The sequence below is a fragment of the Amblyomma maculatum genome, chromosome 6 (assembly GCF_055883805.1).
Source record: "Amblyomma maculatum isolate TAMU_Amacu chromosome 6, ASM5588380v1, whole genome shotgun sequence".
Taxonomy (NCBI): Eukaryota; Metazoa; Arthropoda; class Arachnida; order Ixodida; family Ixodidae; genus Amblyomma; species Amblyomma maculatum.
In genome coordinates this window covers 31,403,405-31,547,583 of record NC_139349.1, presented here as the reverse complement: position 1 = coordinate 31,547,583, position 144,179 = coordinate 31,403,405, and the positions used below count along the sequence as shown (strand labels likewise).

At 48.8% G+C, this 144,179-nt stretch overlaps 1 protein-coding gene across 1 annotated transcript; it reads left to right on the top strand.

Annotated features, from left to right (window-relative positions):
• The first annotated feature begins 33,452 nt into the window (after positions 1 to 33,452).
• On the top strand, positions 33,453 to 143,040 carry LOC146185402 (SMAD family member 6-like). Its single transcript, XM_084606345.1, has 3 exons — positions 33,453 to 34,271; positions 96,954 to 97,010; positions 137,386 to 143,040. The coding sequence occupies exons 1-3, from the start codon at positions 33,827 to 33,829 to the stop codon at positions 138,000 to 138,002; spliced, it is 1,119 nt and encodes a 372-aa protein (XP_084462471.1). The 5' UTR covers positions 33,453 to 33,826; the 3' UTR covers positions 138,003 to 143,040.
• The last annotated feature ends 1,139 nt before the right edge of the window (positions 143,041 to 144,179 follow it).

The following is a 144,179-nucleotide window of genomic DNA, read 5'->3' as shown; positions in this document are numbered from 1 at the left end:
TTCGAGGAAGCGCTAAATTAAAGGCGCCGTACGGATGCCTGGATCGGTATACGATAGCGTAAGCTACCAACCAACATATAAAGCCTCACTTTAACTGAGCCTTATGAATGCGCCTGCGTGGCCTAGGGATAACGTGAATGCAAGGGTCTTGGCAGGCTGATTGTGATATCATGCCTCCCATATGAAAGGAGAGGCCCGAGTTAGCAGCGCCTGCCAAATGTAATGTCAGGAAGCCCTACGTCCAGTATATCGGTCATGTCAGCTGCCAACTACCGCCTCCCTAGTAACGAAAGCGTATTAAGGCCTGCATCTTGATATGTTCCCCTTTGGGGGGCGTGGGCACAGGGTGGCCCACATTGACCTATGGTGGCCGTCATCTTGGGTGACCTAGAGTGGTCGCAAAGTATGACCCCTTCTGCGAACGACAGAGCAATTAAAGGTTTTCGCCTTAATTAGGGCATGACGCGTCCCAGCAGAGCGGGCAGTTCGAATTTGGCGCCATTGTCGCTGTAGCACGTCACCACCGGATGTCACCACTGCACCGAGCATCCCGCACGTGCCTTGCGTTCACTTCCGGTTTCGTACGGAAAAAACATCGGATTTTCTCGCACTGCAGATATTTAGAAAATGAGTTTTCCTCCGTTTCAAAAACTGATTTGGCACCGTCTTGTTCATGGATATTCGAAATCCCAATTGGGACTAACCAGCCAATTTGATGTTAAATTTTCCTTCTTCCATTTACAACAGACGAAGGAAAACTGAAAATGTCCAACTTTCCTGGAAACTCATGGGCGGCCTCAATGTCTAAATTTCGATAGCAGCCATCTTAAGCGCTGGAAGACAAGTATTCCTTATAAGCAAGTCGCTCATTTTAAATTAATTTGCTCTGACAACTGCGTCAGTTTGACCGAAACTGTGCTGACATCCGCTATGCCCTGATTAAACAAAAATATCAAGCAAAACTTACTGATGCCACAATAGGAAGCGCCGGCCATCTTGACCGCGAGGCGCTCCTCAGAAAAAAAAAAAAAAATACAGCTAGTAAGTCACAGGTAAATCTGGTACTAAAACGCACTCGACATCAGTCCCAAACATCGCAGGCGTTCTGCAGAAGTATCACAACATTCTCACACAAAGCAACCGGGTGAAGAACATTTTTCATAAAACGCGCCGTGCTTTTTCACCGCCGTGGCAGAAACCTTTCAGATATTCTCACTTCATCCAAAATTAGCCCTAATGTACAGAATGGATGCAATAAATCGTGCTGCAGAGCTTTCGCGCAGATGACAACATACTTAATGGCCGCGAGCAGTGCATCCAACTTCACTATCAAAATCCGAGGTTGATATACTTACGGTATTGACAGCGTCATATACAATTAGCTAGATTGCTCAAAGTGAAAAATCCAATACATCGGCCAAACAGAAACATTATTCAGATAACGCTTTAACAACCACGAAGCTCATTATGATGCCCTCAACCTTCCCATATGTAAGCATGTTAACCAAGCATCCTTCTGAAAAATTTCTATCAACTTTCCTCGAATTGGGTTTCAAGACACATCACGAACGTGAGATTCGCAGTCATATTAACCACAAGTTTATTTCTTTTTCTTCTGGTCTTAATGAAAATGTTGGAAAACTATCTTGCTTGTCTTAACATAAGTAGCATTTCATATCAGCATGCTGTGGTGTCTATAGGTTTACACGCCCTCATTTTTTGTTGATGTACATTGCTCTTTCTCATAGATGCGACGAATTCTTTTGTATGATTTGATTGCAGTCACTTTCTCCCAATACCGAACCTCTCTATCATCCAGTGATTTATCATGTACACGTGTCATGTGTATATATCTTTTATGTATGTTTTATCGGGACCAGTCAATCATAGGTTCGTTTGAGATCACACGTGCACGTATAAATGTCCTTGTCTCTTCTGCATCAGCCCCTCTTGACGAATACTAGTCTTTGGTCGAAACGCCGGTGAATAACGTTGTTTCGTTTTTTACCATGCTTCAATTTGTGTATGTTTCACCGGATCAACAAGAACTTGAATTTTCGCATATATAACAACCGCCGCTGGTGCGCTCTACCAAAACAGCGTCATTTGCTTCCTATGAAACGCGTAAAAAAAAAAAAAAAAAAAAAAAAAAAAAAAGTAGGCTTTAATGATCAGCCAGAAAAAAGACGTCCAAATGAAAATCATTCATCTGGCCCTGGACAACGCTGAATCCCAAGGGATTCCAGCCTGCTGAAAGGGGAGGAAGATTCCTTGATGGATGTAAATAAAGTTATTCATCAAACGCCGAAGCCTGCTCCGTATTATGTTTTGACTGCACTGGCTCGCCGATCTCCTCATTGTAAATTTAAAAAAAAATAATAATAATGAAAGAGAGGGATGGCGTGCTAGGAGCACATCGTATCGCAAAGCCGTGAGGTCAAGAATGCATTCCTCCCGGCACGGTCTGTCGCCTGCTCCGAGCGGGCGCTGCCAGGTACTGGAATAGTTGTCCGGAACTCATTTGCTTGACCAAATTTTATAGGGTTTGCATAATCTGTGTTGGTTTTAAGGTCTGCTGTGGAGAGAGAGAGAGAGAGAGAAAAAAAACTTTATATGATGCAAAAAAGAAAAATAATAATGTAGAGCTCCCGTGGTTGGGTCCTCATTCCAGGACTCCCGCGGCCTTTGCTGCCCGGCTGGCCCGTTCAACCAGCCAAAACTGGTCTTTTGATTCTAAACTGGACAGCGCAGCCTCCCACTGCTCCGGCGTGGCGTTATGAACTATATGCACTGCATCTATTTTCTGGTAGGCCCATGCAATGTGATAAAGTGTCGGTTTCTGTCCACACCAGGAACACGTGTCCCTTTAAACGGTCGAATGTATCTTGCTGTATAAAGACAGGCATGGATAAGAATCTGTTTGTATCTGCCGCCAAGACACCGACTGCTCCCTGTTTAACAACTTGTGGGGCGGAGGATACCGTGAAAGATAGCGTCTAACGAAGCGTGCCAGGAGAATAAGTGAGCGCCTCGTTGAAAGTCTTTTGCTGCCTCAATTAAGAGAAAGCCCGCTGTACTCCAAAATGCTGTATTCGTGTTTTTTACACTAAAAGCATTTTCTCGGTGCGGTCTTTTCGCTTTCCCTTGCTTCGAGCGTAAAGTTCAGGCTCATTCGCTGAATTCAAAGTTCCTGGCTTCTTAGCAAGTCAGAAATTTGACTTGGAAAAGTCGGACAGCATATATTAGCAGTCCAGAGCTTTGACCTGAGCAGGAGAAATAGTGGTTCTCGCCTCGGTTCTTTCGAAATATTATCCGTCACGGATGGCGTTGAAACGGCATTTGAGCAGAGTCACACCCGAAGCTTAAAATAACATTCAGGATTAGCGAAGTACCGCCGTGCTTACGTCTATTTCGTAAGGCGGTCGAAGCATACAACATTCACTTGTTGCATTGAATGCTGCTGCCAACATAAATTTTAGATAATGATAAACTTTTGAACCATATAACAGGCTACAATGAATGCCGATCCAGATAACGAAAGATAGTTGTTAGCATGATTCAGTGTTTCTTGATTTTATTTCAGTTCATGTGAGTTATTGTTGAATAACTTGTGTGTTTAGCCCATATATTTTCATTTATTTATTTTTTACTAGCAACCGGTAGGCGTTATTTACGTCACCATGTGTATATACTAGTTTATTATTCTACATCACGATGGGAAGAGGCGTTGTACAGGAGTAAGCTTTTAATCTGCTTTGAGGATGGCTACGGTCAAACCGGTTAGCATCAATGCCGAGGCGATAAATGTCAAATCCGACGAGATTGAACCCATCACCTCTATACACGTGTAGCTTCGTCGCCGCAGCTAGAATTTTCTTATATGATGAACTCCATTATTTTTGACAAAACTCTTTACGCAGGGCACTTCAGACTGCTTACATGATGTGAATGAGAAAACCTCAGACGGATTAAAAAAATGCCTTGAAGTGGGTTAGGATATGGACTAAAATGGAATCAGAGGCTGTTTAAGGTATATTGAATGTTGGGGTCAAGGTCGATTAGTAGTATAGTCAAGTGTATATTTATATAGGACCTATGCAATTTACAGGACTATATATACGACCATTGCAACCACGTTGTTACTGTCACGATGTCGTTATGCCGATTTCTGGGGACCATTGTTTGTCTGGACACCGCTGTCGCCGTGTTTCATTACTAAGGAGTATAGTATAGGGCTTTCCCCTTTTAAGGGACCGCCCCTTCCTACAGTGGGCCATAAATCCATCCCTCGTCCTTTATTCAGATATACCCCGCAAGGCCAAGGCAACAACCAAGGCGAGCGAGCTTGCCACCAAATTTTTATCTGGTTTGCCCCGCCGGGGTGGTGCAGTGATAAGACTGTGGAGTTGCCGGGTTCGAACCCGACCACGGCGGCTGCGTTTCGATGGAGGCGAAACGAAGTGGCGTCCGTGTGGTGTGCGATGTCAGCGCACGTTAAAGATCCCCAGGTGGTCGAAATTACTCCGTAGCCCTCCACTACGGCTCCCCTTTCTCTCTCTCTCTTTCCACTTTCACTCCCACCTTCCTCCCTTCCCTTACGGCGCGGTTCAGGCGTCCACAGAGCAATTGTGACAGATACTGCGCCTTTCCCTTCCTGTGAAACAATTATTATTATTATTATTATTATTATTATTATTATTATTATTATTATTATTATTATTATTATTATTATTATTATTATTATTATTATTATTATTATTATTCATTGTAGGCCGTCATTGCACCCGCCACCGCTTAGGTTGTGGATGACGGCTGTTGCGGCGCGCGTCTTTCTCTCCCTCTTCTTTTTCTTTCTCTACTATCCGACCTCGGCGGCTGCGTTTCGATGGAGGCGAAACGAAGAGGCGTCCGTGTGCTGTGCGATGTCAGCGCACGTTAAAGATCCCCAGGTGGTCGAAATTACTCCGAAGCCCTCCACTACGGCTCCTCTTTCTCTCTTTCCACTTTTACTCCCACCTTCCTCCCTTCCCGTACGGCGCGGTTGAGGTGTCCACAGAAAACAAGTGAGACAGTTACCGCGCCTTTCCCTTCCTATAACAATCAGATCAGATCAGGCAGCGGAGGTGGCTCAGCTACAGAGCCTGTACCAGGGCCGTGCCTTTTCTTTTCCTTCCTACAGCCACAAAAACGGCACTGGCATCGCACAGCAGCCGCCTCTTCGTTCCGTCTCCATCGAAACGAAGAGGCGTGCGATATCAGTGCACGTTAAAGATCCCCAGGTGGTCGAATGGATAATAATAATAATAATAATAATAATAATAATAATAATTGGTTCACAGGAAGGGAAACGCGCCGTATCTGAAGTCAGGTTTAGGGGAAACTAAGGCGCAGTGTACTTTTGGGTTGACACCACGGAATGGTGGACACCTACACTTAATCAAGTGAAGGTCACCCCCTTTCTGAAGGTCAATCATTATAATAATAATTGGGTTACAGGAAAGGAAAGACTTTTTCCCATTTTTCCGTGGACACCTGGACCACTCCGTAAGGGAAGGGGGTAAGGTGGGAGTGAAAATGTAAATACTGAAATAGGTGCCGTAGTGGAGGCCCACGTTGTAATTTTGACCACCTGGTTAATCTTTAACATGCACTGACATCGCACAGCACACGGGCGCCTCTAAGCTTCGCCTTCATCGGAACGCAACCACCTGCGGTCGGGTTTGAACAAGGTTGTCCAGTACAATGGTCGGGCATCTTAGCCACTTCGTCATCGCGGCGGTGCTTTGAAGGTCAAGAAGCTGGAGGTTTTGGGGAACGGACAGCGCAGTATACTCGTAGCGGCTTAGTCCGCTAGCTCCTTGAATTTTCATTGCTAGCCCACGCTGATATTGTATTACTTACGTTTGCCGGTTTCTTGTTCGTTTCTCCGTCGCTATAAGATTCAAAATGGCGGCCAGGTCATGTGGTCATAGCTACTGCATTGCAAATAATTTCTCAGCTACTACGTGGCCACCCATAAAATGGAGTATAATGACGCTCCACCTGGGAATGTGAGTGTGTGTGTGTTTGTGTATCGACCAGTCTTATATATAACATGCTACACCTGGGAATGTGAGTATGTTAGTGTGTGTGTGTATGTGTGTGATCGTGCGCACGCGTGTGTGTGGTGCGTGTGTGTATGTGTATATATGTGTGTGTTTGTACGAGTGTGCGTGTGTATGTATGTACGCATGTATGTACGTGTATGTGTATGTGCGTGTGTGTGTGTGTATGTGCGCGCGTGTGTGTATATGTGTGTTAAATTTGTACGAGTGTATGTATGTATTTTGTATGTATGTATGTATGTATGTATGTATGTATGTATGTATGTATGTATGTATGTATGTATGTATGTATGTATGTATGTATGTATGTATGTATGTATGTATGTATGTATGTATGTATGTATGTATGTATGTATGTATGTATGTATGTATGTATGTATGTATGTATGTATGTATGTATTTATGTATGTATGTATGTATCTTGTGCGTGCGTGTGTGCGTGTGCGAGAGTGTGAGTGTGCCTTTTTGTACGTATGTATGTGCGCGTGTATGTGTTTATATGTATTTATTTGAAAGGAAGGCTTGGCAGCTGTGCTGGCAAAGTCGGAAAACAAAGCGCGGTGACATTCGGTTCGAAAACGTGAAATTTTCATGCAGCAGAAGGGCAAAATTATTTCTGCTAAGTACCTATAGCTCTCAACTCACGCTAATTGATCACTTCTCTGTCGTTGATAGAACTCATTTTAGCAAGAAACCACCTGATGAATATAAGATCATTAAATTGCTTTCCATTTCGCAAAAAAAGAAGGATGCTGTAGGGACTAAATGTTCTGAGTTTTTTTTTTTTTTTTTTCGCATGCCTTTTGCATGCGTAAACATCCTGGATAGCCTTATTAGGTCAGTGGGACCTCTGAGGACCTATTTGCCCGGTAGAGAGTTTCAACAAGTAATATAGTCAAAAAGACATCAGCCCTCACCAGCTCATATAGATCTTTGCAACGAATGCCTCCTATGCGTCACCATATTGCTCGCTGGGCTTTTGTGCGCGCCTGACGTCAACACGGTGGAGGCGGCAGCAGAATCGGTTTGCAACAGTCCAGAGAGGAGGCGTTTAGACAACCTCCTCACCCGATACAAAGGTCTATAGGAGTTTCTGTCGTCACCCTTTGAAAGTTGTCTTTTTTTTTTTAGCTATGTTTTGGCGCCTCTTATGGTTTCTGACTGCTTACCAAACCGTTGGCAATGCCATATAGCTTTGTGATGTTTTTATGTGCGTGACTCCTGCTTGTTCTTTTAACTAATTAAGCAAACAGCTGCTCCCAGTCCGTCTTTGCTGACGTTAGAAAATCTCTGAACTCGATTCTTCTCCTCAAAGCATTTAATGTACCTATATGCCAAAAATATGTGCATGTAAAACATGCCTTTCGAGAAAAATCTTTCGGAGGAAATGACCTTTGCTTAAAAAAAAAAAAAAAAAAAGCCCAAGTGAAAAGTTACTCATTTTAACTAAAAATTGCGGGCTCTCGGCTTTGAACATAGAAAAAAGCATGAGGCGTTTTGCTGCGCCAGATCACACCACGTTCATGTCGTGCACATCATGTCATAAGGAAACTCACACAAAGCATTTCCTTCGCTAGTTTCGCTGAAGTGCAGAACGATCTAGGGAAACACTTGGCCTGTGTCCTTGATTTTCCATCGCCATTATTTTTAATGCAATATTATTCCAGCGTTTATCGCACCAGAACCATCGAATTCTCAACGAAGGGCCCTGGGGGTCGAGAGAGGTCACGTGACCACGTGACGTCATCAACCCTCAACGCTCAGCGGTCAGGTAACCAGGCCACGTGTCTTAATCGCTGAAAGCTGATTGGTCGGAGAGGTGTGTGACGTCCTTAAGACCGCGGCGACGTTTGCGGGTGCTGAGAGCGGTGGTATTAGGCTTAACTCATACCACCTGTAAGCTGTAAAAATGATAAACCAAAGTGAAAAATAGATCATCATAAGCCGGGCTGCTTTGAGAGAAACCTATATCCGCAACATTGCTTCTGACGCTATTGCATTCCACCCTGGTAGTGACTTAAACGTCGACACATATTTTTATGAGCACCTCGCATATGTTCCCTTTAATCATTTCTATGCCGATGAGCGGAATTATCACTGTTGCTGCACATGGTTACGTGTAAACTAACTTAACTAAGTTTATACGCCAGTTACGAACTATACAGCTTCTTCCAAGCAGAAGGGCGTCAATGGAGTTCGACACGTTTGGACAGCCGCGTAGCCAACATGCTTCTAGCCTTCCAAGCTTCCGCATGACTGTTTCCTCTGTTGAGAATCGACGCTCTACATTGAAGAGAGACAAGTGGAAAGCGTTCCGACAAAGCTAACACATCGTTAGCTCTGTCTGACCGTCGTAGTATGCCGGAAACATAAATTTGATCAAGATGCGTATCGTATTTCTCGGGCTGCTTCGGGTGTTCGGCATCTCAATACACTTTTATTCCTCGCAGTGCACCAAACAAATCATGAAATACAAAGGTGTAACCCGAGCAAGCGCCGATTGTCATCTGTGTTTATTGCAGAACGAAACATATATACAGGTATTGAAAGATTATCGTCACAACTAGAAAGCTACCTAGAGACATACGGGAGGAAATATATCAATCCGCCCCTCTTGGGAAGAAAAAGATACTTGCCAGGAGCGACACCTATCTCTATTTACTCCTCGGAATAGATGAAAAGTGTCGCTCCCGGTTGGGGTGGTTTATCTTGTCCGCTTCTCAGGCGGCGCCACGCACATTAGACAGGCCGGGAGCTGTGTTAATAAACAACTTATGGGACATGAAAACACGCACAAAACATTGTAAACCTTATCAAACGCAGGCGCGATCACTGCGAACTTGCAATTGTAATCTTGAAAAGAGTTACGAAGGACCGAAAGCAAACGACAACTTTCTTGCTCAGTCGACATTTTGATGCAAGAAGGGGAAACGCGTTATTGCAAGAACAAGCGCATTCTTTTCCACCGCGACGATAATTAACACGTGAGGTAACGGAAGCCTCCTAGATTCATCACTAGGGCATGGCGTGTCAGCAGCCCTTCCGTTGCATTGACTGAGAGGGAATCGCTATAGCTTTCCTATCACGTATTTTTTAGACAGCTTTCTGGTTGTGATAATTTCTTTCAACGTATACATATGCGCTTCGTTCTTCAGTATACCCAGTTGATAATCAACGCTTGTTCGTTTTATATCTGATTCTTTCTGACATTTTTGATACGTTGTGAGGAAAAGTGAATATGTACTAACTCTGCCAAATTTCTGCTTTATTTTCGATACATTCATTCCATCTTCTAAGTCGAAAAGATCGTCCGTCCAGCATTCCTTTGAAAGCACTAAATTCTTGATCTCTCCTCCATCGACCTATTGAACTAACCTCGAATTTTTCGACGGGTGCCTTGGAAAATCGTCTAAAGTTCATTAAAAAGATTAGTGTAGCAGCTAGCGCTACTGGAGCTTCGGAATCAGGACACCACCCTATCTGATAATCAAGCAGCTTTCAAGATCTGTTTCACAACCAATTCTGTTCTCTCTACCTCTTGGCAAGCACAAAAAAGAAAACTAATAGAAATACCTTTATCGCTGCATTATTGAAGACCGCCTTGAAAGCATTCATGGTCGCCATTTCAGGTTGCACATAACGTTAGCAGTGAATCACATAATGAAAAACAAAAATTAAGATCCGGAACAGCTTCAGATAACAAACTTTTATAAAAGTACTGCTGATATATCTATTGCTCATTCAGCGATGCTAATATGAGTCATTAATCCGCATACTTTAACTGATTGGATTTTGGTTACAAGACGTTTGACAGCATCCATTTTGGGTCTTCACAAATGGGGACGTTTTCTCCGGGAATGTTTCTTGCCGGTGCTATATTTCTTTATTTTTTTTTTATTTTTTTCTTCGGTGAAGTTCCTTCCGAGCACTTTTCCTTTTCTTATCTTTTTTGTCTGATGAAGTTTTTACTTGAATCCAACAGAAATAAGCATACCAGCTAGAAGCTAACGTTTCCTCATCGGCCAGTAGATGTGCAAAAGTAGTGCTCGTTAACGTCCCATCTCGGCTGACCATATGCCATGGCATTTTCCTTTAAATGAGTCATTTTGATGAATCGCAAATTGTGCGAGTCAACAATAGCTGTACGACAGATTTCACCTTAAGCACAGCTGACATTACTTACTGTTAACATTTCGTGAGTACCAAAGTTTTCGAAACCATTATTATTCAGGTCCGCTCCTAGTGTTAAGGAAATGTAGGAGGGCATGGCTGGGCGTCAAACCCGTATACAGGTTCTACCTCGCTGCCAACGGGGCGATCGGTTCCACTTAAATAGCTGCAGTAAGCTAAATGGATTCTGATTTATCTTTCTATATCGAGGTGAATAAGGGATAGTGATACCGCGTGTATAATAGTTTCACAGTAATGTAACAGTTCACGTGTGGTATGGTTTAAAGGCCTATATCGTTCAGCGGTGTAGCCATTTGCGCAGACGCATAGCGTCACTTAGCGCGCAAAGTTATCATGCATTTGTGTAACCGAATACGAAATCTCAACCCACGAAGCCGTTTTGCCATTGTTTATTTCCTTCAGTTTGAGATGTGCGCTGCAAATCTGAACGCCTCTTTGCAATTCAATGTCATTTTAATTAATTGGTAAGTGGGATATCTGTCAAACGTAAGAAAAAAGAAAGAAGTTGAATATAGCAACAGGGCCTTCTGATGTTGATCTCAGCATATATGGCGAAATAAAAGAACAATATGGCGGCGAAATCGGTCTGTGGTTGAAGGTGGTGCTGATGTCACAGAAACACGGGATGGCTGCGAAGGTGCGGAGCTGGAAACGAGGCAACGAAGAAACAGCTGCAGCTGTCGTTACCTCCAGCTCGTTGCGCCTGTCGGCCCGGCGCGTTAATGAAGCAACGTGAGTCATGAGGAAAAAGCGTGGACAAAACCGCACGCGCGCGCGCCTGTGTTTGAAAATGGCACGACCACACGCGCGCGCTGGGGGACTCTGGAATGCGTTAGTTTAGATTTTACAACCGCGCCATCTGGACAAGTTGCGTCATTTGCTTAACGCTTGTTGAGCAACGAAAAGTACAGCCTACCTGCACTCATTTCACGCGAGTACTAATTCTTTTACTCCCTCCTTCAACCTTTCCCTCGGGACCCGGTTGACGGGTCCAGCGAGATGAAGGCAGCTTTGGCGCCACTTTTATTTCCTCGTGACCGATCTGCGCGCGGACCATAGGAAGAATCCGTCCCAACATTCCTCGCTGACTTCTTGTGAGCACGTGTATCAAGCAGAGAACGCATGCTAGAAGCCATTGGCGATAACAGCTCGAAAGTTAGTGCTTATGAAAGTTCGATCTTCGTGGTTGGAATGATGGGTACCTAAACAAGTAGATTTTTAATCTACTGGATTACGCTGCAACAGTTATTGAACAAAGACAGTGGTTACGTAAAAGCCAAGATGAAGAGGAACGAAGTTCGCGAAACGAGTCATCATTTTTATTATATATATATATATATATATATATATATATATATATATATATATATATATATATATATATATATATATATATTTTTTTTTTTTAAGCGGAAGCTTTATTGCTGTGGTTCAAGAGCCAAATATGAGGCACACATAGGCGGAATCAATGCCACGTCACGCGTGGAAAGGGCGAACAATACGTTCGAGGTGCACACAGAGAAGTGAGATATTTTGGCGCCTTTTCAATTATGCGCAGCGAGACCGTCGCAGAATGAACGAAGAGGGAAGGTGGAGGCAGGGTCAAATTCCGGCCACGGTGGCCACTTTACGACTGAGGCGGACAGCAAGGCACCCCTGTGCTGTTTGATGTCAGCGCGCGTTAAAGAACCCCGGGGGGTCGAAAGTACGCCTGTAAGATACGAAATCGTTATTTTAAAACAACGCTAGCACAGACAGTAAGAGACAAACAAACATTTCTGTTCGTGTCTAGCCCTGTCTTAAAATTACGTTCTACCAACTCGTCCAACAAACCACTCCAATATACAAAATAAACTTGTGAAGGCTCATCATAAAAGAAAGAAAGTCATTACAGGTTATGAGAAGACAACATGTGCAGATGTAGTCCCGCTGTTGTACCACGTATTGCTAGTAGTTCCTTCTGCTCTTTTGTTAACTATCCTGAAGGCATCGAAAAAATTTAATCAATGCATTAGCGACAACGGGGGCAGCCGAACATCGTAACATCAACGCTGTGTTAATGAAAGTACTTACCTGCACAGCGTTTGAGTCCGATATAGCCTTCAGCGGACATTTTGCACTGCTGCACCAGACTTCTGCAGGGGTGTGTGCGCCTGCGGCCTTTCAACGGGAATAATTAGTCGGCGTACGCCAATGTTAATGCACGTTGCCTAATTGCATGCGTTTTCTCGCGTTTTTCAGCAAATGTTGACTAAGCCTGCGCTAATTGAGCTGACACATTGCGGTAGAGTTTCAATGGCTCTCTAGTTCGCGAATGTTTATACGTGCAAGCGCTCGTGCGTTTAGCTGGTTCCACCTTGCACAGTAAGATCACAGTTTAGGCCTGAAAAAAAAAAAAAAAAAAAAGAGAGAGAGAGAGAACAGTGAACAGGAGCAACGCACAAAATACTTGAATATATATTGCGGAAAGAGGCAGTATGCGGGAAGGCGTTGGATGTATTGGTGACAAAAAGTTAAACAGTGGAGATTGAGGAGAGGAAGAAGGAAAAAATGGGGAAGGGAGAAAGAACATGACTTCACGCATCGAGGGAGGCCTAGTGGAGCAAAAGTTTCGCCGCTTTTCTTCCTCTTCCAAGTGCGAGCCAGGGACACCCGAGGTATTAGAGAGGGTCGGAGCCGCGGCTCGCCGTCGCTTGGTCTCGGCGCCAGGCGGCCGGCGACTGGTCTGGCAACGGCGGCGACGGCGCCGTGACGCGACGCCGCGCCGATGGGAGCTGTGTTCGTGTGTGTGCGTCTGTGCACGAGGCGACGCACTTTGCACAACTTGGGGAACGTCGTCGTCACGCGAGCGCAGGGCCGCGGCCGTCACTCGTGTGAGCGCTTTTCGCTGCCCTCTGCCTCTTTCTTCCTTTCTCATTCTCTTTCTTCTTGGTCTCCAATGTTTTGGTCGGCGCCTGTGGTGTGCCTGTTTTTTTTTTCTTCTTCTTTCTTTTTTGGGTATATGCGCACGTCTCTCTACTCATCTCCCGTGTTTTCGGAACGTTAGGAGTGCCGCTTAAGCAATCTCCCATCCCCGCTCCCTCCTTCTCTGTTTCTCTACATCTGCCATGTTTGGGGTCGCCAGTAAAAGTCGCGCACCATTTCTCCTTTCCTCATTTTCGGGAAGAAAGTTTCCCAGTCGAAAAGAAGAAGGAGAGCAGCAAGAGAAATAGAATGCGAGATAAATGTGCGGAGAAGCGACGCGGAATAGGGCTCTGTAGCGATTCAATGAATGGGGAGTGCTTCTCGCGACATTCGCAAGGAGAACGCGAACAATGCGCGCCACTGCTACAGGCAGAGCCGCGCGGTTACTGAGGCTGGGCCGAGCGACGGATTTATGGCTGTTTTGATTGGGGGTGCTCGCGTGGCACTCAGGCCGGAGTCGCTGACTGATGTCCTAGCCTGGTGCCAGCCGCCGCTGCCGCCACCGCCGCGACGGAGCCACCCGATAAATTTATGTCGCCGGCGAACTTTTGACGCGATTCGAGATTGCTTTTTATTTATTTATTTTTTTATTTTCTCTCTCATTTGAGATCAGGGGCGATGGTCCCGATGCGGCACTTGCGGAAGACGGCAACGACTGTCCGGCAATGCACATGTAGATGTGTAAACACATTGCAGCAGGCAAGGCTTGATATGTAGTCAACCGGCCAGCGCGCCCAGTGTCGGCCAATTTTATTTTTGAGCTTTGCTGTGCCCACGCTGCTTCGCGCTCGTGAAGAATATCTGCAACTACGCGTAACTTTAAGAAGCTGTGAGAGGAGTTGGCGTGGACTCGTTGATTTTATGGCTAATAAAATCTATAAATTAAGTCTGCAACTAGACTCATACAATTCATGGTTTATTGTTGAGTATTGAATACATACATTTTAAAATAACTATAGACGGATACAACTCAACGTCGAAGTACGAACGCCCCTCAGTGCAGAACCTCCAGCTTATCATTGGATGGTGGTCAACTGTATTGCACGCTCTAAGTTGGCATCGCAATGAGACAACAAGTGCAGAGACCGCCCTTGACGCCATAGCAATTGGTCGACGCCATTAGCTGGAGGGCTTTCTTTTGAGCTTCATTTGCAACTTCGACTTTTGCGAAATTTTCGTTTTAAACGTTTCGCCTCGAAGCCGCGGGGACCTCGACTCGCGGAGTGAAGCCCGACTGCTTCGAATAATCACGAGAATGCATCACCGATATGGCTTAAGTGTGTCCACTTCACTAACCACAACACTATGATGATCCCACTAACCGCTGTCTCTTACTGTAGTATAATATGAATATTGACGGCTACAGGACATTTCATACGGTCTATGCCTCCAAAAGAGGAAACCGTCTTGCACACTAAATGACCGACGAACAAATAGTAATGTGTGTTCTTCACATACTGAGGATTGCATTGGTGATACCTTTCTATACATCCACATTTCCCTCCTGCCCTGACCGTCACCCCTCTTTCGTACCCCCTCTCTCTCTCTCTCTCTCTCTCTCTCTCTCTCTCTCTCTCTCTCTCTCTCTCTCTCTCTCTCTCTCTCTCTCTCTCTCTCTCTCTAAGGCACAGTATACGGGGCTATAAAATATTAGCTTGTCGGCTATACTAACCTACTTCGTAAATTATTATTTGTCTTTCTTCCTCACCGCGTTTATTAGCGTCTCTCGTTAACGGCGTCTACGGCTCCCCTACAGCGAATCGTATACATGCCCTTAATAATTAAGCACTTAATTTTTACCTCTATTATTTTACAAATATTCTTTAGCATGCGCTCATAAGCTACTATATTATGTAAAGGACCGCTCTGCGTCGATGTTAAGTCCCGCTTAACCGAGTAGTACGGACTTGTCTGCGTGACATATGGACAGCGTGCACGTCTAACCCCAGATGTATGGGAAGACTAGCTACATTCCGATGTCGCCTTCCCATCTTAAAGCATAGCCTTACTTCGCAGCGCCCTTCAAATAGACTACTTCACGTGGTCTCGTGCCGTCCCACAGTCCGACGACCTGTCAGTGACCGGTCATGGCAGCCACCGAATGCCACTTACCAGAGCCATACCCACGATTTTTAGCTCACAACGCCGCCACCGGACTTTCAGGAGAAATGGACCTTTAACGATATCGCGTTAGCCTATCCGCTAGTGCGTAGCCAGCCAGGATATGTGCTATCTATTCTGCCCAGCTGGTCCTATCTGCAACTAATGGGAGCAAATAAAGTAGGGTCGGAGAAAGAGATTCCTGGGGTGATGATTTGCATCTCGCTGACAGGAAAAAATCAGAGGCTATCTATTTGAACATTTTGTTATAGTTGCAAAGACTGGCGCCAGCCTATTCAGTTAGCGTAGCTGGTCGAAATTTCCGGAGTCCTCCACTGCGGCGTCTCTCATAGCCTTAGGACGTTAAACCCCACAAACCAAACCGAACAAATCCAATCGCAGTATGCTTCTATAAATTTATTATTGTTAAAGAGCTAGAGATCTTTGCTTGCGTACATTGTTCTCACACTTAATCGTGTAAAATAATTTAAAAAAAAAACTAGATATACTTAGGTCATCACTTCCGTCCTCTACATTGTTTGTATAAATATCTAGAATTAACCAGAAGCTTAATTATTTATTTATGAGTGCAATTTACGTGGCACATTTATTGCGTAGAGAACAAAAGTTGAGATGTAATGAAATTATATGAAATCCGATCTTATGTGGCACTGCTAGGTCCGTGATTTACACTCTGCTGGTAACTAGTAACTAATTGTTTGTTATAATTATACTGTAAGTGTGTCAATGGCGTCTATTTTCAGTGCATGTGAACTTGTAATCTTTGAATGGAGCTCTGCTTAGTTAAAATAATCCCCTCGCATTCGGAACTAAACGTAGTATCACGTGCTGCCTGAATCTTGATAACATTTAAATATTTAATTTATCTGCCGTGCTAACAGTTGTCAACTCTCCCCACTGTGTCAGCATTTCTCTGTCATGTTAGCATGCAGTAAGCGTTAAGACACTGGCTTATTCTCCTCTCTGCATTCTCAGTGCCTCCTTTTAGTGCGGCAGCACTAATCGTATTGTTCAGAGCTTAGTCAAGTCTTCTAATTGCATTTGTATTTCCGCTTCGTGTATACGTTTCCATCGAGGCAGGACGCTTTTCTTACCCCCGAAACAAGCCAGCTAAAAGATTTTTCGTTCAGTTAGGTTAATTTAGTTTACGAGGTTTGAAGTGCCAAAGCAACGCAGGCTATCAGAGACGCCTTAAGGCCCTTTCACACTTGCGACTCGCAGCGGTCGCGCGACCGTTTTGGTCGAAAAGCGACAGTCGCAAATGGTCGCATCGGTCGAAAAGCGACTGCCGCGGGCCGTTCGGGCACTGCTCGAATTCCAGTCTCGCGACTGCTGGTCGCAAACCGTTAAACTAATCAGCGGCTCAGCTGACGTGAACGTAAGTTAGCTTTACTCTATGTGGTGAACAGTCAAGGTAGACACGATGTGGAAAAAAAAACCCCGCAAGTCGCATTCGCAAGTGTGAACATCGGTTGTTCTCTGGTCGCATGCGACTGCCGGTCGCGCGTCCTTCGCGAGTCGCAAGTGTGAATAGACCTTTGGGGGTTCATTAGCGTGCGCTGACATCGCACAGTGCACGGGCGCCTTGTAAACTAGGCGAAAATTGAAAATTGGTCTATAAGAAATTATGTGCAGTATATTTCACACTTCTCGTTGGACACCTGAGCAGCGCAGTATGGACAGGGAAGAAATTGGGAGCGAAAGAAGTACCGTACGTAGTTGAGGGGTGCGGAATAATTTCCACCACCCAGACACTTTTGCGTGCATCGCTGCGTCAGTTTCGCAATGCTAAACCGCCGATCAAAACCATGCTAAACAGTGCACTCGCACGTCTTAATTGGTTTAAGCGAACTTACACCATGGGCATTTTTTTTTCATTCTCTGTGGCCTTCGTTGAGGATGCTTTGTAGGCGGAGAGGCATTTCTGGCTATGTCTGCTCCGTACAAATCTCTGAGTGATAAAAACCTCAAACTTGGTGGGGGTTCACCCTGAAAAGCGGGTTTCACCATGAACGGCGCTGCAATGCAGTGAAACAAACAATAAGGAGCAGCTACAGAGGCGATGATCAGTAGCCGCAGTATCAGAGATGGGCGGTCAGTGCTTAAAGTCTGACTCCACCGGAGCGGGGTCTCTAGTGATTCAAGCACAAGTGTAAAGGGAAATAAAGAGGGAGAGAGAAAGCGGCTGGTGCCTGCTTCGCAAATCGTTTTATACAAAGAGTAGAAAATATTTTTCTCAGGTTTTAGAAAACATGTTAATGCCTTCTGATTAAAACAAACTGACAAATTGCCGGAACAGCAGAGAAGGAGTGTACTGACAACTACTGACAAGAATAAAAGATTGCAGCCTGCTTCGTATTCGTGCAATCCTGATACATTCGAGAGCGGAAGGGTCTCGGACCCCTCTTAAATAGTGGTGGGGGGTTCCAGACCCCCCCCCCCCCCCCCCCCCGACTCCCCTGATTTTAAGCCTTGTGGGTGGTAAATTACCTGGACTACTAATGTTCGCTTAGCACAAAGAAACAAGGAATAAAAAAAAAAGGTGAACAGAAGAGGTCTCAGCGGAGGAAAGTGCAAGTTCAGGGCAGAGATGCGCACTGAAACTGCACGGTCGAACCAGGCCATGGCGGCCGCGTTTAGAAGAAGGGAAGCAAGAACGAAAGAATGATAAGACTTCGGTGCAAGTTAAATAATCACAGTTAGCGAAGTCATTTCAGTGTCATCCACTGCGATATTTAACATAGATCACAGTGCAGATTGGGCACGAACGAAATTGGTAAAATTAATTCTGCGCACTTCAGCTGAAGACGAAAGTGCACTTGCTTGCAGTTTATGCGACGATGTATTCGTTAACAATGTAGTCATGACCGTAGCTGAGCTCTTAAAGCATATCGTACGCGAAATCTGGATGGAGGTCGTAGGTTTTATCCGAGTCTTCATTATATCCGAGTTGGTTTGTTTTTTGCTTCATTCTATTTGAACCTTTCGTTATTTCAATCTTCGCCCTGCAAGGTTTTTGTCGATATCTGAGCCTTTCGTTATATTCAAGTTTTTTTTGTTATTACTGTTGTATAGTTCTCGCTATATCCGAGTCTTGGTCATATACTATTATCCATGTTCCACGGCAGAACCTTCAGAACCACGACGCCGGTTTTTTCATAGTGGTGTGGCTCTTATCGCTCACGCAATGAAAAAAAAAAAAAAAAAGCTACAAAAAAAAAAAAAACCATCAGCGCAGTGATGGATGCAGCAAGTTAGAAAACACAAATGGCAGACGCGAAATGTCAGCGGGCAGGGTCCTACTTGCTAATGTCAGCGAAAAAGAAATGAAACAAATTGTTAAAGGAATCGCCGCTAATATTCAGTGCACTGCGAACATGGTGAATGTCAGACCACCCTCAAAGTTCAAAGCCATCAACCAACAGCTTGGCATTCATTGGCAAACCCTTGATGAATTCGTTCCAATAGATGCTCAAGCACTTCAAAGTATTTTTGAAACCAACTATTGAAAAACTTGAATAAATTGGAAACTAAACTGCCGAAGAACTCAAGGTGTAACTTTTCTATTGAAAAACAGGAAATCGGCTTTAGATTTTTCAACCTGCTGATAAATAGCATTTTTTTTTAATATTTCGGAAAGTTTATTACACTTCGATATCTGTGTTGCCTGCAACACTTTTTTCATTCTTCTTCATGGTCACGTTGAGCGAAAAAGCTTCATAGGCTTCACCTGCTTTTTTTTTTTTTTCTCAAATCAGCATTCCCAGAGATTTAGTTTCTTTTTCTCAGCACAGATAAAGAGTATGCAAACAATATTTTCCGCGGAATTTAGCGAATACGTTTTACATTAGCGGAGATTGAATAAATAGCCTAGATAAATTTGTATATTCATGAGAAAAATAAGCTTTCGTGTATAACAGTCTCGCAGCACCAAGGAATAATGCAATAAATACATTAGAGCATATGCGCTACTGCTTCCATGTCAAATTTCAAGGCCATTTGGAACTGTATGCATTTGACCTTGAACTCCCACGCTGTGCTGTCATCTTCATCAAATTACATCTGCAATTAACACAGTTTTGCGCTGTACAGTGAACATCGTCATCTTCATAAAGTTTCATCTGCGCCGCTCCTTCTTTCACCTAGGTAAATACTTCATACACACTCGCAATTTGGGCGAGTGTGGGCGAGGTCCGCAAGCGTAGTGCCAGTTGAATCCGCAAGGCGGCGGGGCGTATAGGAATCCACTCTCGCTAAAGACAGAGGCCGCAGCCGTGCTAGACAAGGTGCCGAAACCATCGAACAAAGAAACGTCAGACAATAGCCCGTTGCCGAGAAGCAAGCACGGAAGCGAGCCAAGGTCGAAGCGGCAACAGCGATTGAAGCTGCTTGGGAAGAAGCGTGCTAACGCTCGTGAGACTTGTTCAAGGATAATTGAGCCTCTACAACCCTTGTTTCTTTTATCAAATCGTGCATAAGCCATTTCTACTTTCCTAAGAACTTTCAGGACTCGACCTTTAGCGGCTTTTAAGAAAGAAGTACACAGCTAGGCGAAACAAGTTAAAAGAAAAATGCAACAGGAATGGTCCTAACAAAAAAGTCAATTTAATTTTGAGTCGCGGTTGAAGTTGCATCCATCTTGAAGGGTGCTAGGAAGCTTCTTACCCATATACCTTTTATTACGGCTGCTCCGCGCCCAATATTTGAAAACTGTTTTCAAAGTCCCATCCCACCTTATACCTTAGCAAGATACAAAAGCACAATGAACTTGGAAGCTGTCAAGATGAACTCAGAAGACGTAGTATTTCATTGAACTCGAAAGACACTGTAAAATTTATTGCCTTTATGCCATTAAATTTTTCTTATTTATGCTAACAGCCGTTCGCTGCCATGCATATCACAGTTGCATCAAATGAACATGCATGGGAGCGTCACAGCCATGTTATGTTATCGAGGTGATAAAAGGAAAGCAATTAGCTGTTTGTGAACAAGGCGGGGATTTGGCCCGCCTTCCTCTTCATACAAGCGTCCGATAAGCTTTGTAAACGCAGTTTTGTAATCTCGTCGAAGCGAGGGCGAATAATGGGCATATGTTGCAAGTCACTCTGTTCACGTAGCCAGTTTGAGATTGTCCAGCAATCATCTTGCCGCCGCCTCCTACCTGACTGTCTCGCTTCGGCTATCTACGTAAACTCTTAAGCGTGAAAAGCGACGTGAGCCAGCTGCAAATAGTACGATAAGTATTAGTAATGCGGGAGAATTTATTGGCTCCAGGAATACTGACTTTGCCAGCACACCAAACTTGCCTCAAACAGCCAACGCTATCACTGGCTGTTTAAGTACGTCATCCCTGTTTGATTGCGTCATGGCGCTCTCTTCAGCTGCATTTGCCTCAAGTGTTGAGTGGCATGCTCTATGGAAATGAAAATAATTCAGAGCCCCCTTCACACAGCATCTCGTTGCAGAGTCGAATCGCACAGAGTTGCACCGTAAACTTTTTAGGCTAGAAAGTGGGCAGCGAGCACCGAGAGAGGAGTTCTATAGTAGAGTGCGACATAAACAACATTTGCTCTGAGTCATCCTACGCGGCGTGTGTATTATAATTTTCGCTCAAAGGTAAGCGAAATTAGATTTTCAAATTTGACCATAACAAATACGCCAGTGGCATCAAAATTCATGATCTTATAATACAGTCTGATGCATAGCTTTTTATTAAGGTAACCAGAAAAGCTTTAACCGTTGTCTAGTTTGTGTCACTGATGAATTGTGGGTGTCGTTTACTGTAGACAAGTTTTATCCGACTACAGCCCGGCACGGAACAACTGAGTGCTAAGCATCTTGCCTTCGCGTCAGTCTCTCTATGCTCAATGAACGTCATTGTCCGCGAATTTTGCGTGCACCATATCCGTGGCTGTGAGATTATCTTTCAACGGCCGGACTTCTTAAGAGGAGGCAAGAAAGGTGGCAGTCCTGCAGCCTGCTGCCACATCTCCCCACCCGCTCCTTCCTCGTCTTCCCGTGCCTTCCCAAACAACAAAGGGTGGGCGAGCGGGCTAAACTCTTGGACATTTTATATTGTCGTTAAACTACGATCATCCACATCAACTAATTTTCAGTTCCACTTTATTACCTGGCTTTCTCTATGGTGGAAAGAGAAAATTCTTTAGGAGTAGGTTCTTCTATCGCGCGAAGCAAGTAGAATGGCTTTCTTAGAGACTTAAAAATAGCCGCTATACTTACCGGTAGAAGACAAATATAGCTGGAAGGAGGTCATTCGAGGGCTAGTTCAAAGTTCAAAGTTTATTCAGAAATAAATACAAATCTTTTGATTATACAGAAGGTTACAGGAAGAGGTCCCAAAGTTTGACACTATACTGGGACCTCCATGTACAAGCGGAAAAAAGAAAAAATAGCAACATGAGGCAGACCTGCATGATTTAAAAGCAAGTTCGATGAGAAAAGCGAGTGACAAGTGAGGAAAGAAAATTGTAGCAGCTATAGGTATTATGTTAGCTAACAATTGTGACAGGGTGAGAGGAGAAAATTGGGAAGATGGAATAATTGCATTCATTTTCTGTACGTTTAGACGGCAGCCCCAGGAATACGTTCAGGGAAATATCTTGTCGTGACAGTAGTAACCGCTTTTCAAACTATGGTGACGTCTTCCGAGGCCATAGTATAACGCAACGCTTCTGTTGCCACCATGCTGGTGACGCTCTGCAGCTGCGATCTTGATACCGAAGAATATCGCTCGCTCGTTTTATCTGTCGAAAAAGAACAAAGCACAGGGTTGATCGTGGATGCCTGGCAGTGTGCCAGCGTTATCATGGGTCGCAGTACCTCAACCTATTGTTAACGGCTCTGTTGAAGGCAGTCTACAATCCTCTGCTACGACGGCAAACACAACAAGAAAATCTTTCAACCATGTACTGACGACATTCCATGCACTCCAGCAAACGTCGCAGATTTGACGACTTGGACTAAAGTTTATATGCGAAGGGTCCTCAGTGTTGCTTAGGTGATATTCGGTAATGCGTTTGAAAAATATGTCGATGGCGAGAAGTTTCTTGTTCGTGTTTGAAGAATCCGGGACCGGACCATGCCCTTGGGTTCACTATATTTTCCACGTGTCGATTGTTCGCCTGCTCCTGCAGACTTCAAGTCTGAGAAACGCGATACGTCTTTTCTATAAATTTCCTGCCAGAGGGCTGTACACTTGATGAAGATAGTACGGGAATCACAACGTCATAATGCAGAATACGCAACCAGTGGACGCCCGCCCTTAACAATCGCGGGTGGTCGTCGTGCTCTTATCCACACTTCTTTTATTATTATTATTTTTTTTTTACCATACCCCAAGCCTGTCCTGCCCCCTCTTTATTTCCTATTACTATATCTATTCACTGTCTCTTTGTTTCCGCCAACTCCGAGCGCGGTGACAGGTGCAGCGGATGGCACATAGCTGTTCCTTCTGTTCTAATTATTTCCAATAATACTACCTGATGATGAAGTGCAGAACCAGATTGCATTGATGGCAACTCGTGCAGCACTATAAATCGCTTAATGCCTCAAAACAAAAACAAAATATCGCATTTTCTCGCTGCTCCATATTTACACGTTATTACGAAAGCACGTTTTATAGCCAGCATAATTTCAATGAATGTGTCACCGGCTGAATAAATGTTTTGTTAAACCTTTGTATTGACTCTTATGTACATCGCGCTTGAGAAATCGCATGCAGCGAATTTCAGATGCCCATCAGCCCTCGCAAACCTAAACCTCTAAGCCTCTTTATTTAGAAGAGAGTAAATTCACTACGTACTCTCTCTTTTGTTTTCCTTTTTTCATGCAAGCCATACGTAAGCAACGAAACTAACAGCGCATAGTGTAATTACTGCATTCTTATTTTTGTCCAGGGTAATTTTATCGAGCTGCTGACACTTGTCAGCTTGACGCACTGGCTTCGCATCCCGCTGCTCATGTGTGCCGGTGAGCCATTTAGATACGCCAGTCGTAGTGACTCTGTCTATGACGCCCTTTTCTTACGCATTATGTTTAAAACAAACAAGTAAGAAAACTATGAATGATGGGATATCTTGTCGTAGTTGTTTATTAAAGCAAACAAAAATGGAAGGAAGAGACATTGGCGGCCGCGGTAGTTGCTATCTAATATCATATGTGCACTAGAGCCGCGGCTTATGGAAATAAAAGAGGCAAGGGGAGGTTAGAGAGGAGAGTTATAGAGGGAGGGGAAGTGATGTAGAGAAAGGACAAATAATTGTTACGTATAGTATTTGTAAAACACAAAAAGTCAATAACAATGTGCCGCTCGCGCGCGAGTGTCCATGTATATTGAAAACGTTTACATGAGAGGCCACTGAAAACATTTAAAATACAGGAAAATACACTGTCTGCACGGAGCCTAATTAGATAACTGAATTATTAAATAATCGCGCTTGCGACTGCAGAGCCGGTCATATGGGGCGTCCGGCCACATATCGTCTGATGGAGTACATGCGATGAGTACGCGAGTCGCTTCCCTGTTCGCGCAGTTTTTGCGTAGTGAACTGCCGGAAACATATGTGACGGACTTGCGAATATGCATTACTTGAATAAGTGAGGTTGGCATGTGAAGTTGGCTTTGATTGGAATGAAAAGTGGAAGCAAACGCGCACAAAAGGTGAACAGGGAAAGCACTTCAGTTAACCATCTGCATTTGACTTTTAGTTCCGTCGTTTCTTTTTTTTTTTTTTTTTTTTTTGTATCTGCATGCACTCTAGCGTTCCGTATTAAATTTATTGTAGGGGTCATTACATACCTTAAAATGCGCGCAAAGTCTGCCAACTTTGCATTTTTCAATAATAATAATTAAGCTGGCCTTTTGAGCGCGAACTGCACTGCAGTGCTGAAGGACGTTTGGTGCTACTACTACAAAGCTGGTCTACTCCCGAGCGAGAGCACGATGCACACGCCGTTCCGAGCGTCTTTGTTGTCTTTGAGGACGTAGCCGTGGTATATAGCTGCGGGATGCATGGATGGATTTTGTTGGAAATACCTTTGAGTACAGCCGGCTGTGAACGCCACCATTCCTGTGAATTCAGGCAGCTTTTCAATTTATTTAATAGTTTTATTCTAGGCAATTTTCTTTCCACGCTCTAATCACACTATATTGCTTCGATTTCCCTGGCGGTACGTGCAATTCTTCCATTTTGTTTTTTGTGCCACCACCTTCCGCGCACGCTCTGTCTCTTTCCCTTGTATCCGTTTATGGCAGCGCTTGGGCGGATGAAAGTGAATAAATACTGCCTTATTACAAGTCTATACTCCACCTTGTAGGATTCCCATGAACAGTACACGGCTAGTCTTTTCTCTTTCGTCTCCACGTCTGTGTTAATTTTGATTTCACATTGTCCGACACCCATTGCTCCCAGAAGGCTCGGCATGTCGTCATTTATAAGCTGGTGTATAGCTGTACAGTCCGTAAGTTTACTGCTCCCGAATGCCACACACTTATCAACTCCCCTGATCATACTTGCTTTTGTATTGCCTGGTTCCAGGAAAACCTCATCTAACCTCAGACCGGAAGAGCGTCACTGTCTCTTGAATCGTGATGCAGCGTTTCTCCCCGATTTAGCTGCTTCCATGTCCACGTGTATTCGCGCAGTGATTCTTTTGCTCGCATTTTTTGTCTTCAGCTTGTATTCTTTTCGGGAATTTCCTTTGCGCTTGCAATAACTTATTTTCCTCGTTGCCTGCCTACTTTGTGGCAAGTTTTCCAGCCTTTTACTTCCGCCGCATATATATATATATATATATATATATATATATATATATATATATAGAGAGAGAGAGAGAGAGAGAGAGAGAGAGAGAGCCAATCTGTCAGCGATTCAATAGATAACATCTAGTCCTTTTTTTTTTTTGTAGCGCATTTCACATCAGGTACCGCACAACGTTCGCATTAGATCCTTCTTTCACATTCCTAGTCTATTGTAGCCCCAATTCCCATAGTGCTTTATTACAGTGTCCATTTTTTTCTCTAACTTCTTGAGGTTTTTTTCGCTGGTCTTTTAACATTCCCTTGCTCTGTGAAGTTGAACAACTGGCGCCACCTGTCAGCTGCTGGTTGCGAGCACTACCAGATATTACCGGGCACCACCACAAAGTGACATTTTCACTTGCGATTGCACAAAGTATGTGGTGAGATGCTGAGTGGACGTATTAACAGTGACAGCCTGATGTTCCTTCCCGAGGCTAATAGAGTTTTCTAGAAAGGTCCTCAAGTTTTCTAGAATGGTCCAACATCGACTTTTCGCAACAATATATATTCGTTCTTTTTTTATATTCTGTATAGTCCCTAAGCTCTTCTAGTTGTTTGTATAAAGTTAGAGGGAGACTAACGTCATCTATTCTTCATCAATTTCAGTCTACATTCCGTGGATTCTCCTACGGAAATCAAAATAACTGAGGAATAATAAGCGAGTAAATTAACTCCCAGTCATAAGAACTCAGTGATCCTGTATTCCTCAATTTTTCAAATGCGCCAGCAAAACAGTTCATGCCTTTTACTCCTGTTAGGCCTAGCTGTTTCCTCTCACTTCATGTTCATGATCAAGTTTCGTGGTTGGTTCATCTTAAGCTTGTCCAACTGCAAGTTCCACGTGGATCTAACTATTCATTCTCGGGCATGAATAGTTAGATCCACGTGGAACTTACCCAATCATCAGCGCGGGCTTCTGGATATGAAAAGATTTTGGCAGTCTTCCTGATTTTTCCTGCCGTATGCTGAACTCGTCTTACCAAGATGAGTTCCAGCCATTCTTCGAATCGGATTGTGCGATTTAAATTATGTTCACGTGCTCTGCGAATCTGCCACCGAGAAAACAGGACAGCTGCAAGTATAGCGTGGCTCGGCAATTTAGTGCGGCCATTGATTTAAAGTTGTGGTAATCTTCACAGTGATAACCTTCATTTTCATCGCTCGTTAAAGTAAGTCTTCAGCCAGTCCCACGGTATAAGAACACCGTGGCCAGTCCCGTTCCTTCCACAGATAAGGCTCTCTCGTCTTCCGTCGAAGGAAAAAAGAACAGTTCATTGATTTGTAGATGCTCACGAGTGACAAATCGCGGCTTGAAGATGGCTGGCTGGCTGCATCGCTTGTCGAATCGAGCGGGAACCATGTTTGCGCCTTCGCTACCGACGCAGCCGACTGCAGCCCGTCGAGCTGGCTCCATTAGCGGCGGCCCGCAGTTCATGTACATCGCACAGTGCGGCGTTTTTTCCTTCCTACGCCGCGGCCGGCCGGGCCGAACATGGCATGACGGGCACGAGTGTTTGGCGCAGCCGAGGCCGTCGACCTCGCCGGCCGCTGCGGCTCGTCACTTGGCACCTCGGCGGCGACCGACGCGCGGCGCGGGCCGACGGTCAGCGGTCCGCAGACTCCACACTGCGGTCTCTCAGGCGAGCTCCGAGCGGAAGTACAGAATTTACCTTCGAAGCGTATGCCCCGTCTCTTGCCCCCTTACAGGCTGGCAGAATTTTGTTTTCTACGCCATGTGCAGATTAACGTAAAATTTGTTTATATATTCACTTTATCGGCGAAGAAGACAACAATACAACCCGGCCGCTTTTTGCGCCCCTTAAAGCGGAAGCACTTAACGCTAAGTCGAACGGAAACATATCGTCTGTCCATAAGCAGCCTCTGACAGAGCAGAAAAGAAACTCACATTACTTAAATTCTAACACGCCTGGATATGTTTGGCATATGTTTGGCACGGGCTTACCACGCTCCATGAGGACAAATCGAAATAATTTTCATGCGTAGCAAATGTAGATTCCATATGGCCCTTTTTGGGCTTCGTTGGTGTTCTTCCGGCAGAAAAAGCCGCGGATTTTTTTTTTAGACGATTGCATTTTAAAATGCGACATTTCTTTTTCTTTTTTCCCTCTTTCGTTCGATTGAAACTCGTGACTTCAAGACCGAAAACGTCTCCGAGATCACTGGCTGGAAGTAAATGGCGGCATGGCCTATATAGCCTCTGGGATTCGCGCGAGCACCTGTTCGCTGTCACTGAAGTTTGCTGGCGAAAGAGCCGATGGTTGCGGTGCTGGTACTGCATTTTTTTTTTTTTTTTTTTTTTTTTTTGTGAGAGCAGCATCTTCATCAGTGTTTCTCAAATGGGGGTCCGCGAACCCCAGGGGGCCACGAAGCGGTTTTCAGGGTCCGCAAAACTCACGCCCCACACACACACACACACACAAAGAAGTAGCTCAATAGCTCTGGCATGTTTTGCTGAGTTAAAAGCACGGGATTTCAAAGCTAACTTAGTTTCTCAAAGCGAACACGACAGGATTGCTGAAAAGGAGAGCGAGTTAGAGAGAACCCCTCTCCCGTGGTCTCAAGCAGTCCCCCACGACTTTCACGGGGCCACAAGTGGTCCTCGACACATCAGTGGCTGGGAACTACATTTCTAGATCATAAAAACTTAATAATCCAGCAACGCAAGTTTTAATTGAGCTCGTATTCTATAGTTAAGTTTTCCTCCACTTTTTTTGGTCCGATGGCGAAGGGGTTCATCTTCCCGAACTGTTCCTCCTGAAAACGTGTCTTCAAGCATCGTAGCCGAAAGGTATATAGGGGTAGAGTCGAGAAGCAGTCGTGCGTAGCTCTCCTTTGACGCGTTCGCATCGGAAACCACATCGTAATGAAAAGCCGGTGTCCGGCTCCCCAAAGCTACATTCTTTGTTCTCATCTTCCCCTGCATCAGCGCAGAGTAGAAGACCAGATAGTCATCTTTCCGGCCAACGTCTCTGCATTTCCAGTCAATAAACACGCCAATGTGTCCGGCACCCAAGTTAGAATTGTACACACTGTGCCAACTGCGAACCATGACATATGGAGAAAAAGAGACAGAGGAGAGGTAGGAAACATTGATTATAATTAGCAGAAGCTAGATGGTCGGTGCCCCTAGTCCAGAGCAACGCTGGCTTGCAGACTAGCTGGATGATCAAGGCATGCTTGCTCAGGTTGTTGCGCTGGTCACGGCCGCCTCCCACTGCTCGTGTGTCGGGTGTGGTACTAGTAATTTTTTTGTCAGGTTTATCCTAGCATTCCCAAGTGGTATGGTAGAGTGTTAGGCTAACTCCGCATCAAGGACAGTAATTTGGGTATTTTGTTGGACAGATTTTGTTTGAAATATAGATATTAAGAAGTGTATTGGTCTGTATTCTCCTCCAGCCTATAGCCTCTGAGGAGGATATTTGTTTGTGTGGTTGTGACAAATCCCCTTTTCCAGCCTAAGATGTTCCAGCCTGTCACCATAAAGTTCAATGAGGGAAGGGGGTCTAGTGATGAGGATCCTCTGACCGGTTTGGGAAAGCTCAGGCTAGATCATTTTCCACCTGGATTCCATCGATATCTTCATGTCCAGGTGTCTATGCTATGCTGTGTGAGTTGCAGAGAGTTAATGTACTCTCCCTTACGTGAGGTTTTACAACATAGTTTCTGCAGGCTTGTTGCGAGTCCGTCACTACATTCGATGAATTCTCCCGTTCATCTTGGTGGTGATGGATATACGATTAGCGATTCTGCTTCTGCACTATCCTTAGCATAGATTGAAGCTTTGATAAGTATTGGTCATTTCTGATTGTCGACCGCAGCTATTGTGAACCTGACTGGTTCGTCATGCGCTCCAATGTCCACGTAGACCGCTTCTAGGTCTTTGAATGGATGTATTGCGAGAACTTGGACTCTGGCTTTCAGTCTACCGTTCTGCCGCTCGTGATGCTTGTGTCTGGGTATCGGATTTACGTAAATCTTCTCTGTTATAGGTCACCATTTAAGACTTGCTCTCACTAGTTTTAATACCTGCCATAGCCCCAATCTCGTCAGAAATTTCGTATCCGTCTATGTTGTTAGGCGTTGTTTTTACTCTCTAGTACCGCTTCCCTGATCTCCTCGAAGAGGTTGCGTACCCTGAGTGCCCAAACACGTCTGTTGATGTGTTTAGTATGATTAGGGCCGTTTTCTAGGCTCTCCTTATGATGATGTCAATGTCCTTTCTGTCAGTAATCCTAATGTCCTGATAGGGGAGCCCGTATGTAATCCTGCTTACGACAAAGGCTGGGACTAGGCGGAGGGTGTCTTCCATACCTGCCCGATGCCAGATTACCTTACTAGTGATTCTTGAAATTTGATTGACTGTCGCTTTTAAGGCCTTAATCGATACGCTATCAAATTGCTTTGCAGCCACAGCCCCATAATTCTGACCTCGTCTATTGAATTTTGTGGCTTCCAAGGAAATCCCCTCTTAATTTGTAGGAGAGACGACGAATGGGGAGACATAACGGGGACATCACAAGAGTATAGAAATAAGAAGTTGCTTGTTAGCTGCTTTCAGAGGTATGTGAATCATTACTCGACCTTACAACTCGTTTCACTTCACTAGAGTCTGGCTTTCTTGTTGATCATGCATTGTACAATCTTCTTTATCCTCCATCGGCTTTTATTGTTAGGGTAGATATCACTGATCACTACCCTGCAGCCCTCACTTTTCAAAATGCTCCTCTCACCACAACACACGTTTCTCTAAGAACGTATTTGATCGTCCACACTTTATTCATATGTATCTTCTAAAGACTGGTCGCATATAACTTTGATGACTGATGCTCAAATGACATATAGTATCTCTCATTCATAATTACTAATTTCTTAGCTTCCTGTACATCAACAGTTATTTGTCGCAAGCACTATTCATCTCCTAATAACCCTTGGCTTACTGAAGGCCTCCTTACTAGTTTACTAAAGAAAGAAAACTTATACAGGAAAACTAAAAGACAACTATTTAACACTCGTCTATATCAACGTTATTAGAAATACTGTCACATCACCTTGACAATACTTTTGAAGAAGGCCAGGGAAAGTGTTTACTCAAATGAAACCCTTAATTACCCCTGGTTCTCATTCCAGTAAACAGTGGCGCCTCATTATCTCTTTTCTCAATAGAAACTCTAACTAATCTATATATGTCATTCATGACGGAATACCTGTTTATAGCCCTGTTCATATTGCCATAGCTTCCAGCGATTTTTTCTTTTTATCCCCCTACAGCTCCTACTTCGACTTACACTGAATGCCTCGCTTTCTCTGAGCCTTCATTCTTTCTCGCTCCTATGTCATCGGCTGAGTGTTTTTAAAAGCACTATCTGAAATTTGAAACCATCGTCCGCTGGTTTAGACAACATTCAAGGAAATAATATGAGCGCGATTGCAGATTGGATCCATTGCCGATGTCATCGCCCATATTATTAACCTATATTTGAATCAGTTTTTTTTTTCTCAAGGATTAAAGAAGAGTAAAGTTGTGCCTGTTTTCAAGAAAGGGGATACAAACCTCATTAATAATCACAGGCCCATCTCTAGCCTTCCATTTTTCAGTAAAATCATTGAGAAATCGATTCACTGAAGAGTCTAATTATACAGAAAAATTTAACATGCTGCATGCGAAAAAATTTGCATTCCGGTATGGTTTCTGCCCTAACCTTGCTTTGGCTTACTTCATCGACAAATATGCAATCTTAAAATAAATAAACGTAGCTACACCGGTTCTATATCTTCCTTGATTTTACTTAGGCTTTTGACACAGTTAATCACGATGTCATTATTGCCAAGCTATAATGTCTTATGGTATTAATGGGATTCCTTTAAAATTATTTCGTAGTTTCTTATTTAACCGCGAACAGTGTGTATACCAGGTTTCTTTTCTAAAGAAAAATATTAATATGGGTGTCCGCAAGGTTCTATTCATGATGCACTCCTATTCCTAATCTATGTAAATCATCTTAACTATTTCTCTCCTACCAAAGATTGCATCCTTTATGTAGATGATACCACAATCTCTTCCCGTAAATCTTTGGATATCTTCACATCCAAGCTTAATTTAGATCTTATTAACATTGTTGCTTGGCGCGTTAAAAATGGCCTTCTGATTAACCCTGCTAAATCCAAATTCATGGTGTTCAGCTCAGCGGTTTCTACTGTCCCAACTTTTCTTTCGATCAACGCTTACCTCCTCTATCTCTCGGATAAATGTACATTTTGTAGAACTGGACCACCAATTGAACTTGACGACACACATTCAACAGCTTCTAAATACGGGATCAGAATTTTTATAAATGCAGGTTATTAATTTAGTTTACATACTTTAATTAAACTTTGCTAGGCTTTCATACATTGTCATCTTAACTATTACATCACCTGTTAAGGTCAGACATATTTTCATCTTTCCACACATCGTATCATACAGAACCAAGCGGTCTGTTTAATCACTTAGTCAAATAGAGATTCCTCCATTACCCCTTTATATTCTGAGCTCAATATCCTTATATCCTTCGTGCATTTTCTTATCTTGTGTTAAATAACCGTAACTTTCCACAGTACACACATATTTAGGAACTGATCAATCGTAATATTACTACTAGATTTGCATCTCACAATATTTTTTTTACTTTCAAAAGTTCGAACTATGGAATTCAGGATGTCGGGTTTTCTTTAATAGAGCTACGAAATTTATTACCTCATAGTACGTATGAAAACCGTCTGAGATGTATCGTCATTTAAGCGTAAGCAAAGCTTAATTCGCTAAAGGTATTTAATTATATCCAACATTGGTTTATGTTGTTACTGGTTCTTCTTTTTTTTTTTCGCCTGTACATTGAAGTCTCATTACAGTGCCAAACTTTGGGACCTCCTTCTGTCACCTTCTGTATAATCATAACATTTGTATTTACTTCTGCATAAACTTTGAAAACAAAAATATTAGCAAGTTATTTAGAAAGTAAAACACGAAAAAAAAAACAGCAATAAGACGCAATGACACTTCACGCATTTTCATCGAACTCTGATCAATAAGTGCCCCGTATATTTCTCTTCGAAGCAAATGCTGAAAAAAAAAAAAATCCTATTTGCGATGCCTCTTTTGAAACTCGTCTGCTCAAGGTATCTGTTCACGTAATTGTTGCGCAGAAACATAGGAGAGTCCTGTTGAAAGGGAGATTAGTCACTGAAAGGTTGGTAACCATCAGTGCGTCGATCTTCTTGAGGGAATGCATCGGCAAACAACAACCCACCCGAGACAAATAGTCGCTCCATCCATTTCAATGGCAGTCTGACCAGCGTTTATCAAGACTTTTTCTAAGCAATAAATAATTCAGTGTGAAAGGCACAAGACAGTCAACTTGCACTGATTTGGCAAATATCTAATCGGTCCACACGAAAACCAACAGAATATTCGGAAACTCCCGGTCCGAGCAAGGAAGAATAAAAATAAAGAAGTCGTTACACCCCTCCCCCTTTCCTTCCTCGACGAGAAGAGAAATGACGGAGCAACAACTTAAGATACAAACGAGAACGGGGAGAACGTGCGCTCGATCCTTTTTGCCACGAGGAAAGATAGGACAGCGCCCTGGCTGGCGGGCTCTCCTTCAGAGTTATTACTTTTGCCCGCGCATCGTTGACGCAGAAGCCAACTATCACAAAGATCACTCAAACCAAGAGCAGACAGGCGGCGGAGAGACGCCAGGCGAAGCAGGGAGTCGGCGATGCCTCAATAATCGGGCAGCCCGCCGGAGCCCGCGAAGGATCACTGAGAAACAGGACGAACAGGAACGAACGTGAGCGCCGTAATCACGGCAGCTGGAGGTAATTTGATCTGTCATTTGCGCAACTATCAGCCCTCCGCCGCAGTCGGTCGCTTTCCAAGGAGGGGAGGCGAGCCGCGCCGGCCAGTCTAGACGGCCGCCGCGCGTGCACTCGCCGCCGCCTCTTCCCAAGGAGTTCGCCCTAGAACCGGATGTGTCGTCGTGCTAAGCACCCGGCGGCCATCTCCTTCCCGCCTACAGGAGCTGGACGTCGAGTCGCTGCGGCGGCCCAGGCCGGAGTCCGAACTCTGAACCCTGCCGAGGAGGCGGCAGAGGAGGAGCAACAGAACGGTGCTTTGACCTCGGGGCCGCTTCGAGCCGTCGCCGGCGGCGGCGCGGCGCGCGCACGCAGAGGGAGAGGAGGCACGCCGGCGCCAGTGAAGTCCCGGCCGGCGCGCCAGTTGGCCTCTTGCTATGCGCCGAGTGCCATTGGAGGACTACCGTGCGGTGTCGCCGCGCGTCATGGCCGCCAAGCAGCAGCAGCAGCGTGTCGCAGCAGCAACAGCGGGGTCGTCGTGCACCGGTCGTGCTTAGCGGTGCGGCCCGGCAGCAGCAGTGTGCAGCAGTGGCGACCGTGTGCATGTGGCGCGGTGCTTGCGGGCGGCCGTCGAGCCCCAGAGCCGCCGCCATGGGGGCCGGCGGAGCCGCGCTGGGGCGGCGGCGGCGGCAGCAGCAGCGGTGAGAGCGTCCCGCTCGGCGGCCTGTATGCCACGGCGAGCTGGGACACCTCGGCGCTATGGTGTGCGTTCATGTTCACCAGTAAGCGGTGCAAATTGGTGAAACGCCTGTGGGATGAAAGCGACAAACTGGTGAGGTCGTACGCGTCGTCGCAGCCGCCGCAGTGGGCGGCGGCGGCATCGCCAGCGATCGGCGTTGATTATGAAGCCTTCTGTCCGGTGGAGGACCGCAAGGCCGTCGAGGCGATGCTGAAAAAGCTGAGCGACTCCCAACTTCACAAGATGCTGCAGGCGGTGCAGAGCAAAGGACGCGAAGGATGCGACTGTTTGCCACTGCCGCACGACGACGTTAAGCTGCCGCGCGAGGTGGTGGCGCCGCACGTGCTCTGCTGCCGACTCTGGCGCTGGCCCCAGCTCCGGCACCAGTACGAACTGAGGCGTATGCCGTGGTGCGCTGCCGCCTCGCCACTCCAGGTGTGCTGCAACCCGTACCACTGGAGCATCGTCCAGAAGCCAGGTATGCCTGCCGCCGGAACGCCGGCTCAGCGCGGTTGGCAACTGCGATACCTGCGTTTTCTCTATCTCCTTCGCTTCATCGGAGCCGGCGGCGGCAAGTGTATTTATATTTTCCCGCAATGCCAGAGCGGCGAGAGTGGGCCGTAAGCTATCTGGTGGGAGAGAGTAGGAGCCGCATTGTTCCCACTTTTCACCCTCGCGGTTCTCCTTCTGAAGATGCGGCGTGCCGAGTTTTCACTGTGAAAAGGCACTTTGTTCGCTACGCCGCTCGTCAATTAAGCAGCTTGTCTAGCTATGTGTATACACAACGATTGTTGTTTGTCCGCGGAACTTACATCGGTATCATCAGATTGTGTACTACTTATGTAAGCAGCCTTTTTGTTTTCGCGGAGAACCCGGTTGTCACTTCATCGGCAATACCATTACTCGCTCGCTATGCTATCCCACAGTGCTAACCCTCACCTGGTGTAAATAGCACTCTCGGATACACGTAGTCCGGCTACTTCAACAGTAGTCCTGTCACGCATGTCGTAGTTCAAACTCAAGGCTGCTCTGCTGCCGCTTTAAACTGTGGCAAAAGTTATAGCCGTCGTGAGAGACTTGGTGGTGTACCAGCAGTCATATTATGTATTTGCTTACCGCACATTCCCTCCTCGCTTTCTCTCTTTCTCACTCTGACTTCGAGCACGGTAGAAGGCGAATGTCGTTAACGGCTTTCAGGCAGCAGGCGCTCGCTCCGACCCGTGTGTTTGGATGGAAGCTGCTTGCTAAGCGCAGGTGCCGGCAGTGGACATAGGCACGCCTCCAGCACGCTAGCCGGCATTGAGACAGCCGCGTGGCTTCACGCCAGCTCAGAGCCGCGCTTCGAACATTGGCAGCACCGGAGTAGCGCGCTCGCCTTCCCACATATTTTTGACCTCGCAGGAAAAGCTCGATCGTCGCCACAAGGCAACGCTAAAACGAAGAGGAGGAACCGCCAGCACTCGGCTGGCTGCATTGCGCGGGTGGAAGTAGTAGTCTTGTGTTTGGAATGAATTCCGAAAGTTGTTTCGCAAGCAAGCCATTCCATTTCCTTGTATATGCGCAGCACCGTTCTTAGTGAAGGTGAACGTGCTTTCAACGTTCGGGAGGGATTCTTGCGCAAATTCTTTCTGGTAGAAACAGATAACCGACTTCTTTGGGAAGGCCGTTCAGTACAGAAGTGGAGAGCATCTAAAACAGGCAAAGTAAACAAGCCATGTCAACAGTGTGCGCGCCTGCTAAAAACAGATCAGTGGCTTGCTATGGCGAGCCACAGTTCGACGTCCGGTCTGAAAAAGAGGCTCAAGCGTTGCGTACGCTGGGTTTCTGAAAGGCCAGCTTTGCGATTCGAAGTTACAGTAGGTTGTTTACTGTCTACTGTTTGTTTTCTAGTCCCGCATACTATTTCTCAGCAGCTTTGTCGTTTCACGCTGAGGAGAAGGTGCAGTAGGAAGGGCTAAATACCTGCAATGTTTCTGCCGTGGAATAGATTCACAAGCAGGGGCACTTGGCGACCGGCAACAGGCACTGTTTGTAAAACCTGTATCAGAATTTTAATTCGAACCAACTCATGGTGCCTTCATTTGTATGCCCTAATTATATCACTGGGACACGTGACTTATCGCAGTGCGCATTTTCGAATCGAGCTTAACGCACTTTTGCCTACGTACGCCTAAACGGCTTAACTTCCAAGTGTCTCGAAATTTTTGGCAAAAACATAAGTAGTCCATCCGCGCAAACTACCAAGTCAATGACATTACATTTCGCGTGTAAATGTTTCATATTTAATAACACGTGAAATGTCATGTCGGTGTCACTGACACGCTCTCACTTCGGCAAGGTGTTTTGTTCGTGTGTTTTGTTAGTTTTTGTATATGTTTCTTCCGTTTGTCCCAGCAAAGGTGGTCGTGAAACGTCTGCTTATGTCCTGTTCCTTACGTGGATAATCCTCGCTTCTGTAGATTAGCCCAGTGAAACCAACTTAGGGTGCTTAGAGTTGTGTGAACTAATCTTCAGTATTTCTTCTTTTTCTTCCAAAGGTAATAATTAGTAAATGATAGTTAACTAGCTTTGCGTCTTGAAAAACAGCTGGCCGAAATGTTGGCACCAAGTTATGCCATTTAGGTTTTTAAATCGCACAGCACGAAGCTTCGATGTGAAGGTGACGCTCATTCGGTACTCTCCTCGATGACTGTACACTAGTTGAGAGAGACTAGTTGCAGGCTATCAATAGGTTGTTTATCTCAAAGCATTTAATTTGAATGTTTGCGAATTCTTTATTAATTAGTTAGATTTGCAAATAATTAACTTTGGTTTTACTCGGCCAGGGCACGCGAGTCTTTTCTAAATGCTTGGTTGCCTTCACCTGGTATAAGCTTAGTCTTTCGTTGGTTTATTTTTCGGCTTTAATTTTCAGAGTTTAAATTCAGAAGGAGAAATCGGGCTTTTTTTTTTTTCAGAAATTACTGCAGAAGCTTTTCTTTTTCGCGTTACATATACCCCAGCAGAGGAAAAAGAACATAAGAAAAAGCATATTCTTTGTATAAGTAATACCTTTTGCGAAATAAATTAGCGCTTTATGTCAAGCTTTTCGAATAGCTTTTATTTCACAGACTTCTATTCGCGGGTATTGTCATTTTCATGGCTCGACTGGGGTTGCAGCTCCCCTAGAGAATACACGTGCGTCAGAGCTGTGTTGCTGGTGTTACCGAGGGCGCTTCGACCAGGCGTTTCACACGTTTATCCTGCGGTTCCTACACTGATATATTTTTTTTTTTAATCAGAATAATTGTACCTGCTTATCGGTATGGCCAAATATGGGCACTGCATTTGGCATCAACGTCAAATTACGTTACTTTTTTTTTAGCTGGCAGGGATGGCAGGCAGGAAGGAATCCGACCACTTCGATCGCGCTTTCAGGCTGATTTTCGCGGAAACGCGAGATAGATGGCGACTCATGATAGGATGCAGAAAACAATTTATCCCTTTCGAGTGGATTTCTCATGGAGACACATTGAAAGGCAGGCAGCCTGTCTTCCTTCCTTTTTCTTTTTTGCCGAAAATTGGTAGTGTTATTAAGGCTGTCCTCAATGAAAGGCTTACGTTTTCAGCAAAGTGAATTTCTTGAGTATGAAATGTATTCCATATACAAGAATTGAATGAAATAAGGTTTTACTAGAAAAATTGTAGGGTGTAGTAATTTGACTCTAATGGTGTTGGAAACGGTTCGGAGATGTGACGCGAGACTCGTGCGAGGCCGTCAAATATGATACAAATTTGTATTAATGAAAATACGGGGGATGCAGGAGTTGTCATGGCACTTCACCGAACGCCGTGCCTATGTGCCACGGAAGAATACAATCGGGCCAAGAAGTTGAACAATAAAATGAATTCAGTCCAATTAACCCATACGCCCACATCACACAAATTACTGAGAACAATGCGAGTTTGCCCGGTGGAATATGCTGGCGAGGCTTCTTCACTGAAAACATAGTTTTGATGGGCCTAAACCACCTCAGCGAAGACAGGAAAAAAAATATGGAATGAAATACGGAAGGCCACCTCGGTAAGCACTTTCAACCAACCATCCGAAGTAGTGAAAAATTCATGACGGGAGCAGCGTTGCAAATTTGGATAGAATATGAAGAAAAATCCACTTTCAAGCTCCGAATTTCTCGCTCATGAACTCGTATTGCTCCCAAACGGCCTTCAACAACAGGTGAACGAAAATGCAAACTGTGAAGTCTTAATGATGGGCGAACAATTAATGCTGTTGTCCTTCCCCGTCAAGACACGCAGCTTGCGTGGAGTCTCAACACACCTTTACCGCAAGCTGCAGTATATCTGTTAGTCGCAACTTTTAGAGCGACAAAAAATAAAATAAAGAGCACAGCAGAATCTGCATTCGAGTAATGCGAAAGTACGGATGCTGCTGTTGGTTGCTTCCAGTTTGCTTAATTCACTTCTTGTTTGCCCATTTTAGTCTTTGGCATTTTCAAATTGCGCGCCAATCCCTTCCTATGCCCCATTTTCGGCTCTACTTCCGGTTTCGTGACGTCACATCCACTACGGCACCCCTTTCTCTCTTTTCGCGTTCACTCCCACCTTCCTCCTTTCCCTTACGGCGCGGTTCAGCTATTCACAGAACAAGTGTAACATATTCTGCGCCTTTCTTGTGAACCAGTTATTCTAATTAATTAACATATTGACCTAATTATTTTTCGGACACATCATTACGTCACCTTCTATCGATTGACACCACTCATTAACCTCTACCGTTTCTCAATTACTCACTACTGCTGCGGACACGATATTGCGGGCAGAAATCTGTGAACATAGCGAAGTAATGCTTTCGTATTAAAAAATGAGCGCAATCCGGTGTAATGAGACCGTGCATAATATCTCACCACCAACTGGAGAGGTAAGGTGAATGCATGTGTCCTTCTACATCGCGATTGTCCTCTACATTTGTTCGCGTGGCTCCACGGGTATCGTTTGATAACAGCATTTTAGCCAGTATCCATGCCTTGGATTTCGCATAAACTAATGTAAACTATATGTCAGTTCACTTTACCTCATCTGTCAGTTTCACCAACGGATCAATAAATTATCGGTTTGAGGATCGTTTTCTAATCGGTTGGTCACTGTTTCATCTTGAAATGTTCGATCGAATTGAAATTGACGTAAACGGGTCGTGTCGTTTTATGCCGCTGCGATATGCGTGTTGGATTTTCGCATCGTTTACGGCTGAAGTCGGGGGTACTTCAGCTTCGCGTATACCCTGCACTACTGTCGACAGACGACCGCAAGCCACTTCTTTTGGCCGTTATTTCGGCACTACTAATCTAGTTCACTATACTACTACCGAGGCTTGTGATGGCCGCATCGGTTATGTCCACGTAAAGGTTTGCGCCTTTCAGAAGAGCTAAACAGAACGGGACGATTATAAATTGCGTTCGCGACCCGATGTCCATTGTAAACTGAACATCGCTGGAGCGCGCGAACAATTCTCACTGGTCTGGAGTGCACTAAAGCTGGGGTATTGCAGTCACGCAGCGGAGAGAGAGGCAGTGTTGCGCCGTAGATGCATTGCCCGTGTAGGCTGCAAGGAGAGCTCTGCGGTCCGTTCCGCAGTGTTGTTCCTGCTAGCGCCAAGTTTGAGCCGCAAGTGACTCTGCAAAGAAATATGCGTGACTGTGTTCAGTCCTTGCGCAGTTGTTTCGGTTTTCTTGGAACAGTGCCAATGAGTCACCCTCTCATCGTTACGCCGGCCTGAAACCTCTTGTTATTTTTTTTTTAGGGATGCTTTTGTTCTTGTAGGAGGCAAAAATTGGACTCGAAATTCACTTACTGCCGCAACCGGGGATTTCGTCTTCCCGTTTGCCCACCCATCCCCGCATTCCGGTACCATTCCGTCAGCCGGTGGCGTCCCTCCCCTTCCCCTTCTCTTTGCCCGCGCGGCACAGTTACTGAAGTCTCTTCGTGTGTGAGCTTACCTCAGGTAAATAAGCTCGTTTTACTCTTTTTGTGCCTCTCGGCACGTAATGACGCCGACCAGTCCCGCGCGTTTCTCTCTTTCTGCCTCCTCCGCTACTGCCCTTCCTCCCTCTGAGCGCGCGTTGGCCGGACAGACCTTGTGGTCTTGCTTCGGGGTCATTAATCAGTCGTCGCGGCTGGGCTGCAACCGCGCTCGAAATCTTGCCTTCTTCGGCGCCTTCCTTCTTGGCTGGCACGCGCCTGCACTAATGGATCGACCAGAGGGCCCTTTCTTCCTCTACTGGCCATGAATTCCGGTGACCGGCGTGTGTGCCGGAGGCGTAACCGCGGCGCCTGTGCGTTACGTAAAAGCGACGAAGGGAAAGGCACGTGCAGTAAATGGTAAAGAATTGGCAAAACGATGGCGCCTCGCCTGGCTAGTTAAGTCTACCATTGCATTTAAGCTCTGCTCACACCGGTAGCTATCAACGTATCACGTTTCATTCCCCCTCTCACCTCTTTCTTAGAGTGGATTTGTTGCCATTCGAGCGGTAGCGTTCGGATGGTGATGAAGTTCTCATCTGTGAACTGTTCCTTCATGAGTTGCTACAAGTTGATAATCTAATCTTCGTACACTGACGGAAATACCACGTTACGCTTGAACGAACTCTGTGTAAATGGTTATGGGCCTGCACGTTTGAATTTTTTTCCGCGAGCTGGGTGATCGTTGGCCCTGTTAATCAGGTGGCAGAAGGTTTTAGCCCTTGATTTATTTAGCAGCGTAGACGATATGACCACTTGACTTACTTTGAGCGCTCTGTTCAGATACATTTAAGTACAGTGTTCAGTTTGAAGCCGTATGTGCAATATACAGGGGTGGAAGTGCTGCTCCATTCTGCTCCAAACTGTTTTCCCTGCTCCATCCTGCTCCAAAACTGCTCCAAACTGGCTGTTTTAATGTTCTGCCATCAAATTTAGCAGAACACCGGAATTATGTCACAGCACCAGGGGCAAAGATATTAAGCATCTTGCGCTGGGCTTAATACAAATGAAATTTTTGTAAGGGAAGGAAGCACCGATCATAATAAATATTTGTTCGCAAGTAAATTTAATATGAGCCACCGACGATTGGAGATAATTGCTGAAAAAAATGCACTGTGCATGTGACGTAGCACCTCGCGAGGTCAGCAAGCGAAGCAGGTAGCACTAACTACTGTGAGCCCTTAGGAAGGAAACTTGTCCGACTGCAAAAGCTGCATGAGTTATTCTAATGGTTCTGCTGTGAAAACAGGCAGGTACAAGCCCGGCCTCGGCGGAAGCTTTTCGATGGAGACGAAAAGCAAGGCGCCCGTGTGCTGTGCGATGTCAGTGCACGTTAAAGACCCCCAGGTGGTCAAAATTTCCGGAGTCCTCCACTGCGGCGTCTCTCATAGCCTGAGTCGCTTTGGGACGTTAAACCCCACAAACCAAACCAAACCTCTTTCTCAATGACAAACTTGCCAGGCCTACGGCAGACAAAACCATATTTCAAGCGTTATGGGTTGATACGCCAAAGCTGTCAATCAATTCAAGTGTGTTAAAAAGGCATAGAGGTCTATCGCCAAAATATTAAAAATAAGCCCCAGCATTGCTAAAGCAAAGAATGATAAACTGCATGCAGGAGGCAGCGAAGTAAAAAAGCTGTAGGATGGAAAATCTACCCTTCAATGCCATCTATCTATATCCCAAAGTTTCAAAATGCTCGAGCCTGCCTTCCGCCCCTGTAAACCTCCGCCATATTTACAAACGGACAAGACGATCGAGGTCGTACTGCAGTCATCTGCAATCCCATGGTAGGCAGAAAGCACGGGAGCGGCACTTGCGCCAAGCTTGTCAAGGCGCATTATTGTGGTCTAAAGAAAGGAATATTTGAATCTATCAAGTCAAAATAGGTAGGTCAGAGTAGGTGTTCAGTTATGAAGCGCACCAGCGAGCGCTACGTTTTCTGCCAGTCTGTTCCAAGTTTTTGCTAAGGTCGGCCAGTGTTATATATCTTCACATGCTTTAGCCGTTTGTCATGTCAGATATGAATGCGAAGTTGGAAAGGCATTGAACTTGCATAAAAAGGAATCAGGTTGGAGATATTATAGTTCAGAAAAAGAAAACTGCAATTATCAAAGGCGTTTCACCTTAGAAGTGTGCTGCAAAACATAATTCAAATGCTCCAAAACTCTCGTTTCGTTGCTGCAAAGCTGCTCCAAAATTGGTTTACTACTGCTCCCAAAGCTGCTCCAAAATGCTCGAGCCTGCTTCCGCGCCTGTATATATATATATATATATATATTGTTAGGACTGAAGTTCTCTGCACAAGCCTCTGCGAGCTCAGCATTGTCCCGTCTAGTCTCCGAAGTCGCTGTTTTTTGTTAGTTATACGAACTTGTAACCGCAGCAGTATTAACTCGGGGCTGCGTATATCAGTATCGCAGTTGTTGAATCCTATTCGGTCGTGAATGCATTCCTCTTACCAAGGACAGATTCGGGAGGTCGTTGTTTCGCTTTTCATAACACAACATTTTTTGACTATTATGAGTCACACTGGCCTTGCGCAAATGTAGGTCACGGAACGAATGAAAGTGACCTGACCTATGCTGAGCGGCAAAATGTATTGGAGCTCTGTGCATGAGTGCAGAGTTGAAGAACAGAAAGAATGCTTGCAGATGGACGAAACAGTTAATGTTAGCAGCAGTCAAGCCTGAACCCTTACCGTAAAAAAAAAAAAGGGGGGGGGGGTGGAATTCGGAGATGAGCATTGGAGCGTGCGCCCGTCTCGGCTGCTGGAGGTGGTTAGTTCGAAGCCCACCGCCGGACACCCACCGGTAAAAATGGGTAAAAGCATCCCCCGGCCTGGCGCTGGGCTTTTCTAGGGGTGTGCGCTTGGAAGAGGCTCCGCAAACCCCGCTGCGCTCCTTCTAAGGGGGGAAGGGGGGGGGGGGGGGGGGGGCAAAATAGTTTCGAACACTTCAGCCTGCAAAGCTGGTTCGAGTTACCGTGCTTCACGGGGTTCAAAACTGAAAACGAGTCGTGTCCTGCACACGCGAAAACTCAGAAACGCCTTGGAGTTTCAAGTGCGAAACGCTTTAAACCAGCGTGTCGAAAGACGTTAATGTTCACTGTCACTGATGAAGTTCACTTCTCAGAGAATCACTGTAGTCCTGGGCAAGTCCGGATTTCCGGCTGTCCGACTCGCCATCACATCGCACGCTTTCTCTGCAACGTCGGGGAACTTTTGAGTTCGTATAAAAATGGAGAAGCATGATATCTTCACACGCGAGGTAGTTTCCTCTAGTAATGAGACACTGCAGGAGCCCGCCTATAAACAGCCGAGTGTGTTATCCGCATGTTGTACATCGTGGCGGCGGTCGCTGGGAGGCCTGCGACGCAGAGTTATTGAGGAATATAAAAATAGGTTCGCGTTGTCACTCCTGTCCTTCCTTGTGCACAGGTGTCTGTAGATTTTATTATTATTATTATTATTATTATTATTATTATTATTATTATTATTATTATTATTATTATTATTATTATTATTATTATTATTATTATTATTATTATTATTATTGCGCGTAACGTGTGCCATCCCAGTCGCATCTGACGTCGAGGGAGTATGTTACAGCAGAGTTGCGACATTTGGTGGCGCCCCGTGCACGCTGAAACAAAAGCATTTTATTTTATCCCCAGCAGCAACAAGGGGGCTGCACCCTGGTCAAAATTTGCGCTTGCAAAAGCCGCAAATTTTCGAAGCGTCTTTAATTGCACGCTGGACCAAATAAACGATGGAGACCACGCCCCTGCTGCTGTAATACCTAGGCGTGTTATAAAACTTCAAGAGGTGGAAATTGTTCCGGTTTTGTTCCGGTTCCCTTTGCTGTGGCGACTCTATTCCACATTTGTCTTTTCTTCTGTCTCGCGAGTGGGATAGTTATGGCTCCTGCCTTTTTCCTGATATCGGGTTGCTTGGTCACCCCGCCTTAGTGTTGGGCGGTGTAGCACCCACCTTATCGGATCGACGCGGCGATCTGGACCAATAAAGCATGTTGCCGGGCTTGTTGCCTTAACATCATGTAAAATTGAGAAAAAACCCTGGCGCAAAAATTAATAAACACAAAAGAGAGAACTAATCAAGGGACAGCGTACAGGCGCCTGTCCGTGGGCCATCGTCTCTCTTTTGTGTGTGTTAATTTTTGCGTTAGGGTCTTTCCCCTGTTTTATAAGATCTGGACCGGGAGGCTTAGCCAATAAATGCCTTTTTCTGCCACTCTAATGACCACGCAGCACGCGAGTAGACAACTTTCGGAGCTAGTGAAAGTGTGTCCGTGACGTCGTGGCCAACAGGGTTACAGCGAATAGCAGCCTCGGCCTGTCGCTAACCGTACCAGTGACGTCAGTGTAATAGGGAATACTTGCAAAGTTCACCACCACTAGCTGCCTGCGAATTAAAAAAAAAAAAAAAAAAAAGAGCTGCTTTGAAAAATTGATTATATATAATTGGCTTTATTCCAAGGAATTATACTTTGGGAGATGGCTCAAAAGCACTCGTTCTACACATTGAACATATATCAGTGGCCTCATTCCACCCTTTCAGTGGCCCGTTAAGTTTGATGTCGAGAAATCGGTAGCTCACTTGTCTGTTGCCTATTAGCCGAAGGTTATTTGATGAGATGTTGCAGTTGTAGCATGAGGCAATGCGTACAAAGTCGTCAGCATCTCGGAATCAACTCGCGTCATGCAAGGCCGGTTAGATACGCCGATGTCCTGTGTTGTAGCTCTGTGGGTTTGTTTGGTCATGGCTGGACTGGAGGTGCGCCGCCGCCAGTCCGGTCGTGATTTGGTACGAGGCGTGTACTCCAAGCTGTCGTTTGGGTTGCTTGCTCCTTTCAACCATTCTGTGCGGGGTTGTCACGCTCATTTGTTTTTCCCCTTAGCCGTGTTCTATGGACGAAATACTGGGCTGATTTCACTCCATAATGACTGACACGCTGACTGGCCAAACGTTATTCATTCCGATAAAAGGGGAGCATGTGGGAATTTCTCTGGGAGCGTGGTCGCCTTTCCCCTTTGTATACTGTTTTGTACAAAGTGTAGGCTAATTGCGACGAACCAAGCGGATGAAAAGTTGATGCCCCTGCGGTCTAAAGAAGCACTTCTGGCGGGACGTCCTGGATTGGCGACTCTGCTTGCCGTAGCTTGCTATTGTCGCTCAAATTTCTTGCTGCTCCAGTTAGTGGCTGCGCTCTTGATTCATTCCAGCGGGTCATAGCGGGAGGAGCGCTGGTTGTTCTGAGGGGGACACTCTGCGTGACAGGCAGGCATATGGCGCGACCTTCTTATTTATATTTTTCTCGCAGGGTTGTTATTACGGTCCTCATTTCTTTCGCGAGCCTCTCCCCTATCTCTTCGTTGGCCCAACTGCGGAGAGCTGGCTTCTTGCGTCGGGCGCGTGTGCGATCACAGTCAGAGAAGATGGCCTTCGTCAAGCTTGTTCACTCGCTTTAGATTTCTTTCATGAATCTTGAGGTGCTGAAGCTCTGCATATTCTCCCTTCCCTACTGCATCGTCGCATCGCATCTGCAACTCTCTTTTTTTCTTTCCTGGCCTTCTCCCTTTCTCTCCGTTGCGACGCCATGCGGCGACTTGTCCGTTAGCGCCGCGCTGATCTTGGCCAAGTGTCTGCAGGCGGGCGTTGTGTGGGCTGTGTTTTGTTTTGAGCAGTGCACGCGTCTGACACGCACACATCGCTTCAGACTGGCTGCGCTGGCTGCAGTGCTGGATTCTGTTTGCCCGTTCGCGTATTCCCCCTTCCCCTCCTCTTTCGTCCGGTCTAGCTCCTGTTGGGTTTGCCCGGCGCTGGGGGTCGTGAGTATTATTTTTAGCCATCTGGGCGACTAATTGTCTGGGCATTAACGCACCGCGAGAGATTCGAGGTTGGAGCGAAATAGAGTGGGTGCGACGGGCGGCGAGCGTTCTGCCAGACGATGACGGCGGCGACGCAGGCCCTAGGTGACCGCTTTACTATTCAGGATTTTATCGCGCCTCCTTGTTATAACCTTGCTGTATAGGTTAATTTCTTTCTCTATCATTTCATCGTGCCGTTGCACGATTCTCGAAGGTGTGAAACCATTTTTACTTGTGTCATTGCTAGTGCATACTACTCAATGAGTTAGAGAAGCCTTCGGACTGTCGGCCTGCTTCTTGGGTCGGTATAATTGAATCGTGCTTTTTTTTTTTTTTTTTTTTTTTGTTACGTGAACTTAAGGTTTCGGACTGCATTCACGTGCTTGAAAGGCACCGCGGTTGCTCATGCTGGGCTCCTGCCGTTACATTTACAGTGCACCTATGACGAAATACGGATGCTTTAAAGTTAATCAAGCTAGAGGTTCCAGATTGCTTTAACAAAAAATGGTTAGGAGGCTTGGCGTGCGAGCGAGTCTGTATGAGATAGATGGCAGGTTTTTGTGCAATATCTTTGGCTGCTTCATGCAATTAAAGTGGAGAGGAGAGGTGCCGTCGCCTACATGTGTGGCACGGTGACATGCTCCTCTGTCTGGTGGAGCATGCGGAAGTGATCTTGGTCATCGGTCTCTGTCAAGTCTGTTTTGTTTTTTCTTTTTCTTTTTGCGTTAAGGTTTTTTCAGGCCCTGGTATCGTCGATGTTGATAAGCGGGCTTCTCTGCCGCGCTCCCCGCAATGCGTGAAGTTCACGTCTCCCGGTTGCACATGCCGCTTTCACTTGGTGTAATTGTCGCTGCACGGCGCTGCGTTACCGGAAGCTGCTTTTTGTGTCTAATGGCGATTTCCACTGGTCGCTACGGAGCACGTTTTCTTGCTCCGGGACGACGATTTCGATTTTCACTGGTCGACCAAGATAGGTTGCGCGTATTCCGCTGGTCGTTTGGGGCAACTCGGAACGCTCCAGCTCGATCCGCCGACCGAAGTCGGATCTCGCCGGAAGTCCTAGTCGCTGTCGTGGTCACTTCCGGATGCTGCTGGATTCTTTTGGCTGTTTTTGACCGTTTCAGCGACATCGGCAGAAGACGCTGGATGTCATCGTTTTTGCGCGAATATGTCGAAGTGCGTCTATCGAAAAACGTCTGCAGCGTTAAAAAAATGAGAAAGCAATTTGTTGAGGGCCGCACTCCTGCCTATTTATCAACCGCAAACATTTTGGCGCTGGGATGCGGCTACAACTTTCGAAACCGGCTCAGCTTTACTTCCGCCGCGCGCTCTACACGTTCCGCTGGTCGACCAAGGCTGATTCGCTCTGTAGCGCTTTAGGTCGGCTCGGGCGCCCAGCTCCGATCGACCAGTGGAAATCGCCATAAGCCTGTGGAGCAGTGCAGACGCACGTTCGATTTAGCCTGCTCTGCCGCTGCATAAGTCCATCATGCGTGCAGGTGAAAATGCTTTGTCGTTCTAGCGGCGACCGCATTCTGCGATCTTCATCATTCGTAGCACTAGTTGTGTTCCCCTTTCCTGTTACACACTGCGACGTTACTTTAGAATCGGATGGCTGCTCCACCCAGTTATTGATCTCAGCTAAAAAAAAAAAATCTTTGGATGCACTTCATACCTCTTCGGTGCGGTAAGGCTAAATCCCTTACACGCTGATTACTAATTATGCACTAATTAGGTATCTTAAGTATTTTTTTTTATTCTTGTGAGATCTCACACAACCTCCACGTCTTTTTGTGGGATGTGACGTCACCATCCAAGCTCCGAGTAAGGGGCCATCCATCCACCCTTCGTTTTTTACCTAAATTGACCCCAATAATAGGTTCTTCCTGGACCTGATGTATTAATTACGCTTAATTATATTTTTGAACTGGCGCTTTTTTACTCATTTTGTGAGATTTCGCACTGCCTCGACGTCTTTTCGCCGAATGTGACGTCATCATCCATGTTTCTTTTTTTTTTTTACCATAATTATAGGCCCTTCGGTGATCTTAAGTATTAATTACTTCTAATTACACGTTCCTAATTGAATTAGACATAAATCTAGCGTTTCTAACCCAATTTTGACGTTTTCTGTACTAGTTCATCCCACCTGTCTGAATGATATCCCACCTGTCGTTGCGAATAACTGTGTATTGGAGCCTCCATGATCCGTGCGGTGCCACAAAATGAATGTCGACGCGCGCGTTTAAATCGGCTGGTGGTGGCGGCACACGTATACTTTTTTTTTTCTCTTGCGTTTGGTTTATGGAGTTTGACGTCCCAAAGCGACTCAGGCTATGAGAGACGTCGTAGTGGAGGGCTCCAGAATTTTCGACTATCTGGAGTTCTTTAACGTGCACTGACGTCGCACAGCACACGGACGCCTATTCGCTTCGCCTCCATTTAAACAAATAATAATAATTGGTTCAGAGGAAGGGAAAGGCGTAGTATCTGTCACACTTGTTGCTATGGGCACCTGAACCACCTCCATGGAAACGCAGTTTGCTTTCTGCCTTATAGCAGTTTCGTTATATATTAGGGTGAACAGTCCGTGATTAGAGATTAGAAAACGCTACCTTATCTATATAGGCCGACTTATTTGTCTGCAGTGCCCACTAAGGGTTCCAGAGTGCCGATAGCGCACGACCAGACTTCCAGGTGTCGAAAGTCTGTCTAGTCGTGCAAAACCCCTCCCCCAAGCGAGGAAATTTGCACAGGAAAACGATGCTGACCCCACTCCCTCTGTCCCTCCCTCTCCCTCCCTCCCTCTCTCCCTCCCTCCCTTTTTCTTTTCTGTTTGACGGAATGAAGTCAGATAAAAAAGCATTACTCAGATGGGACCTCCTTTAAGGGTAACCAATAAAACCGTCCTTGGTGTTATACGGTGAGAGTGGGTCCGATTTCATGCGTAGGCGCTGTTATGTTTCTGTTCCTTTCTCCCAGGTGGTCTAAATTTCCGGAGTCCTCTACTACGGCGTCTCTCATAGCCTGAGTAGCTTTGGGACGTTAAACCCCACAAACCAACCAACCAACCTTTCTCCACATTTCCACCGTTGGCACTCTGCGTCGCAGAAGTCTCGGTCTGAGGCGGCCCCTGCTCCGTATGTCTCACGCTTATGGGCGGTTACAGTGTTCCAGAAAAAAAAAAAAGCGTTCTAGAACACAATGTAGCGCGGTGGTGCAATAGCACGCGTCAGCCTATAATGTCTCCTCTGACGGCAGTCGGGCAGCGGCTGCATCATTTGCAACGTAACGCCCGGTAATTTTCTGAAAGGCTTGCTCCCAGCGGCTTGCCCTTTTGACACGGGACCACAACGATCCTACATCATCTCTCGACCAGGTGACGTTTCAATGGCATGGTGACGCCGTTGTGCTTTTCCCCTGTCTAGCTTTCCTCCTCAACAAACGGTGGAAGCCATTCGGCGACGACTGTGTCAGCGTGCTTGCTTTTAGAAGGAGCGAGGAATAATAGTTGGACGAGCGCTTTCTTTTTCTTTTATCTTTTTAAAGTAATGTTAACCCGTCGACTTGGGAATGGGGTCGATACGTAGCAGCGCTCTTTCAACTCCGCGCAATGTTAGGATGTCGCGTGTCTCGCTTTGTCTTGTTGGCTGCGTAAGATTCTCGAATCGTGGGCACTGATCTCTACGCTGAGAATGCGGGTGAACGTTGGCCGGGCTACGAGAAGATTTGCCACTGCTCCAACGACAAACCGTCCGGCAAATAAATAAATAAAAGGAGGGACGCTCTTGATTCCAGCTAACTTCCGATGTGTGCACGTCTCTACATTTCTTGTTTGTGTTGTGGTTTGTAATTTCTGCCCGCTCGCGGACTCCGACAGGCTGTGCGCCACGTTGTACAACGGCCACCGCTGGCGTCGTCGCCTCGGGGCCGTGGCACGCGGGATGCGCCACGAAAGGAAACTCCGGTGTCTCCCCCTTTCTCGTCGCTCGGAACGCGGACAGGAACTCCTCGACGCCGTCGTCCCGTCGCTGGCTGCTGTTGCTATTGGTTCTCAGAGGCGCTCCGGAGGTGGAGACATCCGATCGCAGTGTGGCGTCAGCGGCGCACATTTCCCGTTGTTCTCTGGGCATTGGGAGACAAACAAAAGCGAAAAAGTAGGATTGCCTCCCGCCAAGAACTACCGACATCGGATATCCGCGTGGGAATTGTGTGCCGTCGCGGTGAGGCACGCCGGGAAGGACGAGTCGTTTTTCGTGTCGGCAGGTCGGTCGACTCTGTCCCTCTCGTTCTTGCGTGACGCCATCTCAGCTGAGGCGAGCGATGACATTACGCATCTGATTCATATTTTTGTTCTTCTTCTGGGCTCTGCTTTCTTTCTTTTATTGCGAAAGCAATACTACTCTAGGTTTCGAGCCTTCAGGTAGGCACGTACGTCTTACCTACATGACGCTGTGACGCCATGCCCCACGTGACACTAGGGTGAGAGCTGGGCTACCTAGGGCCACCAACTCAAGCTGTCGGCGTAACGTGGTGTGACGTCACACCCCACGTGACACAATAGCGAGGGATGGGCTCCCGACTCAAGCGGTCGGCGTGGCGCGGTCGGAGCCGCGGCTGATTTGGCAGGAGCTGCCAACTTGGGTCTCTCGTTTCACATGGGACGGTTATGTCAGAACCAGCCTGCTAGGACCCTGACATTCACGTTACCCCTATAGGCCACTAAGACACATTCACATGGGTTGGTTAAAGCGGGGCTTTATATGTGCGCTGAGGAAGAAGAAAAGGCCACCCGCAGCTCAATATTTGGTTCAGCAGCGTTGAACTCTTGCAATTTTTTTTTTTTTCTTCCTTGCGGCAGCATCGAGAATGAGAGGTGCCGTGGACTGGTGATAGTGAAAAGTTCGATTCTCGTCAGTTCTGGTGATGGTGACTGGATATTTCCCTTTTAAGCGGGTCTCGGAGAAAAATTATCGCACATATTTCGATCCTTAGCCGTGTTTAGCCGTATCTACCAGAAAGGCTTGACTACAGCATTACCGAGCGAGAACAGCGCGACAAGGGCTCTCCACGCCACAAGACACGCCCAAGATGACTCAAGCGTTTTTTTTTTGTTTTTTAATAAACTTAATATCCGGCTAGCACGCAAAACAGTGTGCCCTCCACACCGCATGTTGCGGACATGTAGAGCCACTTTCTTCCTCGCTCATGGCGCCACAGTCACAGTGCCCTGCCTGCTCCATACTTAGTATCTGTTGCCTGTTTTCCCCCTTTATACCCCATAAAAGTTATTTGACTAAGAAAACCTTATCGAAGGTTTCCGACATGTAATGCCATCTAGCAGCTGCCACAGCAATTAACGCGAAGAGAAAATGTCAGCCACGGTGATGTCAGCACTAGACCCAAACGCGAATTTGAACTCATACCAGCTTGAATTTGCGTGTGAGGTCAGCGACACTAAAAATTTAAATTTTAGCGCTGAAACTACCAGCATCTTAAAGGTCGCCGCGTAACAACTTCTTGATTATTTCTTGTTTTTTTTTTTATTTTATTTCTTTATTTTTTTTTGCCAGAAGGGTATGAAAAGAATGCGAAGCCAACAAATGATGAGAGGGGAAGTGGAATATCGCAGACGTGTCGATACATCATCACTCGTGACTAAATGGGGTGTTCTCTACGGAAGGGGTTTTCTAGAGCATGCGCTGATCAGTACAGAGCGTTAACCGAATCTTATGTGCAGCTGCGTCTGACGTTCCGACAGGCTCCTCGCGAGTCGGTAATTATGTATTTTGAGTCTCATTCCGACTCAAAATACATAATTACCGACTCGCGAGGAGCCTGTCGGAACGTCAGACAAGGCTGGACTCCCTTACTAGCCTATAAAATTTACTTAAATTGCATACGGGATAAGGACCCCGCACACCGCTACCTTATATGGGCCCCTGCTCATCAGGGTTTGGCAGGAAACGAGGCAGCAGACGCAGCCGCCCGCGCGCTCTCTCACCGGGCTGTTTTCTCCTCCCTACCCGATCAGGAACCCGATTTTAATCCGGCCTACACCTTCAAAGATATCACGACGTACTATCAAAATTGTCATCGCCTTTACCCCAGCCCATGTAAAGGTCTCAAAAAGGCGGATGAGCGGCTCCTTCTCCGCCTTTTCACCAATACATTGCTGTGCCCGGTAGCCCTAAAACATTTTGACCCCTCCTTTAGTGGCAGCTGCCCACACTGTGGAGCGGTGTCTTCTGACATCTATCACATGGTGTGGGCCTGCCCCTCCAACCCGGCTATTCCCCCCATCCCCAACCCAACCCGGGAGAACTGGGAGGCGGTCCTGCTCGGCTGCCACGACTTACAGGCCCAACAAGCCTTAGTCGGACGCGCCCGAGCGGCGGCAACCGCCACTGGGGTCCCCAACTAGGGACCTCCACCTAGTGTTTGTAAGGACCGGTCCCTTATGGGCCGATCCAAACATCCATGTGTAAATAAATGTTCTTACCACCACCACCACCACCCGCGTCTGCAGCATTATAAAGCCTTCCTCTTAACTCCGACTACGACTCAAGCCACGCTTCTGAATGCGATTACGACGGTCGCTTGACACGGATGAAACTTTGCAAGATCCGACCTCCGACCTCCGCCCCTCTGCCGTCAGGTAGCCTGCTGCCACTATTCAGTGGTTTATAGTTCATACAAAGTTTCCCCTGGGCAGGTGCATGGCTGAAGCGCTTGGGAACGTCGGTCTTTTTCTCGGCCTCTTGCGGACAAAATGCACGTGAAGGTCTCTTTTAGCATGGTTGCGCCTGCGCCCTTAAATTAGAAATCATCATAGATCCCTCTTTCTACCAATGGCAGACGCAAGCTTCCACCCGAACTGCGGTCGGTCCCTTCGGTTTCGCACACGAGGCGCGATCCCTCCCCTCCAGCCAGCCGCAAACGGCTACGGGGCTGTGCAACCCAGCTCTCCCTGCCCCTCCCACTGCCTTCAGAGAGCGCTGCTAGTGTCAGCGGATTCCCGGGAAACAGCCGAGACAAATGTTCCGCAGTACACAACTGACTGCTGGGTCGCGAGTCGGCTCTTGCCCCCTCTGCTGCCTCCTGGAATCCCAAGCCTTCTCTCCCGGCGCTCTCGCCAATGTGCGTTTAAACTTCGCCGTCGGGAAAGCCGCTAGTACGCCAACTAAAATCTCTTGCGCATTGTTTGCGCTCTTTCTTTTCCTTGTTGTAATGCTCCTTCTTCTGTTTCTGTGCCGCCGCTCCTGCTGCGTTCGCGTTTTCACTTGGGGCCATGATGGGCGGCTGTTTCGTGTTTTCTGTGGATCGGCCGGTCGGCGACGCCGACGCGGCGGTGGGGCCGCGTAAACAATGGCATTCAACGGCAGCGCTCTCCACTCGTACCTCCCTCTCTCGGCCAGCGTTGTTGCGCAACCGTCGGCGCCGACCTGCGGGCGCCCGGCGAAGGCTTCCTCGTCGTTTTGCGTCCTTCTCTCCTTCCACCCTCTGCTCGCGGCGCCGGAGGGGTCCGCCCGACTACGCCTGGCGCGCTTCCGCAAACAGTCGCCGGCTCGCGCGCTGAGCGGCGCTATCGTCCCTCGCTTTCTTCCCTCCTTCGCGTGCTGTGTGCTGCCTGTCGTCGGCTGCACGTGGGAACTAGGCCTAGCGGCGGTCGCATAGCATCATCCTTCCTGTCATTCTTCCTTGTGAATGCGCCCCATTCTCGTCCCTTTTTTTTTTTTTTAACGGTTATTTACCGCCTGCATTGTTTTCGAGTTTGGGGCACGCAACAACAGCAAAGAATGAAACAAAAAGTAGCGCGCATCGCCCGTTGTTTGCGGTATTTGCGGAATTCGCGTCGATTCACTGCTGTTGTCTTTTATGACAGGATTGTTTCCGCTGAGTGCACCGTACGGCGGAATTCCAACTCCATTCATTTGCTCTCGAATGTCATCGTTCATACCAAAAAGCAAACTGAAAGAAAGGTGACTCGGAGTAGTCGCCCGCTGATTTCTAATCTGAACGTTTAGAAGCTTAGGACTACCCGTGTACGGCTAAAACAAAGTACCGTACAAAAAACATGGCGTGAAGTAAGCGCGAGAAAATGCAGAGCAACTAGCCCTTGCCTAACTCAAGCACGAAGCTTCCGTTCCTGAACTGTGCCAGCGCTGACGTCGAGAAAATGCGCTTTAAGAGACATATCCGCTCGTTCCAAATGAACTGATAGGCCACGACCGCGATGAGGCCTTTAGCTGATGAGTGAGCGCTTGCGGATCCGGTTACGTCGCAAGCTGCATAATGGCATTTGGGAAACTGACCCCACAGCTGTTGGAGTTGTCAGGATAACTGTGGAAGTAATAATAATAATAATAATAATAATAATAATAATAATAATAATAATAATAGTTGGTTCACAGGAAGGGAAAGGCGCAGTATCTGTCACACTTGTTTCTGTGGATACCTGAACCACGCCGTAAGGGTAGGGAGGAAGGTGGGAATGAAGGTGGAAAGAGAGAAAGAGGAGCCGTAGTGGAGGCTTACGGAGTAATTTCGACCACCTGGGGATCTTTAACGTGCGCTGACATCGCACAGCACACGGACGCCACTTCGTTTCGCCTCCATCGAAACGCAGCCGCCGAGGTCGGGTTCGAACCCGGGAACTCCGGCTCAGTAGTCGGGCGTCTTATCACTGCACCACCCCGGCGGTGCATTGCGGAAGAGCCTGTAAGTCATTTCTGGATTCAAATCAACATCCACAGGCGCGGCACACATCGCCGGACTTCTATTTGTCTGCTTCCTCGCCATTGGTCAACCCGCCTTCGTTGCAAGAGTTGGCGAATCGGAGTGTCGTCGCGTTTGGCTGCCAATAATGACGTCGCCCATCGTAGCTATCAATGGTAAGAGAAGAAGTACATAATTCACTAAAATTAGTCTTACAACATATAACCCCGGTGCGTCCGAACCTGGGAGAGAGGCACATTACGAAATAATTCCCTAGGTCAGGTTATCGCTGTAAAATATCATATATTACAAAGTGCGCCAAGGCCAATCACTGGGGCTTGCCTTTTAAATCGTTTATTATATATATAACAAATGTACTTCCCTAAATTTGTTTTTTTTTTTTTTTTTTTTTTTTTTTGCGACACCCAGTTGCACTTATTACAGGCGTAAGGAAAACCGAGTTTGCCAGAGCTTTTAATAATAATTGGTTCACAGGAAGGGAAAGGCGCAGTAACTGTCACACTTGCTCTGTGGACACCCGAACCACGCCGTAAGGGAAGGGAGGGAGGTGGGAATGAAAGTGGAAAGAGAGAAAGAGGAGCCGTAGTGGAGGGCTACGGAGTAATTTCGACCACCTGGGGATCTTTAACGTGCGCTGACATCGCACAGCACACGGACGCCGTGCGATGTCAGCGCACGTTAAAGATCCCCAGGTGGTCGAAATTACTCCGTCCTTGACGCGCATTTATCGTTGTTGCGCCGTGTCATATTAATTTGTCTCCAAATAGCATATAGCCCCTGCCTGTGTGATTGCGTGCTGGATGAAAATAATTTCCATCACGAGTTCTTTACGCTATGCCGGGCATCTCAGCGTTTAATTATATCAAATCAGCGAACCAGACATGGCGCTTGCGGAAACCGTGTGGTGTTAGGCATGTCGCTTAGAAGGCTGCGTCCCCTATTAAATGTCTGGTCTTATGATCGTACTACATTCTGTGTCTCGACCCATCATTGCTTATATGTTTGTTTCGTATATATGTCCAAGAATACAATTACGAATTAGAGACTATATTCTCCGACACTATTCCCACATCGAATGCAAAACATAAAATCCTGCATCTTTTTACCCCAAAACCTAGGTCTTAAGTATGCATGTAGATTGATTTCGATGTTTGGCTTCCTCTCTGTAACGGGTGGTCCTTGCGAAATTTGTAATTTCGCTGGTAGTTACAAGAATGTTGACCCTCTTCGTTGCTCACAGCCTCTCTGCCGTGGTGCAAAGTCCATTTCTAGCCAAGCCACAATATCCGTCGCACTCGGTTGTGGTAACGCTTGCGTGTGGCTCGCCGCGAGAAAATTTCGGCGTCGCACCGGCGCGAAAGAGGAGGAGGACAAATGCTCTCGGGCTGCACCACTTTTTTTCTGGGTCCACGAGGATGGGAAGGCGGCGGACCGGACGCCTTCCGCGCCGTCTAGTCCGAGGAAGTGGGGACTGGGTTATAGTAACTCGGAGCACTGTGCCTGGCCAGCAGGTGAAGATGGCGGTTCGCGGCGGGGGTCCGTTTTCTCTCTCGTCGGGGTAGATGAGAGGTGGGGGGCCGCGCCATAGCAGCGGCGGCGGCACAAGGGGCAGCCTTGTCGGCGGCGCCTTTCCGGCGTCCCTCGGCGTGCCTTCTCCCCGGTCCCGTCCCCGCCGCCTGCGTGCCGCAGCAGTTGCGCTCTCCGCCCGCAACTTTCGCCCCGGCCTGGAGGGAGAACGCAGGGGAGTGAGGGGGGGGGGGGGGGGGGGGGGGGGGGAGAGAGGATGCAGAAGCAGCGGCTGTCTTGGCGGGGCCGCCCACCCTGCCGCCACCACTATCCGCAGCGGCGCGTTCTTCTCGGCTGCGCTAAAGCCCCCTGCGCACAAGGGCAGCCTCTTGAGCTGCCGTAGTGCGACTCTCTCCCGGCCGAGGTCCTCGGGAAGGGAGCCCGATTAAAGTCACTGGAAAGCCCGATGCAAGCATGTGGTGGGGTGACGTAGTAGGCTCCTCGAGTCCTCTTTGCGTATCGAGACTGCTGCATTGGCCCTGCGGGCAATGGACGTGTTGTTTTCCCCTCGAGGCCAGACGGGCCAAAGTGATCCAGCACCTACCCGAAACATGAGTGGAAACTAACTCGAGTCTGAGTTCACTTCACCCCACTTCTCTTCGCAGCTTTCTTTTTTTTTTTTTTTTTTTTCCTGATTGCTTCTTGCGATCATGCGTGTGTGTTTCTTCTCCTTTCGAGCTAATGGCGGTTTCCTGCAAGTTTTTTTACTGACAGCAATCCTGCGTGGAGCTTGCTTTCGTTGCTTTTCCCTTCCGTGCTTCCAGTGTACGGTGCGTCGATTTTCGTGTCGTCGTAGTCTACAATGTTCCAGCAATCGTCCAATAGAATTAGACCAGCCAGCGAGGCAGGCCTTCTTGCAGGTCGTACGCGGTCTTCACGAGGAGCGGAAAGAGGCAACAACACTGCGGTGAACATTGGCGCGCTTTTTCTAAATCCCGCGCCCCGGCCGTAATCCAAAACAAAGCAGCCCGCGTCGCCGTCACGCAAATAGCCTGGCAGACATGCAAAACAGCGGCCGCAGGAAGGTGCGACCATGTCGCCCCAGCACTTGGTCGCATTCTGGCGCTTGATAGATGTGGAAGCTCAACCTTCCGTCCCGGTGTAACTGATCTTAAACGGTGTTGACTCACTGCCGGCCAGGTGGTGAGTGTCGTGTGGTCTTTTATAAACTGGCCTCCGCTAATGTCGGGGGATGCTATTTTAGCAGCCATTGTGTGGTTCGGTTCTAACGTGGGAACCGAGGACACCGTGAACGGTTTGCTGGCTGTGCCAGTGAGCTCGGCATTCGTATTTTTTTAATTCACCTCCGTTTGCAAAGAAACGTGGTCACTATGAAGCGCAAATCAGGGTTGCACAGGCCTTTGAAATCCTTGACTACGCTTTATTTTCGAAAAACTTTTCAATTGCGCTTGAAGCTCCGCAAATTTGATGCGCTCTTTAAATTCTTAAAAAAAAAAAAAGAAAAACAGCAGCATCGAGCTGGTTTATTTCTAAAAAGCAAGGGTACATGTGACTGTAATCTTCTGAGGCCTTGCCAGGGTCCCCCCTCGATCACAGGGAATAACAGAGGACAACGCAACGATGACCAAAACTCGGACCGACATCACCAGTCTTAACCATATAATTATAGTGGTTAGAGCCGCCGTACCGTGGTCGCGATCGAGTGTCCTGCTGTATTTCTCTAACAGGTCATGGATCCTTTAAGACGCGCCCCTGTCTACTTTCTGTTTTTTTTTTTTTTCTCTTAAAAAAGCGATTAAAAAAAAAAAAACGAATCCCTATATAGCACCACTGGCAAAGGTAGTGGGAGCAGAATAACACCCCACCTAGCCCGGATACGATTCCGTTCACGGTGTTCTGACTCGGTTCCCATGCTACAAACGAACCACCGAATGGCTACTAAAATAGCAGCCCACAGCGTTAGCGGCGTTGGCATACACAGCAGCACGCGCCACTCAACACCCGACCGACAGCGATTCAGTGCGGCGGGCGTTTCCCGGAGGGGCCGTTCAAGATTGGTTACACCGGCAGCGAAGGTCGGGCTTGCACATCTGTCAAGCGCCAGAATGCGGCCGAGCGCTGGCGCGACACGGTCGCACCGTCCCGCAGCCGCAATTCTGCATTTCTGCCAGGCTATTTCCGTGCCGGCGACGCGGGCTGCTTTGTTTTGGATTACGGCGCTGCACGGATTGATATTTTACTATTCCTGATGTTTAATGAGAGTATATTTACTAAATTAATAATTAGTATTACTAAAGAGTTTGAGAGCTGTTCGTCTCTGGTCCGTCGCCTTTTGTGCGGTTGATGTGGAATAATAATAATCATCATCATGCTGCTGCTGATGATGATGATTACTCCACAGATGTGACAGAAGGGAACGCAGGCGTGATATTTTAACCGAAACACGGAAATATCTCTCATGCGGAACACTGTAGGACCCTTTCCCACTCGTATCCCTGCACCGTTATTGGCCGTGTACAACGCCATCACGAAGCTGCCCGAGCTCTATTATTCCCTATTTTCATTTCCTGTCTTATACTCACTGATGCTCATTATTTCGTGCGCTTTAATTCAAAAACAACACAGTGTGCTTAGTGTGTGGGTTTAGTGCATAACATATAGTACTGGCTTAACGGTTGGTCACCATCCATTTGCTCGTAGAGCTCATACCCCTCCCAAAAGAGGAACGGTACAGGCATACCATGTAACAGACCCATTCACGGGAACCGTAGCGACACCCGACGACGGATCCTACTTGTGCGAAGTTTGTCTGTCATGCATTGCCAAAATATGCCGGAAGCGTATCATTCCTTCTTCTCTGCACCGTGTTTTTTGTTTATTTAGTAGTCTCAGAGGTGCCCTTCATTTGTGCACTCCCGTGATGATTCACTCGGGATGTGACGTCCTGTCACGTAACAAAGGCAGGCATGGACTAGGTCCATTTCTTTTTTTTTTTTTGTTCATTTCTTTTCGCTAGCGAATAACAATGTCTACGAAAAGAGGAAGCTAAAAGAAGAAAAAAAAAGAATAATTGCGAGGATTGCAATTACGGCCAAGTGGCGCTTGTGGTGACGACTTTCGAGGTAACAGCAAGCAAGCAAACACCGGTGGTGCATAACGCGTTCCCCGAATGTTTGAGATCCCAGCGGAGTTGTGCCATCATGTTGTGCGCATCACTCGCTTGACACACGTTTGTGCTGTTGTCCTGTACATCATGTGCGCTTGCGACCGCAGCTGTCAACGCCCATCCCCTACCCCCCTACCCCCCAGTCATGTCATCCCCACGTCGATTTAATCCTCGTCCTTGAAGGAACGCGCCTTAGCGGTTCCCAAAATTGGGAGGATGTCTACGCACAGTGGTAGAAGAGCAAGGAAAAAAAAAAAAAAAAAAACACAGGTGCTTAAATAAGCACTGTTCCCCTTCCCCCTCTCTCTCCCTCTCTTAATGGTCGCAGATAGAGAGAGGGAACAAGGAACGCGGGCGGGCTGAGAATCCTTTTCGGGGCAATTCGTGTGCACCTGGGCCATCGAAAATGGGGCCTGATGAGCGTGTCCTGTGTGGGCATACACGTGGGATGCGAGTCAGGAGTCACAATTGCAGCCGCCGCGGACTTGCGTGTGTGCCACGGGGGGAGAAGAAATAAATAAAAGACAAACAATGCTCACGGAGCGACCCGCCGGTCTGAGGGGAGTCATTCGTTCTCTACTGAGCGCGCCGTTTGGGCGCCAGCCGCGCTCTTCTTTGCCGGGATCTCTCCTACTCCTGGCTCCCTCCGTGCAACCTGTAATCAGCGAGCGCGGTAATAACCGGGCCTCGGCGTCTGCCGTCGACCGATCGCGCGCCCGCTTTCGCTTTGCGACCCTCGTTGCGGCGGCGCCCTCGTAGTGCTCGCTTGTTTCTTTCGTTCGTTTCGTCTTGTCTTCGCCGTCCTTCTCTTCCGTTCGTTCTTTTACCCACCTGTACCTGCGTCCGTGTTCGTGCCCCGCAAATCAGGCTGAAATAGGCTGCCGGCCGCATCATTCCCCCATAGCGCTTGCGGACTCGTCATGCCCTGTGGTAGCGCGGAAAAGCGGTCTCTTGACTAGAAGCGCCATTTCGGTTGTCTGCACCGCGCGGGTCGTGGGAAGCAGTATTAGTGCCCTGTATATTCCTTGGCATATCTGTGTTCCTGTCGGACACTGTGGTGACAGGCATATGGGCAGGAGGCCGTGTTCGATCGTTCCTGTCGTCGGTTGCGCGAGCTGATCAGAATGTAGTGGGGAAACCTCGTCCTGTGGATGCTGGGATGATGGGTATTTGATGCTCGTTTTGGAATAGCATTTTACAGGGTTAAAAAAAGAGAGCAGGTTAGCCAGAGTTTATGTCTGATTGGATTCCACAGGCATGGAAAGAGGGATGAAGAGAATCCACGAGGACCAGAAAAGGAGAGAGTAAGTTTTGCTTGTCATTAGCATGGAAAAAATTTGCGTCTGCTTCTCGTCATGACTAGGCGTTTAAGTCTGAGGCAGCACTGCTTCGAGTGACATGAACTTACCAGCCCGCATCAGCTCTCAGCAGGCGCGTAGCCAGGGGGAGGGCTTATGGGGCTGTAGCCCCCCTCGAAATTTTTTTGTACTGTCATACACCGCAGACCAAAACAGCTACCAGAGCCGGAAATCAATCTGGACTTTGTCTCCAGTATGTCTTTTTCACGCTCAAAAAGAGATTTCTGCGGGAATAAAAAAAGCGAAAGGTGCATTTAGTTTTCCAAAATGATCCATCGGACCATACAAATGAGACAAGCCATACTACTAGATAAGCTGATAAAGCACGCAGAGATGGAATGCGTGGGGAGATAATAATAATAATAATAAAAAACTATGCAGCAGGCGCTCGATGAGGACATTCAAGGACATTCAATCAATCAATCAATCAATCAATCAAAAAACTAGGAAAGAGCGTGACGCCACGTGCGCAGCCTCCACAGGCCAAACTCGATCTTCTGACGCCGCGCTGTCTTCTCCCTCTCGGGCCTCTTGTTCGCACTGAATCTCGGTGTTTTTATGTTGAAGTGGTCTGCTGAGTGTCCTCGTCTGTTCGTAACACTTTAGTTTGTTAGAGTGCAGATGCTGCATTATAATCAAAATTATAAGCACACTGGAGAGAGTGCAGAGAACAATTTCATCCGCGGGTCCGTCAAGAAAACTACGTATTCGAGCTAATGTTAGTTGTATATGGCTGAAAATCTGCCTGTGAAAAATTTTCAATTCTGCAATTGTTAAATTAAACGAATGATTTTCGTCTGAAACAATTCATGTGCAGGATACTCGATGGGTGACGAAAGTCCCGGATGGTACTATTCTTCCGTGCAATCTTTGCATCCCGGCATGCAGAATTTATGGCGCAGTTGAGAGGTGACAGGTTGGCGACAGGTATCTCGATACTGAGGAGGCTGAGCAGCAACGTCAGCCCCCCTCGAAAAAAATTTCTGGCTACGCCATTGGCTCTCAGTGCAGTTCATTTCTTTACACCGGGAGCTCTCTCGGCTCACATGTCTGCCCTCTGCTCTGTTCCGTCTGTATTGTTGTTGCGACTGAAGAAAGAAGGAAAAGAAAATGCACGGGCCTGCTACTGGCTCTGTAGCTGAGCTACCTCCGCTGCCTCGTGCGGACAGAAGAGAAAATAAAGAAGAAAGAAAAAGAAAAGGAGAAAGACGCGCGTCGCAACAGCCGTCGTTCACTAACGAGGAAGAAGAAGAAGAAACGGTAGCGGGTGCAATGATGGTGGCTGCTCCTGACCCTACGGGGCTGGGACAGGTAGGTCACTGCCGCTTGCGGGGGGGGGGGCTAGCCTGCCACCATATTTTTTGTTCCGTCTTTCGTCGTCTTTCGTCGACATGCACCAGCGAGCCCGCGTCAGCCTCACTCTACACCCGTAAACTGTGAAAACGGGAGAATACATAGTGTGTCGATACGGGCCGTCAGTTGTTTCTTCGCAGCTTCAGTGGTCAACTCTGGGGATTCCACCCATAGCGATCGGAAAACAACCGAGTTAAGAAGTGCGCCTGCTGTGCTGCATTGAGCATCTTACGCTCGCGCAGCGTTCTGCTTGAGTACTGCCTATGCTCCTCGAGCGGAAGAGGGCGCTGGCTTGAGAAGAGCGTCTTGTGACGCGTGTTCGCCTCTCCGACGGGATGGGTGCCATCATGGTTGGCCTAATTGCAGCTCCGGTTGCATGCGGCGCTGGGCGGCCGCTCTCGTGCCCCGGGACTGGCTCATCTCTCGCGCCACGCAGAAGTAGTTCGTGCCCTCGCTGGACAGATGCGAGTCTCAGTCGCCCATGGGTGGCCTGCTCCGTCCCCTCCTTCCTCGTAATGTGAACGGTATTGTTAGCGATGTACTATGACAGTTGAACTTGCCGATCCCCCCCCCCCCCCCCCTCCACCCACCATCATCTTGAACTCTCTCTCTGTGTCTCTTAACGGTGTACTATGCTGCTTATCTCTGGAAAGTACTTACGTGTAGGGAAAGGCTGCAGACCATCTCGTGCCTTGAGTGGGAGAGTTAGGTCAGTGTGGAAGGAACCTCGCTAGAAAAAGCCCGGTCCTCCTCGAGCAGAAATGGTCGCGTCTGATTATGTACACTCTGGCCAACACATTGAAAATAAAAATGTCAGGACAGAAGTCGGAAGGGAGGCCAGGTAGGTTTATGTAAAGAGCAATGTGGACGAAATCGTTTCCGATAACTAGCCGTACGAGTTTTTATTAGGTGGCTATAGGTTGTCACACGTTCTTAACGAAGCAAGAAAAGAGGCCATCAGTGCATTTTAAGAGCAGCACGGATTAAATCATTGCTTATCGTTGTATCGCTCTACATATCAGGCGATCCTTCATCCAAGGAACAGCGCGAACAAACGGGGACGACATGAAGAAACCACAGGAACCTGTGGTTTCTTCCTGTCGTTCCTGTTTGTTCGCGCTGTTTTTTGGATATGTATCACCAACTCGCCCGCTTAACTATCCTGTTGAATATCAGGCGACCTTAGTCGGATGCAACTCAAGAAAGCCCGGTTTCTACCCCCATGTTTGCAGTCAGTAGTGTCGATCGATTTTCATAAATAATCCCCTTGGGCCTTGCTAGATGAACAACCCAGAGTGGGGTTCACTACGCTTCAATCGGATCAACCGTGTGGCGTCATGGAAATCGAATTGGTCGACGCAGTTGGCTGAAGGGCCTCCCTTGAAGGGCACCTGCCGCTATTTCCTTTTTTTTCTACTACGTAGACTGAGTCGCGCTTTCACGATGGTCAGACGGGGTTTCGAAAGGGCCCAGTTCAGTGAAGGGAAACAAAACGAGTTACTGAACAAAACTTGTACAAGGTCGAAATATGGTTCATAGCTTTCGGAAGGAATGGTAGCGTGTAAAAAAGAAAAAAAAAAGAAAAAGAAAAAAAGACCCACATGGGCAGGCCGAGAAAGACATAGGACACGCTGCCCGGCTTTTACAGGCGCTCGATTTCGTGAAAAGCTGTGAAGTGCACCCCGTTAAGTGACAAAAATCACCTCGGATGAATTGTGAACATTTCTAGAAAAAAGCATTGCTAAAGTTTCCATTCAAAACTGGCCGTATAACAGCGGTGAAGCTCCGCTCGCGTAAACTAGACAGCAAACTTGATGCTCTGGCGCGCGCTCAGCGTTTCTACGCGCTGTCGATGACTTAGTGATTGGCCTAAATAAAGGAACTGAAAGCCATAATTCTAGCGCAATGAATTGCACCCCGTGCAGTGAAGTAGTAGCACAACGCTTGCGGACCACAAGCTGATGTTTCTCCAGTTCTGTTTTAGTGTTTGCCGCTGTACGAACGCCAAAAAGTAAGCATAGTCACGCGACATAGTAACACGGTTAAGAAAGTGAGGAGGGTGTGGAGGCGGTCCCCATCGTACGACCGGCTGTACACAATGCTTATTGTTCGTTCCTTTGAGCGAGGAACGCCGATATGCTGTTTATTTTATTGCCCTTCCCCGTCCTATGATCGGCGGCCGGTGTAAGCCGAGCCTCGCCAGGAATGCCTCGTGGGCCGACTCAGCGCGCCCAGCTGCCGGTACCGTCGGCGCCGTAAGGCGACTCCCGCAGCCATGGCCGGGAACGGGCGCCTGCGCTGCAGCGTACGGGAACGTCTGGAAGGAGTAGCTTCGCGCCGGGGCAATTTCCTCTCTCGGTCTCCTACTGCGCACTACGCCATAATGCTTAACGGGTTGCTGTGCCCACGTGCGTGCGGCTAACACTGGGAAGCTGATGTGGCGCGATGTAGTGTGTCGGACCCGGATGTCAACCGTTAATAATTATATTATTAACGATGCACCACTATTGATGCACGCACTCACGGACACATAAGAGTGGGTAGGGGTAGCTGTTCCGGTCTCAGATGCCCTCGACTTCGTGGCAAGCTCAGCCGAAAGGCAACTACCTGTAGTGACAGGAAGGGGGTGGCCGTTTGGTAGTTCAAGCCAGAGTAAGGGCCAGAATCAGAATTAACAAGCAAATAAAACTTTATACAGCAAAAGGCGATACATAGGAATTCACACTAGCACTTATAATACACAGCCAAGCGGTTCACAGAAAGGCAATGCAAAGCATGAAACTAAAGAGGATCTAATATAACAGATGCTTCACATCAATGAACAATGCACGAGAGTCAAAATAAATAACTCCAAGTTGTTCACCGGGCACTGTCACAGACCGACGTCTGAAGAGTCACTATGTGGCTGCCCTGTAGACGAGCGCCGCTCGCTCGCAGATCAGTGGGCTTGCCGAGCAGCGGGTCGATCCCGGCAGCCGAGCAGTGGCACTTCGACACCCGCTACAACACTGGCTCTAATACTGGCTGGCTGGCTGGTTGGTTGACTAAAGCGACGAAACATATAAATAGGGCACGCCGCATCTGTTTATTACAACACGCCAAGGCCGGCGCGCACATACACGGAGCTTTCGCTCTGCAAGCGTCCTCTTCCTCCCGCCCAGACGCGCGTCGTCATTGGTCAGCTTCGGCCGAGCTTCTGGAGGAATCCGGTTGTTTCACCAACCGGGTGGATCACCGTCGCCGCCGAGTGATGAGGAGGAGGTGACGCCGATGCGCGCAAGGCTACTAGCTTTCCCCGCGCGGAAAACGAGACGTTTCTCCAAAAATATAAAGAGCACTGTAGAATCTACATTAAATTAATGCGAAAGCACGGATGCTGCTGTTGGTTGCTTCTTGTTACTTCTGGTTGCTTCTAGTTGCTTAAATCACTTCTTGTTTAGGAGGAGGAGAGAACTTTATTGAGGAGAAATTGATGTGTTCTTTGTCCGTGGGAGGACGCTTCTCAAGCCGCCCCAGGAGTGGTCGTCGCTCGATGGCGCTCGACGACCTCAATGGCCCAGGCCATGATTTCGTGTTCTTTACCCATTTTAATCTTTGGTACTTTCAAATTGCGCGCCAAATGCCTTCCTGTGGCCTTTTTCGGCTCTACTTCCGGTTGCATGAAGTCACATCCTCTACGTCACATTAATTCACTTATTGTTTGCCCATTTTAGTCTTCGGTACTTTCAAATTGCGCGCCAATCCCTTCCTACGACCTTTTTTCGGTTCTACTTCCGCTTGCGTAATGTCACATCCGTGACGTCACATTAATTCACTTCTTGTTTACCAATTTTAGTCTTCGGTACTTTCAAATTTCGCGCCAATCCCTTCCTATGCCCTTTTTCGGCTGCTCTTCCGGTTGCGTGAAGTCACATCCTCTATGTCACATTAATCACTTCTTGTTTACCCATTTTAGTCTTCGGTACTTTCAAATTGCGCGCCAATCCCTTCCTATGTCTTTTTCCGGCTCACTTCCGGTTGTGTGATGTCACATCCTTGACGTCACCCTAATTGACTGCCTTAACTACTTTAGTCTTTGGTACTTTCAAATTGGGCGCCAATCCCTTCCTATGCCTTTTTTGCCTCGTCTACAGGTTGCATGACGTCACCTTAATTGATCTTAATTGACATTTAATTAACTAGTTTAGTATTTGATAATTCCTGTGCGATGTCATCGCAAGTTAAAGATCCTTAGGTGGTCGAAATTACTCCGTAGCCCTCCACTACGACTCCTCTTTCTCTATCCACTTTCACTCCCATCTTCCTCCCTTCCCTTACGGCGCGGTGCAGGTGTCCACAGACACAAGTGTGACAGATACTGCGCCTTTCCCTTCCTGTGAACCAATTATTATTATTATTATTATTTGATAATTCAAATGTGGCGCCAAGCCATTGGCTAATGAGACCATTTTCTCCTTTACTTTTACGTGTTTTGCGTGTAATTATTGACCTAATTACTTTTTCGCACACATTACGTCACCCTCTATCGATTGACATCATTAAACCTCTACGACTTCTCAATTACAACTGCGGCGGACACGATGTTGCGTGTTTTGCCTCCAATTAATTACCTAATTATCTTATCGGCCTAATTATTTTTTCGGCAGCAGCATTATGTCACCCTCTATCGATTGACACCACTCATTAACAGACGCGGTCTGCGGACAGAAATCTGTGAACACAGCGAAGTGATGCTTCGCATGAATATTCTGAAACTCTATGCGACGTCACGCGCGTCTTTGACGCTGCGTTGACTCAACGGAAATGTGCGCCGATTTCGTGACACTGGGGCACCCCGTCGATTATAATGCCCCGTAATCATCATCAGTCATCATTTGCGTCCGCACGTGTACGTGTTCGGTTTAGTTTACCGGGTGATTTTAACCGTGAAATTCGTAGATGAAGGTGCGCCGCGCGTGCATTCTGTTGACGTGCACGCTAATAAGTCGCCGTTGTTACTGGGACAATAGGGAAGTTTGTAATAGGGGGACTCAAGGCTTGGGGCACCCAAGAAAATAGCGTGCCCTGGCGCAGCGTACGAGCCGACCGGCGAGTTTTAGAATAGTGGTTTTCCGACGCAGCGGAGCCGGGCTTGCGTTCGTCGATTGTAACGCCTCACGGTAAACCATGAAAAAGCATTTAAATATATAAAAGTCAGCAACGCCATTTTATTCATCAAAAAGTGCTATTATTGTACAAAACTATGTTAAAGCTACCAGTGATATAAGCCGTTTTCTTCAGACAAGACAAAATCGGCCAATAGCCAATCCAGGCTGAGCCGGAAACTTCATTTGAACCTTCAGCGTCTGGTCTCCATGGCAACAATACGAGGTGGACTCGCTAAGCCTAACAGCTCGGTAAATTCGGAAGCAATCAGAATATTTGGTGCGTTTTATCGCTACAATTTCGTGGTGCGGGAATCATTAGACATAGCACAAGCTTCATACGCCTTTCGTTTGCCTTGAACGCTGTCACACAGCGGTAACGAAGAATGGAGCGGCCACCTCTTGGCCGGACGCCGCCATGTTGCTGTAACCCAAGCGACCCTAGGCGGTTTGGGGCGAACGCTATTTCCGAAAAATAAGGTCCGCCCCAAGCTTTAACCTAAGGCCACAAGCATGCCTTTAGTTCTGCGCATGCGCATTTAGACGCCCCAAGTGGGCGCCCTATTCTAAATATCTCTAGTAACTCTGGCCCAGCTAGCTTTCCGGTCAATGCGCACGCTCAACCGACATCTTGCTGGTGTGGTCTACACTTGTGTGTCTAGGCTGCATGACGGAAGTTTTTCGTTCCTCCATGCTCTGCTGCGTTAAAACTCGGGGCTCAGCTGTTTTAGCAGTACATCATTCACACGACGGACCGAGCTGTAGATTTCGAGGACGAATTGTGCATCACGTGGCCTGGAGATCACGAATTCTTGCCAAACTACTCGGCACTGGAATCTACTGTTTTCATCCGTTGTGCGAAAAATGCATTTAACACGCTGATGGTTCCCTGATTTGACGTGACGTCACGGTTTCACCTGCGGCCTTATCCATCGTGTGAATCCACCTAGTGTTTCGCAACCGCGCCCACGTGCCTTTTGTTCGAGGACAAGAAATAATGATAGCAACACACTTCACGCTATACATCCGTCATGTTAAAGTAAACAAAACCCAGAACGAATATGAACAAAGCAGACCATAATGAAACGAGGGTGAGGTGAGACGTGATAAGGCATTTAAGTCGCGCATTTAGCTCAGCAAAAGTAGCCAGCCTGTTTTTACTGCCGATGGTGGGCAGATGGGGACAGCTTGCTGCCGAGTCGTAGCAGTTGTGTACTGAATCTAAATGACCCTGGCCTCTATTGGCCACATTCCGCTTTGAAGGGATGCGAAAACAGTCGTGTGTATACTGGGAATTCTAGCGGCTGTGGCGGAAAATGATTTGCAGCAGCCCTGCGGTGAGGCCATCCCATTATATTCCTCGCTGTCTCTCCGGGGCACTGCACAGCACGCGTTACTTGTTGCTGTTGTCCCATTTTTGGGCTTTGCCAGCTGGAAACACAGAGCTTTCTTTCTCGACATGTGATTCGGGCTAATGGCTACTAGTTTGGAGTGCCTATATTTAAGAACAATGTTGTGACAGGAAGAAGCAACAAAGGATGTTCACGGGCTTGTCGACTGGTTACAACAGGGGCCGTCGAATCACTGACGCTCGCGGACAGAAGGTCATACACACGTCCAGGACGCACCGACGGTAACCAGCAGGTAATCCCCCTCCCCGACCTGCATACTTTAGAAAAGAATGGAGCGCCCAAGGTGTCGGCACGCTGGGATTGCTCTGCATATTTTGGCAGAATTTGACAAATGGCGATAAATACGAACGCTTCTTATTTCTGGACCTCACCCCACTCGACCGCTCATGTTGCTTTTAAATGGAACATTCAGTACTTATTTTCTGCACGGCCATAATATTATTTAACATTGAGTGTTCATTGCACTCTGCTGAGTTGCGCCACACATCAACACAAGGCAAACGTCTTGGTGCAAGCACGAAAAGAATATACATATTTACAGAATACATACTATCTACTACGGGGTGGTGCAGTGGTAAGACGCCCGACTACTGTGCCGGAGTTCCCGGGCTCGAACCCGACCGCGGCGGCTGCGTTTCGATGGAGGCGAAACGAAGAGGCGTCGTGTGCTGTGCGATGTCAGCGCACGTTAAAGATCCCCAGGTGGTCGAAATTACTCCGTAGCCCTCCACTACGGCTCCTCTTTCTCTCTTTACACTTTCATTCCCACCCTCCTCCCTTCCCCTACGGCGCGGTTCGGGTGTCCACAGAGCAAGTGTGACAGTTACTGCGCCTTTCCCTTCCTGTGAACCAATTTAACTTATACTATCTACTACAAATGCTGCCGCAAGCGTTCGCCGTACAACTTACGGCTATCTCGCGGCAACAACTGACACCACTTCGCCCTCTTCGCAATCCCCAACTCCAGGCCCCTCTTTTCTCACCTGTGTGTCGCGCACCAGGGCGGCGGTACACACAAGCAACCTCGGCCAGCTGCGGTGAGGAATGCGGCGTCCGCGCCCCTCTGCCGTCGCCGGCAAGGCTGCAACCTGATAGCGCGAGCACACGCCCTATGCCCGCAGCCGCGGCCGTACGTGGGAGGGGGGACAGTGGGAGGACAAGGGTTGGTTCGGACGCGGTGCTCATCTGCACCCGGCGTTGGCCTAGCCGAACCGCCAGTGAGCTGAGACGGCGCTGAAGCGCATGTCGACTCTTTGCGCTAACAGCGCGAAAAGGCCCGGACTCATGCCAATCTGTCCTCCTTCCTCGTGTCTGTTATATTTTGTATTTTTGTATGGGAAATTTAACGTAAATCTACTCAGGTCTTGAGAGGCGCCTTTGTGGAGGGCTTTGCAAATACATATCATTTGGGGTTCCTTAACTTGCACTGACATCGCACGGTACACAGGCGCCTTGCTCTTCGACTTCATCGAAAAGCGGCAGCCAAGGCAAAGACCGAACCCACATCCTTGGGATCGGGATGAGCAGTGGAGCCCTCTAACTACTGAACCGCCGCGATGTGTCTCTAATGCTGATCGAGCTTAGTCCCTACAACCTAAAACAATGCCTTGTTGTCTAGTGCTTCAAGAGCGGACCGTGTGCATGGTCTATTCGCTTCACGATGCAGTCGTAAGTAGTGGTTGGTGATATTTAGCGCTTACAACTCACTGCACGCATGGTTTGAATACTGCGCAACTAGACGTGCAAACGATGCACAGAGGGAATGGAATAATGAAAATTGAGCTCAGCGTTTTGTCTTTGCGTCCACCGTGTTTACTGCTAGCCGGACTGCACGTCATCGTACGCGGCGTAGAGTGGGACCTCCAACTGGACTTGTCGGGACTCAACATTCCCCGCGCCAGCACGATGCGGCGCACCCTCTCCCTCTTTCACAAGGAGCTCTCATCTTTCCCCTCTTCCCATTTCTCTCCCTCAATGCTGTCTAAAATACTTAGTGACGCCTTTCGCAGTGGTCGCCTGACGGCAGAGAAACCAGTGTGCGCGCGGTTGCGAATAGTTGCGAATAAGTTGCGAAGCGTCTGAAGCGCCTCTCTCGGCGTGTCTACTAGGAAGGGATGCCCCGCCGCAGTGGTTGAGATGCCGGTCTACTGTGCCGGAGTACCCGGGTTTCGAACCTGACCGCCGGCGGCTGCGTTTCGATGGTGGAAGAGTGGGGGGAAAAACTTATAGATAGATGCAAATATAGGAGGTTACGCATGAGCTGACCCTTAGGGGGTGAACTCTCACAAGTACCAAGTGGAGGTCACTAGTTCGGGACCCCAGTGGCGTTTGCCCATTTTGATCCACAATTTGACGGGCTGTGCTTGCACTGTGAGGAGGTGTGACACCTACCACATGGTGCTGGCCTGCCAGAAAAACCCATCCTTACCCTCTATCCCCAACTCCACCCGAGAGAACTGGGAGGCGACCCTGGGCTGCGGCAAACGCCAATGGAGTTCCTGTCTAGGCATCCCATCTGGTTCTATACCTCTCTGTAAATATAACAATAAATGTTTGCACCACCACCGCCCGGGCTCGCTTGATTAAGGTTCGTTGAGCCTTATGCCTATAGCCGTGTTTACATGAAGGCAACAGTAGCGCGTCGTATCGCATCGCATTTAGTAGCGCCTCATGGTAATGCGATGCGACACCGTTTACATGTAGCGCATCATCTCTAGCGTGGTGGTGGCGGAACGCGGTGTCGCCTATTGAGATTGAGGGGTTAAGTCGACTTAGCCCTCTAAATCCAGCTCTGCTTGGCGCATTAATGCCCCCTGTTTACATGAATGCGATGCGATGCGATGCGCTGGCTGTCGCATTTATGTAAACACGGCTTATGGCCCGCAGCTCACGTCACCCGTTTGTGGTAGCGATGAAACCTAGTCAGCGTAAATAAGATGAACAAAGGCGTCTTTATACACTATGGACAGGGCATTATTTACAGCAAGTCGGCACAGGGGCCAAGGACTGTAGAGTGTCAGTCACACGCCATGTGGTATAGATGTCCGAAAACCCCGCACCACAGGGCGGACAGCTGCCAGATAAAGCAGGAATTACTCCGTATGCCTCCACTTCGGCTCCTCTTTCTCTCCTTCCGCTTTCATTCTTACCTTCCTCTCTTCCCTTACGGCGCGGTTCAGGTACACCACGGAAAAAAGTTACAAATACTCTAGCCTTTCATTTCCTGTAAACCAATTTATATTTATGTACGAAAGGGTGGAACTAAGCTCAAGAACGCCAGCTTTTTTTTCAGTCTTGCGGTATGCTTAGATACGAGAGCACGGCTACAGGCACGGCATATTTGGTTAAGTTTAGCCGCACTGCCAGTATATTCTAGGCACTGTAGCCGCACTACCGGCTAGTGTACAAAATTCCGTGCTCTAGCAAAGAGCTTGGCACTCTCGATTGAGGTGCGCATGTCAGCTATCTCCTGTCTGCCCAATTTTGCACGGTGCGGCCAGCCTCGTAATTTCTTCGTTTCTCGTCCGCGCATATTACGTTGCGTGCGGTGTTAAACGCGTCCCAGGCATGCTGCCCTGCGCTGACAGCGTCAGCTCGTTTCTCTGTTGTTTCGCTCGACTGGCTTGCGTTGTCAAGCGGCCAAGACTTTCTTCACGCACCCATATCACCTGGACCGCAAGGCAGTGGCGGGAATCCTGCTCGGGAAGGAGCCGGCGAAAGAGGCGGCACGTTCCCTTCCGCGTGCACCCCTCCCCCTGCACCGTTGCGAAATCTCGGGCTTTGTAATGGAGGAAATAAATAGCTGTCTTGCGCGGCACTCCGTTCTTTGCGTCAGATGAAGTCAGGCGGCGGCCTGCGTGCATGGCCGGCGCCTGGAAACGGTCCATCAGGTACGACACGCGTCTTTGCAGTCGCTACTCGAGACACCGAGAGAAACGGGTCTTGATGGACCACCGGACCAAATTGGGATTGTGCGCCTAGCAGCGGCAAAGAATCGCGCTGCGGAGCCTGCAGCTGAGGCAGGCACGGGCATCACTATTTTCGGTGCATCGCGTGACAGCGCCAGCTCGCCGTTTCACGGCTGTGAGGGGGTAATGGAGAGTTTTAGCTACACTTCCCGTGTTCCGCTACCGCCGAGAGCTAGTGCGGTAGCAACAAGTTAAAAAAATATGACCGATTTGAATAGTTAATCAAATACGAAGTAGGTGCGTAGAACCGCTTATCACCGTTATACCTTTCATGCATTACCACACACATCTTCGATTTACACTCTCTCCAATATCTTCCCTCAGCTCACGCAAGAGGTGGCCAGCAGTCACAAAGACAAACAGCGCCGACGGTTGCGCTTTCAAAACAAACAACACAAAAACTTAAGGCCCAAGCATTCCGATCGCTGCCCTTGGTCGGTTGCGCGCGGGCGACGGTTTCAAAGGGACGTATGTCCAGGCGTCTTCCCGAGAAGGCACCGACAGCAGCTCCCTCGGCCGCGCATTCTCCCCAGCCTGTGTTTCGCCGTCATTTATGGCCTCCGCGCCCTTTCCCCTCGAACCAACACAGCAGTTAGCACCGAACCCACAACCACTGCGCTTACGCTGTGCTTTTTAACTGCTCTGGCTTGTCTCGGGGGAAGAAGAAGAAGTGGAGGTTTCCGAACGTCTGAAGCTAGCGCTCTTCCACTTTTCTGGATTTTATATCGCTGTGAGCTATTTGTGATCTCGACATCCTTCGGGATGGCGGGCGCACGACCCCTGCGCCCACCCGCCACCATCGAACAGGCTACAGCGTACTCGACGGATCACCTTGACGTCGCGGACGTGGAGCTTCCAGACTCGGCAGATGACTCCACAGTGACTGAGATGGATTCCGACAACAGCTACACGCCTGTACAGTCCCGCCGCCTGAAAAGGAAGCTGCGCCGAACGTCAGTAATGAGTGAGACACCAAAGAAGAATGCTGAGAAGCAAGGGATCTTTTCCGTGGCCTTCGTACCAACAACGGCAACGGCGAATTTGAATGTGATAAACAGACAGCACCTGACCCAGTTTTTCGACCAGCTGGTTCCCGGTGAAGTTGACGAAGTCAGAATTAATCCCTGGAAAAATGTCCTGACCGTGGATGTCAAATCCCAGGCTGCAGTGGACAAGCTGAAAGGAATTGGTGCGCTAGGCAACATGCCGGTCCGTTCCTTTCTTGCACATGGGAAAAAGACTACCGCAGGTGTAATCACCGACGTTGACCCCGAGATAAGTGAAAGCGATCTCTGCACGCTGATCAAATCTACGGCGCACATTGTGGATGTTCATCGATTCGGCCGCTCAAAGTGCGTTAAATTAGTCTTTGAAACTGAACCCCTCCCATCCCACGTTAAAGTGGGCTACGTGAGACACCCAGTTCGGATGCATGTTCCAAGACCTGTTCAGTGCCACAAATGCCACAAGATCGGACATGTGAGCGCCGTTTGTCGAAACGAGGTATCCTGCCGTCGATGCGGCGGTACACATCCTCATGACGCATGCCAGACGGAGACTGTCAAGTGTGCGAACTGCTCGGGTGCCCATGAAGCGACGGATAAGGACTGTCCTAAAATTCGGGATGAAAAACGTATACTAAAAAAGATGGTGAGAGATAACTCGACTCATCAAGAAGCGGCCGCGTCTATTCGTCGTCGCAAGCACCGTTCCCGACGCCGACACAAGGGATCGGAAGGCAAGCCTAGCCTGGATAAGTCAACTTCAGAGTTAACGTCAGCTCAGGTGCCACAACAGATTGAGTCTAATCCTGTTAAAAGTACTCTTGCTGTAATGTCGCAGACAGTGTCTCAGGCCAAGGATCAGACAGAGGCTGTTGTATTACCTACCGCCTCTGATGCTGAGTGGCCAGCTCTACCACCAAAGGCCAACGCCAGGCCTAATCCCAGTTTGGTTACAATCCCGACAGCCAGCAGGTAAAAGAAATGCTGAAACAGCTGGTTCGTTCAATGCGGGTGCTGCTCTCCAGCATCAACACGCAAACAGCAAAGTTTGCTGTTCAGTTTTTGGACGCATTTGAGCCGCTCTTGGCGGCATTGCAATAATTCACAATGGCGCAACAAACTAACCCCACCTCTGTGACGATGCACTTGCGCCGCAGTGTAGTGATGCAATGGAATGCCCGAGGCCTGCGTGGTCGGCTGAGTGACTTCCGACAGCGGGTACAGAAGTACCGCTTTCCTGTGATTGTGATCTGTGAGCCCAACATGCCGGCTGCTTTCCGCCTTTCTGGATATGTTCTGCTATGGTCTAGAGAAGCAAACGAAACAAGCAAAGTGCTGGTATGTGTACGCCAAGACATTGCGCACGTCCGCCATGCTCTGCAGCCCCACAACACGAACCACTACATTTGTTTGACGTTAACCCTGAAAGGACGAGTATGTTCTGTAATAGGCGCTTATATTCCACCGAGGGATGGCTTGGACAAATCATATCTATTTTCAACAATCCAGTGTTGTGCAGCTCCTCGTATTATTGTGGGGGACTTTAATGCTCACCACCCTCAGTGGGGTAGTGCAATAATGAGCAATAGAGGAAGAGACCTGGCAGACTTTATGCATACACAAGACCTCGTCAATATAAACGACGGCTCACCGACGTTTCTACGCGGAACAACCTACAGCAGCTGCTTGGATGTGGCGTTTGTTTCCAGAAGCCTCCATCCCTCCGTTTCTTGGTGTAGTGATGTGGAAACACATGGGAGTGATCACATACCAACGTACATATGCATCAAGTGGTTTGCACCTGCCACTTCACCTCGTGTGCAATACACAGACTGGCCCGCCTTTAGGGCAGCGGTGGAGACTTCCAGCGTGGACCTCCAGTCACCATCTCAAATAGAGGGACTCATTACTTCCTCTCTCAATGAGAACACTCGCTATGTTAGTGTGCCGGTGTCAGTGTCCAGCATCGACGTGGAATTCGAGCGGCTTCGCGCGATCCGTCGGCGGGCTGAAAGGAAGTACAGGAGAACGAAATCCGCGCAAGATCTCGCACTTTCTCGCCGAGCTAAACGAAAAGTTTTGCGTCACCTGGAGAGGTTAGGACGACAACGTTGGAGACAGTTCTGCTCATCACTGGATCCCCGTAAGCCCCTGTCGCGTATCTGGCATGTTGCGAGAAGCTTGCGCACACCTCCGCGAGAAAGGCACCCTTTTCGTGCCCTGGCCCTTTACCAACGCCGCATTGAAGTTGACGTAGCTGAAGATTTTTGTAAAATGGTTGTGGGCACAAACCAGGCACAGTTACCAATTTCAGAGGTTTTTGCACCACCTTCGCCGAATGATCAATACGACGTGCCCTTTACAATAGCTGAATTAGACGCCGCTCTTGCTTCTTGTCGGCATTCATCTGCACCTGGTCCTGACGGGATTACATATTCAACCTTATCGAACCTAGGCAAGGATGGTAGAACTGCACTACTTAATTATTTCAATGATATATGGGCTTCTAGTACTGTTCCTCAACACTGGAAAATTAGCCGCCTGGTTGCTCTTTTGAAGCCTGGAAAGCCTCCTCTCGAACTTACCTCATACCGGCCAGTTGCCCTAGCAAGCTGTGTTGGAAAGGTTATGGAGCGCATGGTGCTGGCAAGACTTGAGTGGTATCTAGAGAGTAATGATCTTTATCCGAATATGATGACTGGATTTCGCCGCGGACGCTCTTCCATTGATAGCGTCATCGACCTTGTGGCGACAGTAGAACACGAAAAGCGTCACCGTCGACTAGTAGCTGCTGTCTTTTTAGATATAAAGGGAGCTTACGACAACGTCCTCCATGAAGCTATTCTTGATGGACTTGACGACGTGGGAGTTGGTGGCCGGCTGTACTTGTGGATTGTAAGCTATCTCAGCGGCCGCTCTGTTTACATGACTACGCCTGAAGGAGATACTACCCACTTTCAGGTCGCTCGTGGAGTTCCACAGGGAGGAGTTCTCAGCCCAACTTTATTTAACGTTGCGCTAATTGGCCTGGTGAGTGAACTTCCAACTAACATCCACATAAGTGCATATGCTGATGACATCTGCATCTGGGCCTCTGGTTCGACGCGCCCACAACTACGTGCGAGACTGCAACGAGCTGTGTCATCAACATCGATATACTTACGGCGTCAAGGTTTATTTTTAGCGGCAGAAAAGTGTGCAGTGATCGCGTTTACGGGAAAATGTGTCAGCCGCTACCCGATTACCCTTCATGGAGTCGTAATACCATACGTCTCCAGGCACAGATTCTTGGGAGTAATTATCGACCACCGACTATCTTGGTCGAAACATATTGCTATGGTGAAGAAGAGGCTAATTAATTTTTGCCATGTACTTCGGTACATAGCTGGCATCAAATGGGGTCCAACTGAGCGCTCCTTAATACGGCTTTACGAGGCTCTGTTTGTTGGCTACATCCGGTACAGTCTCCCAGTACTCTCTAGTATGAGCATTTCCTGCTTGCGGACTTTAGAGAGCGTGCAAGCGCAGGCACTGAAAATATGCCTTGGACTGCCCAGATGCACCTCTAACAAAGGCACAATTGAAGAGGCACACGCTCGCCCAATGTCCATATACTTGTCCCACGAACCACTTCGTGTATATTTACGAGCACTTACAAGACACCGTTTTCACCCACTCAGCAAGATTCTGGATGAGAGGCCAGACTGCAGTTTTACAAGTGCACTCCGCTGCCATCAGTCGCAAGTACCGACAGGATATGCCCTCCCATACCGTCCCACCCAACCACCATGGACGATGGATAAACCTTTGGTGCACCTTCGTGTTCCCGGAATATTAAAGAAATCAATGGTACCAATTAGTGGACTCAAACAACTTACTCTGGCACACATCTGGTCAGAATATCCCAGTTATATTCACGTATACACCGATGGATCTGTGTCAGCACAAGCATCCGCTGCAGCTGTGGTCATACCAGCTCAGAAAACGACTCTGCATTTCCTTTTGGGACATACCTCTACATCAACCGCTGCCGAACTTGTAGCCATTCGAGAATCTATTCGCTATATATGTGGGGAACCACCTCAAAAATGGTGTATATTCACGGACTCGAAGACTGCATTACAAATTTTGGAAAACTTCTTACGCCACACTGCCTATCAGTCCCTGGCACTAAACATTATGGAGCTCATCACATCTGCTCAGCTGCAAGGCCACATGATAATGTTTCAATGGATTCCTGCCCACTGCGGCCTCCATGGGAATGAGCAGGCCGATGTTGAAGCGAAAAGCGCACACATCAATGGCCTCCAAACAGCTGTGCCTTTTTCAAGGGCGGATACGACGTGTCTTCTAAAGAGTTATATGAATATTGCTACAGCAACTTACTGGGCTCAACCAGACGCCCGACACATCCGTCTGAGAAGGCTCGATCGAACATTTAAATTTATTGTTCCGCGTGATATTCCGCGTCATCAGACATGCTTGATACATCGACTTCGTTTAAACGTGGCTTTCACGCGCAAGTACCTACATTTAATTGGACAGATGGACTCACCGGAATGTTCAACTTGTGGCATCCCAGAGACTGTGGACCATGTATTATTGGTGTGCCCAGAGTATGCGAACGAAAGAAATGTGCTAGCTGCTTCCTTGAAGCGTTTAGACAAGAGGCCTCTGTCGGAGGAACTGCTGCTGGGCGCTTGGCAGGACAAGGGGAAGGGCGTCCAGGCAGTGCGCGCTCTTTGCCGTTATTTGAGTGCCAGCGGACTTGATTCACGTTTGTAAAACAAACTGCTGTGTCTGTATATATATTTCATATACCTTCTCCCACATCGTCACCCATCATGACCTTCTTTCTTCTCTCCTTCACCTTCCCCAGTGCAGAGTAGCAGGCCAGATTTGAATTATTCGGGCCAACCTCTCTGCCTTTTCCTTTCAATAAATCCATCTATCTATCTGGCTTGCCTCCTTCGCGGCACGGTCGAAGCGCGACTTTTCCGAGAATCGGAACGGACAGAACCGCTGGCGTCGCCCGTTTCCATGTGTTCCTACATCACTTCCGAAGTGTGACCGCCTGCGCGACCGTCATAAATAAACTTGACCGCCCCTTCGGAATCCCCCCACGACAGTGGACCCACGGCTTCGGACAGACACCGGTGAAACCCGTGATTGCGGCTAATAGTGCTACTCACTAAAAAAAAAAAAAAAAAAAAAAAAAAAAAAAAAAAAAAAAAAGTACCATGTGCGATGTGCAGCTAGCGTCTGACGCTAGCCTATTATGGTAGGTGGTGCAAGATCTACCCAGCACGAGAGCTTTACCATAACGCGATACACGTTCAGCTGCTAACGCCGACACGGACATTCTGAGCCTGGGCATAGGCTTGTTCCCCCCAAAAAAAAAGAAAAAAAAAAGAAAAACACGGACTGTAGTATGAGAACCGCTAAGCCGAAGCCGCCTATGCGCTCCCGCAGATGCTTACCCTGGCTGCACATCGGGGCCCGCAGGCGATGTGCGCCGGCGCTGTTGACTGCTGGCACTGTTGACTGCGGGCAGTGCTGCCGTAGAACGGAAGCGCCCATTTTCCGCGGTCGTGCGCAGTTAACAAAACGGTTCAGTCTACCTCTGCTGCACTCGGCCACCGTTACAGAGTTTCTGCTGAACTACCCCCGCAAGTACTGCAACTTATGCTGAAACGGCGTTCCGGTTACCATCGCGAGCTGCAGCCGGCGCATGGAGCGCTTTCCAGAGTTGGGCGGGGAGGGAAGGGTGCAGCCGTTGTGTCAAAATTAAAACCGGGTCGAGGCGCCCTCCCAGAGCGCGCCGACACGAAGTCGACGCTCTGGTGGTGGTGGAAGGAGGGCTCTGTCCCCCTTCCCAGTCCGCCTGTCCCGTTGGCTTCTTTGCTGTGGCATGCGGGCCCCGTCGTCGGCATTTGCCTGCAAGAGCGGTTCCCTCGCCGGAGCCTCTTTCAGTCTCACTGTGCCCCTCCGCCCAGTATCTCTTCTTGTCGTCGCCGTGTTATCGCTTTCTTACGGGAGGGGAAGACTGGCGAGCGATGCTTGCAGCAAGCAGTGTGTGCTCCGTGTATGCTGCTGGTTGTGCAGGCGTGCGCCTGTCGTTTGCTTGTCGCATTCGATTGGTTTTGGATTCTCATTGTCCGCCGGGGATATAATCACCTATTTTGTGTCTATTTTCAAGAGAACATAATTCTTTGGCTCGTATAAGTTTATTGCGGAGCGATACTTCGAATGAATGGGTTGCACTGAGTCATCATTTTGAACACGCCTCATAGCCGCAAATATCGTCATGACTCCGCTTAGGCGATCTGAGGTTTCATGCCAGCACACACACTGGGTCCATGCACAGTGTTCGCTTGCTATCTTTTTCTTTTTTTTGTTATCGCTGCGTCCTCTTTGTGAATTGGGCCTGACAAAAAAAGACTAGAAGCTGAACAGGTTGACTCTTGCTCACAATTTTCTTTTTAAGAACTGCGCGGTAACCATAGGCGTATGGGAAACCAGACATGCGTGCAGCCAGTACAAACACATTACTGTTGGTTAGGCGGAAAAAGCTTGGGGGAGGGGGGGAGAGACACATGTGAGCTTGTTGTTTTATAGTGTACAAAACGGAAATTGTACTATATGGGTATACCCGTACTGTTGATCCCACAGCAATGATGTTGACGTATATTCTTCTTAAAGTTCAGTTGTTTGGCTTTTAGTAGCTCTGCTGGACTTTCATCAGCAGCAAAGATGCTGAAAATTTTCAGTTGCAAATGGAAATATTTTTTTTCACCACTCTATTCAAACACAGCATGTCGATGATGGTGTATAGGGAGCCATGGACTCCGTGATCGCCGGTTTGAAGGGGAAGGTGGTGTGAGGTAGCGTAGAGATATACGTACACGTAAAAAATACTGATGTCATATCAGTTTGGTTGCGAGAGCAGTCGATGACCTGATTCCGCGGACTTGTCATACTTTCGCAGTAAATTTTCAGCAAGTGAGCCGCGATCTTTCCAGCGGGTACGCATTCGTGGCGCTTTTGCAGGCAATTTTACGCGACAATTGCAAGTAGCCCTGCCAATCTCTCAGTGCATCGTGCTGTGTCTTTATTTCGGGGAAGCAGCGTCCAACGGCAGCGCAACAGGGAGTGCAAATCTGCAGACATCAGCGAAGGGAGGGCTGAAAAGTGCAACAATCGTGCCATTCTTAAGCCGCGTCGGTTACGCACCCATCCGCGAACTCGCTGAGCGGGAGGTACACCGCCGCACGTCTTGTCTCGTTTCTACACGTTGGCTTTTGCCGCCAGATTTAAAGCGATCGGTATCTGTAATCCGCCGCCGCGCGTTCCACTGCGCCACGACCGGTCTCGAGTGAGAGCACGCTTCATCGCGCGTTCTTCCTCGAGTCCGGCCGTGACTGCGCATGCCCAGGTCGCTTTGGCGGCGCTAGATGGTGCCACATGCTGGGAGTCGGCGCGTTTCATTGCACATCGTTATTTTCCGGTTCGGACCCCAATCTAATGTCCACCCGCTACAAAAAGATTAGCCAACACTATCATCATCGGCACATAGACCTGCCGCGCCAGGACCAGTCAGCGCGTAACTGTCGGCGCGCGGTAGTGGCCATGGTGACGGATCGCGGATCGCGCTATTCAAGATGGGCAGCGGTGCTCGTGTAATCGTGCGTGCCTTCTCAAGCGATGGAGAGCCACGGGGCGTTGTACCATTTCTAACCTCGAATGCACATGTATGAAAGGAAGTTAAGTTGGTAAAGTTCGGCAGGGCATAGTTGTAATGTAGGTATTGTTTCGTTCGGTAGAGAAGTTAACTCAGAACCAGTTTTAGTCTTTTTCTGAGTGCCAATGTTTAAGTAGTAAGGAGCAGGGGAGATCTACCTGGATGTATGCAGCGCTTTTTTGTCGCCGCAGATGTGGTTGGTCATTTTCATAAGGAGGGAAAAGGGAAAAAAAAAACTTATCGGTACTTTTATTTTAGATGCCTAAATTGTCAGCCAGCCAGACCCCAGATTGCTGTCGGACATCTTTGGTGTGCACCTCCCAGGTGACCCAGGTAGTGGGAGGTGGAATTGTTAGTGGCATGAGGTTAGAGCGACTGTAAGTTGGGCCTGCTGTACAAATTTGTTCTCATAGGACCTGCACGTATCCATTAAACGCCTAGAGAGACCCGTTTACTGTAAAGGACTTTCTTTAGCTGACAGAGTAGAGGATTCACAGGTACCTTCTCTAAAAGATGCGTTGTTTCAGTTGTCTTGGAGCCGACGACCTGCTGCTCTAGCCTCGTGGAGGAAGTTGGCTAAGGCCTCTTCTCTCTGTGCCCGGTCTTTCTAGGGACACGATGTCCACAGTCCTAAAGGACGCAGCCAAGCACTAAAGCGCCACTACGCAGCAGTCGCGGGAAGCACCGGCGGTCCTTCGTTGCGTCGGCTGCGGCGGAACACATTTCCTGGAAAAAGCGCGAAAAAAGTGTCACTTTGTGGAAGCCCGTGACCGGTGCCGCTTGCGCATGAGGCCCCAAACCGAGCGGAACGCGTGCGACGTGGAGGTGTGTCGGGCACGCGTTGGCCGGTCTCCAGACAACCGCCGCCCGTCTTGGCGACACACGAAACTCAAGTTCTATTATGTTTTGCTTTCTCGAAGATGTCTCGCTGCGCTGTCCACTCGAGACAGGCTGCATTGGGACACAGTGTAGCGCGTATGTATACGATCGCTGCCTCGGCGGTGAAGAATTCGAACGGAAGCTTGAGAAATCGCCTCTTCATTTTTTTTTTTCGCCGCTTGCTTGCACCGACCGTGGGTGAGCTATGCCAGATATTAGGTATGCACGTTGGCAGTGGTGTTATTTTAAAGTACCTGTACATGCTTCAGCTATGCTCGTCGCGATGTAGACCTATTACCTGGCATAGACCACTATGAGAGAGCGGATTCGTATACGCGCTTGTGACATAGAGACGCACGCATTTAGTTTTCGTGATTTTCTTACGCTACTGGCATTGAAAAATGTGAGCGAAATGGTGATGGATTGAACGGTATTTTGTGGTGACGCGCTCGCACCTCACTCCAAACGCACAGGAATGTTCAGAGACAGTAGTCGTTTTGGACCTGAACGCCTTGGCACGAGAGGACGTGGACATCAGTCGTTGGCATGCGGCTTATCCGTAACAAGGGTGCCCCCTAGTTTCAGATCCCTAATCTGGAACGGTACTTAATGAGTGAGCGCAGAGTGTTGAGTATTCGGGCTTAGAACGAAGGGGGAAACTTAGCAGTCGTGCTGGGCTGCCGTTGTACTCTGATTTCATCGGCGGTTGTGCGCCGCTATCTTGTGCGCATATTACGGGACGGTTTGCATGCGTTATTTCAGCGTCAAAGTGCAACTCGAACTCCGGCGTTTTTTTTCACCTCTCGGATTGTACTGAAACGGGGTAAGTTATTTGTACAAAATTTCGCCGCGGTTCGTGAACTCAGTCGAGGAGATTTGCGTGGGCAACCCTGGTCGCGTGGCGTCACTCGATGCACGGCTCTGCATTTGCTGCGAGACCAAACTCAGAGCTTGTTTTAGGCTATTTCACTCAAATAGGGACACCAGCTGCCATTTTTAGTAGCCACATAAGTTAAAAAACACGCAAGCGGCCAGTTTTGAGGCTGTATCCGTGACGTCATGAGCTGGTTGTGACGTAGCAGGTTGGCCGGATCGGCCGGATCCCACTTTCGGTTGCCTGGATTTTGCTCGTTTAATATACGTGTATTCGGTATCTCTAGAAACGTCTTTTTTGCACTGTATAGAGGGGACTCTTAGGAATAAGATGTGGTTATGAACTCAGTGTTCGAAAAATCTCCGGTGTTGCCCTTTAACGATCTCGAGGGCGCAGTCAAGTCCTTCCTGCCCACGCGTGTTGTGTCGATGCGTTGATAGTATCGCAGTAAATGAAAGTGTCCCAGACTGGAGGGTGGCTGGCTGCGTTGTATTGATGGCCACGACTGCGTGCTTTGAGTACGAAGCTGACTGCGGGCTGCGACGCTGGAAAGCCGCTCGCACTTCTGGCACTTGGTTTCGTCGTCGTTGCGGAAGACAGCTCAGAACGCGTGCTAGTCTCGCCACTATGCACTTGTAATTAGTCTCGTGTCCTGCAAAGTAAAGAAAGGTACTCTGGTCTTAATGCTGCCCGGCGCTACATCATTATTTCGCGAAAGCGGATAGCGCCTGTAACGTCGGGATGAATTTGCCGAAAAACTTAGTTGGCGAGGCGGCGACCTGTGAACACATGGACATCACTCCTTCGTTCCTCTCGAAGGAAACGCCAGTTCAGTGACCTGTCTTACGACATGATCGTCCAGTTATGTAAATAGAGAAGGGGCATTTGCAGTGTCGGAAAAACTTTTACAGGAAGGGAAAGGCGCAGTATCTGTCACACTTATTTCTGTGGACACCTTAACCCCCATGGTAAGGGAAGGGAAGAAGTGGAAGGGAAAGAGAGAAAGAGGAGTCGTAGTGAAAGGCTGCGGAGTAATTTAGACCACGCGGAGATCTTTAACGTGCGCTGACATCGCACAGCACATGGACGCCTCTCCGTTTCGCCGCCGTGGAAACGCAGCTGCCGACGGTCGGGATCAAACTCGGGTACTCCGGCACAGTAGTCGGACATCTTAACCACTGCGCCACCGCGACGGGACAGGAAAAGCTAACGCGTTTTGCTTTTCTGCAAACTGAAAAGTGACAGCGATCACAGACGGCGCTGCCTAATATCGTGGTATTCATTCGGACATACCAACATCGAGTGCGGGATTTGTGAACACCACGCTGTCAGCTTTGTTTCGCCTTCGCTGCAAGATCCACGGCACCTGCGGCGGTAAAATGGGGCTCTTATTGCTGCAGATAGACAACGTCACACTGCAACTGTCACCGCGTGATTGAGGGGGGGTAGCGCGACCGCGGTCGAGCTCGACGAAGTGCACAAGCGGGCTGCGCCGGAATGAATGAATGAATGAATGAATGAATGAATGAATGAATGAATGAAAAACATTATTTAGCCAAAGGAAATTCTCCCGGCGTGGGTGGGGCCCTCAGTCCAGGGCCCCAGTGGCCTTTGCCGTCTTGCGCGCTCTGTCGATCAGTTTGAGCTAGTCATCAGGCGTCGAGCAGGACAGCGCAGCCTCCCACTGCTCCGGTGTTGATGTGGTGTTTATTGTTGGTACGTGTGTTTTTTGACACGCCCACGTAACATGGCAGAGTGTAGGGGGTTCCCCGAATAGTGGGCATTTATTTTCACTCGCCTGCTGTGTCGAGCGCTGCGGCAACAATGTCGCCCCTAAATATAAAAGCGGTCAGCCCAGGAGAAAGAAAGAAGGGGAGTACGTCCCTCTTCCGAGAAGGCGCAAATTTAGGCTGCCCTCCTCCTCTCCGACCATCGCGTCACTTCCCTCCTCTCACGGAGCCGCCGCCAGCGCTGCTGCTGCAGTGCGCTGGGAATTTTGCTGCAGGCAGAGCATCCATCCGGACGTCCGTTCGACGTCGCCGTCGTCGTCGGAGCAGCCTGTCTTGTTTATCGGTGTGCGCTGCAGAAGTCTTTGGGGCAGCAACGCTTCCTCTTTTGTTCTGCACCGGCGCTGCCTCGGCCCGTCTCGTCGCGTGTATAAAAGCGAAGTGTGCCACTTCACTACCCGTTTTGATATGTCCGGGCTGAAAACTGTAGCAATCCCCCTCCCCCATTCTTTGAGTACGAAACCTGCGGGATGTAGGCATGTCAGAATCGCAAGACAGCGCTGTGGCGCGTATCACAGCGTTCAGGCGAGCTTGCATATTACATGGGTGATGCTCTTACCAATCAGCAGGTGAAGAAAGCATTAACAGCTCTTTTTGTGCTAGTTGGTCTCTTCTTCGTTCTTTCTTAAGGTGTGTATGGTTCGGCGCAATTTTCTTCACCACTTCAAGCAGGTGAAAGCGAAATTTCGCTTAGACATATTCCCGAATACAGTTGTCTGCGTGGAAATAACCGAGGCCGTAGTTGTCTGGGCGTATCGGAGGTGTACATACACCACGTTGCAGATCGCTGAAGTACTGAAGTTGAGCATCTTCGTCTAAGGTCTTTCGGCGCGGCATGGCGCAACACGTTGCTCAAGCAGGCAGGACGAAAAGCGAAGGCGCGACACGATGTTCGTCTGTCGTGTCGTGACTCCTTGGGACGATGACCGCTTGACCCGTGCCCGCTTGACTGCCTTGGGTCAACAAACAAAATAATTTTCGTTCATCGGAACGGACTAATACAGGCCACGGATCAGGAAAGATAGTAGTAGAATACTTTATTGAAGCGCAACACTTAGGCGCCTATACATCGGACGAGCAGGCGCTGTTCTTCACCCTCAGCACCAAGTCAGTACACTCAGGCCCAGATAGTATGGGAGGGGGTGGGAAAGAAACCAGATTGCAATGCAACTGGTCATGAAGATAGGCAGTGGGAAAGGTTGGCATTAGGGAAAGGGCAGTTGGGGCATGTGTCTGTGTATGTCACTGTCTGTTGTGCGCAGGTACCTGCACAAAGCAGAGGCTGTGGCACCCAGGCACGGGTGGAAAGGGCAGTTCGTTACTCTAGAACCCGACGCGCAGCTGTGTCCCGCGTGATCTGGGTTCGCCCGATTTCTCGCGTTCTGGGCAGTGTTTTTTCCCTTCTTGACATCTCGCGTTGTAGTACCCCACAGGTCTCCTTCATTGGAACCGTCGGATGGCATTTGTGTTTCATTCTCACTTGCGGCGATTTCACGTTGCTGCAGGAATGCAAGTCAGAGATTCTACCAGGAGCTGAAATGTGTGGCGGAGACACGGAGCAGCTATTTCTGCCGTTTAGGCTGCTCCCTTTCCCCCTATGCCATAAAGCTGTTGGACGACAAAGGGAACAGCGTGTGTGGGCCATGGATGAGCAGCTTGATAAGGAAGGCTTGCTCACTAATCTCGCGACGGCGCGTTTTTTCTCAATGGCCGCGTTTGTGGCTTGGCGAGGAGGCGCCCGTCTGCGGCTTGCGACGGAGAGAGGGAGTCATTGGCGTGTGGCGCTCCTCGTCTCACGCTCCAGTCGCAACCAGGCGACGCGATCCGAAATGAGACGCACCGCTAAGGCTTTGTGCGTACACAGAGTGCGTCGCTTTATTTTCAGTACTGTAAATTCAATGCTTCGTACTGGTTTAGTGACCGAGTTCATGGTTTAACGGGCCGAAAACGCGGTTTCTGTCGCGAACAGTACTACATTTCTGGGCGGAAACCTCGCACAAATGCTTTCTCATTTATACCATAGACACTGAACATGAAAATTTTAATTTTGCTAGACGTTCAAATGCGATACGGAGCGTGGACGGCTTCATTTACGCGCAGCTACGATGCTTCATAAGCTGAATCCACGTATGCGGCTAAACATTATCCGAGCGAAAGTTACGCAGTTGAGATTTGCAGGCATTTCCGCGGCCAGCTCAGACTGCAGGCGGCGGCGGCGCCGCTGTGGCGGCTGTGAGCAGTGCGCGGGCGTCGCGGTGTACGAAGGCCCCTTCCGTCGAGTGGGAGTCCCATCGCGGTCGTGAAGATAGCGCAGTGTTTTGTGCGCTCGAGTGCGGCGGGGCGACGGCGGCGGCGACTGATAAGCACCGTGGTAAATAGCCGAGCCGGGGGCTGGTGCCGTCTCGGCCGCAGTCGCCATGCTCAAGGGGCCGAACTGCGTCCTTGCCGCTTCCTCTTATCGACGCCTGAATGGACGCTCTCCTCCTTTCTCTCTCTCTCTTTTCTCCCACGCGTTGGAGCTGGGAAGGCTCCCTCCCCTCCATCCTCTCTTTTGTGTGATGACTTTTGCACAGTTTAGTACGCTGCACGCCGTTGTGTGGCTTTCTAATTAGCGCTGTAGCAGGCGCCCTCTTTTGACGTCATTGGCGCAGTAGCGCCAGCGTAGACTAGGACTTCTGCTGAATGCGTCGCATTTCACGGGCTAGATTTCCCCACTGGCTTACCGCCATGATGTGGTTTTGCTGTGCTACCGACTGTTTCTGTCAAGAATGGCACGGCATCACACTTGGGCTGCTTCATCAGGTGTGCCTTTTAGGCCAATGGCTTAACTGGGCGTACAAAACGCAGTTTGCGTCGCATTCTGCTAGGCCTCACCGTTGTTGTTTGCTCAGGCTGGCATAATTCGGCAGTTTTCGTTTCTGTACAGTGCATTCTTTTCTGCAGGAAGGTCGGGTTCTAGAATTCTGGTGTTACAGCCGGTTATGTTACGCGCCAGCCAATGCCTCTTGTCAAAGTTTCTGCAACGCTATGCTTTTGATAGAAAGAGATGGGATAAAATTTTATTCAGAGCTGGTATAAACTGTTCGCGCCAGGTGGGTCCTCCTCAGTTCAGGAAGCTGTGAACACGAGTCCTCGCCCTAGTCCGGTCGACCTGACTACGCTGATCCCCCAGGCTGGAGCTTGACAGCTGGATCTCCACTGCTCTTCGGTTGTTGTGTACCACGTCGTCATTTACATCGTCACATCATATGTTACAGGACGTTTGGCGGCAAGTTACAGAATGGCCATTCATATCTGTAGGTGGTGGACGAGAGATGTGTGTAGTAAGGTGCGTGGAGCGTGACTGCTCGTTTGGATTTTTCGGAGGGTTACTGCTGCTTCTCTAGTTATTTTCCTTTGGATCGGGGACTATTTTGTCAGTATCTTTCTTGGATACGTCCAGGATTCGAAATCTATAAAAAGGGTGGGGGGGATGCTTCATCGCACCCTCGGACTGAAGCGTTGACAGGCTCGTTTCCTTCCATGTGGGTGTCCCGGAGTCCGTGTCGTCATATGCTGTATGCATCTTGGAGGTGGCGTGCTGTGATGTGACTAAGGATTTGACGTTCTGTGCTGGAAATTCTTCCCTTTTGGTAGTTTGATTGTGGCGTGTTCTTTGCACATCGAGAGGGCTAAGCCGATTGGAGCCTCTTCTGCTGCGTCAGTGTCATCTGTTAGAATAGTTGCAGAGGTCATTTCTTTAAATGTGTGATCCACGACGCCAATGGAGTGGGCTTGCCTTCCCGGATATATCTTGCTGCATCAGGGTATCTGGTTTTCGGATTTGTTCCGTGCGCTTTGCTAAGGGCCCGAACTCTCAGTCTTTGTGGTATGTATGATGCTTATTTCGAGGGGTGGGGCTACTGTGATGTATGAGCAGTTTTCGTCCGTGATTTGCTGCTTGGTGAATTTTGGAGCGAAGAAAAAAAAAAGAGAGAGAAAATAACCGGGATATAAAACCGCCTAAACAGATGCAAAGAGCATTGTTTGACATGGCTTTGCTTGTCGGTTAAACATTGAGAGACTGGCGCTGGCGCATATTTTGGCAAAGTGTTTAAGTCGTTAGTTAGTTTGGTTCTTTGGACACAAGCGCACTTGCTATTCGCCTCCACGAAAGCGGCAGTCGGTTAAACATTGAGAGATGGCGCATATTTGGCAAAGTGTTAAGTCGTTAGTTAGTTTGTTCTTTGGACACAGCGCCTTGCTTTTCGCCTCCACCGAAAAGCGGCCCGGCCGCAGCTGCCGCTCTCGGGTGAGGCGAAAAGCAAGGCGCCCGTGCATTGCGCGATGTCAGTGCACGTTAAAGAACCCCAGGTCGACGAACTACGGTGCCTCTGCATAACCTACACATAGATTCCTCTGGGGAGCGATATGGTATTGACCCCTGCCCGGAACGGAACTCTGCACGAAGGACGTTTCATCCCAATTTTGATAAGAAATCACGTCATAAGTTTGTTTCCACTTCGTGCTCACGCATTAGTGAGGCAAGTAAGGCTTTCGCCTTCTATTGTGGTTCAATTCGGGTAACGCCCTTTCTAGAGACCAAGGATAGCATGCCGACCTTTCGACCACCTGCCGTTGATAGGTTTTATCATATAAAATACATGAAAAAAAAATGCCAGAATGTTTTCTCTCTCACTCTCTCTCTCTCATCTTTATAGCTTTCGGACACGGTGCAGTCCGTTTGTTTCAGCTGTCGGCATCCTGACCTCACTGCTGTTCCCATTTGCTGACGTTGGTCGAGGGATGACCTGGCGACAGCACGTTGCTCATTCTGGTCGTGCCGGCAAGAGATAAAACCGCGGTGGATGCCCGGAGAGGAGCCGCGACGACGCGACAGAGTATATCCCCAACTAGCAGGCAGTCGTCATCCGCGGGGAACAAAGGCCGATGCTGCAGTGGCTGGTAGTACCCTCTCTGAAGCCGCCGCGTCCGCCGTTCCGGAGCCGATAGGAAGAGGAGGGTTACCTTCGCGGCGGCGGATATTTCTGGTTCTTCTTCGATGGTCCGCGCTGTGCCGTCAAAGATAGCCGACGCCACCGCTCTCTTTCACCTGCCTCCTCGCTTGTATTTCGGAAGCACACGCGCGCGGCCGCTGGCGCTGTCTTGGCCGCCGGCCGTCGCGGCGCCAGCGTCCTGTCTCGCGTGCGGGCCTGTCCGGTGGCGCTGGGCGCGTGCCGTGTCGTCTTGCTCAACGTTACTAGAGCTAACTTTGGTCTTGCTGTTGCCCGAGTGCACAGGGAAGGAGAGCGGCTCCGTGGACGTGTCTTCGTTGTGAGCGAACTTCTCTCTTTCCCGGTACGGCTTGCGGAGTATATTATGCATGCACTTGAACTGACAGTCGCATACTGCTGGCGCCACCCATAGGTCTGACGTGTTCTGTGTTCGAGGGAATCAGGACGTGAATAAAAGTTAGAAGAATGCAGCAGGTGAAAGTTTTAAAACGTTGGCTTTAATAAAGTAAGGAAGGAAAATATGGGCCCCACCTGGCAGCCCGTAGTGGGAGAGGGGGGGGGGGTATATTCTAGGTGCCAAAGCGACACATTGGCACATTGGTTATGAAGGACCTCGAAGGAGAGGGCTCTTAATTAATTTAGGCCACCTATGCTTCTTTAATGACCTTTTTACAGCGCACAGCCGACTATGCTTATTGTGTTTCGCTTCCACCCAAATATGCAGTCACGATGGCCGGATTCGAACCTGCGACCCTGAGATCAAGAAGTGAACTTTGAGCCACCCCAGAACACGCTATATCTGGCATCTGCCAGTGGGCATTGTATAATTCGCTGTCGCGCATAATATGCACATAGTTTAGATTTCTGCATTAGGTAAACGCGACATTTCCGCATTTTCTGTCACTCTGATCCAACCAGCTTTGCACGCCGTGTACGCCGTCAGTAGCCTAAAGGTTTGCCAACCACGCTGGTGTCACGCATGCTATGGTTGCATTGGCTATGGTCACGCTGATTGCGCTTTGTTAATTTCTAAAAGGTCGTGGATAAAGCATGGCCGTGTGTTTACATTTGTCAGTTCGCCTGCACCCTTGTTTAGCAGGCCTCTAGGAGAAGAAAGAGCAAAATAAAACCGTAGGGAACCCACCCGTGGCGGTGTCATCGCGGCCTAAACCAGTTCAAGATGGCAGAGTGAGTGCGCGAAACAGGAAAAGATGGAAAATCGAGAAAGAACGCTGTACGCTCAAACCATGTCCTGCTAATTTTAAGAACATGTGATATTTCTACCTCTGGGGGCGGGATGAACGCCGTATGTTGAATGTTGTAAGTTGATCTTTGTATCCGTTGTTCGGAAGAAGGGTGAAACGCGCACAAGCGCGCGTGACATCCCGTACGCATCGAATCGACGAATACATGCAAAGGAGGGGAGAGAGAGAGAGTAAACTTTAATTGTTTAACGGAATAGCGTGGGTGGTTTCCTCAGTACAGGATACCATTGGCCTGGGCTGCCTCCCGGGCCCTGGTGAGCAGGCTGCGCTGCTCAGAGAGACCCGTGTGGGCCAGCTCTGCCTCCCACTCCACTTGGCTGAGCGCTCGAGCTTTATATTTCTCTAATTGCTCTTTGCAGTTCCATATCATGTGAGGGATGTCCGAGATTTCACCGCATCCAGTGCATGTGTTATTTTTGAATTTTTTGGGCCAGATTTTGTGGTACTTTGCTAGATTTGGGAATGTCCTAGCCTGTATGTTCGTCCAGGTTACTGCCTCCTGTCTGGTGAGGTCTTAGTGCAAACGCCGGGAACGCTAATGCCACCGTTCCCGACCTTCATCATTCACAATCCTTTCGCACTGATTAATAAAAAATTATCGGCTTTAGCAAACAGTTATCTGATTGTTCTCCTCTGTTCCTGGCACAGAAAAAAAAGGAAAAAAAAAAGAAAAAAAAAAGGTCGCCTCGTTTGGATCATTCTCCTCTTTCTATCTTTAGGTTAAATAGAAAGCGCGGCTCACCCGGTTTCCTTGAATGAATTCATCCGCACTGTTTCGACACTGAAGACACACTGCTGCTTTTCTCGCGGTGATTGATCGATGCCCTGTGTTCGGCAGGTCAGGCGCCGCCGAGACTTGCGCCATCAGGTGGACGCGCATGTCTCCCAGTGTGCGCTTGTCGGCTTCACGTTTCGCTGTCACTCCGAGGCTTGGAGCGCACTGTGTTGTTTTTCGTAACCGCTGGGCACACCTATGTCTTGGTGGTCGTACATTTGGCAGTCCTGTCATTACATAAATGACGGGCATGCGGTGGCGGCTCAAGTGTGCAAATGAACAGATGCGAAATCAAATAGTACAATGTTTAAAAATAATAACTTTCCTTTTTAATACCTCCGCATTTGCGGCTGTTTTTAAAGGCAGCCATCACTCGGTGCTTTTCACCGCAGTTAAAAAAAAAAAAAAAACAATCCAGACTAATTTTTGCTGGTTACTGCATAACGCAATGATTAGTTATTTTCGGCTAATGTCATTTTCTTTGAACTAATATATTACAGCCAAATTTTATTTTGTGGTACGGTGTGTTATCTCGGCGTGATCGAAAGTCGCCTAGAAATTACCTTTTTATTATCGCGAACTGTCGACTTTTTAGTGAAACCATCGAATAAGTGGTTGCATTCTTTTTTGCCGGAAGTAATGATAAAGCCTTTATACAAATTAACAGTCATAAACTTGAGAGTGATGGAATCGCGTGAAGAAACGCAAGTTTTGACGAGAGAGTTGTAATGTTCCCATTGAATACGGAACTACCATTGAGACGATTATTTGTGGTTTTTCGTCAGTGTCCGCGCTGCGGTGGAACGCGTAAGCTGAACCAGATAACAGCGACAAACGGAGCTGAGCTGGCGGGTGACGTTTAGCGAGGTGGCGACGCTTCCCAGCCTGCATGCGTGTTCTCTAACAACGGAACAAGATATATATTTACTTTTTCTTTAGCGTATAGCGGGGACATTATACCAGCTGAGATGTATACCGGATTACCGTATGTATGCCCACTACTACGTCTCCGCACGCTATGCAAAATCTCTGCAATGCCTCAAAATGCAAAACCTCGGTCGCAACCCCGGGAAGTTACTGTAATTGCTGCCTAATAGGGGGCTCTATTTTCTACATACATTTCAAGCCTATCGTTCTTTTTTTTTTTTTCGGCTACGCTGGCTTGGGAAATCAAATTATGCGTGTTATTGTTGATTTATTTTTAATTAGAAAATCCAATCCCCCAGATAAACCTCGCAACTTATCTTTCAACCTTACAACTAGCAGTGCAGTTGCCTCTTCTTTTGAATAACTTCGTTTTTTTTCTTTTTTTTTTTTGTGTGTGTGTGTGTGTGTGTGGGGGGGGGGGGGGGGGGGGGGGGGGCTTCGTTGTAGGAAAAAAGAAAAAAAAAACGCGATCTGCAGGAGTTGGCAGATGCCAGAAGGGTTGTTCGATAACAATCGGTATCCTGTTGGTCGGATCTTTTCGCCAGCAGCACATCACAGAATCCTTTCCCACAAGAGCCCATGTTCGCATTCTGTCTCTTTTTCCTCTCGCGTAAGTGCTTCCGACCTTGATCGATATCAGGGTTTAACTCAGTGATGATCCTTCGTGGCCTCGCGGTCATTTTGAACCTCTGCGCAGCCCGGCCCTTCTTGGCAGAAAGTGGCTTAAGCTCAGTGTGGTTTCCGTCTCAGAAGCCGACTGCTTTCTTGAGAAGTTTGAGAGCTAGGTGGCAACGTTTCTATCTGGAGTGCTTTTGTTCACTTGCGTTGCATTCTTGTTTGCTTCCTGCAACTTTCGCAGACACATTCAACGCCATTTATATAATCGATCAAAACCGTGTAGATGCTATGCACGAGCGGTACAGTACAGCTAATCTGATGTGACACACTAATGTTTCTTACGACAAGGGTTGTGGCCCAGCCCGCACAATGGTGGATGCTGCGAACGCGCAATCCAAAACTCCTTCTACTCCATCTATCGTCTCCAAGACTGAAGACTGACGGGCGAGCTGCGATCCTCGGCTGCTGCTGCGGGTGGTCTTATCTCGCTGTCTTTCCTGGAGGGGGCGATCCGCGTGTCGGGCGTCAAGTTGCGGTTATCCCGCGGCTAGTTGTTTGCCTAGCAACTCGTCTTTCTTTTCGCGGTTCTCTTCATTTATTCTTCGCCTTGTCTTCGCGGAGGGAGTCTGCTGGCGCTCGAATTTCTTGGCTCCGTCGTCGTTCCTGTCACGGGACCGGCATTTGCATACACGCTTGGCACTTTCGTCGAACAAACACGCGCCGACTGCTGTGCGAGGAATCCGAGTAATCGCGGAGCGTTTTGCATGCCTACTGGCTTGACGTCAGCAGCACTGGCGGCGTTTTCGGCTGACAGCAGCCCACACCCTCCTCGCGACACTTGTTTGATTGACCGGGCCCCACGAGTGCTCGGAACCTGCGCAAGCCACCGAGATTTGCCCCACTGGCAGCGTGCGCACAATGTTACCTGTGAAATTTTATTGTAAACGCCTGCCTGTAAGGCCGTATATTACAGTGACTATATAGATGCCTCTCCTTGGCCTTTTTTCCCATTCCCTGTTTAGGCCAGGTGCCATTATCCCAAGGCAAGGCTGATTCATTCACTTTATTACTTTGTTAATCGCACAAAAGAGTAATTAATTCACTCATAGTTGAGCTCACACAAGAAAAACAAAAAAGAGGAGGAGGGTTGCATTTTACCAGCTCGTTGGAAACGTTTGCACCCGCCTCGCATGCGGAAGGTATTGGGTTCGATCTCCTTACAGTTTCGCGGCGTACACACAAGCGCTCCGTTCTCCCGGCGCTCGAGATTATTACCTCGGGAAACCCACTCTCCCACCCACAATAGAAGGTATCGTTAGATCGTTAGATGCGGGCTTCCTCTATTTTCTTCTCGTATTACACCATACTCTTAGCTCCACCTGGCGGTCGTACGCACTTTTCCAAATGTCACCTAAATTTACCGATTTGTGCTGAGTATAGGCTTCAGCCTCGCATGATTCCATCAGGTGCAGGCTTTCCTTCAAGCTTTTGATTTCATTTTGCACAGGACGAAACATGTTCGGCTTTGGAGGGGAAAAGTGAGTCTGCAACATATCACAGCGCCATGTTTTGCCAGACTACCTATGCGCGGTTGAAATCAAATCTCCCACTTCGTCTCGGGATGACATGGCATACATTGCACGAAGCTTGTACCTCAAGCTTATCCAGACACGATGTTTCTTTTTCTCGGGCTGTTGCCAACCTTGCTGCAACTGGAAGCCACGACATATCACCACACAATGCTGTGTGCTGCTACGTCTGTAGGCGAGATGTGGTTACTCACTCGCCTTTTGTGTACCGCCGCGGTGTCACAGTGTGGCCATCGCCGCCATTTTGGAGCACCAAAAGGGAAGCGCGGCGGCGGGAAACGTGCGCGGGTCCCCTTATCTGTCCATCTGAACCCAGTGTACCCAGAAATGGCGCCGGTGACGTTTCCCGCGAAACTCGGCGGTACGAGACGAAAAACTGCCTTGGAAGTGCGCCAGCCTTGTTCGGGAACCGCGCGTGTGACCTCGTGAGAACGTTGAGTGGCCGGATTCTGGCAGTTCATTTATTTACCTAGTGTGACCGTTAACCCCGACTGCGGGAGAGAAGGAAAAGCTCTTCTTTACCTGCGGCAGAAAGCCTTTCGTTTGTGCGCGCTACACATCAACGAGTGTACGCGGGAGATCCGCCATTTCAAAAGTCTTAGCATCGCTTATACCGCTATCACCGCCAACTGTATCTTGCAGCGGTCATTGCAAGCTCGGTGAAGGTGGTGGTGGAATTGGATGTTGCACGAGTTGCGTGTTTGAGTGGTATATACCCCTGCTTGGCCAGCGCCTGACGGTAGCGGTATGCACTAATGCTTTGCAAAAATTTTATATTTTTCGTCAACCTGCGTGTCACATCGTACCACGAACACTATCGCATGGGCGTAGGCAGGACGGTGTAAAGAGCCACTTTCCTCCATTCGTTTCAACCCTCCATCCTCTACCTCACCGTGGTACGATGCGATCACGGGTTTGCCCCGCCCAAGTCAAAATCCTACCGACGCCCATGCTCTGTCGCATGTCCTCTTCAGCTTTGCGTCGACGTCGCTATGACCCCATTTTGTTTGTCCGTCGGTGTCTGCGCCATATTGGCTAAACTCAGGCTGGTTATGAAGGGCGTGAAGTCAGAGCCATGCAAAGAGGAAAATTGGTCGGTCAAGTGCTGGATTCGAGCATCTGTTGGGCCGCGGACAATCCACTTCTACGCCATCATGCAGGGAAAGCTGTTTTGTAACGTGTTGCAAGGCAAATTGTGCAACTGAACCGGATTTCTTTTCTTTCTGAATCACTGGGAGAGAAGCCGGAGGTTGAATCGTTGTATTGTGCGCGAAATGGGTGCACGAATGTCGCCCGCTCTGAATAGCGACAGTATGCGGTTACATTGTGTCACGAACGGTCTGTAAGGGGTGACAAAACGTGCATGGTTTATCGTATTCAGCTCATACGGCGATCGAGTAGTGCATTTCTCAGTGTCTCCTTTCTTGAGTGGGTGCATTAGTTCGTACTGTGACGAAGAGAGTGGCACGGTTTGATGCTTAGCACTGCAAGGCCCGTTTCCTTTGGTTTACGCCAGAAATAAACGAGAAAAAAAAAAAGTAAAAATCCTATTTGTTATTACCTTTCGATGCCCCGCCGCGGTGGTGCAGTGGCTAAGATGGCCGACTGCTGTGCCGGAGTACTCGGGTTCGATTCCGACCGCCAGCGGCCGCTCTTCGATGGAGGCGAAACGAAGAGGCGTCCGTGTGCTGTGCGATGTCAGTGCACGATAAACATCCGCAGGTGGTCGAAATTACTCCGGTGCCCGCCACTATGGCACCCCTTCCTCTCTTACTACTTTCACTCCCACCCTCAATTCCCTTACGGCGCGGTTCAGGTGTCCACAGAACAAGTGTGACAGATGCTGCGCCTTTCCTTTCCTGTGAACCAATTATTATTATCATCATATCTTTCGTCATGCCCTAGCAGCGAGCATATCGTGCAAAGGGCGGCCGAGTCGAAAAGTCTACCTTGTCCTCGCCACATTAAACTGCGATCTTCCGAATAAGTTTTTGTCATTACTGTTGGCGTTTCAGCGTAGGTGGTCGGCGTATAGTGCGCGGCACGACCGCCGAGATAAGTGTCGTCACTATTGCGTCGAAAAAAAAAAAGAAAAAAAGTTGCTCAGTATGCTTTCTTTCCTGTCTCTGTGTGCAGAGTCGCCGCCACCTCCGTACAGTCTGCTGCCTCTCGAGGAAACCTACCCGCCGATCGGTGAGTAAGCTTGCGTCCTGCCTTGCGTGTTTTGTAAACAAATCCCGCTTGCGGGTCACTCAGCGTGTTGAAATCCGCCTTGTGTGTGGGCATGCGCCGTTGGTCTCCCTTCCTTGATCATGCGGGGGCTTAGAACGACTGCGGTCAACGCACAACAGCGCGGACCGAACAACCTGTGCTTGCGCATTGCAGCAGTTTTTCGGTAAATAGATCTTTAAGTCTATTCGGTCTATATATCGTGTAGGAGCTCGTTCACAAGGCCGCGCGCTTATCGCGTTGGCAAAGACGGCAAACATGCCTCCGAAGCGCTGCCTCTTGTTACTGTGTCGCAGATTTCGTCGCAAACGACACAATGACTATCTGTCCGCTCGAGAGGGCCTCCATCACTGACACGATTCATCGCGACAAGCTTTGCCCTAATTGCATCTAGGCGGTGGCAATGGCCGGAGACGTTGTAACTCCGGAATCACTGGGGTGTTCAAGACTCGCAAGTGCTTTCGTGTGAAATCTATAAAGCGCGCGTCTGGTGACATCGGACTACAGCACGTTGTGAAAGAATATTTGCCTCATTTCTGTAGCTTCAGAAACAAAACATGCGTTCACAAGTAAGGTCCGAAACTGCTGGTCGGTACGAAAGTTACATGCTTTGTGGTTGTTTGCGTGTTTTGTACCCGATGGCGCATTATTGGGACGTTCTATTATAGCGACTTGCTGTTCGAACCTTCTCCCCCTCCACGTATAGCGTGAACAGGACTTAACTGCATCGTGCCAGCCTATCATCCAGTTCTCCCGAGATTACTGCGCCGAGAGCTCTGCTAGGCGGCCTCATTCAGTAAGTTAGCTCGACCTGCATGATCTAGACAGCGTCTGTGCTGCTGACGCACCTTGCTTAGCCCGCGTCGTTCTTCTCTCTCACTCACTGCCCCCTGCCTAATACTATATTGTATTGTTACACCGTGTTCGAATCTTCGAACAGAGCGACGCGTCATGTTCGTGTGCTCCTCTTGCCTGAATATTTAGTCTGATATGTTAAAAAAAAAAAAAAGTTTTTCATCATCATCGACGTCACATGGCAGAGTTGTGCACTGGGGTCTATGGTTTCTCGGGCCGCGGCGGCTCCGCGTCCCGATTGCCCACGTGCATTTTAGAGCCGTTAAACCCCGCAAATGAACGTGGTTTGTGCAATGAAGCAGCGGCGCTCGGTGCTGGTATACGCGTTCAGCCCGAGGAATGAAATACTCAGCACAGGCGAGGGTTCCTATGTAGTCCATTCGCTCTGTCTGCGCCGCGGGTCGACCGAGGCCACCGTCTTTCTTTTTACTATCGGCCTTTATGCGCTTTCTCGGTACTCCGGACGGCGTCCGTCTAGACAGTGTTCATCGACCGCGTCGCGTCTCTGTGCCCACCTGTGCTGCTGCTGCTGCTGCCGCTTCGGCGTGTTCTTATTTTTGCGCCGCGACAGGCTGTTGTGCGGCGCCTGCCTTCGACCGCAGCAAGGCCACCAAGGCCGCGCACAGTCAGGCGGGCGCCGGAGTGGGCGGTGGCGCCGGCGTCGCGCCTGTGTGCAGCGCTGTTCGCGCAGGGCCGGCAGCCTCGTTCATTTTTTTTTTTTTTTTTGCACGTTTGGTGTGTTCGTGCCCGCTGTCGGTTGGGCTCATCCTGCTAGTCACGTAACGTGTCTGTGCGCGGTGCCCCTCCTATGGCGTCGCGGAGGAGGCCGCCGCTACGCGGTCCAACCAGTGCGACCTCGTCTGCACGTACAAGTATGGGTGCACACTGTTGCTATAGCCCGGGGCCAGTGAATATGACAACAGTTCAGACTCTGAAACGCGAAAAGGAGGAAAAATACAAAATCGACCATTTAGTGGCTGGTTCGGTAGCGGAAGCTACGGGTCGTGTTGATGCACCGTTGTCTTCTTCCGTGTTGTGACTGCTTTGCACCCAATAGTTCACCATACGGTGAAAGCCGGCGGAATCAACTTTACAGCTTGTTGAATCCGCATCTTTATTGTAACGCAGTCCCGTTTATACCGTTTCGTGAGCTTCCGCCGCGCCCAGGCCTGGCTACAGAAGCAGAGGAAAACCGAGAAGCCCCGCACACTGCTCCGAAACTTATGAGACACTTCAGCTCTTCCCCGACGTGCGACCTGTGGTAGTTGCACACATGCTCACTGCAGCACACAGGATGTGAAAGATCACAGGGCATGCGTGCTATCCCCCGCTTGTTCCTGAGCCGTGTTGTTGTTGTTGTGACTGTACTACTGTGCCGGAGTACACTGCTGTGCCGGAGTATCCGGGTTCGAACCCGACCTCGGCGGCTGCGTTTCGATGGAGGCGAAACGAAGAGGCGTCGTGTGCTGTGCGATGTCAGCGCACGTTAAAGGTCCCCAGGTGGTCGAAATTACTCCGTAGCCCTCCACTACGGCTCCTCTTTCTCTCTTTCCACTTTCACTCCCATCTTCCTCCCTTCCCTTACGGCGCGGTTGCGGTGTTCACAGAAATCAAGTGAGACAGTTACCGCGCCTTTCCCTTCCTATAAATAAATCAGTTTTTTTTTCTTTGTTGTTGTGGCTGTACGAGGAAGGAAAAGAAAATGCACGGGCCTGCTATCTGGCTCTGTAGCTGAGCCACCTCCGCTGCCTCGTGCAGACAGAAGAGAAAATAAAGAAGAAAGAGGGAGAGAAAGACGCGCGTCGCAACAACAGCCGTCGTCCTCCACCGAAGCGGTGGCGGGTGCAATGACGGCCTACAACAGATAAAAATTCGGTGGCAGGCTAGCGTGCCCCAGTCGGTACAGCAAACGAAGCGCCATATGTTGTAAACCTGAAATTTTTCTTTTAAGCAATATAAACCCATTGCATGTCATGTTTCAGTCATTTTTATTTCACGCGCGGCGTCAAGTATGTGAGAGCTTTGGCGATCCTTAGTATTCCCGCACGAGGTCACTCGGTTGTGACATAGTTACCCTTTCGGCCAGTAAGGATTTTGAAGCGAAACCTTCACTACGCCATGTAAAGCGAAGATCGCCGTGCCGAGCTTAGGCCACAACTGCGCATGCGCCTCGCTTCTTCCGAATCTCCTTGCTTCCCGTCTTCTTTTTGGCGTATCTTGCTCCATTTGACCGGCTTCTTCTTCTGTAAATAAAGAGCTTTAACACGTATAACAATTAGTACTGAAGCTGTCGCATATACACTAGGTTTAATCAAGCTAATCAATTGACAATTGTGTTCGCTTAATGTAAGACAGCTACGCAACCGACTGCGACACCGCACCCTGTACGACCCCCTGTTCGAGGCAAGATAAAAGGGGCCGGTTAAACGTTCCCCTCGTATTTTCTGCCACGCTCCTATCGGGCAACGGGCACTTTTCTATATAGTGTAAGTTGCGACGCCATTGCATTGGCCTAGGACAATTTTTCTGGCTGGTTTCTTCGTTGATCGCACGCTTGGTGCGTGCCAGCTTGGGCCGTTCATAACACGTGAGAGCCGCGAGATGACGATACCGACGGCGGCCACGTGTCGCTCGTCATGTCAGGTCTGCGCGGCGCGTGTTGACATTTCATTACTGGCGAACAATGGATGACTGGGTCGGCACCGAGGTTGAACGTTGTGTCCCTCGGAATTCATCCGACGGTATAATACAGTGACTCCGTCGGAAAGCGTTCACACGCGTTCCAGGTATCCGAACCGTAAACTGCATCGTTCGCATAACCTCATCTCACGACAACTGCTGCAGTGACAAAAAAAAAATAATAAAAAAGCTCTACGAGCGTTAGACGAAGAAAATACGCTCGACGCACTCCTCGCGTATTTTGTACAAATCGTGATGCACTCAGTGCGCGTTCGATATCAGCATTTTATTGCTGGGAAGCATGTGGTCGCACAAGAATTGTGTTTGCTTCATTACGCTGAGACATGCTCTCACTCACTGACTCTCTCTCTCTCTCTCTCACACACACACACACACACACACACACACACACACACACACACACACACACACACACACACACACACACACACACACACACACACACACACACACACACACACATGCGCGCGGGGCTCGGGCCGAGGCTTTGCTCCGTTTTCGAACGGCTGCCATAAATTAAAGGATTTCTTTCGCTTATATTTGCAATGCGCGTGTAGCTGCAAACCAATAACATCGAGTTCTTGTTTTTTTTTTTTTTTTTTCTCCAGACGAAATTATCGCCTTAGGGCATCGGGGAGTTGGTGATGAAGGGTGAAGAAATGATTGATTAAATTTATGAAGGAAGTCTGCAGGAGTGCATGCGTCCAGGCTATATATGAAGTAGGATTTCTCGGTGCACCTACGGCCGCCAGGTGTCGGATTCTCGTAGGTTACACTGCCGGGCCTTCCCACAGCAAGTTGTGAATGCCGGCTTCAGTATTTTAGGATTTGCATATTGGGCACCCTGGGCGGGGATATGTGCCCTCTTTCGGCCTTTCCTGGCCACGCGCGACGAAATTACCTCGATATGGAAAGGTGAACGTCCTTCGCGCCCTCTATATATGCTGAGAATATCCGATACTATTTCGCTGAGCTAGGCTCGTTGTTCACGGCTGTTACGACCAAGCATCCGCATTTGCGCGCTCTATTGTTCGCCTGTGGGCATGGATAAGTGCTGTGAATATGTGGTGATGGTCCAATGGCTCTAAGTGAGCCTGTTTCCAGGAATCCTGTTTTGTAAGCCTGTTTTGCTTTGTGGACACTCTGCAAATGCCAAATTGACCCTGTCAAGAGAACGTCTGGAAAAACACAAAGAAACGTACCCCTGCGGGAAATAGCAGGAAGTGCTTTCTTTTGTTCACCCTTCCAGTCGATAAGCCCTATCGTCCAGTGAGGAATGCCTACTTTCCAAAGGAGACGACAGAGTGACATGTCCGCTGACGTGCAGGACAAGAAAGGAGCATGACGCATACAGCCATTAAGTGATTTCCCAGGAATGCAGGAAAGATTTGCAATTGTCGAAAACGGACAATGCTGGGAGCGGATGCGGCGCCACGTGCACTCGGGTTTCTGAGAAGTAAAACCACTTGTCAGAACCAGCCTGTGGTTTCTTTGCTGAAGAATAGAAATGTACCTCCTCTCCTCGCCGTTCCCAAGCTTTTCCCGCCAACAAGTGATCACGCCCAACGAATGAATGCCGGACCAGTCAGTGCTTCAGACCATCAGTGCAGTGATGTGTTCGATTGGATGCCGATACCTGAGGGGCGTGCCCTGGATTTGGTTGGTCAGCATCTTCAGAGAGGGGCTGGACATAGGGGGTTTTAAGGACGCTGCAGAGCACGAAATGTCGCTCTGGGCCCTGGGTAAACGGCTCATCCAGTCGCTTCTCGCTATGAACTCTTAACGCTTGCCATTTTGCTGATGTACCCTTCTTTTTCGTGTAAATAATCTTGTAAATAAGTTTTCCCAAAGTGCCATTAAACCTGCTTGTATGTATTGTACCAACTTCGAAGATTCAATCCTACTTCAACCCCGAGTCTCTGCACGCTACCAAGTGAAGGCCGGGTCGACGTAGCCCCAGCGTCACGACAACTGGTGATCAGCGGTAGGATCTGAATCTACAAGCACAACGACTGGTGACCAGCGTTGGGATCTGAATCTACAAGCCACAACATCTGATGACTGGAGGTGGGATCTGAATCTACAAGCCACAACATCTGGTGATTGGAGGTGGATCTGAAGCTACAAGCCACAACATCTGGTGATCGGAGGTGGCATCTCAAGCAACAAGCAGGCGCAACAATCGGCCAACAAGAGAGCAGCTCGGAACATCGATCGCATGTGTGGGTGAGTGCTTGGCTTTTCTTCTGATGTGGACCAGGTTCTAGAACAGGGTTAGAATTTAGAACTGGTAAAAAGTGTTGAAACGCCTTTAGGTTTGGTAGTTTGCACTGTTGTTTTGGAAGTAGCCGACACTCGGAGCGATCATGGACCTACAAAGGCTGCAGAAACCGGACCTGTTGCTATTGTGTGAGGAATTGGGAATTGATACAAGTGGTTTGGCACGAAAACCCTTGATTATAAAGGCAATCACTGATCTGGGAACCGATGATGAGGAGCTCAGTGAAGCATGGAACCTCATCGGGCAAAAAAAGGAACAGCTCAGACAGCAGAAAGAGCGGGAAAGAGAGGAAAAGAAGCTAGAAATTGAGCTCCGGAAATTAGAACTAGAGTTGAGCAAGAGGTCGGGCGATTGTCCCCAGCTAGCGGTACCTCGTCTCAACAAGGAGGCAGATTTCAAGATGTCAAAGTACATGCAGCCATATGTGATATCAGGGGATATCGGTCTGTATCTGGCTAACTTTGAGCGAACTTGCGAAAAACTGTCCTTCCAGCGAGACACTTGGTCTCAGAGATTATTGACGGTTCTGCCCTGCGAGGCAGCGGAGGTTGTCGCGCGGCTAAGCAAGGAGGACGCGGACAACTACGAGAAGGTCAAAGCTTGCCTTCTGAGAAAGTATAGGCTTAGCGCCGAGGCGTTCAGACAACGTTTTCGGAACGCTACTAAGTCCAGGGACGAGAGTTACCCTGAATTCCTGTATAATTTAAGAGTCAATTTGGGCGAGTGGCTAAAGAGCACAGATTCCTACAGTGATAGGGACGCTGTAGTCGAGCGAATTCTTTTGGAGCAGTTTTATAACTGCCTCCCAGAAAAAGAAAGAAATTGGTTACAGGACCGAGGCGAAATTAAGTCGGCAACTGAAGCTGCCGAACTTATTGAGGAGTATGCTTCGCGCCGACAATTCAGCAACCCAGCAGTGGATAGGCCCCGCAATCCCAAGTTCAGTGTGAAAAACCGTCAGGAAAGGCACTTTGCTAGAGTTGGAAACGAAGAAATGAAGGTTTCTTCAGGCAAATTCCCTAGAAAGGACGGCAGTGAGAAAAGTGGGGAAGTGACCAACGTGCAGAACACAAAGAATAAGCTTGAGGCTAGGAAGCCGCTCACATGCTTTAGGTGTAATGAGCAGGGTCACATTGCCGTCAACTGCCGGAAAGAAAAGATTGCTTTCTCGTATGTCAGTGACTGCGATGAAAATATGCAGCTTTTAGAACCCTACCTGCATGACCTAGTAGTCAACGGGAAGCCTTGCAAGGTACTGCGCGATTCGGCCGCAACGATGGATGTTGTCCATCCGGCGTATGTGTCGCCTTCCGACTATACAGGACAGTGTGCGTGGATCCGCCAGGTAGTGGAGGAACAGAGTGTGTGCTTGCCAATCGCGAACGTGGTCATCGAGGGCCCTTTCGGCAAGTTAACAACCGAGGCTGCCGTTTCAGGAAAGCTTCCTAAGTGCTATCCGTATTTGTTCTCCAACAAATCGGACATGCTACTGCGAAAGAGGGGCATCCTTTTCGGAGACAGAGTTGTGCCAGCCTTAACACGTTCAAAGGCACGAGAACTAGCTACACTGCTCATTCCAGAAAAATCCACAGCGGAAGAAACGGCAGTTAAAACAGTGGTCGATGCGGAAGATAGCGGGTCAGAAAACTTTGAGAGCGAGGCATCTCAGATAAGTCAACTAGAAAGTGAGCTTGATAAGACACGGAATGAGGACGTTCTAGAGAGTAACCTCTTGCCGCCGGTGTCTAGTAATCTCACGAGACTTCTAAGTGGAACCCGAGAGGACTTAGCTATGGAGCAAGCCGTGGTAAATCTAACGTTAAACCTTCCCGAGGAGATGGGGGACAACTTGATTTGCCTCAGCGGAAAGGGAAGCAACGCTCAGGAGCTTCTCAAAAAGACGGAGCAGAGAGGAGAACTAAAGAAATCCCAGCTGTCCGATCTGGGCGAAATAATAACAGAGTTTGAGGCCTGCTTCGTGGACAGGCCAGGCAGGACTGATTTGACTGAGCACGATATTGAGCTGACTTCAGACGTGCCAGTGCGATCAAGGTGCTACCGATTTTCTCCAAGGCAAAGAGAAATTCTGGATAGGGAAGTAACTCGCATGCTGGAATTAGGAGTAATAAAACCCTCGGAAAGCGATTATGCTTCGCCTATGATCTTAGTAGAAGCTCCAGGTAAAGACCCTAGGCCTGTGGTAGACTACCGAAAGCTAAATTCTCTCACCAGGGATCAAGTGTATCCTATTCCGAATATTGAGGAGAGAGTAGAACAGGTCAGTAGAGCGGCATATGTGACTACGCTGGACCTTACTCGAGGATACTGGCAAGTACCGCTCACTGAACGCGCCAGCAGATACGCGGCTTTCGTCACTCCGACGGGCAGCTACCAGCCAACAATGATGAGTTTCGGGCTCAAAAATGCTCCATTTTGTTTTTCCCGACTCATGGATAGGGTTTTAAAGGGGTGTGAAACATTCGCAGTGCCTTACTTAGATGACATTGCCGTTTTTTCCGACTCATGGGCGGACCATATGGTACATCTAAGAGCTGTACTGAGCCTTTTGCGTCAAGCTGGACTAACCGTAAAGGCCGAGAAATGTTGCCTGGCAAGGGCGACCGTGGACTACTTGGGTCACAATGTAGGTCAAGGTTTCAGGAAACCCAGCGAGATTAAGATTTCTGCGGTAGCAGACTACCCGCGGCCGAGCACGAAGACGGAAATTCGAGCATTCCTAGGTCTGACTGGATACTACAATCACTACATCCCTAACTATTCAGCTTTGGCTAGCCCTCTGACCGACGCTCTCCGCAAGACAGAACCGACAAATGTAGTCTGGGACGAACAAAAGGAAGCCTCCTTCGTAAACCTGAAGGCTGTGCTGATTAGCCGTCCGATATTGCGAGCTCCAGACTATGACCGAGAATTCACGGTCCAGTGTGATGCCAGTGATCGAGGGCTAGGTGCTGTTCTCTGCCAGAGAGATGACGACGGTAATGAGCACCCGGTGCTCTACCTGAGCAGAAAACTGAGTTCTAGAGAGAGGGCTTATTGCGCGTCAGAGAAAGAGTGCGCTTGCATTGTATGGGCCATTCAAAAATTGCAGTGCTATCTTGGAGGGGCCAAATTCACCGTAGAGATGGACCATTGTCCCCTGGCTTGGCTGCAAACTGCGACATCGAAGAACAGTCGCCTTCTTAGGTGGAGCTTGATTTTACAACAGTACAATTTTGAAATAAGATACAAAAAGGGGAAGTTAAATGGGAATGCGGACGCGCTTAGCCGCTCTTTCTAAGCGGTCCGAGATGTTCCTCACCATGTATCCAAATTGATAATCAGGTTTTTTTTTTTTTTTTCGTGCGCTTGTATATGTGTGACTATGTAAAGCAGCACGTTTGGTTTTCTAGGAATACGTGGGTCCTGAACGTCTTGAGAGTGGGCTTTTCTCGAACAACAATGGCAGTTTTCTTTTAACCTGGTCTCTTCAGACGGGAGCCGAGTGCTTGCTTCGACATGTGGTTGAGTTTCAGACAGCTCGAGCAATTTGGCCTACAACAATCGAGACAACGCGACAAGCAACAGCGAGCTTCAAGCGTTCACGTGCAGGCCATTAAGTCGTCTCTTTATGCAGCAGCTGGGACTGCTGCCCTCCGAGACTCTTCTGGCGGGGGAGGAGGCTGTTACGACCAAGCATCCGCATTTGCGCGCTCTATTGTTCGCCTGTGGGCATGGATAAGTGCTGTGAATATGTGGTGATGGTCCAATGGCTCTAAGTGAGCCTGTTTCCAGGAATCCTGTTTTGTAAGCCTGTTTTGCTTTGTGGACACTCTGCAAATGCCAAATTGACCCTGTCAAGAGAACGTCTGGAAAAACACAAAGAAACGTACCCCTGCGGGAAATAGCAGGAAGTGCTTTCTTTTGTTCACCCTTCCAGTCGATAAGCCCTATCGTCCAGTGAGGAATGCCTACTTTCCAAAGGAGACGACAGAGTGACATGTCCGCTGACGTGCAGGACAAGAAAGGAGCATGACGCATACAGCCATTAAGTGATTTCCCAGGAATGCAGGAAAGATTTGCAATTGTCGAAAACGGACAATGCTGGGAGCGGATGCGGCGCCACGTGCACTCGGGTTTCTGAGAAGTAAAACCACTTGTCAGAACCAGCCTGTGGTTTCTTTGCTGAAGAATAGAAATGTACCTCCTCTCCTCGCCGTTCCCAAGCTTTTCCCGCCAACAAGTGATCACGCCCAACGAATGAATGCCGGACCAGTCAGTGCTTCAGACCATCAGTGCAGTGATGTGTTCGATTGGATGCCGATACCTGAGGGGCGTGCCCTGGATTTGGTTGGTCAGCATCTTCAGAGAGGGGCTGGACATAGGGGGTTTTAAGGACGCTGCAGAGCACGAAATGTCGCTCTGGGCCCTGGGTAAACGGCTCATCCAGTCGCTTCTCGCTATGAACTCTTAACGCTTGCCATTTTGCTGATGTACCCTTCTTTTTCGTGTAAATAATCTTGTAAATAAGTTTTCCCAAAGTGCCATTAAACCTGCTTGTATGTATTGTACCAACTTCGAAGATTCAATCCTACTTCAACCCCGAGTCTCTGCACGCTACCAAGTGAAGGCCGGGTCGACGTAGCCCCAGCGTCACGACACGGCACATGACCCGGCGTTCTAATCTGGTTTGTCTCGTATTCATTAACCATAGATGCAAATACGAGGATTCGGTTAACCTAAATGCAACGCTGGTCGCATTAAGGTGTATGTAGCCTCTTCCAGGTCTGAACACTATGGCATAAGCAAAAAAGAAATGTAATTAAAATGGCGCTGCGCGATATGCTTACGGTCACCGCATTGCTTTCGGCCGGAAGCTCGGCTCTTGGTGCTTCGATGTTAGCACGCACTATACGATACTAACCGCTTGAGCCACGAAGGATGCCGACTGCCAGATGTGGATCGTAGCTCCTTCTCGTCTGTCGCTCGCAATGGGCAAGGAAGGCGTGGAGATGGCGTTGCGCCAAAACTATTTCACTTTTGGAGCTACACGAAGGCCGGGAAGGCTCGCTGCGCGAAGGCTCGTTATTTCTCGTCAGTGCGATATGAAAAGGTGTTTCAAAAAAATCTTGGTAGTCGATCAACATTCTTAGCTGATGTGCCCGGTACGAGACGAGACAAGAAGCGCTTTGTATTGCTGAACAGCGTCGTTTAGTTACTTTTTTTTTTTTTTCTTGTCCACCCTTTTTCGAGACCGGTAGAGGTAAGTCATGTGATGCACTCAAAATGGCGTCAGTCTTCGCCGGACTTTGCGTCGTCTTTCTGTACCTTTCGCAGGTTTCTCTGTATGCCTGTGCGTGTGCGGGACGGGGCATACAGGCAACAAATTAAGGCGCGTAGTTCTGCGTCTTTGAGGATCCGTTCCCTTAAGATCGAACACTTCAGGTGCTGCGGGGGAATTGGCGTCGCCGTACCATTTAGTGCCAGCCGAGTTCACGAGCTAATTATTTGACAAAGAGCCTGCCCTGGTCGGATGTTAGTTCCATATTCGAACCCCTATAGTCCAGGAGCCATGTCCATTGAACTATGACAGTGTGCTCGAATGGAGGATTAACAATATTAAACCACTGGGAAAAATATAAAGACGTAACAAGCACAACAACACGAGCGCTGACTTTCAACTGACGATTTATAACGCACACGTGAATTTATTAACCGCAGCCATTCAGTCCGTGTCGCCGATAATGCTTTTAGTCCGCCGCGATGGTTCGTCAGTGGCTGTGGTGTTTGGCGGTGTCGGAACGCGGCTGTGATGAACGCTTTTCGCGTCAGACGAATCGCTCAACCGTCCGTGTACTGCTCCATATCAGCGCACTTTAAGGGTGTAACGTTCGTTAAAATTAGACAGCTTCGTTTGAGAGTGCGAACCACATCTGGTTACGTGAGACGACTGATGCCCCGAGGAAGTTTGCTAGACTTGGCTTGCCTTCTGACTTGGGGCTGTTTTGTTTCAGTTTCGGTTTCGCAACAGGGGGCCCCTAATCTAGATTGTGTGTTTTGGAACAGCTACCTTGACAGCCTACTAAAATCGAACGGGAAATCTCACAACCCACTTGTAGCTTGAGAATGTTCAATACTCCACATGCCACTGTGTCACTAGATACGCTGGTTCGATGCGGCTGTGCACTATACCGTTTAAAACGCAAACGTGCGCATTTTCTAGGGCGCTGAGGTGAGCCTCCTCCGCTTGACCGGGAAGGAATACCTGCGAGTATTACCCCTTCCGGGGATAACCTTATCCATCGCGCGCGCTCTGCGGGCATCGTTGGCCGGACTCCAGGTAAAAAGACAAAGAAAGCGGCGGCAGCCGAGCGGAAGTCCCGGACCGCGGCAGTGTTCCCGAGGGAAAGCGACCGCACCAAGCTGAGCTCGGCAGCGGCCGCCCGCGCGCATGCATGCATGCGTGCGGCTGTGGGCGGGCGGCTCTGGAGACGTTGCGGCTGCAACCCTCTCCCGATGGCCTACGTGACGCGCGAGGCGTAATACACTCGCTACTGATAGCGCGGAGACGACACCCTGGGCTGGCTTTGCGCGGAGAGCCGCCGAGAAGCATTGTTGTAGTCGTGGCGTCCGTTCTACGTTGGCTTTGCCGGATAAGCGGTAGTAGTGGAGGGCTACGGAGTAATTTCGACCACCTGGGGATCTTTAACGTGCGCTGACATCGCACAGCACACGGACGCCACTTCGTGATGGAGGCGAAACGAAGTGGCGTCCGTGTGCTGTGCGATGTCAGCGCACGTTAAAGATCCCCAGGTGGTCGAAATTACTCCGTAGCCCTCCACTACGACCCCCCTTTCTCTCTATCCACTTTCACTCCCACCTTCATCCCTTCCCTTACGGCGCGGTTCAGGTGTCCACAGAGCAAGTGTGACAGATACTGCGCCTTTCCCTTCCTATGAACCAACCAACCAACCAACCCGAGGCTGTGCTGCGTGCCCTCGCGTCGCTGCGTGCTTTCGGGGCAGCTCGGTGCTCTTAGCTTCAGATTGGTGGCAGGCTTCTGAAGGTTTCCGCGCAGTACAGGTATTCAATGCTGCGAGCCTGATGGCTGCAGGTGATTTTACGCAGATTAAGGCACTGTCGCCGCGGCCATTATGTGTGTGGCCGTGTGTGCAGCATGTCTTAACCTCGGTGTTTTGTCTCGTAGTTATTTGGGTAGGGGGTCGCACCCAGGACTTACGGCTGGCTCGGAAGCCGCGGCCGATTTCCCGAGGTGAGCGCGAATTCCGAGAGTAAGCGCAGAGTTGGTCTCCTGGACCTGATCGATTTATGTAAATCGTGGCTCTGTTGTTGACGATCTCGGTCGAAGCCAACGAGTTCGCGATTGCTGCGCCGTTCTAGTGTATCGCTGAGCGTAGTGCGAACTTAGAACGCACAGACTTTTACAGGCACGCGCCTCTGTGTCGGGCCGAAGAAGCTCGCCATCTCGCCCGTTTGCGGATTCTGGCTTCGCAAGAGCGTTTCAAAGCTCGGTACGACAGACAGCATCGCCATGTGTCTGACGCACCTGGAGACTTAGTGTGGCTTTGGCGACCTCTCTGAAAATGTGGTTTAGCCCAGAAAATGTTGGCGCATTACGCTGGCGCCCTTACGTTGTCCTCGACCGCGTCAGTGACCTGAACTACAGAATCGCGCGCATGACCGCAAGTGGGGTCAGCCACAACAGAAGTCGCTCATGTCGCCCGGATGAAGCCGTGCCAATCCCGTGGGAACGACTAACTCCCTCGCCTATGGGGACTTCGGCTGTCCCAGGATGAAATGTAGCAATCCTGAAGAAGAAGAAGAAGACACGGATAAAGACGTTGAAAAAGACGTGGAGACTCTCGTGCTCATGCCGGACTCGCAGCCGTTCACCAGCTGAGTTCTCTGCCCACTCGACTTGTGCAGCGCCCCGACGTCAAACCCCCGTCGTAACAATATATCCGTGCATTTTTTTCTTCTTATCTCTCTCATACGTAGCTTGTGTTCTCGGACATCCGCTAGGACCTTGAAGGCCTTGGAGGTCTGAAACATGGCTGGGTTTTATTTTAGACGTGCACGGACAGTCGAGGATGATGACCGCGTGTTTTGGGGAGTGTCTGCCCTTGAGCGCCTGCCTAGCACTTTTCTTACGCGGTACTGTGCTGGAGGCAGGCCACTCTAAAGTATCCGGCAATATCGTGCTGTCTTGTGGTCTGTAGTAGAATGAGTCCGCAATCAGTCCAACCCCGTAAAACCTGCACTCTGACCACGTTATCTCGAAAACTCTAATCCTAATTTAATCCGCGTACCCGAGTCGTTGCCGCGGCATGAATAAATTTACCTTTTCAGTTATATTTGGTTGTTATTTACAAAGATAGCTTGGTACCCCTTTCTCTCTGACATTTTCTGTTGTTCTACACAGTGTGTTTAAGCGATAGTACGAGACAGTTGCAAGTCGGCGCGAACACTGCTACAATAAGGAAGTAATTACTCATTCGCGTCCACCCACGCGCAGCCACGCGGCTACAAGGGCACATCTTTCACATCGGCCTCTAATTAAAGTTTGTTCTGGATCGGGTTCGTAACGCCGGACTGTGTCTCATTTTGGTGTATTGTGCTTACAATCTGTGCTTATAAAAAATTCTTAAAATTGCACTTCGAGGCATAATTTACTAGTAGTTGCTACAAAGATAGCGATCCTGCAAAGAAACAGTGGAGAGAAGCTCCACGGTTGACGGTAGGCCTAGTATGTTGGCGCACAGTTTCCTGCCCTCCTCATCGTTCCTTGTCCCCGCGGGGCTGAGCTGAGCAGGCGGTCATGAAGCCGCTGACCTGACGCGGAGTCCGACTCTTCTGTTGCGCGTCGAGAGGTGCAGTCTCTCTCCTCCTATTCCCCGCGTTACGCGCTCTCGGGTTCCGCCATGGCGCTCGAAATTAATGAGGTTGCAGAGTGCTGCTCCCTTCTTTCCCTCCTCTAGCCGACTTTTGAATGGGCATTGCAGTAAGGCCGCGTAGCTTCAGCTACCCCCACACCCGCCACCTACCGTGACGGGACGTCGCAATGCGAGGCGCTCCCCTCCGTGACGTCACGCTCTACCGGCGACGTGCTCTCTCCCTCGGGCTGATCCAGCATTGACCCTCGGCGGCGCCCTTCTTCGCATCGCTGGTTGCGGCCGTCGCGCCTTTGTTGGCGGCGGCGGCGACCCTCTTCCTTCCTGGCGCCAGCCCGAGGAAGGAGAATGCGCCGCACTTTCTTCTCCTTCCTGTCGTGACCGCCGGGCGAGGCTGGTCCCCCTTGTCTTGCGCCGGTTTTGTGTGCTTACTGTGTATCTTCCCAGGACTCGGAGAGACGACCGTATCTGCTTGGATTACCTTCGCTCACGCACTGCGGTGTAGAAAAAGCCTCGAGTGTATTTAAGTTAAGCGACGAAATAATATTAAAGCTGTATTATCTTCGTGCATGCACATATATGCTATTCGCGTTTTGTAGAAAATAGCTGTATGCCAGAAGGAACGATAAGCTCCGCAACCCATTTTCAACGGGCACATGCCGTGAGGGAAGGGGCGGAGTGAGAAGGAGGCGAGAGAAGCGCAAGAGACCGACAGCGGTCGCGAGACGAGACCCGCTTGTGCCGAGGTTCTGTTCTTGAGCAGGCCTTTGTACTGAAATAATTTTGTAGTACTCACGAGTTCGCAGGCGAGCTTATTAAATAAGCGGCTATGCGACAACCATTCGATGGTAAGCCACGATACAGGGTAGTCTTCTAGAGCAATATAGCCGTGACTGAGGCAAGGCTAGGGCATGACTTTTGATCAATTTCAAGTTCGCTCTCGTGATTGTTAATCTAGAGAAGTGCGTCCCGCAAAGCGTGGCCGTGGCGGAGTGCGGGCAACGTGGTAGCAGTAGTGGGCCGCGGCGCCGCTGCATGGCGCTTCGCGCCTTTATCTGCATTAGAAAACTTGCTTTAGAAATGGTAGGCGCTTAGATGATAGCCTGTTTGTGCTTACCCAATGCATTGAAATATCTAGAGTGGAAAATAGGCCTTTGTATTTGGCCTTCCTGGACATAAACGGGGGGCGTACGACAACGTTAACAGGAAACTCCTTTGGAACATATTAAAAGAAGGTATCGGTTATGAGATAACAGAGTTCCTACAGAAAATATACTGGGATAACAAAGTAGAAATTACATGGGAAGGGATAAAAAAAGTACGGAAGCTGTCAAGGTATGCAAAGGATTAAGACAAGGTTGTCCTCTATCACAGCTACTGTTCGTGCTTTATAAGATAAATCTGGAACGGAGGATACATGAAAGTAACCTAGGTTTTAACCTGTCATAGATTAGGCGGAAAGGCAGTAGAGCAGCGCCTCTCCGGTTTAATGTATGCAGGCGATATTGAGCTGCTAGCAGAGAGTCAGGAAAAATTGCAAACTCTTGTTAAGTATTGCGGAGACGAAGGGGGCGCTCTATGCTTCAGTTTTAGCGCAGTTGAGGCGGGTCGGGTGATTTTCAACGGCTCAACTGATCAGGGTCTTAAAATACAAGGTTAGGAAATACCCATTGTAGGAGAATATAAATGCATCGGGGTATGGGTAAATTACGAAGGATTGGCATACATTGAAAAGCATGAGCAATGCCGGTATAATGAAGCATATAAATGCATCGGAGCAATGCAAGGAAGGCCGGGATAATAAAGCATAGGGCATTGTGGGGATAAAACAGGTACGAGGTTTTGAGGGGTATTTGGCAAGGAAGCATGGTGCCTGGGTTTACTTTCGGAAATGCGGTTTTGTGCCTAAAATCAGAGGTTCAGTCGACATTAGAAATAAATCAAAGAGCCGTTGGACGATTAGCACTGGGTGCCCACGGCAAAACCACAAATGAGGCGGTACAGGGAGATATGGGCTGGGCATCTTTCGAAGTACGGGAAGCTCAGAGTAAAATATTATATGAAGGACTACTGAGGAAATTGGACAGTAACAGATGGGCAGCTAAAGTATTTGAATACCTATACTTAAAAAGCATTGACTCACAATGGAGGAAAAGAACTAGGAAACTAACCAGTAAGTATGCAGGTCACAAGGACGAAGAAATAAAGAGCGTTAAGCAACAGGTGAAAAACGCAGAAGGTAAAAATTGAATAAATTCGATGGAAAAGAATCAGAGTGTGGAACTATACTGAAAGTGGAAAAGGCAGATCAGGAAGGAAGCTTTCTTTGATTACTCAATAGGCAAGCAGTGCCCTACTTTTTGAAGCTAGATCTGGGTGTCTTAGAACACGCAGCTACAAAAAGAAATTTAACAATGAAGATGACGCATGTGCAGTATGTGGTAACACCAGTGAAACGATTGACCATATTATACTCGAATGTAATGGTATCCATCCGGAAGTCGATGCAGGCGCAGTCACTCTTCCTGAAGCTCTAAGGTTTAGATATACCAGTGGCCGGGTGAATGAACCTGCGGTGGAAGCTAGTAAAAAACGATTGGAAGATTGGTAGCTTTAAAGCAAAAAAGTGACATAATGTTGGTAATGTAGAAACAAAAATTCAATAAATAGAATGATGGTATAGTTAACCAATCTGAAACAATAATTAAGATATGGGAAGAAAACTGAGCATGATAGCAACTGCTGTGACCCCGTTTCAAAGGGGACGCTCCTATATTCTATCCATCCCATGCAAGCGTATGCCTCACGGCAACTCTTGTCACAAAACGCACCGCATTGTAGGTGTTCTCGTCATGGCCGAGGCACGGGTTCCAAGTATTGGGAGGAATCGCTGAGGCACAGCGGGCATCATAACTGACTTGCTTCACGTCATGCAGTTACCGCCAGCATGCGCAAAGATTGCTTCGCTGCAGAAATCTGTTGTTCTGCAGCTGAGGTGACGTTAATTAGGCGTTGTTCCACGCATAGGGTCTGTTCCAAGCGCACACCATCACCCCTTTCTATTTCTGTTTTGTCTAAGTCGTTACCTGTTGTGAGGAGGGTAGCTGTCCTGGGCACTGCAGTAGCATGAAGGCGGGCGGTATTTACCGCATTCTTGACTCTGCTCAGGGCAACATGCTTTGACATTTTTGTTGTTTTTGTTGTAATAAGCTCTGCGAAGCGAGGCCTCGATGTTCGCCAGTTTCTGAACAGTGAAGTTCTCTCTTTCGCAGCGTGCTACGAAACGCTGTTGTGTGACAAAGCTGCGATTTCCCGACATTCGTCAGCCGTACCAAGGCTGGAGCGCTCGGGTTCATTTGTTTCCTGTTACCATTGATTGGCGCATTGTTTATTTTTAACGTTGTTGTATTTTACCTCCCTGCTTGGACCTGAGCAAGGTCTGCACTATGGAATAAATAACTAAATAAATAAATAAATAAATAAATAAATAAATAAATAAATAAATATAAAACAGACGCGCACGCTCTAGACAGGTCGCAGCCATACACTGTGGTGATGTCTCAAGCCGCGGGATGTCACGAGAGCGGTCACACCATCTGAGGTTTTTCTTTTTTTCTTTTTTTAACGCATGAGTCTTTCGGTCCTCGAGGGGTTGCTCACTCCGTAACATGTCGATTATATAATTCGACACATTTTTTTCTCCCATGCCTGCTGCATCTATCTACAAACGGCACGTGCCGTGCGTGGGCGGGGTTTGCAGGGGCTTGATCAACCTCGGCGTCTCTTCGTCGCGCTCCCGGAAGAGAGAAGCCCGGCAGGTTACGTTTTATTGGTTGTGCACATGTAGCAAACCTGAGCAGCGCTGCCGTATTCACCTTTCCATTGTGAACGTAGCTGCGTCGAGACAGGTGCCGCCGCATTTTGCACTCCTGCCAACGCGCTGGGAGAGAGGAGTCGCGCATTGCTACTTGCGGTCGCGCTCGAAACAAGCTGCTGCTGCTGTAAAGCTGTGCTCGCTGATGCGTTTACAGTGCGGCATTAGTCGGTGCTTCTTAGCCAGGAAAAATAGGCGGCTTATTGTTTGTTGTGGTTCGCTGCTTTTTTGTACCTGAGACAACCTGCTGCAAGTCCTTCATAATTACTGTCAGTGCTCCTCGACCAAAGCGCAAACATGCGTTCCTTTTTTTTTTCTTTTTTTTTTTCTTTTTTTGCGTGAGTGTGCTGAACGCAGAATTCGTTTTTAACCCAACACTATCCTCCACGCTGTCGTACGACGCTGGCAGTTGCTAACGCGCCTAATCGTGCTCTCTTGGTTTCCATTAGAGAACTCGGAAAAAATAGCTGAATCTGAGTGAGCAATTAGTGAACGCGTGGCCACATTGATCCAAGCTTAGCAGTTATCTGTAGCGATGACGTGCAATGGTAACCATGATTTTCGCGCTCGAATGTTTCGTTCACTGAGTTTAGCCTTTCAGACTGAGTTCTATAGTGGCTCATAGCAGTCAGATACAGCTCAAGAAAAAAGCCACAGATTCTAGTCAAAGGATGCCCTTCAATCATGGAGAGGGGGTGGGTGGGGGCGCGGGGATGACGCATGCTCTATGGGATCGATTTAGGAATCAGTGCAATATACTCGACACGGTGTTGCCCCAGACGAGCGGCTCCCACTTCCTTCTGACCGAGTGTGGTGTAGCGTGTAGGCATGACGAGCAGCGAAGGCAAACAAAAGCAAACGCAACGTTCTCCAGGCTCTTGACCTTCGCTGTAGTGCGCTGTTAATCCCCCGCTTTACTCGTACTCAAGCGCAATAGCGTGTTTTTTTTTTTTTTTTTTTGCGCGGTGAAGCGGGTAGCGGCACCTGGTGCTGGCGGGTCTCCCGAAAACTCTCGAGTGCGGCACTGTTCAGGAGCCGACGAACGGGGGAGCATGAAAGGCCTTGAAGGAGCGTCGTAGGTGGGGCACCACAGAGCGTAGCCGCGCTCACTTCAAAGCCCGACTGGGGCTCCCGCGTAGCTGGCGGTAGCGGGGCGTCCTCCCGAAGAATGCACCGAGGAGGGAGTGGCGCCGTCGTAGCAGACATCCGCGAGCTTTTCTTTCTTTCCTGTCTTCCTTGGATCTTTTTTCCTTTCTTTTGCTTTGCACTCTATTTTTTTGTTATATTCGGATGAAACACGAAAAAAAAAATGGAAGGGGGGGGGGGGGGGGGGGGGTCAGCGCGAGCAAGTGGTGGCTCAACCTGAGTGCACTGTTACGGATGCAAAGTTCCTCGACTCAAGGAGGGATGCAAAGTAGGAGACGGAGCGGGTCGAATTAACTCGCTTGTCTAAAGGTTTGTAGACGTCTCCTGCTGCTGCCCGACCAGCAAGGAGACAAGAGCGGAGGCGCTGACCCGATGTGTCAGCGTATACATGTTTTTCGCCCAGCAGATCGGGTCAAGACAACCTACCCGGTCCCTGCAGCTGAGCTGTGTGAACCCGGCAGTCGGTTTTCATCAGGGTTGATTTTCATTTCGACAGGCCGACTCCGAACCGACTTTGTCGAGTTCACGTAATCCTCCTGGCTTTTGATTCAGATCGTCGAATTATGGGGAACTCTGGAATGAGAAAAGCTTCAATTCAATGCTTTCTAGCGCTTATCAGCGGTAAAAAAAAAAAATAATAATAATAATAATAATAATAATAATAATAATAATAATAATAATAATAATAATCGGGGCTCTCGACAGGAAAAGGCAACGGAATCAAACCCAAACAGGAGGCTCGCACAATAACTTTGAATCTCGACGCTAGGCGACGCCCTGACTCTCTACCGGACTAGCGGAGTCACAAGCGGAACATAGCTCAGAGATTTAGCTTACCGTGATCCGCGATCCGCCACGGTGACCTTCTACCGTGCGTGGGCGGGGCGAACAAGCTCATTGGTCCCGACGCGGCAGGTCCATGTGCGGACATCCAGTATGTGGCGCCATCTATCCACGTCGAGGGGGTTTGGGCATGCGCAGTGGAACGCGCGGTGGCGGTTCACGGTAGCGGATCGCGGATCACGGTAAGCTAAAACTCGACAACAGCGTGGGCAGTGCTCTGCTCTTTGAAGCAAGAGCAGGAGCCCTTAAAACGCTCGCCCACCGTAGCCGGTACGACGAGAGCATTACATGCACATTGTGTCGGCTGTGCTACAAGCGAGTGCATGTAGGGACGTACAGGACGCTGACTCTGTCGATTCCAGCCCAGGGCTTGTGCATGCGAATGTCGCTAGAGGCTTGGTTTTTCAGGCACCATACGATCGCGAGTGCCTGAGGAACCAAGCGATAGTGTCGTTGCGTACGTAATGAGTCATATCTGAACCAGTTCTCTTCGTCATGAGGGCACCGAAATAACGCTGAAGCGAGGTTTTTAGCCTCTGCCGCGGGTCGTTTCCAGCTGTGTTTGCTACTGACAGGTGTCCGATGAGTAATGAGTGGCAGGAACGCGTGTCTGTCTATGTATGTGCGGGTCATCATCATCATCATCATCAGCCTGACTATACCCACTGCAGGGCGAAGGCCTCTCCCATATTTCTCCACTTAACCCGGTTTTGTGCTAGCTGCATCCATACTTGACTCCTGCGAACTTCTTAATCTCATCCGCCCACCTAACTTTCTGCTGCCCCCTGCTACGCTTTCCTTCCCTTGGAATCCAGTTTGTTACCCTAAGCGACCATCGGTCATCCTCTCTTCGCACTACATGTCCTGCCCATGTCCATTTCTTCTTCTTAATTTCCACTAAAATGTCGGTAACTTGAGTTATTTCTCTGACCCACTCTGCACGCTTCCTATCTCTTAATGTTACCCCTACCATTTTTCGTTCTGCGGGTGAAAATGTTTATTGGTGCTTCCTGCAAAGGCAAGCATGCCTGAGCGCAAGTTTCTTGATTCCCGGAAGATGGCCACAGATGGCCCTCTAGAGTGCATCGCGAGCGAAAAAAACAAAAAAAAACAAAAACAAATAGACGACCTTCTCAACGCGTACGCGTCGAGCAGAAACATTTCCAACCAGGTATCAACATTCCGGTCACGTATATACGTCGAGTGCTCCCGGAATTTTTATATAGGTCAAGGTTAGTTCTGATCCGTGCTTTTCGTGAAATAACTGCCCAAGCAACCTTGTATGGCTTGTGTAGGCTTTGTCACCCGTCATCTTCATCTGCATGAGTCGTGGCAAATGTATACTGCGCCGTTGCTTGCTTTTTGTTACGTTGCATAGCCCGTTATACTTTGTGGCACGGGCAGAGGCTCTTTATTTTTCTTTCCTTTTGCATGCCTCAGCATAATATATGTATGAACATGCATGAATACTTTGTTCCGCATAAGGTGTACTTGTGTAGCTGCAGTGTTTATCGCCTGAAAGAAAAACAAACGGAAGCGCAGGTGGGAGCACTGACGTCACACGTGATTTTCGCCTGCATCGTCAGATCACCGTGTCGTAGCAGCGAACTAATTGAATACCTTCTCTCTCTCTCTCTCTCTCTCTCTCTCTCTCTCTCACACACACACACACACACACACACACACACACACACACACACACACACACGCGCGCGCGCGCGCGAACAGCGATTGTTTTGTATCGAGAAAAAAAAGTGTGTTTATTGCCATAATCGCTGGTTTTCGGGAACAGGCTGCAGTGACTTGAAAACAGTTATCTATCTGCCACTCAGGAAGCTTCTGTGTCGAGCCAGGGAGAGGGATGGGGAATTTTCAGTTTTCAAATGAAATTCTTGGCAACACGTGCATGCGTCTTGTGCTGCCGTAGCTATAGCTCTTGCAATCAGCCTTGTTCTCATAAACTGTGTGGAGTCGCCCCAACACGTGTCCGTTTGAAGGCTACGGAAAACATGAAAAGCGTAGCTGCAGAGTTGGCGCCAATTCTGCAGCCACGCTTTTCGAGCCGCTACTGCTGGCCGATGGTGGTCAATGTATTTACAACCGTAACCACGCCGATTATCATCCGGGGAATAGTTTGGGCCAAGATCGCCATCGGCCGTGGTGGCACTGCGCCGGCTATCTCTCCCCAAGCAGAGACACCGCCGTGGAATTTGTCGCGCGAGTGGACGCGTAATTGGCGGTGCTGCTAAGAGTGGCCAGCGTTTCTTTCCTCCTCTCCCACTCGGCCGGAGTTACGGCGCATACCTGGCGTGCCTTCTTTCGCGTGGAGGAGCCGAGAACCGCCCGCGAAAGACGAGTGGCCCCTGCCGGCCTGCTAGCCTGGTCGGCAGGGGGTGGGGAGGGCGACACCCTCCATCCTATCTTTTTCTTCTTTTCTTCTTCTTCTTCTTTTTTTTTTCTTTTTTTCAGGAACCGCTTCACTCTCCCCGGATTCTTCTTCCTTAGTGTAGGGACTGCTTCCGAATGGTCTCCATTGGTGCAGGTTCGATCAGCCAGTTCTTGTGAGGCCCATTGTCATTATCGCATTCTTTGTCGTCCCCTCCCCTCTTCTCGCTCTCATTACATGCGTGAGAGCTCCATCATGTAGTCTTCCGTCGCCCCTGGTGCGAAGCGTGTGTGTGCCGTAGACGTCGGCAGTCTTCCACGTGTGTTTTGTTAGTCACGGGGTAGTAATGTTAGAAATAACGATGCAAATTAAGAAGTTTCTGGGGTGGATGGTCAGCTGTTTGACGCTTTGACGTCGCGAGTTCTGCCTGTCGCGTGTCGCTTCGGCATTTCTTTTTCCTGAGACGCAGCATCAAATTTTGCGGCCTGGTTTGATGGCGTTCGGCGACAGAATGACCTCCCTCTTTCACAGAGGGCGCTCGTTAACGGCTACTCAGAAGTTCCGTCAGAAGTGGGTTTAAAATTCTCGCACTTGAAAACTCGCGAGGAGATCCGTACAGTGGGAGGTTTTGCGACGAATTCGATGGCGGCAGATCGCGGACATTCGTGCTGCTGGCAGAGAAAGACTGGCATCCGCCACACCTGCTTTGCAAGCACCACCACTCGGGGAACACTACCATCGGGTCGAAATAAAGAAACCAGTCGTGATGCTTTCTTGGGCTTTCTAGACACGCGCGTTATGTACGCGTCGGTCATGCTGCGCCGAGTGACCTGCGACACCATTTCTCGCGACCCCGCGCGGCGTCTCAGTTTCTGTTTTTCTTGCCTTGGCTGTTCGCTTCCTGCTTGCCAGCAGCAACAGTATCCTTCGCATTGCAGTCGCGCATACACCGTGTTTTTAGGGTGCCTCGATGTAGCGCGCCGCCGTACGGCGGCGCTGTATCGAGGCACCCTACGTGTTTTCGCGTTATAGCGCCACGTCCGAACCGCGGAAGGGCGAAATACCCAAAACAAAGGCAGAGTATGCCGACGTGTGGCACTCCCAGCTACCCCTGCAACCTTATCCTAGCCTCGCTGGAAAAGTAGAGGGGGAGAGGTCGGATAGTCACTTCCACCGTCGCGTAGAGGACCGGTCTGCGTTGGAGCCTGTCGCCTCGGCCGCCATTCACGGTGGCCGTGTGAATCGACGATCCACCTGCGGTGCCTTTCTCCTCTGGAGTGCTTCTCGTGCCTCGATGCTGCTTCTGTGCTCCGCTCGGCGCGTTTTACTTCCGTCTATCCTGCTTGTGTGAGGAGGGAGTGTAACGATTAATGCTGATAAGTAATGAATACAAGTTCTAAGTAGACATCGATAGAGTCAATGGCTAATAATGATTAATAATGACTAGAAAGACTTGTAATGAGATATAAGTTAGGGTGCCACCCTAATATAAGTCAAACAACGACTCGAATGACCGCGGCTGGAAACGCTTAGCAAAATCATTCCTTAGCGATGAGTTACGATGACTGGGCATGACTCATGACTACGAAACGATCAATATGTTAAACTACTGCTTGAAATGACCGCAACTCAGTGAAAACGATGAGAGGCAAATGATAGGAGAGGAAGGGTAGGCTTTTGCCGTTCTCCTCTTACGAGACATCTGAGAGACCCTCTAATTTGTTATTTGTATGTTTGTCCAATTTTAAACAGTGCATGCTCCCATTGTCCAGGGGACTCGGTGATGAAATATTTCGTGTCGTGGCCCCCGAGATGGTGCGGATAGCTCCGTTGTTGTGGTCTCGGAGGCACTATATCGCCTTCTGTTTTCTTTTTCCTGACTAATTTGGCGTAAGGTGGCGAACTGGCTCGTATATCGCCTTCTGTTTTCTTTTTCCTGACTAATTTGGCGTAAGGTGGCGAACTGGCTCGTATATATATATATATATATATATATATATATATATATATTTCATTTTCAATGCCCCAATCGCCAGCATTACCTCCAATTCGGACACATTTGCAGCAGAAGCGCTGAAGTAGCCCCGTGGAGCCCGCGAGTTGTACAGCTGAGTCAGCTCGGACTGTTGGTAGTGTTATGCCGCGGTAGTCAAGCCCCGGGTTCATCGCGAGTGTTTCTTAGTGTTATCAAGCATAGTAAAATCCGAGCTGTGGTCATACAAGCTGGGAGTGTAACACCGTTAGGCGCAATGTTGAATGTTGCGAGACTCGCTTTGTATGCTCTGTACGGTAGTTACGAGACATATTCGACCAGCATCTGGTACGCGCATTTGCGAACTTAGTGACGTAGCTGATGCCTCCTTCACTGGTTCTGCTCTTTTACGCCTTATATAGTGAGTGCAAACATGAAGGGGGGGGGGGGGGGGAGAAAGAAATTGACGGTGGCCACCTTTGTCAAGTGCAACGTAGCAGTGATAGAACACGATTTGAATCCGAGAGGTATCGAGAACATGTTCCTCGAGATATTGGGCAGAAAGAAGGACCCCAGTCTGTTCCTTCTTAACATTTATAGCTCACCCTGAACGCGCGCTCTCCCAACATTTGCGCTGTTGCACAAACAGCGCTTTAGTTTCGTGCTCATCCCCGGGCAGTCGTAGTCCCTTGGTTGATTTACCACCATCTTTACTGTACTCGTGAGATGTTGTTCAGGCTATATCGTTCGACTAAACAGGAAGCTATGTCTTGCGCTTCGTTACGTAAACGGGAAGCGGTTGGAGAATCGTATAAACAGGTAGCTCAGCGGCGGAGGCTTCACTCGCTGTGCTCTGCTCATTCTCAACAACTCCCTCAGCGTTAGCAGGCCGCACCGGAGTTCTTGTGTATACACTCACCTCATAGAATTCTTTCTTCCTCGTTCCCGTGTGTGGCCTAACGCAGAATGCTTGGTTAAGAGACCATCCGCGCTCGACGACGGTGCCAATAAAGCCTGCGTTTGTAAACTAACTGGGGCGTGGTAAGCGGTCTGGCACCATCGTCCGCACGCTGCGGCAAGGCAGCTCAACACGTGCTGCCAGCACTCGGAGCTGTTGGCACCGCGCTCGTGTTTTTGCTTCCTCTGATTTTGCACGCGTTTGAGTTTGCGAACAAGGCAAGTAAAGGAAACGAACGCTCAGTCGTAAAGGTGGAGAAAGTTGGAAGTCCTCCTGGCTGCTCGCGGTTTGGCTTGGAAATGCTCAACATTTCGCGTCGGTGAGTTTCCCCCAGACCGCAGACACCCTCGATGCCCTTGCCTTCCGCCTTCTGGCCGGAACGGTTTGTTTAAAAAAGTGTTTAGCGTGCCAGCATGCCGCGATACGGTTCCGCGGCTTGCCAACAGCGCTTGCGCAGTTGGCGGTTTCCTTACCGCTGCACTAAATCCTGCTAAAGTATTCCGATGGGCGACTATTGCTCAACCCGCTGCCAGGACGCAGTATAGTTTGTGGACTTTTTCTCACAATGACCCGAGTCTCCCTGGGGCGTTAAACGCTAGGACACAAATCGTCACGTCCCGCAAGCTGTACCGAACGGCTGTTCTGTCGCAAATGTTTTCTGGAAGTTCTTGCTTATTATAATAAATGCATCTTGTAGACAGGCCCTGTAGCGAGCCGCTCCGCAATGGTATTAACACCGATAGCTCCCCAGCGCGGGCGTTTTTTCGTTGGTTGGCCTGTGATTGTGCCGACGCACGGGCGCCGTCGCTACATGTACGCTCTGAGTCCCTATGGTTCATCGGAGGCGAGGGCAACGAGCCTCGATGCACCCAAGAATGCCAGTTTTAGTGGCAGCACGCTGCATCTGAGAGATGCTGGGAAAATATCGAGTGACTGTGCTTGCAACCGAAGTCGGCAGCGCCACCATACTGCCTCGCTCCATCTGTTGGTCAACGTGAGTCAGTAATTCAATAATCGACCGTTCTGTGTCGTACGTACCAACTTTGCCAAAAGTAACCAGGCTGCATGTTTTTCTTCTCACTCTTATTATAAAGCCAATAAGAATTCCCACGGGATCCTATCGCATTAGGGTGTCAGGAGAGGCGCCCGCCTTTACTTTAGGGAGATTTAAAACTTCAGGCAGGGTATCAATTTATTACCATACGACCGAAAAGCAGACCCTGCAGCCTGGTTACTTTTGGCAAAGACGGTACATACCTAAGTTTCAAGGCAGTCAAAAGCCCATGTGCTGAGAGAAAAAAAAAAAAGAAATAGAGGGTCTCTTAGATGTCTCCTAAGAGGAGAATGATGACAGCCTACCCTTCCTCTTCTATAGTTTGCCTCATCGGCGTTCGTTGCAGTGCTACATATAATTATAATTAGTTTAGAGGAAATAACGGGCGCCGTATCTGTCGCACTTCGGCAAGTTTGGACGATACACCATCGCTCCTGCTACGTAGCGTTCCTTGGCGTGCTTAGGTGTGACATTGCAGATGGCAGGGACGCTAATCTCGTGGAATCTCGCGGAATATGACAAATCTCGCGCACAACTCTCACGCACGGGATTTCGTTCCATGAGCCTGGAAAGGCTTTCGTCTTAAAAAATAAAAAGGCCCCCTAATCTGGGCACACAGCCAGGCGAAAACGGTAAACGCGCGGATGCGTGTCTTTCGTCGACGGCATGCTCGAATGCCTTGACGATATCACGCTGCCAACAAAGGAATCGTTTCCTGTACTTATTTCCTACCTCGCAGTAGCGGTTTGCATCGGTAGGGCTTCTTTCTGACTCCGTGGTAGACTTGTACCGCAGCACAGGGCAGAGTGTGCGTACAACACAGGGCTAGTTTCTTAGCTCGACTGGCAGCAGCACCTCGACGCAACCACGGAATACGAGCCGTTATCGACCAGTAAGCCAACGTATGTATGTTCTGCCCGGCCTAAATGGTGTTTGGAGGCCAGCGTGTTCTGGCATACATGGCTACGCAGTTACAGTCCGCGACGTGTAGTCACCTGTATTGCAGTTTGCCGCGGTTTACATAAAATATGATGCAACCGGTGGGCCATGATTTAGCTCGTGCTTTCGCGGTCGGCATCCTGCTATGGCAAATGCACGCGTGAAGACTCAATGCGATCTGACCCATTCCCAGACCATCACGTGAGCGAGTTGGTTGTTCATGACGAATACTGTAGCTCTCAAAAACGCCGACAACGCGTATAAAAGTTTTTTTTTTTTTTTTTTCGAACTCTGCAGTCTTGTGTTCCAGGCGTCTTGGACCTTCCGCGCCGACGCGTTGTACCCCGTACGTGCCATAACGTGCCACATCTACTGCCTTGCGCTCTCAACCGGCGCTTATCATTATTTTTAAACCATCGGGCCGCCGCGTCAGCAGCCGTCCGTCTGCGGTGCTGCGTGTCGTCCGATCTGCCGTGGCGCCGCCACCGCTGCGCGACCTTCGCGTCGCCCGGCGCCGCTTTCTCGCCCACCAGCTCTGCACCGGCGGCCGCTTGTCGGACGCGTCGCCGCCGCCGCCGCTGCTGCTACTCCGACTGTGTGCGGGGAGGAGGGAGGGGGCGCTATTGACTTCTGGCGAAGTCGTCGTCCCAGGGCCAGCCGCAGGTTTCCAACGGCAGGGTAAACACAGGCGACGACGGCCTTCGCTGCCGCCGGCGCGACGGACCAGTGTCGGCGTCGGGCAGCCGGGTCAGCTGCTCAAAGGGAAATACAAAAAATTGTATTTTATTGTCGCTCTCTTTCTGGGCATCATCTTTGCATTTGTTGTTTGCAGGAATACTCGGCATTCGATGCTTTGCGTCTATTCTCCAGCAAGACAATTATGTGTCCCTCTCTGCGTCTTAGTTGTCCTCATAACCAACTATTACAAGCTGAGGGACACGCCATAATCTTCAAGTTCTACCAAATTAACGCCTCGGCTTGAAAACATTGCTCTTGGGAACCTTGTCCTAACATCTGAACTTGAGGACGGTTATAAACATCACTAACGGGCCTCGAGTGAAAAAAATAAAGAAAAAAAAGATCCCCACATATTCACGCTCCTGAAAAGTGGAGGGGACCGGACGTTCGTTGTGAGCTACTGCTGAGGTTAGCCTCGCGATTGTTCTGTCAGCAATTGATCCACGTAATGCGAGAGACACGAGAGTTTGAGGATGCATAGGTATAGGTCTGTGACCTGTCAGAGCAACGCTGCTACTCACATACGAACATCCACAACAGTCGCTGGGAAGCTGAGCCGAAATCGAAACGTCTTTTTCGACCCCAATTCGCATTCCCATGTTGCTGGAAATTTGAGGACATATTTAACTCCGTTGTGAATGCTAGTTGATTTATCTTTCGTTACTGTCCACGGGTCAATCTCGCGGTTGTTTCTATGCTAGCTTTCCATTGTTCCTGAATGCACTCTCGCATTCATTTCTAATACAGGTTTGTTTGTTTTGGTAAAGGTCGCAGATTGTGATAATATACGTGTCCAAGTATCCTCATCTGACTTCTGGGGGTTCTGTGGCCGGCAGAGCTCATCGGTTATAACGTGTCTGTTGACTAAATTTTTTTTTCTCCTCTGTGTCGCACGAAGACGTTGCTGTACAGACTAACAATATCACCGCTTGCTTAAGAGAAATGCATTAGGGAGACTAATCTCCGCCCTAGACGCCACAGCTGCCTGTGGTCCTTCGGGGTGCTTCCGCATTGGCGAAGACGGTCAGTTTATCTGCGAGCGCTGCCTCCCGCAAATGATTGCCCGCGCTGACGCAGGTTGTGGTGTGTAACAAGATCTTTATTTCAAGGTGATACATCTTGGCTGCGGCAGCCGCTTTTCGATGGAGCCCAAAAACTAGGTGCCCGTGTGCTGTGCGATGTCAGTGCATGTGAAAGGACCCCAGGTGGTCGAAATTTCTGGAGCCTTCCATTGTGGCGTCTCTCACAGTCAGAATCACTTTGGGACGTTCAGTTCAGTTCAGTCGTTCAGTCGTGTCCGACTCTTCGTGACCCTATGGACCATGTCACGCCACGCTTTCCGCTCTCTCACTATCTTCCTAACATCACATAACTTCATCTACAGTGCTTCGAGGATGCCATCTAACCATCGCGTTCGCTGCCTACCCCTTCTCCGGCGACCCTCAACCTTTCCCAACATCAAATCTTTCTCCAGCGACCCCTCTCTTCTCATCAGATGACCAAAGTTTGGGTCATCTAAGCCCCATAAATTATTGATGAAAAATTGTCAGTAAATTGGCTATAGTATCGATAGTATTGCTATCGGGAATTTCGATGTTGTAGGCCGATGATATTGCCGAAACGTTTGTGATACCTGATTGTTTTCGTGGTCCAGAAGCGACTCAGGCTATGAGGGACCCTGTATTGGAGTGCAGTGAGTGTGAGAGCGGTTTGTTTTATTGAAGCGATAAAACTATCGATAGTTTTTGTACCATCGTTATTTCGATAGTCACTCAACTATCGATAACGCCGATAGTGCTATCTGTAGTTTTGCATCACTACCATTAACTGAAACCAATTACTTTAAAAAGTCCTGTTATATAATAACGCACGCGGCGGCCTTCAAGTCGCATTTATATGTCGTGCTTTACTTCCACATGTGACATCACATTTCGCGTTTGAAATTTGCGCTTAAGGTCATGTGACTGTGATGTCATGACCGTGACTAATCAAGATTTTCGCGACACAGCGTCATCGCCAGCACAGGGTTTTCTTCGACACTGGTCCTTTGTGCTGTCACTTGAAATATAAAGCGAACTGACGGCCAAAATGAGACCTAATTAACAGTCAACTCTCCCGCGCGGGCGCTTCCTTCATCCGCGTCATCATCGAAGGGGGAGGGGGGGGGGGGAGCAAAACACCTGTGCTGTTTGTAGCCCCTCACAACAGCCTGACACTTAAAAATTGTGGTGGTCATGTGGGAGAAAGTGGGGCTGATGTTTTTATAGACGGGGTAGTATGTCTTCTTCTGGTGCCCCTCATAGCCCGAATCGCTTCTTGACGTTAATACTCATAAGTATAATCGCTCTGATGCCCATGCCCGTGTGTAGACTGCTAAGTAACAGATTACGTTCGTGCAGTTGTATCACCTCTGTAACTGGTACTCGAAAGTTCGAAACTGCGTTAGGTTTAAATTAAGTATTTGTAGAGTTGATTTCTTGTCTTCAGTTGCTCATTTCGAAAACGTTTTATTCCACCTGGACGGCTCTCTGGCCTGGTAATTGGAAAAAGGGCAGTAGGACAGGACGACGATTTCATTTGCGACTTTCGTCGCGTAGTGCAGCTTCTCTCAGCAGCAACAAGAAAAAAAAAAAAAAAAAAAAAAACGTTGCGGCCTAAGGAGAGCGAAGCACGTGTTCGTAAAGCACCTCAAGAAATGAAGGGGCTTTACGTGTTCGCGTATCCCGGTATGGCCGCAAAAACGAACAGCTAAGAAAGGTAATCGATTTTAGCGCGTGGGTGTGCACACGTGCGCGAAGCGTGCACGCGCGACATCTGTCCGAGCGGTTGATGTCGGTAGCGGTGGCGAGGACGAAAGCTGACGAAGGGAGTCAGGGACCATACTGACGACGACGCCGCTGCCCTGGCGACGGCTTGCGCGCGAACCAGTGAGCGAGGGGGTAGGTGAAGAGAGGGAGAACGCGTCGCCGGCGGCCACGCATGCGCAGTGGCGGCGGACAGGCTTTTATCGCGTCCCTGGATCGCAGGCGGCGCGACGGCGCCGGGAGAGGAGGAGCGGAGAGCCGGTGGCGCCGGCGAGTTTCGGCGCCAGCCTTCGCTCGTACATCACCGGCGGCGGCCGCCGCGGCAGACGCGATGTTTGTTGCTTCCGCCGCCGGCTCTTGCGCGTGCGGTCGGTCGGTCGCTCGCCGCGGCTGCCCTCCTGCTAATCATAGAAAACCTTCCTCTCTTCTCGCGGAGTCTATCGCCGCGGTGCTTTGCTTCGGCCGCCGCTTTAGTTTTTGAGGAACGGGGCCGGCCGTCTGGTGCCCTGCCGTTGTCACTTTGTGTCTGTCTCTTGTGTCGCCTCGAAGTCGCGTTCGAGACTGCATTTGCCGCGGTGCACTATACTATCGTGGTAGGCTTGCCACCGTGGCGGCATCGTCCCCTCGACCAATTAGGCTGGCAGTCTTCGCCGAAGGGCAGCAGCCGTCGTCACTGCGCCTCTTGCCTCACTCTGTCTCCGCTTTGGGCGTATCTCCCCCCTTCGCGCGCACCCTTTGTCTTGATTGACGTGTGCGCTACCCGTTCGAAGAATTTTTCGGGCAGCTGTGACGTGTCGCGAATTAGGTTCGACCCCTCCCTCAGTCTGGCCTCACCTGTCGCTATTTCGCGGTTAAGTGACATCCAAGCTATTGTAGCTTATATTCCTTGCAGGCCAGCTCATGACGCGTGGACTCCATTCTCGTCACCATATTGCCGTGTCGGGGCCTTTATCTTTTAATTAGACGGTGGTGTTGCCGATTGCTACCGCTTGCGCTGACCGGACCGCGCACGGCCGTCTGTCCGTGACGAATGCGGCATTGCTCAGCACGTTGCAGGTGAAGTCATTGAGCCGCCGCGTGCTTGAAACGTCATGCGGTTGCGGACTCTATCGGGTGCCTTTTTTTTTATGTAAATGTTGTCATTGTAAATCAGCAGTATTGTCATCGCCGTTTTATCTCGCCCACTTAAAAAATTAATTAAATGACAGTTACGAAGCAGCAGCATCGGTTTCGCATGTGGTTCATGCCTTCCTCGTGGCCGCGGATACTCGGCCTGTTTGCACGAAAGTGGTCAGATCTCTCTAGTAGTTAGCAGATAGTTCTCGCTTGTACACTGAAATGGCGTAACAGACCACAGCTTTGCGGCGACATCTGCACATTGACCTGGTCAGTACATATCGGGGCTCCAGCCAGGAGATAAGTGGGTGGAGAGAACGGCGGCCCTCGTGACGTTGCATGGTAGTACACGGTTGTAACACGCCGGCCAGTCGGCTGGCTGGAGCGCGGCGCGTATCTCGCGCAGGCAGGTGCTCGGTGTTGGTGAGTTTGGAGCACTGGTCGGTATCAGCTGTGAAGAGACGGAAACGGTTTCTAATTGATCTCTTCAGGTCATGGCGCCCGACGGCTCTCGGCAGCTGGGCTCTGCTTTTGGCGACAATAGAGCGCGAGACCGGCGATGCTTCGGCTCCGAATGTGCTTATGATTGAGGCGGTGACAATGCGTCGTGTGCCGTCTAGGAGCGGTAAATTTTATGCGTCAGTTCTTTTTTTCCACAGTGAGAGTGAGAGAACACTTATTAGATAGAGTATTTGTCGGTCACCCCGCTGGAAAAATCACGTGGGAATTTGCTTTTCAAGACGAGCATGCTTGATCAGTGCGGTAGCGTTAAACGTCCTGTTCTTCAGAAAATCTAGCGCCGGCGTTCTGAGCGCTAACATCGCCGCGGATTTGATTGGCGGTTAAATCTGAGAGACTGGCTCAGAGTTAAGCAAAATGGTGGTCGTCTTTATTGTGTGGTATATACAATTGGAAGTGCTTTTATCGTTGGTTCGAATCCCTCTGCCCTCCATTTTTACTAGCAGGTGGATGCTAGGTGGGAATCGAAATGCTATGACACTACCCCGAAGTTTGCTCAAAGAACGGTTGCTTCACGATTTTGATACGAAATAGGAAAAATGTTGCGCCACACGGAGGTCCGTTACGCGTGCGAGAAAATGGCGCGACAAATGCTATGTAGGAGAGGCGAGGCCTGCCACAGAGGCATCTGGTGTGCATGCCGTCGTCCCACTCGCCGCTTCGGTGACTATACCCAACGGCTGGCGTCACAGTTACTGTGGCAACCAACGAGGCACGGGGAATATTTCTACTTGGTTCTGATGATCGTGTGAGTGATTTCGCGCTAAAATCTCGGACATGCCTCTGGCAGGTGGTGGCTAGCATGGCCGGGCACTGACTCATCGTAGGGTTTCTGACGTCACGTGACATGGCCGATTGGTAGGCAAGCCATCTCCGTTCAAATGGGGAAGGGTGAGCTCAGAATCAGCCTCTTGTATTCTTGAACCAGACATGCTCCTTAGGCCACGAGAGTATTATTCGCACGGCTTGATTAAAACTGGGCTTTGTACCTATGTCGGGTGGCCTTTCACGCGCTACTGTACGGTAAATATTATGTGCGAGATGTTAGAGAGGAACAAATTAAGTCATTTGTAATTACAGATGAGTGTTAAAGGGCATGTGCGCGAACGAGAAGTATACAAGGATAGCCAGCAAATGGGAGCCATGAGCTCAAAAAACTGCCGGTAAAGGTCTACTTATCGTGTTTTCTTAACTTGAGAAAGTTTTGACGCTGTCGACGCTCATTAATAATAATAATAATATTCCAGTTGAACAAATATTGCTAGCATTAATATTAACGCTGAGTAGAAATGGTTTGAGAATTATTTGATGCCTTTTCTCATTTTCATAAATTATATAATTAACGGTCTTATGGCCTTAGACGTGTGCAACGATTAAAAAAAATGTGTGCACGCGTGCTTCACAGCTAATAAACACTAAGTATTAGTGTTCGCTGAACAGGAAATTGATTACGTTCGATATTACATACACTTGATGGCCGAATCCACGAAAGAGTTCGTTTTCTCTCTCGCTACCTCACTCAATTGGCCGTGTGTCGACACCGCTGGCGGTGACGTCAAATCGCGGAGGCGGGACCACGGATTTTCTAGACATCACAAGACGTGTCAATTACCTGAAAGCGAACTGGGGAGGCATCCCCAGATGGTCGAAATTACTCCGGAGCCCTCCACTACGGCACCCCTTTCTTCCCGCTTGCTCTCCCACCTTGCTACCTTACGGCGCGGTTCAGGTGTTCACAGAACAAGTGTGACAGATACTGCACATTTCCTTTCTGTGAACCAATTAAGAGAGATTTAGCTTTCCGGAGACGTACTGATGTGCCGTACCCCTCCTGCGCACGCGCATTGACAGGGGTGAGTGCAATCGCGGCCACTGCGCCTGCGTGGAAGGAGTACGGTGTAAAGCCTCTCGGTAAACCGGTATACGTCTTCTGGCGTTCGCTTCAGCGCGAGAAATATGCGGGTCCCTCCCGTCTCCCCTTTTTGTTGTTCGCGGTGCTCAGTGAATGTGACCGGTGGCTTCGGCGGTCGCGCGTACATGATAATCCTTTCGACATGCCTGACGGTGCTTTCCGGAGGCATTTCAGGCATTCGAAGAGCTAAAAGCGCCCCATGGCCGAACGAGGACAAGCACGCACACAAGAGAGCGGAACTACTCTGCGCGCTGCGAGAAACGTTGAAACCTTTTCGAAATAAATTGTATTTATTTTACAAGCTCTAATTAATAAATTTGCAGTATTGTAGCCAAATGCATTCATTTAGCGCTTAAAACCGTGCTGAAGGTAGCGTATGGTCCCTGAAAAATACAACAAACCGAGATAGAGCCGCCCATCAAAGTCGGTTGGCTGTTGTCTGCCCCCTCGTTCTCCGACAGTTTGCGTTCCCCCTTCTCCTACTAGGCCTACGTCAATAATGGCACGGCAAAGCGAGCTATTTCTTCGGCCCATGACTGACGCTTTTCTGAGTACGGTACATGGTCTGCGCAGATTAATCTTCAACATGCAGGAAATACACTACAGGTCATCTTACACAATTCAGCAGCGGCGTCTCTCATAGCCTGAGTTGCTTTGGGACGTTAAACCCCACAAACCAACCAACCAACCAACAATTCAGCAGCGCGGGCGCGTACGCGAAAAAAAAAAAAAGAAAAAAAAACGCCGATCGTTTATATTTGATTACAGTCCGAACCTCGCGACGCTCGCGCACACATGCAAATCGGGTGCCGGTTGGATCCCAGTGTGCATTTTTATGGGAGACGACAGAAGCCCAAGTGGTCAGTCAGGACGCGTTCATCCGTGATTGAATTGGACAAGACTTGGTTAGCGGCGTTGAGCTGATGATGTGTTTGTCGACCTTGCTATAGGTGGCCGTCAGTCGATGCTGGCGGCGACCCCTTTGCTCTGGCCAAGGCCTCGAGTTTAGTTTCCAGGTCGCAGCTGAGCAGCAAGGTCTCCCACGAGCCCGGTTGCGCGAGCCTCTGCATACGTGGCGAAGTGCTACTGCGTTGGGGAGGGTTTTATTTTGTAGTTGTCTCCATACTACCTCTTGCTCCTTAGTGAGGTATTTGTGAGTTAGTCTTGAGCTGTTTCTCTCGCCGATGTACGTGGCTGCTCTGAGCAGTCCTGCGTGAGCGCCGACTTCGCTCTACTGCGCCGAGAATGAAACCCCCCTCGGGGTGGTTCCAACTCCAGTGCGGGGATTCTTTAACCCCGAGGCATGCGCGAGACATGGAAATCTTCCCGAAGGAAGGAGAGGGACCACCGCTTCGTGCACGAGGCGCGCGATCAGGGGCAACGCTTTTGGACGGCCTCTCTGCAAGAGGCATTCCTCCTGTCCGCCCGGATGAAAAGTATTTTTGGCTGGAGCCTCGACGCGCCGGCGGCGGCGATATATGAAAACGACGGCAGCAGCGACGTCATTCGGGGGCCCGTCAGCGGAGGAAGAGGAGAAGGGGAGGCGCCATTGCTGGGCGAAATTGCACGCAGTACGTCGACGCCTACCTAGAGGCCGATTGGAACACGCGTCTCTTGGCACGTGCCGCTGTAGTTTTCTCTCATCTTTTGTAGCTCGAGACTTGTCGATGCGAGGAACGAATAGGTGAATGGTTTGCTAAGGGCGGCATTACTGGTAGGAAGTGGTTTCATCGGTTCTCAACTTGAGGATTCCGCGTGACCTTGACCGAGTTATGCATACGAGGACACGGGGGCTCACACGCCAACCTCCAGCCTGTGTCGTCAACCGTTTGCTAAGACTAGTTTCTGATATTATAAATACAGACCCGTTTAAGCTGATCTCTTACAGTCGTCATCGAATCCTGCCAACACCACCATCGTCAAACGCATAGCGACAGAATTCTCTGCGAAATGTAATTACAGCACTGCGTTCAGTGTTTGTGAACTTTTAAACGAACCTTCGAGACGTTCAGTCTGCTAAAGGTATAAAAAGGAAAGTTTCCTTTTCAAAGTGAACTCTTGCTCGGAGTAACAGCCAAGTCAAATTTGTGAATCATTTGGAGACGTGCCCACTATTTGTACAACAGGTGCTGCACGCGTCATAATGGGTATCATTGATTCGACAGTTGAGCAAAATGTAGAACCTTTCGTATCTGGCGGTCTTTCAATTGCAGCGCTGCTCGAATCGAGGATTAACTCGTTTCGCTTTGCATCGCTCATGTGAAATGCAGGTGCGTGAACGCGGCTCGCAGTTCTAGTCATAGAAATGTGAGTTGAGTAAGCATCAGTGCTTCGGGGGTACTGTGCTGAATGAAATAACGCTTTGTGAGCGATGTCAAAATCACCAATGTACCATCCCAAGCAAAACCATCCTATGCATGTACTATAAAGCGGGCGAGCGTACTGCTGGCGTCATCTGCCGGAGGCGTCGGCAAGCGTATCCGGAAGTGTGGCAAGTTTTAGGGGGAAAGGGGCAGACAGAGGGAGGGAAGCACCGGAGCGAAAGAAAGGGAGTGAGGCCCGCGCGCCTTCCCGCGTCAACCGGCGGCGTGTCGAGTCTGCAGCGAGCAAGCTTTCTGCGTGGATTCAGGGGCGCCACAATGGCGGCCTCGACATCGGCGTCACTCCTCATGCGCTGGCGGCGCGACGTCGTTTGAATCTACATCGCTGGCGCCGGCCGTTGCGACGACGTCTTGATTATGCCTACGTCCTACCGATCCTCGTCGTCCGCCATGCAGCGTACAGTGTGTCGTTGCCGCATGCTGGGCCTAGCCTGGCTACGCCGGCTTAAGAAGTATCTCCGTCTCTCGAAAGGAATTGTAAGGCGACTTCGGCATCTTGTCAACGCGCTGCGCTCGCTCCTGCGCGACCGCTGCATCGCCGCTCCGGCCCCGTCCGCAACAGGTATTTGAGCTCGTCGCTGTTTCGTTGCAGCAGGCAGCGCTGTGCTTGTGTCAATTTCTCGTTCGGGATTTTTTTGGGGAATGCTTTCATTTTGCGTGCGATATCGTGTACGACGAGGGCATCCAAAAGGTACTTACTAGCATTGCCGTAGAATTTTCTAGATTTCTAGCTATTCTCGGTTACCGGTTGGCTTTCAGGTACTTATTAGCATTGCCGTAGAATTTTCAAGATTTCTGGCTATTCTCGGTTGCCGGTTGGCTTTCGTTTTAAATTTGACATGACATTAGCGTGTGCGTCCTTTATTAATTGTGTTGATATGTAGCCTGTGAGATTTTGTGCTGCGGGGAACACTTTGGGCTTAGGCTGCTGCGCATTGATTGTATTATCACGCCTTTGAATGCTGTGGCACGGCTTTCACGCAAAGTTGAGGTTTAGCGTTGATGTGCTCTTTTTTTTTTCTCTCTCTCTCTCTCTTCCTTCTCGGCTTGCCTCTGTTTCATTCTTAGCCATTCAGTCTATCCGTGGGTGTGCGCTAGTGCAAAGCATCTCGTCTCACTTCTACCGGACCCCTCCTCCTTACGTTGAATGTATACTGTTTCTATGCTACACTGCTCCTACTCCAGAGTTCCCGAATGCAGGCTTTTTGCCAGCGACAATTCCTTGGGGCACTCATTCATGAGCTGTGTTTGGTAGGTAAGCTGTGTTCCGTTTGTTGTGGGGGATTTGCTAGTTACGTGCGGAAGGAGGCTGGCTTGGCAACGCGATAGGACGTCGCAGTCGATTTACGGGCATTGGTGGGCCTCCATACCTGGCTGTTAGCTGACTCAATTCGTGTCGGTAGCTAGCAGCTGTCGTGTGAGTACGCTCGCCTTGTCTCTGCAGTGTAATTTAAAGCTCGCCAGTGTATGCGTCTCTTACCTTGGTTAGTATGTTGTCAAAATAAACAAGACTGCAATTGCATCGCAATGTTTCCAACGGCTCTATTCGGTATTCACCCCACGTCAATTTAGTGGGAGTAATTTTACGTTCTTTTCATTACTTTTTTCACACGAGGTGTAGCCGCGAAGTACTGCGTATTTAAGCCGGCTCATTAATGGAAAACAGTGAACGGTTAGTCTCTGCCCCTGCTGTGCTCAATACCTCCACGTTTTTTTTAGCAGTCGTAGCTTGTCTGCACTTCTTTTTTTTTTTTTTCCCAAGCAGCGAAAGCCTTGGCTGAGCCAAGGACTCGTTTCTCGTGGCGCGTTCATGAGGCCGGCGCCGGGAAACCTTCGTGTTCACGGCGGGGCCAAGCTAAACGAGCAGCGCCAGTAGCGCGCCGGTGCTGCCGCAACGTAGTATTTTCGCTCGATCGTGCCCGCGATATTTTTAAAGGTTTGGCGTCTCGCAATTCTGGGTCGGCGGCAAGCTTCGCCGTGCTATGGTGGTCTATGCTTTTCTTGCCGCCGGGCCTGCCTTGCTCTCCCGCCTATCCTTCTCCCGACCGGTGGCAGGGAACACTTCTGCTACGGGCGGCCCAGTCGACGGCGCGACGGGAGGGAGATGGGGGAGGGACCTCTAGGCGCCTTTCGTCTGTCGCCGGCTGACCGCACGAGCCGTGTGCCGCCGTCGCGGGCAAATGAAGGGGGGAGTCCTTTTGAATCGGGACGGCCGCACTCTCCAGCTGCCATTCGAGAGCCGTTGGGACGACTCCTAATGCTGGGCTGGCTTCTAGCTGGCTTGCCACGAGGCGGTGCTGTGGCTGGCATTCGAAAGACTGTTATTTGTTACGTTTTGGCGATCCACGCCGCGTCTGCATTCGTCGTGCTTACTCGTTAGGTGTGCGGCAGATGGTGGTAACGTCGCAGTGCAGGCGACTCATTTTTTTCTCATTGGCATGGCGTTTGCATCTTGCAGACATCTGAAGTTGAGGCAACAAAAAAGAAAAAAAATGCAATGTCAATAAACATGTAGTCGGCCTGAATGACGGATGTTTTCACACATCCTGGCTGGGGAGATGTGGGGCGTCCGGGAGAAGAATGAAGCGCGTCTTTAGGTTGGGGGCTAAATTTACATACCTGCGGCTTAAAATTTGCACGTTCCGCGACAATAATGCAAATTTGTAGATGAATGTGATACACTGAAAGGCTGTCTGTCGGACGAGGAAGACGTGTTGCGTAGCCTCATAAAAACATGTTTTCTATGCGTGGCGCGGAATGCCTATCTTTCCTTGAGAGGGGACATATTAAGGGCAGGTTTCTCTGGTTCCATGAAGCCTCATCATTTCGGGTCTGCAGCGATCGCTTCCACAAGTGGTGACATGCGCTTGCTGTGTTTACCACGCCGTCGTGCAAGTGGCGATTAGTGCCTAGTTTTCGACGTGTAGATCATCGCTGTGCACTCTCTCGCAGGTTATTCGACGGCAACCACCACGACAGCTGGTGACCGCAGCTTGCCGGCTTGTGGTGGCGACGGCAGCTCGACGGCCGAGGAGCAGCCGTGGTGCGAGATCGCTTACTGGGAGCTGGGTGATCGTGTGGGAGCCATGTACACCGTCCGGCGGCCATGGCTTCACGTGACGTGCGACGAGCGGTCTTCCACCTGCGATGCTGAGCTGAGCCTGCACGCGCTAGCGCGCTCCAGCGGCGTCACCACCACCAAGGACGTAGTGACGCGCGTGCGCTCCCGCATCGGCCTGGGCCTGACCCTGCTGCGCGAGCGCGACGGCGTGTGGGTCTACAACCGCTCCGAGCATGCTGTGTTCGTCGCGTCGCCCACGCTGGACATGCCGTCGGCCCGCAACCTGACAGTATTCAAGGTGCCGCCCGGCTACTCTCTGCGCGTGTACGACTGGGAGCGCGCGCGTCTCTACCACGAGCGGCCGCCAGTGTCGTGGGACGGGCCGCTGGCTCTTACCGCCGTGCGCATCTCCTTCGTCAAGGGATGGGGCCCCAAGTACGCGCGCCAGGTCGTCACCGCCCTGCCCTGCTCTCTCGAACTCTTCTTCCACGCGCCGCCGCCAAGGTGATTGGACGCTCTCGCTGGCGGCACTAATTTCTTCAAAGACCGCGGGGCTGCGGCCTATTTTTGATATTCTCACTGCCCCTTGTGTTGGCCGGCCGCGCCCCGTCACTGTGATGGGTCACCGTGTGCCTGTAACCGCTACCGTGGCAGCAGGGAGAGGCTTTTTGCTGCGGGCACTACTCGCCCCGGAATGGAGAGAAAAAGGCTTTCAAATGTGTGTAGTGTGTGTGTGTGTGTGTGTGTATGTGTGGGAGAAGTTCCTTCTGAGGCAAGTGCACTGCTCTTTCAATTTTCACCATTCTGCATTCACCTGGACACACAACTGCCCGAGGAAAACGAGGCACTGCCACCAACACCAGACTGGAAACAGCTTATACATACACTGTCAACGATAGTTGTGGCACTGTTGCCCCCCCCCCCCCCCCCCCCTTACCTCTCTGTCTCTCTCTAGCAGATTGTTTGTGTGGTAGCCCCCTACAAGGGCATCTTGTGGAGGGGGAGCATTACCAGTGTTCTCCTAAATGGCACTTTTTAAGGAACCTCTGCATTCTACTACTGTCATGACTGGTAGCAAATGAATAAATCCGTTGCTGTCGCCGCCATCTCTAGATTGTGGCTAAGGGCGATGCATGAAGCATTTAAAGACACTGGTCTGTTACTTCTTATTTTTAATGTTTCCTTCCTGAAAAATTTTTGACCGTGGGCTTCACTGTTACACATTTGCTGCTGCTTTAGTTGTGTGTTCACTGACAACTAAGCTATACCTAGTGTATAACATCACTAGCAATATTTTACTAATGCTGGTGCACCTTGCCATTATTTGTTTTTATGCAGTGTTTCAATTATAGGAATGTTGCAAATGCATAGTTTTATTGATCACATGCTTGTCATTGAGAGTTTAAACTTGAGCCATGGTGAACAGCACACCTGATATGTGTATGCAGAAACATGCCTGGAATGGAGTACTCCGGCACTTGGTCCACCATTGGTTGTAATCTATATTTAAGGACAACTTGCAGTGGCGCCGCATTAGAAGCTGCGAAAACTTAACCATCATATGAACGTGTAAGAAGAGCGCTCCTGTGGAAGTCATCTTACATTCATATATTCCACTGCAATGTCACCTACAGTTGTCCTCAAATACATCCTTAATGGCCATTATGTGCCCCCTTTCCATGCTTAGCAAATCAAATGAGGATTAATGAAGGTCTGGCCTGCACACAGTTGTGAACCTTAACTATAAATATTTAGGACTATTTTGGGCACCTTGAATTAATGCATGGCCCGTTGTATTTGAAATCTACTGACGTGTAGCTATGAAATGGTTAAATTTGAGCATCACTTACTGGTCTAGTCGAATCTATTGATGTATATCTGTGAAGTGGTTAAATTTGAGCATTACTTACTAGTCTCTTAAATTAGGAAAAAATTCAAGGATGCTCTTGCTAGTTATTAAGCTTTTAAGTTGTGCTTTGCAGAATTAGTTGTACTACATTCTGTTAGCGTCACCTTCAAAAGATACTTTGGCAGTCTTTAAAAGAAGGCAAGATCTTGGGCTGTATTCTTGCAACAGTTGGCTTTCCCGGCTTCTAAGCCTCTTTCAAGTTTGATTAGCCGCATCAGTTGCCTGATAGTCTGTGTTGCACCTCCCAGAGACGTGCCAGCCAGTTGTGCATGGACGAAGCGACCCTATTGAAAAGTGCATGGTGGACCAGTGTTTTGTGTCCTTTGCCAGGCAGTGCTTCTCTCGCTGTCTGTCTAGTAGTCGGTGAAGCCAAATGCAACATATGAGTTGTGAGTCTAGAATGACCGGTGTTAAGCTTTTGTAACTTCATGTCTGGAGAGCCTTATGAGGCAGGCAGAAGGTGTCATGAGTGGCCTACATTCTACAGGGGGAAATCCCCTGGAGAGTTCATTTGTATAGTGTCACTACAATGGCTGGGGACACTTATGCCATTCTTATTAGTGTCGTTGTTGCCCAACCTGGCGGGCAGGTTATGGTCTTGCTTCCCTGAGCGTAAGAGCCTCTTTGTTATTGTTGTTGTGAAGTGTGAAAGGTACTAGTTTTTGCCTGAAGCAGCTTCTTCCTTATGCGAGTCAGCTTATTTATTATTGTGGTTTCCCTCAAATAGGGAAGAAAACTGCCTGCTATGCCTTTATAAATATATTATATATATACATATATATATATATATATATATACATATAAAAACAATGTGCTTGTAAAATGTTTGAGCACAGCTTTCCTTTCCCATTTTATTCCTGCTGTCACTTCTCCAAAGCCTCTCCCGAGAAGAAAAAAAAAGTACAAATTGCTTGTTGCATTCTTTTCTGGTGTTTGTCTGTAAGCTTTGCCGCCACTTGTGTTTTACTGCAAGGAGCTGCATGTTAAACGTCTAAACACTGTGTAGTGTACTTTGTTGACAACTCTCCATGTTTAATGTAGTAAGTTGAAGCTTTTATCATTGCTTGTAAGCATGAAGAATGGAGTTACTTAAATCAGATGTGTGTTCTTTGACTCATCTTCATTGTACAAGATCTTAGTCCTCAAACCAGCTCATTCTTTAAAGAATGCTGCAAAAAGCATAGTCGTCTTTTTTTTTTTTTTGTTCTTTTTCGTTTTTCCTCTCAAGTCTTCACGGTAACCGGCTTTTGTGCTGAAGCACTGCCATGTAGTGTAGCCGGAGTTCTGATAGTCCCACTGTGACCTTCCTGTGCACTTTGCTGCATATTGCACAGGGCACTGGTTACATGATATTTAAAGGGCTCCCCTTTGTGCCCAGTGTCTTAGCTCTCTACAAACCCTGTAAGCTTGACTGGAACATGTAGATAAGTTTTCTGGGGTTTACATTTTCAGCTCTTGCATACCAGGGTCACGCTGTCTTTCTATTGCACCCACCATTATTTTCTCCACAAGGTATCCCTCAATCATTTAATGACCCCCTGAGCTTTGATCAGTTGCTTTGCTACTCAGTTTTGTTTTGTTTTTTCTCAAGGGTGTCTGCATTTTGAAACATCCCTTATTGACAGTCCTCGCTGATTGTGTTGTGCAACACTAGCTGCTTCTTTTATTGTTCACTGGACTATGCCTCATTCAAATGGCTTATGTATGTTGTTACCCTGGGATCATCTGCAACAAGACTGCTGCCTGTGAGGCAGTTTGGTCATGTGGAAGAGGAAAGGCATCAGTAATTCTTTTGCACACAGGATATTTTTGCCGGTTTTCTCTGCCGCCGCATCATCCCTGAAGTCTTTTTGTGAAAGGACAGTTGTTTTGTAAATTCAGTGGTATTCCAATGTGTCGCCAAAGGAGTGATGCATATAACCTTTAGCAGAGACCTTTTCTCCTCGTGCATCACCTTGACCAAGCCTATTCCTGGCCTCCTGCGCGTATGCAATCTGCCTTTTGTTGTTCCTTTGCCATCCAAGTTTAGACTGCATCACTGCTCCACTTTGTTCCTTATCTCCCGTCTGAAGCCTTGTGTCGATGCATTGCCACTTTTTCTTGCTGATGACTCGGAGGATGAGAAATATCTTTGCACAGCTTGTCTTCCACACTGGGTAAAATGCCTCCCCCTTTTGGGTGTGCCCTCATCCCACCTTCCCTCTGTGGTTGTCTGGATACGTCCCATGCCTGTCTTGCTGCCATGTGGCCTCCACTTTCTTAGTTCTTTTTTTCTCCTCCGTCTTTCACCTGATGGGTTTCTTGTTGCTTTCTATAAATTTCTTGATGCGAAATGGCAGCTGTAGCTGTATGTGTGTCTGTCCAAATTTTTACCCACCGACAGAGTCGTTTGAAGAGCCTCTGAATTTTTGATCGAAATTTTGTCTCGCAAGTGCATGCATTACCTTGCTAATGAAGTGGCATCGTTCAATGTACAGATCAGACCGATCGATGCACATGGGTCCGAATGATTTTCAGTGTTGAAACAGGGTTAGGCTTGTGCAGCTAATTCTGCACACCTATCCTTTAGCACTTTTTTGTCCGCGTTTTTTTTTTTTGTCTGTTTTCCTTTATTTCATGATCTTGCATTTTGTATGATTAAAAGAACACAAAAAAAGTGCCAAAAACTTTAGTGGTAACTTCGTTGTCCACGTCTGTGGGAGGTGCAAGGCGGGGAGACTGCAGTTGCTACCGCATTCTTTATTCTGCTTGGAAAATGTCGCTCCACCTCTGCCATTGCGGCAGGCAGACTTGAAGCCTCGCTTGCTCTGTGTGTGTGTGTGTGCATGCGCGTGATTTGTGTAAAGCAAACCTGTGACCGTTCTTGGGGAAAGCTTGTGCGTGCAAGCTTTCGTAAAAAAAAAAACTATTCCATCCACTCTTTGGTAACAACAGAAGTATATAAATATATACATATATATATAAATATATATATATATTGATGTATAAACTTGCTGTTCAGCAGCTGTAGCTAGGCGAAGCCTGCAGAAAGTGCCTGGTTGGTCATTAAAAAATGTGTATGTCGTACGTCATTACCAAGCGTGCGTGTATAAATGCACATTTCCTTTAATAGCAGTAGTATTCAGTTTCATAGCAGATGGCTTCATGCTGGTCTTAATCTTCTATTATTTCCTTCAAAGGCACGTGTCAATATCTGTTCTCTGGCTGTAGAGAGCATTTGTTTTTCTTCTAACACGTGGTATGGAACTGACAATCCAATACCGTTCTGCCTGCCTCAATGCCTTACGAGTACTGTAGAAGGAAGCAAATGTTTAAAAATTCTGTCTATGTGCGTGGCTGTTTTAAGTAAGTTTGCTCAAGCGTCCTAGGCTGCGCTGTATTATATCCGTTTCTTGTTTCCTCGTTTCCAGAATGCAGAGGCGCGATGAGAATCACTTAATGAAAGCTTTCTTTTTCTCATGCATTTTTGTACATATGTAAAGTGTAAATAATGACATTTTTTTTGTAGTAGGTATGTCTGTTTTTTTCCCCTTGTGACCGGTTTCGCTGTGAAATGTGTGGCTTTGTACAAATTCTGTCGGAAGTGTACAAAATGAAAAATGATACTTTCTACTGTAATAAAGGTACAGGTATCCTATGCTCTGCTAGGCCCTGTGTATTTCTTCCCCGAAATCGTGAGCTATGCAGACACGCTTGCTGAATCGGGGAACGCCCAACATCTCGGGAAATGTTACATGCGACAGCTAGCCAAGTTATGTGCGGCAAAATAACCTATCCCATGATGGAATGGACAGTGGAGACTTTCTTTCAGGGCGTTTTCAGTTGGTAACTGGAATGCAGGAATCATTGCACCAGCTTGCAGAGCACTGGCAGGTGTAAAATTACGCCGCACAGGTGAGCTGTGAACAGCTTATGTCAGGCTGTTAGTGCGACCTTCTGAAGTGGTGAAGCTGCTACATGCTGCTACAGAATTGTTTATGCGCACTTTTGCGCTATACCTGCGCCAAAAGGCCATTGGAAGTCTTCTGAGGGCGCAATTGACGCGAGCACTTTCACGTGTCGCCTGCGTGCTTCGTCCACTGCTACCGCGTAATGTAGGCTGCATGATTGATTATCCCGGCCTCGGCGGCAGCTTCTCGATGGAGGCGATAAGCAAGGCGCCCGTGTGTTGTGCGATGTCAGTGCACGTTAAAGAACCCCAGGTGGTCGAAATTTCCGGAGTCCTCCACTACGGCGTCTCTCATAGCCTGAGTCGCTTTGGGACGTTAAACCCCACAAACCAACCACAACGATAGGGGGTGAAGGGTGGCTAGCTGTTCCTGGCCCTACGGGATTGGCCCGGTTGTGACAGGTTGGTCAACGCCGCTTGCCACTGAATTTTTATCAATTGTAGGCCGTCGTGCGCATTGCCATTCCCTGAAAACTGCAGCAACGGAAGTGACTGGTAGCGTCACTAAAAAATAAAACACAAAAGGAAGTCAATAAAACTATATGTTTATTTATTTATTTTTTTTTTAGTATATATTGCAGTGCATAAACTAAAACGCATACAGCAAAACCAGCCGCGAACGCAGCCAGGATGTGACTGTATGACAACGGTTGCACTATTCAATTATCTTCACAGTTCATTTTCCCCTTCAGGTGGCCATGTGAGGAAACACTTGATGATATCGATGTTGTTCATAAATTTAAGATTCAGACTCGCAACAATCACGTTACTTGATGATGGCACGACAGAAAGATTAACTATTTATTTACGTATAAATAAAACAAGAC

Excerpts from the sequence above, each read along its gene's own strand:
- LOC146185402 (XM_084606345.1), top strand. The coding sequence starts at position 33,827 with ATGTTCACCAGTAAGCGGTGCAAATTGGTGAAACGCCTGTGGGATGAA. Across the intron at positions 34,272-96,953 it reads GAGCATCGTCCAGAAGCCAG|AGTCGCCGCCACCTCCGTAC; the intron begins GTATGCCTGCCG and ends CTCTGTGTGCAG. Across the intron at positions 97,011-137,385 it reads GGAAACCTACCCGCCGATCG|GTTATTCGACGGCAACCACC; the intron begins GTGAGTAAGCTT and ends ACTCTCTCGCAG.